Source organism: Carettochelys insculpta, chromosome 13 (genome assembly GCF_033958435.1).
Source record: "Carettochelys insculpta isolate YL-2023 chromosome 13, ASM3395843v1, whole genome shotgun sequence".
Classification (NCBI taxonomy): Eukaryota; Metazoa; Chordata; order Testudines; family Carettochelyidae; genus Carettochelys; species Carettochelys insculpta.
The window spans coordinates 4,971,563-5,093,458 of NC_134149.1; the positions used below are offsets into that span (position 1 = coordinate 4,971,563).

General features: G+C 43.8%; 3 protein-coding genes, 1 long non-coding RNA gene and 1 other non-coding gene across 10 annotated transcripts; 2 read left to right on the forward strand and 3 right to left on the reverse strand.

The window, feature by feature from the left end:
* Positions 1–23,764: 23,764 nt before the first annotated feature.
* Positions 23,765–41,208, reverse strand: LOC142020053 (PABIR family member 2-like). Its single transcript, XM_075007633.1, is given in 11 exon segments — positions 23,765–26,967; positions 29,992–30,088; positions 30,988–31,052; positions 32,465–32,553; positions 35,104–35,205; positions 35,392–35,446; positions 35,527–35,570; positions 36,881–36,937; positions 39,239–39,317; positions 40,515–40,842; positions 40,845–41,208. Coding segments are annotated over 11 exon segments (1,416 nt in total). The 5' UTR covers positions 41,194–41,208; the 3' UTR covers positions 23,765–26,816.
* Positions 27,038–27,184, reverse strand: LOC142020440 (small nucleolar RNA U109). Its single transcript, XR_012647408.1, has one exon. It is a non-coding gene; the product is annotated as a small nucleolar RNA U109 (small nucleolar RNA).
* A 3,198-nt stretch (positions 41,209–44,406) lies between the features above and the next one.
* LOC142019977 (P2R1A-PPP2R2A-interacting phosphatase regulator 1-like) lies at positions 44,407–74,991 on the forward strand. 5 transcript variants are annotated; one of them, XM_075007446.1, is made up of 10 exons: positions 44,407–44,876; positions 48,042–48,120; positions 57,782–57,838; positions 58,983–59,026; positions 59,105–59,159; positions 59,720–59,812; positions 60,469–60,557; positions 62,504–62,565; positions 68,687–68,783; positions 71,041–74,991. In XM_075007446.1, the coding sequence occupies exons 1-10, from the start codon at positions 44,422–44,424 to the stop codon at positions 71,198–71,200; spliced, it is 1,191 nt and encodes a 396-aa protein (XP_074863547.1). In that variant the 5' UTR covers positions 44,407–44,421; the 3' UTR covers positions 71,201–74,991. The 5 variants fall into 5 exon arrangements, with proteins under 5 accessions (XP_074863547.1, XP_074863543.1, XP_074863544.1 ...); XM_075007442.1 differs by lacking the exon at positions 59,720–59,812 and having other exon boundaries at positions 62,501–62,565; XM_075007443.1 differs by lacking the exon at positions 59,720–59,812.
* Positions 74,992–83,942: 8,951 nt separating this feature from the next.
* MOSPD1 (motile sperm domain containing 1) lies at positions 83,943–104,601 on the reverse strand. 2 transcript variants are annotated; one of them, XM_075007797.1, is made up of 6 exons: positions 104,433–104,601; positions 97,712–97,970; positions 97,453–97,528; positions 92,385–92,608; positions 88,520–88,681; positions 83,943–84,938 (listed from the first exon to the last, which is right to left on the reverse strand). In XM_075007797.1, exons 2-6 carry the CDS (start codon positions 97,863–97,865, stop codon positions 84,907–84,909), a joined length of 648 nt encoding a protein of 215 aa, XP_074863898.1. In that variant the 5' UTR covers positions 97,866–97,970; positions 104,433–104,601; the 3' UTR covers positions 83,943–84,906. The 2 variants fall into 2 exon arrangements, with proteins under 2 accessions (XP_074863898.1, XP_074863899.1); XM_075007798.1 differs by lacking the exon at positions 88,520–88,681 and having other exon boundaries at positions 104,433–104,599.
* On the forward strand, positions 88,692–100,917 carry LOC142020158 (uncharacterized). The gene is made up of 3 exons (XR_012647294.1): positions 88,692–90,478; positions 98,965–99,033; positions 100,891–100,917. It is a non-coding gene; the product is annotated as an uncharacterized LOC142020158 (long non-coding RNA).
* Positions 104,602–121,896: the final 17,295 nt, after the last annotated feature.

Genomic DNA, 121,896 nt, shown 5'->3' on the forward strand with positions numbered 1-121,896 from the left:
CTATAGGTTTTCTGAACCACCTGATAGAATTGCATTGTTCTTTTAAATTATATAGATTGTCCTTTCACTCCCAAAAGCAACCCACCTTTTAGAAAAGCATACATTTTATTACATTCTCTAAGAATTTTTCCTATAAAGGCTGATTCATTGACATGCCTGGTTATTCTCTTGGTATGAAGCACCATGAATCCGTTCTGTTTTCTTATGATTAAGACACAAATCACAGGAAAAAGTCACTTGCAGGACGCTGTGGGTGGTTCATGGTAAACAGGAATCCATTACAGGAGGCTTTCAGTTATTAAAAACATGCTAGTAAATGCCAGAAACCAGAAAATCTGATATACTTTCACATCTATTGTGCCATCATCACCATAAATGCTTTCTAATTAATAGCCATCTGATTTCCTTTCCTTTACTAAGCAGTAAAATAGTGACAGAGCACCAATGCAGAAGGAAAAACCAAACATGCAGATAAAGTATTAAGTATATTCAGCCCGTAGTCTTAACAGGGATTTATTGTGTGGTGATACTACAAGGTTATTTATATTAGGATACAGCTGAGGGATGAATATGAGTGAATGTTCAGCAAAGGAATCACAGCTGTTTCCTTTCTTAAACTTGCTATTTTCTAGGATTAGCATTTAGAACAATGTTGCCTGCATTAAAACACTGGCTGGTGATGTACAATTTGTTGCAGCTAGAACATGAGTGTGATGAAATGTAGTTTGTATGTGTGTATTTTTAAAGTGATGAATACAATAGATATTAGTGATTTTTCTTTGACCTGAGACTTGAATGGAAAAACATACTGTGCTTAAAGCATTAGTATTAGTGAGAAGTGAACGTATTTTATAATCTTATTAATTTATTAAGAAAAAATTGTTAATACTTTTAAAATCTTAGAAACTCTTCCTTTTTTAGAGATGGGTAGGACTTCTGTCATTTCCAAAGTAAGCAACAGTTGTGCATGGCTGAAAGTGGATTGCAGTCAGAGGTGGGAATAGTGATATAGTATTAAGTGCTCAGATTTAATGTAAATGACCATCCTTCAGTAACACCCAGTCCACTATATAAACAAATACAAAAGAAAGGACATTGAGTAGGGTCCACCATATTTAATAGTTCCATAGAAATAAATAGATATGATACCTTATGCAGTGAAAAAAATAAAAACTAGTGTTGAGCCATGGGTCAGAACAACATACCAGGACCCAAGGTTCCAATTTGCATGTCTGAAAAATCAAATAAATTTTATTTGCAAAGAGGGCTAGTGGAACAATTTGTATGGTAGGGGTCCTGACTTCCATGCATGCAAATGGAAAGATGACAGCTAGTGAAATTAACAAAAAGACATTCACTTATTGTTTCATCCCCACAGTGGGGTGGGGAATGTTGTAATAACAGACAATATTACCTTGCATTAAGGTAAAAGTATTCAATGTACAGTGGTTCCCCTTTAAAAAGCCACTGTTTAATAGTCATTATGGTTATATGGTTATAAACTCCACTGTAAAGAAACTTATTCTGGAATGAGTGGGTTTTTTTCAGTTTCTTGTATGTGTTTGCTACTTTGGAAGAGTTTTAAATTAAACCCCCAAAATGCCACTCTTATTGCAGAAGAAGAACATCCACACAGGGAGTTACAGTGGTTTAAATCTTGCAGTCCAACTGCACTGGTTTAACTGGTAATACTTCCCATGTGGACAAACCCTTGTCATCTGACATTATCCAACAATCTGTTTGCTCAGCAGAGCCCAAGCCTTCCACATCCAACTACACTAAACAATAAAATGGCTAACAACAAACTATACCAAGGAGGTAAAGACATTCTAATGGCATTGTCCTGCTTGGTTGCTTTTAAATCTCCAGCACCTCTCCCCATGGTCTTGCTCTCTGCTGCTCTGATGCTGTACACGTGATTGGTTCTCCTGTCTAGAAACTGGAAGTTTCCTCAATATTGTTCAGAGAACAAGCTAGAAATAAGAGCAGGGACCAACTTGCCAACATCGGGATTAGAAATCTGTGACCAGGTACCAGTGTAAACAACCACCTTTTTCTGATCCAAAACTGGCCACAGACCTAGTTTACTGAGATCAAAGGACTGCACACACAGTCATATTTCTGTTAATGGGCATGGGATTAATATTCTGTCCTCCAGAAGCATGGCCTTTGCCAGGAGTTAAATGTTGCAGTAGCCATGCTTTAGTGGGGCGCAGCTGTCCAGCTGCAGAAACGGTACATCCTAGCAACAGACAAAACAGTAAGTGCTGTCAACCACTACATTTTCACCTTATTCATTGAAGTGGTACTGTGCGGTACCCTGACATGAATCATCTCTGTGGCCATAATAATGCACCCAGTGTGACACATTTGTATTTAAGGTGAATAACTCTGAGGACTTTGATGGCCCAAAAATGCAGTAGAAGGGAGGCCACCAGTGGGGATCCTTTGGTGGCCACAAGTGAGTTCAGGGCTAACCAGTCTCAGAAGTTAAAGAGCAGCTTTCAATGGTACATCTGTGGGGGTTTTTTTTTTCATTTTCTTTTTTTTCCTGTTTGTTCACTTTCTGTAAGAGGAAATCTATTTAACTTGCTCACTCTAGGCATTTCCACCCATTTTCGTGTCTGTTTCCTGATTCCTGTAGAAGTTCATCTCCTTTCCTTATACAGTTCTATGCGCAAAACCAATTGTTTTTCTTTAAAAAAAATGATACATTGGATTGGAGTTGGTTTGCAACAGGAGTAATGGCACTGAAGAGAGGCTTTTCAGTTACATAATTTCACAGTTACAAAGGTATTGTCTCTGCTGTTGTCAGCTATCACTCTAAAATAAAACCAAAGGTGACAATGACATAGATTAAAATAAAAAATGCCAGCAGCAAGCTGAAATCAGGTTTCAATTTCAGAAAAGGGATTCATCTTATATTCAGTAAATATTATGATATCCTAGCCATCCACACAAAATCAATATATTTTAACATAATATTCATATTTATTTCTGTTACCATAGCACCTAGAAGTTTTAGCTGAGACCCTGGGCCTGTTATGCTAGGCACTGTAAGAGATGGTAACTGCCATAAAGAGTATGAGAGTGGATATTATTATTATCCCCATTAAATGACTGGGGAACTGAGGCACAGAGAGACTAAATGACTTGTCCATGATCACAGAGGGAGTAAGTGGCAGAGATGGAGATGAAACTCTGGTCTACTGAGTCCCAATCAGTGTTCCATGTAGGCTGAATGCTTGGGTGGCTGCCCAGGACTGATTCATGTGCTGCCCAGCTGATTTGCAGAGTGCTAACATCCGCTCACAGGTGACAGTATGTGCACCAACAATAGAAACACATCTGCATGTGCCCTTGTGCACATAACAAAATTTATTCTACCCATGGATGGAAAAATTTTACCCGTGGATGGAAAAATGTAGAGGGAACCCTGGTCCTAGTCCCAAAGACCATCCTTTCCATCTCAGACACAACTGATAAAATGTGAGTTTACAGCTCCTAGCTCAGGGGTCTGCAATCTGCAGCTCTGGGGCCGCATATGGCTCTTTAAGGCCTTCTTTGCAGCTCCTAATGCTATAATTGCAAAGGAAAATAAAAGTCCCTCCTGATTATTTTCAATAAATGGTGAACATCTAGAAGCCTAACAATGAACAACTCATATCTAAATAACAAATTATATGTGATCTCAAAATGTTGGGTAAGTCCCCCTTTAATATGTGCAGTGCATTGTGGGATATGATACTGTATCTGTGTTTTGACTGTGTTGCTAATGAAGTCTAGATTTTGAAAAAGAAAGGGAAGCTTGTGGCATTCCTACTGTGAAGGGCAACACGCATTTTAAGAAAGAAAACTGAAATTAAACTTGAAGTAAAATAAGTGTAATTAAAGTAGGTTCGGGGAGAAATTCAGGAAGATAGTGGTACAAACACACACATAAAGAGTGACGAAAGAATACGTAAAAAGTTTGTGAGCATTCTGCAGTAAACATGTACCACATTACAAAAAGTATGGTTTGACGTTATTTATTAAGGACCATCTCATATTCACATGCATTGCGGCTCTTGAATCATAGAATCATAGAACACTAGGACTGGAAGGGACCTCGAGAGGCCATCGAGTCCAGCCCCCTGCCCCAATGGCAGGACCAAGTACTATCTAAACAATCCCTGGTAGATGTCTATCTAACCTGTTCTTAAAATATCTCCAGCGATGGAGATTCCACAACCTCCCTTGGCAATTTATTCCACTGTTTGACCGCCCTGACAGTTAGGAACTTTTTCCTAATGTCCAACCTAAACCTCCCTTGCTGCAGTTTAAGCCCGTTGCCTCTTGTTCTATCCTCAGAGGCCAAGAAGAACAAGTTTTCTCCTTCCTCCTTATGACTCCCTTTTAGATACCTGAAAACTGCTATCATGTCTCCCCTCAATCTTCTCTTTTACAAACTAAACAAGCCCAATTCTTTCAACCTTTTTTCAACATTGAATTATTGAGCTTTTCACCATATTTGGAAAAAAAATGGCTTTTCTTGCTATTTTGGTTGCTGATCCCTGTTCTAGATCTACTTTTTTCAGTTAAGTCCTCTCTGTTATATGAGTGGTTCCAGGTAGGACAATGTTGTTGAGAGTTGTCTTGGCTGAGATACTGAGTCTGTTCTCTGAATGAGTGATCCTTGATTTATTTGTAGCAGGTGGAAGAGAGGTTTATGGGGGCACTCCTTTTGAAGTACTGCTGAAATTCTTGTGCTGGTTCTTTCAGGAATGGTTCCCCCACAAAAACCACAGTGTGTACAAACACATAAGCACCAGATTCACTATAGGTGCACAGATTTAGACCTGTATCGGAGAGGTAGCCGTGTTAGTCTGTATCTTTGAGAACAAGAAGTCCTGTGGCACCTTATAGACTAACAGATATTTTGGAGCATAAGCTTTTGTGGGCAAAGACCAGCTTCATCATATGCATGAGTGGAGGGGGCGGGTTCCAGAGGGGTATTTAAAGAATGGGGTACCAGTAAAAGGGAGGACCAGAGCTGACAAGGTCTAGACTACACAAGATTTAGACCTGGCCCTTTAAAATGCCTTCAGGAAGGAAGTGAAGGCTTTTTGTTTTGTTTTTGTATTTCACAGGAACTCAGGCATTAAAGAGCCATTCATGGCTGTTAACGGCTCTATAGAGTCAAGAGTACAACACAAATAGAAGTAAAATTGAAAGATTTATCGAGGGGGGGGGGCAAGTTAAAAAAAAAAAAGAAAAAGATAATGACAACAAGATATAGATAGGCAAAAGGCAATACTGACTACAGTACTAGTCACAAACAGCACATCACCAGCTGAACATTCAATCCCCAAATCCAAATGTTCTGAGGCCCTCTCCACAACTCCTCTATAAATTAAGTGCTCCTCATTTAAAGTTGGCGACACCAGATTTGTAAAAAATGATTACAGCTTTTGTAAGTGCTTGTAAGTTTCAGGAACCATTTAACCTCTCTCCTCCTACCACATTAGTGCTCCATTCCTCATCGCCCGCCCCCAGACACATCTATTTCCAAAATGGCAGGATGTACTCTTTGATTGTTATAAGAGATAACCACATTTAATTTCACTGAAGTGAAAATACAACAGACATTGTATACCACTGGTAGCAGCATGTTATGTTATAAATACCTAGTATAAGTGCTGCTTCCCAGAGGAGCCTGTTTGGTATTCATCTAAAAGTGAAGCAGAGATTCTGGCACAGGAATGGAAACCAAAGCTCCTGGGTTCTTTTTTTTCCAGCTGTGTCACAGACTTACTACACAACCTAGAACAAGTCACTTACCTTCTGTTAGAGTGGAGGCTAAAGGATTTATGTGTAAGTGTGAGAGTGTGTTAAACCCTCCCTAGAACAAGCAAATCCATTCCTCCAATTCAGGATCAATCACCTGTGGATTACCCCAGAAGGTTACTTCCCTCTGCCTCAATGCAACAATGAGGAGCCAAAACTATGATTGAAAACAGAATTAAGTTAGGGGTTAACTTACAATATTAGGAGAGGGGAAAGAGCATCAATAAACAGCAATCAATTAAATAAAACATACAACTGTGGAACCTTCCCAATAGGTGTGAAGCCCAGACCCAGCTTAGTTACCTTGGACAGCCAATGCAGTAAGTATGCCCAGCATAGAGACCTGATCTTGCAGACAGATGTGTGGCTTCCATGAGGAAGGCAGGTGCTCAGAACCTACAACCTTTGGAGTCTTCGGGGGGGGACACGGAGGAGTCCCTCATCGGTGGATCTACTGAAGGAGGACAGCTGATGATAAGAGCTTGCCAGGTATGTAGATGGTATGTGGAATGATGGACAGATGCGATGAGGATCTCCCTCTCTTTCCTTGGCAGGCAGCAGATGGACAGTGATGTACAAGCAACTTGATGCTATTGTGGTTGGATAGTGATGTACAGCCCATCTTGTGGCGTAGGTCACAGTCCTTTATACACCATTTGGTGGGAAAACTTGTACCTCATGATCCCTTGGCAAGAAAACAGTTCTGAGGTAAATGGAATGTTCGGAGGAAAAGGGCGGGAAACACCAGTCAGGTCTGGTTCCCAGCTGTCAGCAAGTAACAGTTCTGGAAGGCTGAGTTCAAAATGGAATCTTGGTCAGGTGGTACAGCTCCACGTTGAATAGAAAAGCATAGTGATTATAATTACAACCATGTTTTAAAGCAGTTTCTAACACTTCTCTCTGCCTCAGTTTCCAACCTGTGTAATAGGTGTAATAAATACCTCCTTCACAGGGGTACTGTGTTAAATTATGAGATCTTTGGATGAATCGTTCTATCAAAGAAAAAAAATATTGCTGTTGCTGTACTGTTATAATACAAAAAATGCCTGATAGATGTTAACCTTCTAGCCATAATTCTGCACAGGCTATTCAATATCATCACTAATTAGCATAGTGTTGCCTCAAAAATTATTGTAGTTCATGGTTCCTTGGTTTGATAACTATCAATGCTGTTTGCAGCCATGAAGTGGCCTGGACAAATACCTTATATTTTAACAGATTAAACCATCAGTAAATTTGTATGTGGGAAAAGACAGTTACCTGTTCTGTAATGAGTGTTCTTTGAGGTATGTTGCTCATGTCCATTCCAAGTTGGGTGAATACAAGCCAATGCCTAGGAGGTGGGGTTGGAGCCCAGGTGGCTGCCCTACAGATGTCTTGTATAGGCACCTTTGCCAAATACTCCACAGACAACGCGTGCGCTCTTGTGTAGTATGCCCTAACCAGTGTGGGAGGAACCCCCATGAGCTTGTAACACTTTGATGCACATCACTATCCAGGAGGAAATCCACTGGGAAGAGACCGGAAGGCCCTTCATTCTATCAGCAACTGCCACAAAGAGTTGCTGCGTTATTCTAAAGGGCCTAATCCTATCCATATGGAAGGCCAGCACCCTTCTAACGTCCAAGGTATGCAAACATTGCTCCCTCAGGGAGGCACAGAGCTTTGGGTAAAATACCGGTAGGGAAACGTCTTGGTTAACATGAAAGGTAGAGACCACCTTAGGTAAAAACGTGAGATGAGGTCTCAGCCTAACCTTATTCTTGTGAAACACTGTACAAGGGGTCCACTAAAAGCACCCTCAACTCAGATACCCTCCTGGCTGAAGTGATTGTCGCCAAAAACACTGTTTTGTAACTCAGAAACAGCAGGGATCAGGTAGCCAGAGGAACAAAGGGGCCCCCATACGCTTAGCTAACAACAAATTGAGATCCCACTGGGGCAGTGGTGCCCAAACCTGGGTTTGATTCTTTCTAAACCTTTCAGAAACCTTTTGACTGCAGGGTCTGAGAACGTAGAAGACGTTCCATGATGCAGGTGAAAGGCTGAGATAGCAGCTAAGTGCACTGCCAGGTGGGGGGGTGTATTGTGCGGGGATGGGACAAAGTACCGTCTCTCATTCCTACAGGCTGTAGGAAGGGCGGAAGCAGGAGTATACCAAACCGTTTTAGCCATAGTGGCAATTGTTTTGATTATGGGCAGAGCCACCCTCGTGTGGCCTGTGGAGGACAAAATGTCCATGATGGGGTCCATTTCATCCCAGACCTCCTCCACTTGCACCCCCAAGTTTTGGCCAGCTCTCCTAAGGAGCTGTTGAAATGCCCTGTCATCCTCCAATACGGGTGAGGCTGATGAACCTGCCACTGCCTCATCTGGGGAGGACGAAGATGATGGCCTTTTTGCCTCCATTTGGAGGAGAAGGGTAGTAATGACGTTCTCAGGCACTTGGCCCCCCATGGAATTTATGGGCAAATGAGGGGACACTGTAGGCAGAGCTGGCATAGGCACTGGTTGGCCAGAAAATCCTACCACAGGTGTCACAAACGGCGCCGTTACCGCTCCCTGCACTTGAGTCGGTGCTGGTGCCTGCCCCATTGGCACCGTAGGTACAGTTACGGATGGTGCTGGCACCAAAGAGGTCCGGTCCCGCTGCAATGGTGCCGACATGGACGCTGACAAGGTAGATACAAGCAGCTCCATGATGACCGCCACATCCTGTTTTTGTTCCAGTGGCGGTACACCCATCAATGCTGACGGTGCCCCTGGCACTGTTACAGGCACTCCAACTGCTTGGCCCTGCTCCTGCTCCTTGTGAAATGCCCATGGGGTCCAAAAAGGCCACTGTTGAGTCTCCTGCAAAGCCAGCAGCCAACCCGTATCGTCCGAGCGATGACTATGGTGCCTGCGAAAGCTATGGTGCAACGTTCTCAAGCTCCTGCTCCATCCAAAGCTCGAGTAGAAGGAGTCTGACTCCGACGCCAATTCAGAGGCAGATGACCATGGCGGGACCACTGGAATCAGCACTGATGTGCTCACCAAGGGCGGTGCTGGAGGATAAGGCACCTGAAACTGGCCCACAGTCTGCTGGGTCAGCACCAGAGCACTCGGAATCAGATATGGTGTCAGTGTCAGCATTGACGTGAGAGTAGAGGTTGGCACCATTGCCACATCCATGAGCCCCAATCACTCCATTTCAGTGCTACAGTGCCTGTCCTCCATAGACAGAGAAGGATCTGGCACCATCATCTGAAGGAGTCCTTGTGCCACTCGAAACGCCTTTGGTGTTGAGGGCAAGTCCAGTACCTGCAGGCTCCCACTCCACACCAGCTTCAATGTACACTTTTCCTGCCCTTGGACAGTGCGCGCCGGAGGCTTGGACTTGAAGTCAAGCTGCTTCGACTTCAGCAAGCGATGCTTCTTGTGCCTCCTCTTCTTCTTCAGCACCGGAGATTGGCTCCTCTGGCAATGGTGCATGCACCTGCTCCCAGTGCTGAGAGTCCTTAGACAGCACTGTGGTCAACAGCACTGGTGCAATTTGCACCGAGGAAGCTCCACTCTCCGCTTCTGCTGGAGACTCTTGAGGCTTAAGAGCCACCTCCATTACAAGGACTTTAAGGTGTTGGGCCCCATCTTTCAAAGTTCTGGGCTTAAAGGCCTTACAAATTGAACAGCGATCACGCAAGTGTCCTTCCCCCAAACAAATCAAACAGGCTGAATGGGGGGTCACTTTTGAGCATACATTTGCCACATTTTGAACAAGTCTTGAAGCCTGGGAAGCCAGGTATTCCCCAGCACCGAGGAGCTGAGGGGGACAGAAAGCCCTGCCTCAGCTATTAGTTCAAACACTAACTATCAACCACTAAAACTATTTACACTTATTCAAGAACTATTTACACTACAACAGGCTACTAGCTCATGATTTGAACAGAGAAAGCAAGAGCTCCAATGACTGGCAGTGCAGCGAGAAGGAACTGAGTGGGGGCGGGGGCGGGCAGTGCATACATTGGTCGCCATATCGGTGCCACTCCAGGGGGTGCTGCACCAATCCTATGGCTGCTCACTAGAGTTAAAAGCTTCCAGCAAATGGGCGTGCGCATGCCCAACTTGGAATGGACTTGAACAATCACTCGAAGAACTGTACATTTTCTAATAAATCATGGATGCCTGTCTCACCGGGCAATAATATTTCTACAACTCATTTCTTTCTCCAGTGGTATTTTACTTGCTTCAGGATTAATTATGGAGTGCCTCTTCTGCTAATCTATTATTTTCCATTTGGGTTAGTGAACAGGAGGGGTTATACATTCTTTATGAAAAATTAACTACAGACAGTGCTGTTATCCAATATGTTTATGCAACAAATGGCAGGCATTATGGAATAGGTATTTTAGCATATATGAAACCCTTATTAATTGGTTTTACACATTCATACATCTTTATTTCCATTTATGCTGACAGCATTCAATTGAGTTTTGGTTTTGGTTTTATGTCCTACATTTCATGAACCTCCTATTGAATCCAGTGGAAAAGCTTACATTAGCTTCTTTAGGCTCTGAGTGGAATCTACTGTATATCTCAAAATACCGCATACACTGGTTTATAAGCTGAATTTTTGTTGGCAGCTTGTGTGGGACCAATATGGTGGCTGTGGAGTGAGGGGACTTGTATTCATAGTTGCTGGGGCTTTAGTGAGCTTTGAACGCAGAGGATGTCATGCAGTGGTTTTCTGAGGTTGGCGGCATCACTTTTGAGATGGTGCAGGGGTATGCAAACTGGGGGGTGCACCCCCTTAGGGGAGCATGAAATTTCAAAAGGGGGCACAAACAGCTTCCTCCCATGATGGGGGACCCTCCACTGTCGCCCAGCAGACCCCATTAGTTTAGCTGCCCTGTGCAGCTCTGCCTGCCTCCACAGTCTTTGCCATCATTAGAGGACTGACAATTTCTGGTCTCCCCCCTCTACAGCCTCCCCGCAAGCTTCTCTGGGGTAGGCTGACCTGTGCTGCCAGTCCTCCTGCTGCCTCGGGGTCTGCCCTCCCCTGGGAGTGCCAGAATCATTTCTGCTGTCTCCCACATCTCCCAGCCTGAGGAGGATAAGCAGCAGGTGTGGCAGAGCCAGAGCCAGCTGAGTGGGGGTAAGAGATATGAGTTTCCACCAGAACAACCCCTTTGTTCAGTTTTTTTTAAACATGCAATTATGTTGATCTTTTGTTTTGTTCAACTTTGTGTGTGTGTGTGTGTGTGTGTGTGTGTGTGTGTGTGTGTGTGTGTGTGTGTGTGGTGGGCTCTTTAAATAGCAGGGAGCTGTCCCCCACCCGAAGCTGGAGAGTGGGTGGGATGGACTCCTGAAACAGCAAGATAAAGAGTTTTGAGATATATATAGATATATATGTATAGATATATATAAAAAGCACACTGTCTCATTAAAAATGCTGAAATAGGTTACTGTTTTTATGTATATTCACATTTATAAACTGATTTATCAAGTTTTTACGTACTTATTTTCTTATACGTGCTAAGAGGATTTTTGGTTTTTTTTTCCCCCCATGAACATAACTGAAATTTCTGTTGGTTTGGATTTTATTAGACAGGTTGGGGGCCCCTGGCTAATAGCCAGGAGAAAAAGCAGGGCCTGGCATAAAAAGTTTGTTCACCCTGGAGATGGAGCTTTTCCTTGTGCCATCATGCCAGGGAGATGGCCATTAACCCCAGATTTGGGCCTGCTGGAAACCTGCATCATGGCAGCTCTCAACCAGATGCACTGTAGGGGCGTACCAGAGTTTCCCCCACTCAAACTCAGCTCCACCTTTGGCTACCCCCAACTCATGGGAGTAGTCCTCAAGACCATGATGCATAAGCCCATACCCAGCTCTACCAATAGAAATTGCACCCAGGTGTGGCTCAGCAACAGAGGGAAGAAAAAGGTGAATCAAAGAGCGAGTGTCGGCTTATGAACGATTCAGCAAACATTGGCTCCCAGACTGTCAGGAAAAGCCACTGGTGCACCCAGACATGATGTGCACCTGGAGCGTCAGCTGGCAGGGAGCTCCTCAGCTCCCAGCGGCAGTGCTTTGCTGGTCCCAGCCAATGAGAGTGTTGGGAAGTGGTAGCCAGCACAGCTTTCCACAGCTCCCATTGGCTGGGAACAGCAAAGCACAGCCTCTAAGAGCTGAAGAGCCCTGTGCCTGCCGACGCTCCAGGCACACACAATATCTGGGTGTGCCAATGGCTTTCCCTCACAAGCTCGGAGCCAACATTTACCAGTAGTTGCTGTATTTTAAAATTTGAAGTCAAAAGAAAACCACAAAAGTTTTAGTACAATTGTCTTTTGTTTAACTGGTATTTGAGTAACCGGCACTCTCAAATAACCGGCATAACTCAGAGCTGAGTAAGCGCTGGTTAGGGGACAGGAGCAAGAGGGGGATGCAGAGAGACCATGTGCTCTCTCTGTCCCTGTCCCCCGGCGGTGGCTGCAAGATGCATTTTAGCAAGCTGGCAGCAATAAAATTTCATTGGTTTAGTTGGAAGTGACTCTCCTAAAGGGACATTTAGATGGTAACTGACAAACATCATGTCTTGGCATCCTGTTCCCTAAAGAAATTAAAAACAGACATGCTGAATATAGTCCCATTAATCATGTATCTAGCTAACAATTTAAATAGATAACAGGCACCACCTCTCTCCTCTGAGCCCAATGCCTGCCTGCTTCCAGTATGGAGCAGGGCTCCACAGCAAGCTGCCTGCTCTTAAAGGGGAAAGCTGGTTGCTGGAGGGGGCGCAATCTGGACCTGGCCACAGAGCCCCTAGCAGTGCCACCTGCCTACCTTCCTCCCATGGGTTCTGCCTTGGAGGGTTTTTCAGAGCCTTGGGGATGGGTGATGGCAGCTGCAGCCTCCTCCAGCCCAGGCCCATGTCCCACCCCATGGCCATCTTACAACGCAGCACAGAGTCAGAAAGAAAAGTACAAGGAGCTAGATGTGGGGTTTATGTAGAGAGTGCAAGCAATGCCCCGCCCCACGGGCAGGTGAGGATCCCACTCAGCACTGCCCTGCATAACTCCCTGCTGTGTATGAGTGCAGCCGGCAGGGTCCTCTGCACTCCTATCCAGAGTGAGTACTGAACTCTCTGTTATCCACAATGTTTGATTATCTGGCAATCTCCCGGGCCTGTGGATGCCAAATATCAAAGAGTTTACTGTAAATGTATTTTAATGTAATCTAAATGAAAACTCTTTTGTAATAACTGAGCAAATAGGTAGTCACATACCTTCAAAAATTACAGTTGTTTCAAAGATCCATTTTAAAGTCCCATGACATTTTAATGTGTTTCAAAAGTCTTAATACCCTTCAAAGTCTGAATCAGTCTCTAATTCACCAAACAGTTAATTAAACTTAGATTCTGTCAGAGCTGCTCCTTCATTGTCATCATACTTGGCAGCAATGTCATCTTCAGACTCATTCCTGATCATCAGCAAATATGGAGTTGTCTTCTGACTCATCAAGCACATTGCGGATGCAGCATTTCTGAAATGACTTTTCTAACATTTCCAAAGTTATGGACTCCCACGCATTCTTGACCCACTGGATAACCAGATTGATTTTGGGCTTCAGAAGATTCCCACGTTTTGTCGTTTTCGCCATGCCTGAGCACATTCAGTCAGACCACATTTTTTGTAGCCTGTCTCTAAAGAGTTTGTTCAGGCAGAAATCAAACAGCTGTAGAGTAGAACTTAAGCTCCCAGGTATTACAGCCAAAGCAGTTTTCATTTTTTTGGCCACGTGTTTTATCTCATCTGTTTTGTGTGCCCTGAACATGTCCCAAACAAGCATAGCAGGTTTCTTGAGAAGTGTTCCTGGTCTCTTATGTCATCGTTTTTCCAGCCATTCAACAGGCCCACTTTCATCCATCCATCCTTTTACATGTGCATGTACAATGACACCTGTAGGAAACTTCATGTCTTTAGGCAAGGGTTTTCTTTTCAAAATAACATGAGGGAGATTTGATCCGTTGACCAAACATGATAAAGCCACCATAAAATGGATTTTTTTCATGGTCAGTGATTTTAATTAATACTGTTTTGTCACCCATGGTAGTTACCATTCTGCTGCTGGGCAGATCAAAGCTCATTGGTGTTTCATCCATAGTCTCTATTTATGACAGGTCAAATGCACATTCTTTTCAATGTCTTGCAATAAACCTTTGAAAAAAGATTCCATTTTTTCTTCCAGACCTCTTGGCAGCTTTTGTGCTAAGACAGAGACCGTAGCAGTGCATGAAGTCAGTACACCAAACCATTTATGCAACAAACATTGATGGATTTACTGCCTTGTATTTGTTATCTTTTGACATTTGCAGAGCATGCAGATGAATTCCAGGGCTAGTGACCAGACACCCATTTTGTCGGCAACCCAATCACTAGGATCTCTCTCTAGCCCAGGAAATGATGCACATTTCATTGGACATTTTTTCTTACTTCTTGGCATGTCTCTTAGTATTGTTTTATTATTATGCCATTCTCTTACTTGCTTTTTATTAATAAAGAATTCACGAGCAGCAGCACAATTATTACTTGATTCTGTATATTCCACAACTTTATGTTTGAATGCTGCATCATAAGCAGACCGCAAGTGGAGTCAGCGGCAATAGTGCTCGGAGCTGCAAGTGGCTCCCTGAAGAGATGCACGCGGACCCAGAGCTGCACGTTGCTGACCCATCATCATCCATGCTTGGGATCAGTAGGATGTCCTTCTCACACATGCAGTGACTAGTGCTGATGACTGCTGCACTGATCATCGCCTTATTCCATCCACAATGGTGATTGGGATTGTCACCAAATGGAGAAGTCAGAGAAATCAGATCCACTGAAAGATCAATGCACAGGGCTTGAAGGATCCCATCACACAAAGTGACTTCCAGCTAGTGCCGACAGTACACCCTGAAGAGGTGGAAGAACACTGGTGTCAACTGAAAAATGCCATGACTGGAGCTTGTGGAGCAACCATTGGCTACCAGCCCAGGAAGCATCAGGACTGGGTTGATGAGAACAAATGTGGAAACTGAACTCTTGATTTAGGCAAAAAGGAAAGCCTTTAGGATCTGGCAAAGCAACATCAACTGCATGGTAAAGAGAGAAGTGCATTCCAAGGCTAAGGCAGAAATCCAATATAAAACAAGGATTCTGAACAAACAGTGGTGTACTGAAAAGGCACAAGAACTCCAGCATCTCACAGACATTAACAATACAAGAGGTTCCATCAATACCAAAGCTGTTTATGGACTGAGAAACCACGGGCTCAATCCCCTAAGATCAAATCATGGCACCCAGCTCTTGAAAGACAGTGAAGCCATCGTTTATCGCTGGAGGGAGCACGATAATGAGCTCTTTAACCATCCTTCCACTATGGTCCTAGAATCCCCCCTTGACCAAATCCCTCAGCAACAATCTAGGGATGATCTTGTAACACTTCCTATCCTGAGTGACATCCAAGCTTCACTTCATCACTTTGACTGCAACAAGGCACCTGACTAGAGAAAATCCCTGCCAAAGTCTTCAAAGAAGGTAGGCCACAGCACCACAAATAACTCCACCCCCTGATTCTCAAAATCTGGGATAGGGAGAAGATGCCATAAGATTTCAGGGACGCACTCCCATACTCTGTAAGTCATCTTTCCACTAAAATTGTCATTCATGTGGAAATACAGCATTATCTGAGTTGTGCCAGCTCTGTTTTCACACACCTGAGACAAAGGATCTTTGAGAACCAGGACAGCTATCCCAAGACAAAGGTCCTTGTATACCATGCAGCGATCATTCCAACTCTACTGTATGCATGTGAAACTCGCACAACATACAAGCATCATCTGAAGGCACCTGAACAGAATCCTAAATATCTCTTGGGAGGATAGGTACATGAACACTAGCATCCTGGAAGAGTCGAACATGACCAATATTGAAGCCATTATCATTCATCAACATCTTAGTTGAACTGATCACGTGGTTCAGATGTCTGATCAGCACCTCCCAAAACATATTGTTTTCTGAGTTGGAGGAAGGACAGAGGAGCATTGGGGGCCAGAGGAAGTGATATAAGGACATGCTGAACCCACACATGAAAATGTGCAGCATCTGTGTCAATATTTGGGAGAACCTTGCCCAAGACTGTCCCCAGTGGAGAACAATAAGCCGTAAGGTGGATATGGCAATTTGAGAGGTCCCATGGCAGTGCAGACAAGGAGAGGTGGAGGAGAAAAGAGCATCAAAAACTGCCCTGAACTCCTCCAATTGCTACCAACACCTCCCCCTCCTATGAGTGAGATCTGCAGCTCCAGAAATGAGTTGATCAGCCATCAATGGATTCACAAATAGGAGGGTGACATGAAGACATCCTATTTGTTATTGAGTGACCACCAAGGAAAAAAAGAAGATATAGGCAAAGCAGCCAACAGGAGGCTGTAAGAAAGTACAACAGTCAGCTGCTACCTCTTCATCTCACACTAACATGTTTTGGTCGGTTGCCTGTCAAGCAATCAGACCCCTTTCGCTCCCCTTGGGCATGCTATTTTAACTCACCTGCCTGTGACATACACCAGTTTTAAATGAAGGAAGATAACTAATCATGTCCCCCAAGGGTCTGTACTTGGATTGTCCTATTAAACAGATTCATAAATGATTTGGAGAAAGGGGTAAACAGTGAGGTGGCAAAATTTACAGATGACAACAAAACTCCCAAGTCTAAAGTAGATTGTGAAGAGCTTCAAAAGGCTCTTACAAAAGTAGGTGATTGAGCAACAAAATGGCAGATGAAATTCAATGTTGATAAATGCAAAGTAATGAATATGGGACAAACATAATCCCATCTATCTAAAATGATGGGGACTTTAAATTAGGTGTTACCACTCAAGAGAGTGTTATTCTGGACAGTTCTCTGAAAACATCCACTCAGTGTTCAGCGGTAGTCAAAAAAGCAAATAGAAGATTTGGAAATATTAAGAAAGGGATAGAGAAGAAGACAGAAAACTATAAATCCATGGTATGCCCACTCCTTGAATACTGCATGGTGATATAATCACCTCATCTCTTCTGAATTAAGTCTGCTTGTCTAAACCAGCTCATTGTCCAGCAGCTGGAGGATGGAGTCATTCTTGGCTCATTCCTTATGGGCTCAATTTCAATAGTTACAATGTACAGTAACCGTCAAAGGGAAAGTTCAAATGCAGAGTGGTATAGTGTTCAGAGCAATGAACTGTGTGTCAGGACAAGTGGATTCAATTTCTGTGTCTCTCCATTTATTCCTTTGTAAAAAGTATTGACTTTGTGAAGATTAATGTAAGAAAGGTGCTAGAGGAGCTGTGAGCTCTCAGAAGTAAACATTTAGCTTCATTTGACTAGTGACTTGGAAACGGGAGAGCTCGACTCAGTCACTGTTTAGTTTAGAGACCGTTTTGCATTATTTGCGAAGTTGTCAGGCGTGATTTGAATTGTGGATTAACTTTAGTGAGGCAGTTGACAGCCCACTGCAGTGTACAAAGCCTGCTGAATCTGCACTTACTTCTTCCCGTAGATGTGCAAAGGAGATGGCACCCTGTGAAAGAGCACAGAAGCCACTCCCAGCTTAAAGCTCCACTAAGGGCCAAAAGAGTTGTCCCACAAACTGGGCCACAAGTCCAAATCCCATATTTACAGTCCCCCATCAGCCTGAAAAGAAAACTTGCTTGGCATACAAAGAGTAAAAGGAAAGGGCAGCAGTTTGATGATTAATAATTAGGACTAGGAGCCTTTGCTATACAGCCCAGCCTACTGGGTTGATGTGCACATGGTGGTGATGAGGGCAGGAGGTAAGAGTTTAACTCCTTCTGCACCTAAACTTGCAACAACAAAAATCTTGGCATCGTAAACAGTAGCACTGAGTGCGTGTTCCCAACAGGAGCAGCCAGACTTAGACCTTCTGTCAGTGCAAACCTATAACTGGACACTGACCCTGTGCACCTAAACATTCCCTCTATCTTTTAGGCTGAGGCAATCTGAAATTATTTAAATGTGGTACTTTATGCATCTAGGGAAAGAACCAAGAGCAGAAGGGGTCAGAGGCTCAACGTGGGAAAACAGCAGCAGCACTCATGATCAAACCTAAACTTGTATTACCTTCCAGCCCATATCAGTTTGTATTGATACACTAATTGGCGAATTAAAACAAAAAAGCAGTCAAGTAGCACTTTAAAGACTAACAAAATAATAAAATCACTCCTGATCCACAAACCTGTTAGTCGGAATTTTAATGGAGTGGGCCATTCTGTTAATGACTTAAGACTTTGCATATTACTGAAGAATTTTCACAACACTCTTCAAAAAGCGAGGTTGCTGAACTCTCTTTTCATATTCAAATTCGACACATTAACGCATGGTTTGAACTGAGATTGGAATTTTCTGGGTCATTATAGGGGCTTGTTTATATACTTGGCTTAATCTAATTCTTGACCTCCCCCCCCACACCCCGCTTCTGCCCCTCTACTTTCTGATTTGCTCACCTTGATAATTTTTTTTCTGATTTGTCCACCTTGATTACTGTTTTTGGTTCTCTGTGCCTTAAATATTGAGTCTGTTCTGGTATGGATATGGTCTGAAGAAGTGGGTCTGTCCCACGAAAGCCCACCTAATAAATTATTGTGTTAGTCTTTAAAGTGCTACTTGACTGCTTTTTTGTTTTGATAGTATATAGACTAACATGGCTTTCTCTCTGTTACTAATTGGCGAATTGTAGAAGCATACCCGTAGGACTTCTAAAAAACTATTTACAATGCTTTAAACATATTCAAGGAAAACAAATATACAGCACATTCACAGTCATGCTCACCGTCTCAGAACAGGACCTTTTAATTGATAGTCTTCCAATTAATTCAATCACTGATTGCATTCTCAACTGGAACTAAACTGTGTTTTGTTTTGTTTTTTAAAACTACAGAGAACTTCTGCCCTTTTATTTTGGTCAGTTTTGATCCCTTCACTATACATAACTCCAGCCCTAACTACTGAAAGCAATAGCTAAAATTCAGAATAAGAGAGACTCAAAACTAGACTAAGACAATCCCATCACAATAAAATGAACAACTCTTAGCTGTACTTTTTTGGCAGTTTTTTGCTGTCCTTTTTTTTTTTTTTTTTTTTAAGAGGGGCTCCCCACCCCTCAGCCAATCTCACATCTGGGGCTGCTGCGGTGCCGGTAGTCTGTACTGGCAAGTACTGGCACTCAAAAAAAAAAAAAAAAAAGCACTGCTTTTTGGACACTGCTATGGACATTATTTTAAGATGCTATTGTGTAGTTTGGTTACTGTGATACGCCCCCCTGTGGTCACAGATGACATGATTAATTACTTGCTTCAATCAAAGGAATCAACTGTAATGAAATAAGAAAGCAGTATCTTAGTATCATATAGTGAAAATATCTAACACCTAGAGTAACTGAGGAATCCTGACGAGCAGAATCACAAACAGCAACCTCATCATACAATAACCAAGTGTAACCACCTTTCTCCTTTTCCCTAGTTACCTGTCTCTCTCCAACCCCCACTACCAGGACCACTGCCCTACTGCCTCTGAGGACAATGTGTATATTTTTGAATACCATAAAACGAGAGACCAGCAGCAGTAACACTTCAAAAGCAGCTTTTTTAAAAAATTGATTCTAGTTCCTTTTAAGCTCTTTACTTCTCCTGAACAAAGTTGTTTCTTTCTCTCTGTTTCCTCATGAAATACATGTCATGCACCACATGTAAAACATCTTTAATTCTTATTTAATTACATGTGTCCCAACTCAATAGATGATGGCAATGCAAACACTACTCTGGTGCATCTCCTAACTGAACTAGTTTTAGAGCAAATTTCCCACTTTCTCATCACTAACTGCAGAAGGGCTAGTTTGGGAGTAACATAAAGGGTAACATTCAGATATTGAAGAAAGGCCAAGTCATTGACTCCAAAGTTCATTTAAGTCTTCTTTGCTAAATACAATGCACCCTGCTTTCATATAGTATTATTCAGCCCAAGCAGTATGTCTAAATGCTTTACAGATAAACTTCTCAATGTGTAAGACAACAGAGATTTTTTTTAATCTTCTCTTAGAAAATCCTATCTTCAAAAATAATGCCAAAAAGCCTACCCCAGAAGGGATTATCAGACCCCAGGAAGTCCACTAAGGGCCTTGATATTCGTTTTATGTGGAAAGCAGGATAAAACATCCTTAAATAGATTTTATATTAAAAATAAGAAAAATACCTTTCCCCAAAATCAAAACCAAGCAGCTCTGAAGGACTAAAGTGTTAAACACCAAAAGAAAACAGATAAAACTACTTGCTTGTATTATAAGCCCAGGCATTGCATCTAAGAGAACCGCAGAAAACATAAGGAGAGGAAGTCAGACAGCTTGGCATAATTACCAGACTTATTGGATCTCAGCGAATTTCTACTTCAAAGTATTACTCCATGACCCGAGACTGGCTACATCCTCTTTTTGTTCTAAATGAAATTGTTGTGATCCTGTTGTGACTAAAAAAAGTGCTTATCTTCTAGCTTTACAATAAGAGGGATCATAATGGATGTTTTTGCCTGGGATACTAAGAAATGTGTTCAAAAAAACTACTTCCTACAACTTAGATAAGAAGAGCCTGATATCAAACAAACTAGTCTGGTTTCTAAACACAGATGTTCATCTTTTCCCTCCTTCTCTCCCTTTAAAACCGCATTTTGCAACATTATTCTAAAAAGCAACACAGTGATGAAAAACAAATGGATCCTAGATGATTAGAACCGTGGCTAACTCTTCCAATTAAATAAACTGTAGTGAGTGTGGGTCTCACTATGGGTGTGCACATACCCTTAAGACAGTGTGATTTTTCTTAAAGTACACACACACACCCCTGGCTGGTGGAGCCACTCATAAGTGTGCCTCTTTGTGAGGGCCAAGAACACAGAAGCTGCAGCCATAGCCCTCCCTCTCTTCCTTAGCAATCAGAAACCCAGCAGAACGCTGTGGTGGATATCCTGTATCAGTCTGTCAGAATGGGTCCCCCTGTTAGTGACTGGCAGGTAGCATCTCCTTAAAACATTGGGAATGAGTTTTAATTTGCAACAGTCCAAATGTAACTGCAGTAGTGCTCCCCCAAATGTAGCCTCTGGCCTTGTGACTAAGTAGCACGGACCAAGTGCTTCACCTCAGTGCAAACCTCAGATATTGAAAGAGATGGAAGAAATTGCTTGTACTGTGGTGGGGTGAGCCTTGATGTTTGGTAGGAAGGTACAAAGATGCCCTGCATGATCCATTTTGAGATTGTGTGGCAAAAGCAGGGCATTCCAAAGGCCAAACTAAAAGAAAGAAGATGGCTTTCATGCAGTAATTGCAGCCCAATGCTGCTTTCTATCACCACCTGTAATATCTCCCAGTGAGTTTGCAGCTGAAGGATTGTACTCCTCTGTCACCGGTGGACCCATGAAAATGAAGCTTGTGGAAGAGACTGCCGTTGACCTCCAAGGATTGCCACTGATAAGATAAAATGTAACTCTGGAGAAGGTAATTTCAAACGGTGTAAGGTATCTGCTTGGGGGCGAAGGGAATCAAAAACTGAACAAGCGAGCAGGGCCTTGAGTACAATCCCTTACAGCAGCATGCTGCACCAGATGCTACTTCTGAACTACACACATTAGATCAACCTCCTTTTGCTACAGGTCTGCTATACTTTTTCTGGAAGGAGAGCCCCAAAAATTCTGGAGCTTTAAAATCACGTCAAATGATATACCTGAAGTAACTCTCAGGGGGAAGAGACTCCAAGATGAAGACCTCAAAACTTCAAGCAACAGGCAGCCTATCTCTTTGAAACATTGTTGCTAAACAAGTGTGAAGGGGTGTTTCTTCCCTCCTTTCCACTACCCTAGAAGAGGTTAATCAGCCTAATTAAGCAAATAGGCCACATATGAGGGGAATTAGGTAGCATAAGTAATACTTGATTTATGATGAAGCCCAGCTGAGAAGGAACAGCTAAGATCAGAATAAAGCCATTAGCAGAAAAGGCCTGCAATGAGCACCTACAGCCAGTTTAGCTGTTAAAAAAGGGAAGGAAGGAAGTCTAGGAGAGGGCATAGGAGAATGGTCAGGGGAATGGCAGCAAGTTAAAAAAGCCCAAAAAAAACCCCAGAAAGATTAATGTAGCATTTTAAAGGCTAACAAAATAATTTATTAGGTGATGAGCTTTTGTGGGACAGACTCACTTCTTCATATCTGGAACTCTGATGAAAGTAAACTAGAGTAAGAACCTTGCTGGCACAGGGTTGTGTAGATTTTGTACACAGAGGATGGTATAGATTTTGGCTATCAATTAGAGGGGGTCCCTGAAGTGGATCCTGGAGTAGGAGATTGGGGAAGCCCCTACCAGCCACTGGGAGAGGTGGCACTGCCTGGGCAGTGAATGACACCCCTTAGTTTGCATGGAGAGACTTAAGATACCCTTGGGGGAACCACACACGTGCCATGGGAAATGGAGCAATGGAATCACAAAGGAGTACTCCAAAGCCAGAGACCGTCCACACTTTCAGAAGGGGTATTTAAATGACAGGGGTTGGAACTGGTTAATGATGCACTGATATGAATATTCAATGCCTCATTAGTATAATGGCAGCCAGTTGTGCTTTGAAAGTTTTGCTTTCAAAACACAAACTGGCTGTGTACATGCAGGCACTTCCAAATAAATCCCCGACTTCAAAATTCCCTTATTCCAAATTTGTTTTGGAAATAAGGGAATTTCAAAGTCTGGGGCTTATTTAAAAGTGCCTGCAACTACATGGCCAGTTTGCGTTTCAAAAGCAGCACTTTCGAAGCACGACTGGCAGTCATTATGCTAATGAGGTGTTGAATATTCATATCAGCACCTCATTAACCAGTTCCTGTGTGTGTCATTTAAATACCCCTTCTGAAAGGAGGGGTAATGTAGACATGGCCATAGAGAAAAAGAAGTAGTGGGCATGTGAATGAGGGACAGAAGGGGGCTTTGGTCCTGCAAAATGCTAATTGTTGGAGCAGGCACCCTAGCAGAGAGTGGGCCATTACAAGTATGCACTGGGCTGTTACAGACAGAAAAGGGCTTTTTTGGATGGTTACCTGAGATTAACAAGGCATAAAACTGGATATCCTCAATTAAAATGCCTCTCTGAAGACAGAGGTGGAATAGTTATGATTTAAGACAGATGAGGAAAAATGAAGCACTACTGCTACTTGCTGTCTAATGGGCCTGGAAACCATGAAGCATTTCTTAAAGCTAATTTGATAAGGTTATTGTAAGACCGCATTTTAGAGTTTCTACTCTAAAGGCAAAATAATCAAGGCTGCAGAAGCTTAGGTAAAGAGGAGCAGTTCAGCTGTACTGTCCACATCCAACAATAACTTTGCAAAAGAATATTTCAACTTTAATACCAAATTACTTCTTTATGAAGCTTCCGGGAAGATGGTGGATGGTATTCCTCCACGGAAAACACAATCCCACATCTTTTGCCCTAATCCTGCAGCGAGATTTGCTCAAGTGAACCCACACAGAGCCCCATAAACTTCATTAAGGCCCTAGGGGCACAAAAGTCCACTTACACAGCTCTTAATGGAGGACTGAGACTGTAGACTTCCTTGAAAATATTTAAAAGTGAAATATGTTTGTTAGTGCTCATGAATGTATTCCAGATTGGTCAGACTAACAAGTCTCCCTTCAGTGTTTCTATGCTAGTCAGTAATAGGCTTAATTTTTCTGAGGTGCAGAAAGACTAGATTTTCTAATGAAGTCCACCGTACCAAAAGATTTACATTTTCACATCCAGATTCCTACGAAACAAATACTGTCAGAATACTTGTTTAAATATACACAGAATGCCATGAGGAAAAAAAGACACAAGAACAGATTTTTGTCCATGATCCCATTTAAAATTCAGCACTAGGATGAAAAGCAGTGAGCGCATACACACAAAAGAAAAAAGGATAACAGAATATTTGTTGTTATGAGTGCAGTAGTTGACAACCACATATATGAGAATTTAATTTTATACAAAGTACACTGTAAAACTCCTTTTTATATGTTAATAAAGTTGATCCACTTCTTAGAGTGGTACCTAGTCTACTTCATAGCTCTTAGGGCAGCATCTAGTTAAGAATAACCGTAAACCAGTTTGGCCTTATGATCCTGCATACAGCTATATTCAGTTTCAGAAATATATCCAGAAGACTCCTTAATCAAAAGTATGGATGATAATACACAAGAATAAGAGTACTCTGCAAATGTAGTATGTTTTATTAGTTTTCTATACCCCAAACTGTTACACCTTTTAGCTGTCCAAATGCTGGGGCTGGGTTATCTTTCTTCTTTAACAGTATCGGAATACAAGTTATTCAAAACTGGTCCGTAGCTGGAAGTGTAGATGCTGGTTTCTCATACACAATATATTTTAAAGTGTATGTCAAAGAGACTGTCCTGTCTAGTTTAAAAAGGAAAAGGTGGTCTTATGTTTGGCTCCAAAAACAACTAGCTAATATGCCTGTCAGGATGATACGATGACGTTCATAAATCAAAAAAGTGGACAGTGCTTTAAAGTTTAAGAGAGCACCAGAAATCTCTAAAAAGGAGTGGAAAACTGCCAGACTTTTTTTCTTTCCCACCCCCCAAAGTGCTGTAACAAAATTGAATAGTTGTGCATTTGTTTTATGAAGATTACATTCTACAGAGGTCAGCCTTTTATGACTCTCCACCACTAACAAACAGAAATCTTGAACACATCACTTACACAGATTAGGCAGACAAAAATAAGCAATAGCTGTGTTCTCAGCTATAAGAAAACATGCAGAAGAGCTTTATTGTTTTGCTACCCCCGTGCAGATTTCTATATTATAGTACCAATAAAAGCATGGTATAATGAAATCGGAACAAAGATAAGTTGTACTTTCACAGACTATTGATCAAGTAGTTTGCTAAATGTAAGGACAGCCTTGCAAAATATTAACATGGATAAAAAAAATTCCTTAAGTTAAAGCAATCCAAGACAGAGCCAAAATGCAAGAAACAGCACTGTGCACGCACAGATGAAGTTAGCATTGGATACTGTAGGGCTCATTTAAAAATGGCACCACTGGACAATATTTTACAATATGCACATTTATTTGAGGCAGGAAAGCTAATGTTCCACAGGTGAAGTGATAACACAGATAAGTGCCTCTATTGGCCATTTATGGTATGTAGTACAATAAACACTTCAAAAGTAAAATGTATGACAGGTCTATTGGAAATCAAACATCTTTAGAGTGGAAAAAATACGGTGCTCCCTCCCTCTTCTTAGCCAGACAATATTGCCAGAGACTGTGCTCATCTTTAAAGCACATGCTTACTTTAAATTCAGTGCTATTTTCTTTCAGAAATCAGAAGCTGTACTTTTACCTTACAAACATTCAAAACTGGAAGCTTATGACTCTGGCAGACAATGTTGGATATTAAATAGAAACAAACCAACCAGCAATTATTACTGAACATAAAAAAACCTTATCATAAAAAAATACTATAATTCATCACCACAGACTTTTTTTACATAGTTTATAAATAATAAATAACAGTAGATTACAAATGGATTTATTTTAGCTCAGTTAGGTCATCTTAAAAAGTATTACCTCAGACTGACCAAGATACTGTATCAAGACTATTACTCAAATGTAAATCCTTAGCCAAATGGTATGCGGAGCTAGTATCCAAACCAATCTTAAAGCCTTTCCCTAAAAATCAAAGTTTGTGGCCTGCCCTCTGTAAGGCAAGCAAAAGCAAAAAGCTATACAGCAGCTTTGAGGGGACACACATACACAGCTATCTTACAGAATAATTGGTACTGTCCATAGCACCTCCCAATGGAAGAAACACTTTGAAAAAGAGCAATCACTAAGAAAAAAAAGCAGCACTGAAGACAGCATCTGGTAAGCAATCTATAAATAAAGTCCTTTGCCTGCCCACCCGTTTTACATTCTTTAACTTGTAACAATGTCCCCCAAGGCACAAATACACCTATGGCCTCAAGCCATAGGAGACATTGATGGCGTCATGCACATTCTCCTTTACACAGTAGTTTAAGTAACTAAGTTACTTGTACTGTGCATTCTAGATCAATGCAGGGATTCTTTCTCCTTGGCCAAATATCTATGAATATTTGCCACATTCCACAGAATCTGTAGGATGACAAGTGTGGGGAGAGAATTATGCACTTATGTAACCTATGTTTCACAGGTTATTTGTACTTCCATTATTGATAACTAATATGCTAATCACCCTAGAAGTGTCTGTTTTGTATTAAATGCAAACAACTTCCAGAAACATAGTGTTCAACTGCAATGAAGCAATTACCTGCAACACTAAAGACAGCCAAGCATTTCTTCCGGGGTAGAAATGGCTGTGAATAGTTCCAACTACCACATGGGAAAAATAATTTGACTTTGTGTTAGGAGAAATTAGATAATATCCCCATAACCAGATTGAAAATCTAGAGGAATCTAATTTACTACTAAAAAAAAATTCTGTCAAAGAATAATGAATATTTCCATACATCTCTGCAACCCCCATGTGTTTTTCCAGACAAAGTGACCATGATAGTAACAGTACACAGTTTTTCCTAGAAATAACAACCCTAATATTGTAAATAGATGCCTGTTCAGGAATCAAAAGGTTTTTTTCTTTAAAACAAACAAGAGTTAGTATAAACTGAACAGACAGCTTGTTTGTAAAATAATCAAAACCAGATATTAATATGATTTAACATGTCCATTAAAGAGGCTAAATTAAAAACCACTGGGAAGAGTTGTCAAGAAATGAGATTACATTAATTCTTCCATTAGTATATTTATCCTCACATTAATGATTCTCAAACATTGAGTTCTTTTCCCTGTACAAATGTACAGCAAGGAAACATCACATCCAAACACTGAGTCAGAACAGATTAAGTCACTTAGGTGAGAGATCATCCATCAAAATGAACGAAGAGCAAGAGTTTGAGCATGTTACTGGAGACTCTGTGGTAATGCTGCCTTTAGCCAGTGAATCTGAGGAAGAACCAATACTGCTGCTACTCCTATCGAGAATATCTGAAGACAGACTGGAGACAAAGGAAAATGGTTACTTACGAACACATGAACTATGAACTGACACGAAGTTAATGCATTTCAAAATGTAGGAGAGACATACTACCACTCAGCCTTTACTGCAAGACTGGCAGCCCTGAAGACTCCTTTTTTTCCTTTAGCATGTTATGGATAACATTCATGCTCCTTAAGAGAAAGAGGAGCAGAATTTTTTTTTTTTTAAACATGCAGAATAAATTGATACCTAAACTTCAAGCAGTTGTAGAATAGAAACATCAGACAACAGAAGCAGTGCCTTTAATAATGGCAAGAAAGGTAAGAAAAACCATTATGATGAAGATTACAACGATGCAGATACTTTGATGTCAACGATTATCCAGTTTGCTCTCAAATATAGCATTGTTCAAAGTAGGATCAGGCAAACAGGTTTCCCCTCCCCCTCTTAAAAATTCTCCCACACTTGGATTTTAACAGCTATCTTAATCCCAGGTTTTTATTTGCAAACGGGCACTTCCATAAGAGCCGAAGTCACCTTTTTGCTTCTACAAAAAACAGAGATATATCAAATTAAAATGTGAGTGGTACACCAACATAATCTTAACTGCAGAATACAATAATAAGAATTTGGCTTCATGTCAAATATTGGCTTGTGGCAGAGATGGGCAACCTGCAGCCCATGGGTCACATGTGACCCACTGGGGCTCTGTGTGCGGGGCACAAGACCTTTGGTTTACTGTTGTCCACATCCAGGGTTGCCAGATTCTTCTGATTTCCATCCACCTAGTGTTTTTTTTTTTTAAAACTACCAGTATTACTAAAGTGATGGGCACATAAAGTGAGGTGTTTGCAATTGCTGAGAGCTGTAAGCTCCCACTGCATTCAAAGCACTCTGATGGTTGAATTTCCAACCCTGCCAATTCTAGATACACAAGTGCAGTTTGCAGAAATACCCAATCTCAGGAGACCATGTTGGTCACAATCTTGCAGCCCACTGAGATGAAGGAGAGCCACTTACGCGGCCCACTCACTAGCCTTGGTTGTCCATCACTGACCTATGGGAATGTCTAGGAGATACGTTGTATTATAATTCTATAAATATCAGTGTGCTCACTATACCATTATAGAAAAGCAAGGCACCTAGCAGATGACACAGACAGAAAATTATGGACCTGGCATTGCTCGGCTCTTTAACCAAAGCAATTTTCTGACAATAAAGGAAAAATGCAAATGCCCTCCCCCACTCCCCCAGCGATAGTATTTTTCAAAAATGAAGAAAAAATGAAGGCTGAAGTGAGAGTTTGGGGGGTATGGGGGGGGGGTAAGGAGCAGGTGGTTTAGGGCAAGGGTTGGTGGGGGCTCAAGGCAGGTGGGAGGTGCAAAAGTTAGGGCAGAGGGTCTCATGATTTGGGGCTGAGTGGTGGGGGGTTACTGGGTCCACCTGTGGTGGTGAGGGTGATGCTCCTATGGCAGCAGCTCTTTCTGAGGGGGTGGGGCAGTGCTCCCTGGCTACCGGCTCCTCCTGAGGGGGCCTGGTCTGTACACCCCGACAGGGAGGGAACCTGGGCTGTACACTTGTTGGGTGGAGGCGGCGGCTCTGAGGGCTGGCACTGGCCTCCAGTTGTGCCCCCTGGCCTGCAACAGCTGGGGGAGACAACACTCTGGGGGCAGCCCCCAGCTCCTCCCTAGGCCTCCAAGGGCTCTTTGCTTGGGCTAGTGGCCACCCTGTCATGCAGCCTGCTGGGAATGGGGCAGCACACTGCAGGCTGACCCTGGCTTCCAGATGCTTCCCCACAGACTGCAGGCTGTCTGATGTGGGGAAAGCCAGGCTCCTAGGAGCTATTGCCTCTCCAGCTTCTCCCCCTGCAGTCAGCAGGCTGTCTCTGTAGGGCCAAGCTGCAGGCACTGCCCGTTCTCCAGCTACCCCCTCCTTCCTGTGTTCTGCTGTCTGGGGGGGCAGGATCTGGGGCAGCTGTCCCTCCTCCAGCTGCTTCCTGTAGCCTGCAGATTGTTTTTGGTGGGGAGGAATCAGAATTAAGTTGGCTGCCTCCCTCTATCTGGCCCCCCATAGTCTGCCAGCTGTCTGGGGAGGGCCAGACTCCAGGGGCTGTCCTGCCCTTCTCCAGATGTTCCCCCCACTCCCAGCTACCTCCTGCAGGCTGTCTGGGTGAGGTGAAGTTCTGGGGGCTTGCCTCAGCCTCCAACACCCCTTCCTGTGGCCTGCAGGTGTGTGTCCCCACTCCATCAGACCCCTCTATGGGCTGCAGTCTCTTCATGGGGGGGAGGCGGGGGGAAGAGAAGAAGGGCAGGCGAGCTATTTACCCTGTCTTTTTGGCAGGTAAGATGGTGGAGCCCGGCCCTGCTCACCTCTCCCTTGGTGCTTCAGCTGCCTCCAGTGGCCACTGCCAGTATCATGTCCCTCCAGTCTGTGCCCCTCCCTTTCATCTCCCTCCTCCTTTTTCATGTTCAGGGAAATCCTGGGATTTCAGGTATTTCCCACTTTCCAAGGGCAACCAAACCCTGACCTTGGTTTAAGCTAGGGTAAGAGGAAGCTGCATAACAAATTTTGTGGTCATAGCTCTTATGGTTTAGAAGGAGTTCTTGAACAAACACAGTACCAACAAGACAGACTCTAAAATACAGTTAGATAGATATTAAGGGATTTCTGCTTTGGAAAGGACACTAGAGAACAAAAATTACATTTACTATGGAACATCTGACATGAGAGCAAATGGATACCCTGCCTGTTCTGGGTATTAATAAATGTTCTTGTGAGAAATTTAGATATGACCAATAAGAGTGAACCATTTGCAGACAACTCTTCATAACAGCAAAACAGTAAGCATGAAAACTTTAATTCCAGAAAGAGCTGGGGATTATTTATTACTGCTATGATGAAATGGCAAGTATAACTTCTACAAGCCTGCAAATGCAAATTATTTAGCACAGATTAAAATGCTCCTTGAAAAACCAACAAGCCCAGGATATCTAAATGACCTCTGCATTGGCGTTTTAGTGTTTAAAAATATATCTATTTTTACCATGAACTGAGATCTGTCAGATGTGTAACATCAGGAGAAAGCATGTTGGTAGTTCCTTGGAAAAGTCTCTTTGGCTGACTTTCAGTTTCCATTTCACCTGAAAAAAGCAATTAACAGTCAAACCTGCTTTGTTCTGTGAAATATTTTCAGCAGAATAACTTCAAAATTCACTCAGATATTTTAGTGAGACTATTTTGTGTATCCTATACAGTTAGTTCTTACATGCATAAAATCAATCATGAATCAAGTCACTGCCTGGTAAGAGCCCTACCACCACTAGAAACTACAGGAAGTGAATTTGATTATTCAGTCCAGTCTTTGCGTCTGTATTGAACAAATGCTTCATCATTGTTAAAGGGACAGTATACTACTGAAAGTAGAGTAAAACAAGGGCTATGGTCACTCTCAGATCCCACAGTAGTTTTCGTAAGAGTTGGAATCTAGACCCAGTGTTTTGCCAAATTAAAACCCATTTCATTCTCCCTTTATCAACTCCTGCTGCAGTTTCATTTGCATTTTCTCTTCTTCATTCCTTGCCCTTAAGGAATGTATCACATTGCTCTATGCTATTAATAGGTGATAGGTTCCAACCCAGAAGTGAACACTTTCCATGTTTGTTGAAAGGCTTAATGCACTTTGTCCTCTTTGTAGTGTCACGTGTTCAATATCTTTAAAATGTTATCTATCATAACTCATAAGCTTAAGTTGCTGTATATTTAGAATTATGTATCTTGTATAGGCTTTAAACGTACAGTAAATGCTTTCATATCCCATATTCTATCATCTGGAACTCTGAAATAACCAGCATTTTAACCATAAGTAAATTTTAGTTACATTTTCCATAAGTACAGCATAGTGAAAGTACATCATGAAGGAGCATGTTCTATGTTTTAAGGAAAGGCTGCTTCTTAGCATTAGGACTTTAAAAGGCAGACAGTCTGTCTAGTGACAACAATTCACATAATCTTTAAAACACTTCTGATATTTTACACATACCTTTCCTTTTAATGGGACCAAGAACACTGGGCCTGATACAATTGATTGGACTCTGACTCCTCCTGCTAAAAGAAGCAATACAAGTATCAAAATCTAAAAACTGAGTTCCAACAAAATGTTTTATACACTAAACCCATATACAATCATATTTTTAACAGTGAATTCACGTTTTCAAACAATTCTGTACAGCACAAACACTTTGGCAGTTGGAAATCTGATCCTGTCACAGTCAGTGGAGAGCAACCTGGAGACCATGGGCTGCATATGGCCCATCGCAGCTCTATATGCAGCCCCTATAACCCCCTTCTGCAACTCCCCACAAACCTCTCATGCGCTGGGGAGGCCAGAACTTACCTACTCCTCCCAATCCCTCCCTCAACTTCCAGAGTGTTGTGAACCAGTTGATTTGCACCCCATCCCAGCATTTTTCCCTTCCCTCCTAGGGCTTGATACACAGCATTGAAACTGGGAGGGAGGGAGGGAGGCGAACGAGACCAGGGTGCAAATCAGTCCACTCACAGTGCTCTGAAAGTTCAGGGAGGGAAGGAGGAAGAGAGGGAGAAGGGACAATGCATGCTCAGGGGGAGGAGGCAGGTAAGAGGCCAGATGGTGGATTGAGGAAAGGTGTGGAGGGGAGGGATAAGCAGCCCCTGGCAAATTAAGAAGTGACACATTTAAAATGAGGGCAGGTGCAAAATGCATGCTGAATGCATACAACATTGTAAGAGTTTGTGAGCTCCCTCTTCTTCATGTTACTTTTGCCAGCAATTTAAGTTTGCCCCTAATAATGGATCACCCTGTGTTGAACAGGCATGATAAAAAAAAAAGGGGAGAATTAAGTGCAACGTAATAAATCTTATTCTTGGCATCGGGGTTAGTGCCTATGCCCAATTTCAACTTGCCACCCACAAAGACGAAGGAGGGCTACTCATGGTGCCCACTCGCAAGCCTTGGCTGCCTATCACTGCTGCAGGTAAACACAAAAAGTTAACTTTTGAAAGGCATTTTGTTCAATTAGAATGGGATAGCTATGACATGATCTTTGGTGGGTCACAATTTATTTTTTACTTGTGAAATGTCAGCCTCACTTTATCCATTTGTAAGTTAGACATAATATTACTTGTACATATCCAAGGGATTTAAAAACCTTGTCTGTTAAGCACTTTGAGATTCTCTGTTAACGACCTCATCTCAAATTTACAGAAACGGTGGTCTCTAATTTTAACACCAGAGCAGTTAAAAACAATGGTCTATTGACAAAATTTTGAAAGGAAACTTCAGCCATATTGAAAGGAAACTGGACAAAATTAGAAGCATCCAGAAGCCACTTTATTAACAGATTTTTATTAAGAGTACTAATGAAAATTGCTTCAAGTAAATTTCCAGGCCTGAATTTTAACTCAACTGTTTTAAACTGCCAGATTACTACTGAAACTAAGTCAGTATGCATTTGTTACTTTGAGGCAAATTGACTTACTTTGAAAATCGCCTTGTTGGACTAGGAATAGGACTTGGAGGTAATCCATTACTACTCACAAACATTTGTAAGGATGGTGAAAAACATTGCTGGGAAAAGAATAACATAGTAAAATGCCTCTGGAACTTCCTTTTAAATATTCAATGCTTTTTCCCAACCCCATGCAAAGTCTCCAATAAAGTTACCAAGGAAACCAACACATTAACCTGCTTAATCCTGAACAGAAAATTAAAAGAAAATCTAAGAGGTCTATAAAACTGAAATTTATAAAATATTCTAACACCAAAAATTAACTAGTCAAAATGCTCCCAAAATAAAATCTCTGATATCAAATTTTTAAGACAGAGAAAGAACAATGTTATCCCTATGGGTTTTGGTTCCTGTATTGCAGTTGCTTCTAAATGTATCAGTGGAGACTATATGAATCTTTAAACCACTTCTGTCCAAAAAAACAATTCATATGGTTAAACATTTTTTTCACCTATTGAAAAAACTAACATGAATTTGTCAAGGGAGTAAATCTTTGCAGCCACACTGTACTCCAGCAGATGAACTGAAGTCAGCCCCAAGGAACTAGCTGCAGTTACACTGATATGTCAAAATCTGACAAGTTTGAAACAGTTGCAATCCTCCCAGTACGAAAACATTAACATATAAACAGCCAACATTTTACCATCACACTCACCAGCGTTGCTCAGAGAAGCTTTCCCTGACAGTGATAAAAATATCATGGCTGTTTTATCCTAGCAATAGTGTGAGTGCTAGCACAAACTGTGCTTCCATGATACAGTAACTATGGAAGAATGTGATAATTTCAGTGAAGACAAGGCCAAGAAGCCTGTCTGTAAACATGGTTGCAGATATCCACCTTAGTCTCTACCTGTTTCTCACCTCAGCGTGGAGGGAGAGGGAGATGTCTTTCTACTCCACCCCTTCCCAACTTGCCATGTCTGCAATGAAGAGACCCACAAACACAGACTGAAGGGGAAGGGCCAGCCCTTTAAACTTAACATAGCCACTGATGAACTCCGAATCTTTCCTCCCAAAAAGGCATCAAAGACCCCATGCTGTCACTGCTGACACAATCACCATGTTTGCCAGCACTCAGTCTTGTACAGAGGACTCCATTATTCTTTAAACCACTTGCGTGCAGAGCCATGTGTCATTCCCAGGACTTGGGACTCCTCCCTCTCTCACGCTCCACATATGTCCAGCTTGTGTCTAAATTGTTTTTTTCTCCCCTCCACTGTATTTCTAAGATCCACCCTCTTCTTTTGTTTGGACGTCGTAAGATCTCATCCTGGCCCTCATCTTTCAGCTTGATTGCTACCACTGCCTCCTTTGCATCCCTGCTCCTCAAAGCAAACAAAATGCAGCTGCTGCTATCACTAAAACTTAGCAAAAGATCCAGAAAGTCAGCAAGTCAGATACTGCATGCTTAGGCAGTAAGTTTTAGGTACAGTAAACTCTTTCATATTCAGCATCCTACCATCTGGAACTCTCAAATAACCAGATTTTTAACCATAAGTAAATTTTAGTTACATTTTCCAGAAGTGAAAGTAAATTCAAATAAATACAGTATAAATTTCCAGTGTACAATATGACTGTTGGTGGTCAATAAAGTACTCTGCATATTTTTTGCTTGTTTCTTAATATCTAATCTTGTTTTTCTTTACTGTAAGGCATTGCTAGGTACACCTCTCTATGATCCAGAATATTGAATATCTGGCAACCTCCCGATCCTGGGGCTGCCGGATATGAAAGAGTTTACTGTACTGAGAAAAGATAAGAGTAATTAGATAAGTGGTCTCCAACATATTTATTCCTGAGATCTCTTTCTAAATTTAAGGATGACTCAAGATGTGCCCTGTCCTTCCCCAGAGCCCTGCCCTCACTCATTCCATTTCTGCTCTCTCCCTTCCTCGCTTTTACTAGGCTAGGGGTGGAGGGGGGAATACAGGGGACTGGCTGTGAGGGGGGAAATCAGGACAAAGTATGGGGCACTGTCTCTGGGAAGGATCTTGGGGCTTGGGATGCTGGAGAGGGTTTGAGGTGTAGAATCTGGGAGTCAGGGCAGGAGCTGAGGTACAGGAAGTAGTATGGTGTGCTGGCTCTAGGAAGGGACTGGGTGTTCATGTATGGCTTCCCACTGGGCAGCACTTATTGTCAGCAGCCCTTACCTGCCCTGCCCCACACTGCTCCTGGAAGGGATGAGCATGCTTTTGTGACCGTGGGGATTGCATGCAGGGGCTCCTCACGCTGCCCCTATCTGCTGGCACCATCTTCTCAGCTCCCATTGTTTGAGAACAGGGAACTGTGGCAGATGGGAGCTGCAGGGGAAGGTAACTGCATGCATGCATGCATGCACACACGCACACTGGCCGATTCTAGAAATGGGCTGGCAACATGAGGTTGGGGCAAAGCAGGGAGCCTCGCTCTACTACCAGAGATAGTGTTTGATTGGGAGACTCCCCAGGATCATGGTCAACCTTGGTGACTAATGAGTTAGATAAAACAATGGTTACAAACGTTTTTCTTTTGGAACAGTAAATTTTTTTTTGCAGAGTTTAAAAACTTCCTTTGCATGTCAGCATCATGTGAAATTTGTATTTTTCTCCCTTACTCTTCGTTTATCCTACCTTCCCTATTCCTCTGGTAGGTGAAGGTGCTGGGGAAACTGGGATGAAGTCTATTCTCTTTGGAGAGGACGATTTCTCAGACTTGTCCAAGTCATTGTCACTCTGTAAATACAAAACATCATACACATGCCAATGTATAACATTGGTTAAGAACCTAAGCCACATTTCAATGGTCAAATTAGTGGAGAAACTAGAACTTATATTTTCTAAAATTATTTCCACTTTTTCCTTAAATGCAATGGCTGTGTGTCGAAGTGAAATTAAAAAAAAAAAAATTGTAGAGATTACCAGGCTCAAGCTTTCTTCCCAGGACTGGCTTATCTGCATTGCTGTTTGAACTTCCCTAAAACACAAAAAATCCTATCAGTGGCTACAAAGATGACAAGTTTGGCTACTTTCTTATTTTGTTTCAGCCACACTAACCTTTCGTGTGCTGTTTCTCTGTTCATTAAATCCACTCCTTCCTCCTGCAGAAGACAAGTACTATAAGCTTTCATAACATTTGAGTTTTTCATGGTACTCAAAGAAGAATGACTCCTCCTAGATCAGTCTTCAGAATTTAAATGAGCAGGGGTAACGCCAGAAAGCCTGTCATGCATTCCAGTCATCACTTCACCCTGTTCATCCTAGAGCCCCACATACAGACCACAATGGGGGTTCATAAGTGCTGAAGCACTTAAGAACATAAGAATGGCCATACTGGGTCAGACCAAAGATCCATCCAGCCCAGTAGCCTGTCTGCTGACAGTGGCCAGTGCCAGGTGCCCAGGAAGGGGGTGGACCAAAGACGATGATCAAGCGATTTGTCTCCTGCCATCCATCTCCAGCCTCTGACAATCAGAGGCCAGGGACACCATTCCTACCCTTGGCTAATAGCCTTTTATGGACCTAAACTCCATGAATTTATCTAGCTCTTTCTTAAATTCTGTTATAGTCCTAGCCTTCACAGTCTCCTCTGGCAAGGAGTTCCACAGGTTAACTTTCTTTTATTAGTTTTAAACCTGCTACCTATTAATTTCATTTGGTGTCCTCTAGTTCTTGTGTTATGTGCACAAGTAAATAACTTCTCCTTATTCACCTTCTCCACACCTGTCATAATTTTATATACCTCTATCATGTCGCCCCTCAGACTCCTCTTCTCTAAACTGAAAAGTCCCAGTCTTTTTAGCCTCGCCTCATAAGGGACCTGTTCCAAGCCACTAATCATTCTAGTTGCCCTTTTCCGAATCTTTTCCAGTGCCAGGATCTCTCTCTTTTTTTTTTTTAGGTGAGGAGACCACATCTGTACACAGTATTCAAGATGTGGGCGTACCATAGATTTATATAGGGGCAGTAAGATACTCCTTGTCTTATCTTCTATCCCTTTTCTAATAATACCTAACATCCTATTTGTGTTTTTGACCGCCTCTGCATACTGTATGGATGTTTTCAAGGAACTATCCACGATAACTCCAACACCTCTTTCCTGATTAGTTATAGCTAAATTAGCCCACATCATATGGTAAGTATAGTTGGGGTTAATTTTTCTAATATGCATTACCTTACACTTATCCACATTAAATTTCATTTGCCATTCATATTCACTTCAGTATGAAGACAGTACAATCCCTGTGAGGACACCACTCCAGATGTAGTGGCCTCTCTAGCGGAGGGGAGGAAACATAGCTAACCGAGTCTAATGGAGGAGAAATGCCATCCATATCAAATACTTCACAAGAGAAGGAAAGTGGAATACGTTGATAAACTATCACGTGGGAAGCAGAGTAATGCAATTTACCCTTCTGATCTGATGAAGCCTGCTGCTAGGAATTCGAATTGGAGAGGATGACAGCAACTGAAAAAGAATAAACATCCACTACTTAATCACAAGCCATTACTCTGCACACAGCCTATTCTCAGTCACCCACTTTCTCTTCAAATTAGAGCTAAGCTAATCAGGAGTCAGTATACTGTCAACTATTATCTTACCACAATGTGGTCTGAATTCTGACTATAGTGTAGCTAGTGCTCTCTTCCCACCAAATTCATTCAGGTAATTAATAGATGGCACAGCTCTCAGCACTACACGAAGATATTGGCTACTGCCCTGAAAGGTAGTACCAATAATATAAACTGGGGTGAGGAACCTTCTTTGGGTCATGGGCCACATAAAAGCAAGAAACAAAAAACGCCAAAAACCTGAACCCCTCATCCTCACTGATAGGGTCCTTAACTGAGGCACCTCATTCCCGCTTACACTCGAGCTCCCCCTCACAATCCAGCTCCACCAGCAAGGAATGGTAAAGGGGGAAATGAGGTTCAGGGCTTCTCCCAGGCCTGAGGGACTATTCTGGGGGCCTGGAGAAGGACCAAAAATGAGTTTGGTATGTGGGACAGGGCTGCAGGGGAGTTGGTTGGGCATGTGGGGCTTGGTGGGGGAGGGTGCAGGAATGAGCTGGGGGTTCAGGTTTGGGATGGGTGGTATGGACAGACAGTAGGAGCAGGGGTCTGGGCAGGAAAGCACAAGAACAAGATGGGGATTGGGAGAGTCCAGACAGGAGAGGGGTGCGGGAGAAGGTTGGAGTCGGGAGTCTGGGCAGGGTATGTGTGCAGGAGCAGGTGGGGGGTGGCTTTTGCCTGGCACAGCTACCCAGGGACAATGGCTTGGCGCCCTCCCCACCCATTGGCCAAGATTAGCCAATGGGAGCAGTGGGGCAAAAGCCTCCAGGTAGTGCTTTCCTGTGCTGCCATTCCCCCAGTCAGTGGGAGGAGGAAGAGGAGGAATGGCAGAGCACACAGCACTTCCTCCATCACCAGGCAGAGCTTGTGAGGGAGGTTCGGGGCTCACTCACTGCAATGGGGAGCTGGCGCTAGCATTCCAGCCTCGCGGTGAGTTGGGGGCCATGGGGCTGAAGTGCCAGCCTGGGTTTCTCACTGCAAGGCAGGGCTGAGCCCCAAGTCTTGTGGTCTGGATCCAGACCCATCCAATATAAACCATTAAAACACGTGGGTTACTGTAATAAGAATGGGAGCATAAGTTAGAACATTACAGATCCTAACTTTGTATTCAAGAATAAATTGTAAAATATTATTCACATGTCTCAAATCCAATAACAATCTCTACTGAGATTTAATCAAATCACAAATATTCAAAAGTAACAGTGGAAAAAGTTCTAGGAAACATAAACATTAAAAATTGCCTTTTGCAATTTGGGGCAAAAATCTAGCTATGTCTACTTAGTACATAGATCTATTAAAGGCTTTGGGCTCTACCATAAGCATTTACTATGATAACTAACAATATCAGGCATAGGACAGACAATGAAACGATACCTGGATAACAAAAACACTTAAAACCAGAATTCTGTCACTTTTATTAGGATGAATCTAACACAGAATTTATAGATATTTATTGATTTTTAGGACCTTTTAAGTCCCATAACCTCTCTCAAGAACAAAAAAGTTTACTCTTTACTGTTTTTCAGCAAAAATCAGTTTCTTCATGTTTTTATAGGAAGTAATGCTATTTTATGATTTGTCCAAAGTTAACAACTGACTGGGAAACACTTAGGAGTGACCTACAAACATCTTGGACAAATGAAATAATTATAGGACTGTATGCTGAAAGCCCTAAAGAGCAACAAGGAGAGTAACATTCAGCATACAAATTACTTTAAAATTATCTTCTCTTAATCTGATCCTGTGATGCTTGCTGTCCACCTCTACTCTAGTCAGCCTACCAGTAAGTCAAGTGATTGGAAGGTTGTTTTTAAAACCGTTCAACGATGCAAGGTTATTTTAAAATGAGACTACAATTACCTTTTCCCCATCTCCCACATAAATTCCATGCTTTGAGCTTTGAAACCAGAACAGATGCTGGGTTCTGTTCTGTTATGACATCCCAACCACAGCAACTTTAACCACCACAAAAAAAAACAGGATATTGATCAGTAATATGCTTTGTGGGGTGTCCTGCTTATTTCTGTAAAATTACTTTATTTTACCCAGGACATTTGCAAGTAACAAAGAAATCTATTTTGAAGACAGAAGACCCCTAAGAATATTTCAGCATAGCTATAAATTAAGCTTAAGTTTTTATTTCTCTCACTCAATTATAAATTGTGGAGGTATGAACACAGTTTTTAAGATTACTTACCATACTGTGGCGGTTCATAATTGTTGTACTGTTCCTGCGAGTTCGCAACACATAAGGCTGAAAAACCTGTGAATTATCACTGAAAGAGATTACAAATGGTTATGTTAATTTAAGGCACACATCACTTATACCATCTTTTTATTATATTTTTCAATATACTGACACTTTCCCAATCCATTTGGAGTATTACTTCAAAAACTAAAGAAGGTGAGGTCATGGAAAACAGTAGAGCTTGTCATCTTTGTAAAGCTAGACTCAAGTTTCTTCATAGCTGAGTGAAATTAGTAATTGCATTCTACTTTTAAGTATCTGAAAGGCTCGTGTTTCTTGATGGCTGCTTGCAAATGGCCCCTGAGCTATCTTCAAGCACCTTCAAGTCTAAAACTTTCTTTCCCCCCTTTTAAACCACCTACATATATGATCTTTACAAAAGGGTTGGTTATATGTTTTTATTTAGTGTGGGGTATTATTCAACAGACCAGTCCCTTGGATTGAGACTAGCAAACAGATATGATACCAGGGTCCAAGCTCTTTCCTCCCACACCTATGGTTTATACCAGTTGCACAATTCTAACTTACAAAGAGCCACAAAGGCATGAAGAGGAGACATGTATCAGAACCAAAGCAACTACTGACTGTATTGAAGAACAAGTAACTTCTTTGGTTCTTCACACAAAAGCTTAGTGCACCTCACAAAGATATCATATAACAGACCCAATTCAAGGCTACCCCAACGCATTACAGATCTTGTGCATATGATGGCACAGTGCACTGCATGGCTGTTGGGAGCAGACACTGGTGGGCATCCTCCCAGCTGAAAGAGCATGCAGCAGAGCTGACTGATCTTAGACACCTAACCCCCTCACCTGATGGGAAAGCAGCCACCAAAACCTTTGGTTAGTCCGACATGTGGGGCTTGCTGAGGGGAGACTGGATGGCAAGAGGATGAAGAACCTGCATCTCAACGTGCTCAGGGATACACATCTCCTAGAGCTGGAAGGAACCCTGAGAGGTCGTCTAGTTCAGTCCCCTGCCCTCTTGACAGGGCCAAGCACCATCCCTGACATCTATTTGTCCCCATACCTAAATGACCCCAGGGACCGAGCGAACACGAGGCCGAGGTCTCTCTTCTGAGAGTAGAGACCGGAGGGGCGGGGCGCGGGGAGGCTCCGGGACGGGAAAGGGGCAGGAGAACGAGGGCAGGGGCGCCAGGCCCGCGTCTCCCCTCCGCCCGGGGACGACGGAGGGGGGCAGGGGCGCCAGGCCCGCGTCTCACCTCAGCCCGTGGATGAGGGGGGCGCTGTTCGATCTCCTCAGGCTGCCCCCGTCGCTCGGCGCCGCCGCGCTCCCCACCGGCAGCTCCAGGTCCAGCTCCATTTTCTCCTGAGCCATCGCGGCGGCTCCGGCTGCTCCTGCTCCGCCGCGAGGCCCATTCACTGGGGGCGGCCGCAGCGGCTCCTCATGCCGCCCCCTGCTCCGATCCGGCCCGGCCGCCCCTACAGGCCCCGCTGCAGGCAGAGGACGGGGGCGCTGCGAGCCCGGCGAGCGGGGCGGCACCAGCAGCGCCCCATGCTGCGGGAACGACAGGGGCGGCTTCTCTCCGCAGCCACTTCCTCGGTTCCGCCTGGTTCCCTGCGCGTGGAACCGGCCTCGCCGCCGCCTCCTCTGCGAAACAAGCCACCCGGCCTGGGGAACCACAACACACATACGCGCCTCCGTGGGAAGTACTGCGCATGCGCCACAGGCAGCCCGGCAGGAGGGAGAAGATGGTGCGTTGTAAATGCGCATGTGCGGTGTAGTCGTACTGTACCAATACGCATGCGTACAAGAGTCTCTTCGGCCCTCTTTGACTTTAAAGCGAAGCCCTGGCGCGTGAGAGGGCAAGATGAGCTGATTGGCTGAGTAGTGAGGGCGGGTATTTGAAAAGGTCCAATCGCTATTATACAGCTTGCCATTGTGGAAGGGACAGTGGCTGAACCCTAGTTTTTGAATTTTGGAGACCGGGGTTCGAGTACCTCCATTACCATTAGTGCCCTGTGGCATTTCCTGGAACCTGTCAACTTGGGGATCTGCCTTGTGCACATTTTTAGTGCATTATCCATGGTGACTGCCACAGGTCACAGCAGCTTTCCAATTCTGCTTAACTAGACTAGACCATTATACCACACTCTGGTGGAGCACCTTTGTGCATCCATTCAATATGTCAGCCATTTAACTGCTTGCCAAAGACAACAGAAGTCATCAGGGTTTTGGGGCACAATCAATACACAATTTACTGCTTATCTTCAGGAATTTTACACACAAATTTGCCACAATTTGTACAATTCCTGCAAAGATGTCTTTCCCAGTTTTAGCTGTATTTGATGGTCAATCAAATAAGATCAAACATTCAACTTGATGGCTTTTCTGTTTGTTTGCCTGTAATTTTGTAAGTGAGGAATGTCATATCCACCAGTACAGGTTACTGGCACCTTTATGAAGTTGCTGTCTTTTTCTCCAACATCTTGGTTTATACTTCTGAAAAATCTAGTTGTCATGGTTCTAAGAGGGAAATGTTGGCTGAGTATAAATTGATATGAGATATATCATTCTGAATCTGCAAGAAACCTGATAGTTCTGATAGGTATCCCAAAACATTCAGACAAAAAGGTATGGAATAAATACTTTGGGAGTTTGTACAGCAAAACATCACTGTAGTATCTGAGTATCGGAGGGGTAGCCGTGTTAGTCTGGATCTGTAACAGCAACGAAGGGTCCTGTGGCACCTTATAGACTAACAGAAAAGTTTTGAGCATGAGCTTTTGTGAGCACAGACTCACTTCATCAGATGCTGGTCTTGGAAATCTGCAGAGACAGGTATAAATAAGCCAGAGCAAGGGTGGGGATAACAAGGTTAGCTCAGTCAGCAAGGGTGAGGCTTACTACCAGCAGTTGATCTGGAGGTGAGAACACCAAGGGAGGGGAAGCTGCTTCTGTATTTAGCCAGCCATTCGCAGTCTTTGTTTAAGCCAGAGCTGACCGTGTCAAATTTGCAGATGAATTGTAGCTCAGAAATTACTCTTTGGAGTCTGGTCCTGAAATTTCTTTGCTGTAGGATAGCTACTTTTAAGTAGCAGGAAGTATTCCCCCATGGGAATAAGGGGACTTCGAAGTAGGTGGGGTCCTTTCGAAAAGGAGCCCCGTTGGGACGAGCCATGCGGCAGCGATGCGCATCAATTTCAAAGTGCCGCAGCCGCCCACATAGTAATGAAGCGCTGAATATTTATTTCAACGCTTCATTAGTAAACTTTCGAAGTTTGGGGTTAGTGTAGACACGGCCTTGGAGTGATATGATTATGGTTGAGTTTTTAAAAAAATCTTTTGTCTTCATGCTTGTAGGTAGTAGGCATCCTTCAGTCTGCACAGACTATGGATCGCGCCCTTTAAAGTTTCAATTTAAGACTTCATTTACAGCGTCTATTGTGACCATAAAGACCCACACGAGAGTGACAGTCCTTGCTGCATCTCTTGCAGATGTAGTGCTTGTAGGAAAAAGCTTGTAAAATGGCCACTAAACACTAAGAACCCAGAAACAGATTCAGAGTATTGCAGCAGATTGACGGACAGATGGATAGCAGTAACCTGGCAATGATACTTGGGGTTAACGTTTGAGTCTTACAAAAAGTGCTCTGGGAGGTTTAGTTCCCCATTGCAGCTTACATATGGCATAAAAATGATTTCCAGTATAGGTTTTGAATGTCCCACTTTTAAAGAAAATGTAAGAAAGTTCCTGAGACAGCAGCTCCCAAACTACTGAGTTCCTGCCTCTAGCCCAGGGTTCCAGACTAACAGTCTACAACAAAGTGTGCAAGAATCCATATTTCAGACATTACAGGTAGGGACCAGGAGCTCTCAGGCACTGCATAGCCTAGGTCAGAGGTGGGCAAAATCATGCCTGGGGGGGTCTCGATTTGGCTTGCCAAGCATTTCTCTCTGGCCCATGCAGCTGACTAGCAGAGCGTGCATTCTTACAGCCAGCAGCCTGTGTTTAGCTGTCCCTCCTCCCACCTTGCTGCATCTGCAGCCAAACTGGTCTGAGGATTCTCTTGCTAGCTACGCAGAGCGGAAAGGGGTTGAGGGGAAAGGATACTGCTGAGGTCAGGTTGTTCCCCTGTCCCGTACCCCATCTTTGCAGAGCAGGAATCAGAGGAAGGGAGACACACAGAAGAGCTGCTCCAGTGTGAAGCATGGATGGTAACTAACTCAGGAGTGCAGAGCAAGAGAGCAGGGAGACAACAGGGGAGAATGTCACGTAAAGAGACAGAGGGTGGCTTCTCTCAGAAACTTTCCCAGCAGCAGCCAGCACACACACTGTGTCACTGTCACCCATAACCAGTCTGTTCCACACACTGTCACTGTCACATATACACTGCAGTACACACTCACTCTGTCACAAAGTCTGTCTCTCACATACCAAGTGTTTCTTTTTCACACTCGCACCCTCTGTAAGGCTATTTCTACACTAGGCAAAGTAAGTCAACCTCAGATACACAACTGTAGCTACAGCAATTGTGTAGCTAGAATCGATCTAAGTGCACTCAGCTTACTTGGCTGTCCATACTGACCAGCTGATGAGAGCTTCACGCGTGGCCCTCCCTTACCCCACGTCCTGCGAGGAGTACAAGGGTCGACTGCAACCCCTGAAAGGTTGATTTTGCACGTCCCCACTGGATATGTGAAACGGAGCCCCAGACTGACCCAAAGTGGGTTGATCTGCTGGGCTAGTGTAGACGTAGCCTTTGTCTCTGTCTCTGTCTCTGTCTAGGTCCCAGCCCCAACCCTTTTACCCCAGGCCCCGTGACCAGCACGAGAGCTCCTGGTGTGGCCCCTCTGTGAAAATGATCGACGGCCCGGGCCTAGGCCGAGCACAAGCCAGGCAAACGGGAAGGAGCAGGAGCACACACAGCAGCAGCCCCACCATGAGAACGGACTGGGCGATGGTTGTGCCAGTCACGCTCTGTGAATCCTCTGGCCCCAGCCGCCATCAGGCCCGGGGCACCACCGCTGTCACCCACACGGGCCAGCCAGTCTCCGCGCGCCGATGAACTGCGCAGGCGCGAGGGCCGCCGTGCTGCCGTTCCACTACGCATGTCCGCAGAGCTGCTCGGCGTCGCCGCGTCCGCCAGCCAGGTTCGCTATGGCGCATGCGTACTGCTGCCCAGCAATTCTCCGGGCCCGGTCGCTTGTTTCGCAAGAGGCGGCGGCGAGGCCGCCTCCGTGCGCAGAGAGCCGGGGTGAGCCGAGGAAGCGGCGGCGGTGGCGGCGGCTGCTGCGGAGAGAAGCCGCCCCTGTCGTTCCCGCAGCATGGGGCGCTGCTGGTGCCGCCCCGCTCGCCGGGCTCGCAGCGCCCCCGTCCTCTGCCTGCAGCGGGGCCTGTAGGGGCGGCCGGGCCGGATCGGAGCAGGGGGCGGCATGAGGAGCCGCTGCGGCCGCCCCCAGTGAATGGGCCTCGCGGCGGAGCAGGAGCAGCCGGAGCCGCCGCGATGGCTCAGGAGAAAATGGAGCTGGACCTGGAGCTGCCGGTGGGGAGCGCGGCGGCGCCGAGCGACGGGGGCAGCCTGAGGAGATCGAACAGCGCCCCCCTCATCCACGGGCTGAGGTGAGACGCGGGCCTGGCGCCCCTGCCCCCCTCCGTCGTCCCCGGGCGGAGGGGAGACGCGGGGCTGCCACTCCTCGACCCACCTCATCCTGGGGCTCATCCTGTCTATCCCAGGGTGAGGTGAGGGACCCGCCTGGGCACAAGCTTATATTTAACATTCGAACACAGTTACTCAGATTAAACGCAGCGTTTTATCTTCCTGGTGAAACCTTAGAACTTTATCCCCCCGCGGGTGGGGGTTAAGACACTTCTCACTGAGGGGAGGTGTCAAGTACCTTTCCCCAAGGATCAGGCACATCCCCACTGCATCCTCCCCAGATCAGTTTTTCTGTGGGAACCAGAGATGGAAAGGACCAAATGACTGATCTAGTGTCAGGGATTTCCAGACTGGATTTAGTGTATTTTCCACCTGAGCTGATGTAGAGGGGGGAAACAGTGCTGCCCTCATGTCAAGGTATTCTCACACCACCATACTATGTTGTTCAATAAGCCAAAGCAGCAGAAATACAGCACTTTAAAGACTAACAAAATCACATATTCTCTGTCCCACAAAAGCTCATCACCAAATACATTCTTTTGTTAGTCTTTAAAGTGCTACATTTATGCAGCTTTGGTTTGTTGGAGTACAGTCTAACTCTGCTACCTCTCTGATACAATGTTGTTGCTGCTGCTGCTGAGGCAACAGCAGGTTGTGTTTCTATAAAATGTAGTGGAATACAGCCTTTCTCATATTTAAAACCAAAGCATGTATTCTATCCAGTTTCAATTAGCTAGGTAGAATTAATTAATATTTTAATAGGATATGCCAATGATACAGAAAGTGGTGTTCTAATCTCGTATATTTTTCTATATGAAACTGTAGATATACTACTGATGTCTGGTGCCTTGTTATCTATTGGGTAAGATGTAAAACTGAGACTTTGTCTGCTATCTTGGCCCTTGTGTGGTTTGGAAATATGCAGGTACCTAGCTAAAATGTACCTGACTAAATTTCTGATGAAGTTTCAATTAGACACTCTATTTTTCACTTTTTATTCTGAACTATTTTGTATTGGTGCTTAACTTCAAAGCGGCTGTTGCAATCAGTAAATGGTAGCTGGAAAAGTAATCACTGTGTGAGTTACTTGTGTTATCAGTTTAAGATTGTCAGATCTCTGAAGATCCTTTGTGATGCAAGGCACTACACAAATGTTACTTCATGTTTCTATGGACAAGAGCTTAGTCAAATTATGAAGGAATGTAGCTTACTTGGGCCCTTTTGCCTCTAAAGGTTTCACTTCTGAGTAAAAGATGAGAACAGTTGTGTGTGGTAACAGGCCTCTTAGTTTTATTTTGGACAACTGTAGCTTGTGTTGGCGAATGGAACACTATAATGAGAGATCTGGGAACTACTGTAGGCATCAGATTACTTAAAATGCAGTCTTGGTACCTGTATCTTCAGTATTTTTTTCTAAATTAATTTTGTTTTAGATTGCAAACATCAGATTTAAAAGAAACCATTAGTGGATGGCTAGTTGTGAGCCATGTAAATCTCTCTTCATTATTTTCTCCAAAACTGTGATTGCTAAATATGGGCAAATGGAGGTGGAGTATAATTTTGGTGAAAAGGGCTGCACTGAATTCCTAATGAAGAATGGAAAGTTTCTGAAACAGCTTCTGTTAGCAAGTTACTATTTTTTCCTGTTGAATGTAAAACCTTGTTTACTAGCTTTATTTTTAATTCATTTCCACTATAATATCCTTGAAAATTATTGGATAACAAATGTGTGTGTAACCTGTAATGCAGTAAAATTCTTGTTTTGTATGTTGTTTACTGCATTTGGACTAGTTATCTAACATGTAGATTATTCAATTTATCGGTGTGGTATGATCCTCATCCGAAACTTAAACTTTTAAGATTCTTTTAAAGGACAGCTGATAGTATGACTGAACAAACTAAAAATATTCTACAGTTATTTTTCGTCTAACAGATACAAGTATCATTTTGAACCATGTGAGTTTCAGATTCTCAGACTTTCTTTAGTAAGCTCAGCTTCCACTTTGGAGTATCTAGTTCAGTGGTTAGAGCACTGAACTTATAAACCCTGGCTTGTGAGCTCAATCCTTGAGGGGGGCCTTTCAAGATTCTGGGGCAGGTTAGAGGTAACAATCATTCAGGCATGGTGATATGCCCTTTTGTGAGTTTAAGGGACTGGACTCAATGATCTCTCAAGTTCCCTTCCAGTTCTAAGCAATATGTATATATCTCCATGTCTCTCCCCAGTGGCTCCAGCTGCCAGGGTAGAGCTGCTACAACTCTGTGACAATATCATCAGGGAGGGGCAGGCTATGTCTGTGCTGGAGCTGAGTGGAGGCTTCTTTCTCCCTCCCCCACACCTTTTGGCCATAACAGCTCAATGCTGGGGTCAGAGGAGCAGGCCTCTCCTCTGGCCATGGCACCCAATGCAAAGCTGCTGTTACCAGGTGACAGGTGCCCCTTCCCTGGTACCCTCCTAGCCTAGCCTGGACTTATTCTGCTGTGGGACAGGTGACCCTCTCTTGGCCCCAATCTGCTGCAGTGAGAGAGGGCTGGGAATAGTCCTCTCTCTCCTGGGCCCCCCTGCACCTTCATACCTGACCACACTCCAGCCTTCTGTCCCAATCCCAAACTCCTCCTGCATCCCAACCTCTCAGCGCCACCCCTGCCACACACACACGGTCCAAGTGTGCAGTAGTTTTTTTACATGATACATTATCTGTATATTGATGCATATAATGAAAGCCATTCCAAACATGGATGTAAAAAATTAGAAGGAACTCTGCTGACCTGTTATGTGATTTATCTTTGACACCACTGATATTGAGCCTTGTGTCAGTCCATCTGTTGATTTTTCATTCTAGTTAATGACTTGTGTTTGGTGCTAAGGACTATAAATAGCTACACTCTAGACTCACACATTTCCATAGAAAATGTTTATCCATAAAAGTTTGCATTTACTATAGCGAGGATGCAGCATGATTAATGTCATTAACTAGGGTAGCTGGAAATTATGTTGGGGAGAAAGACTTGAATTTTTGGCTGTGGGTTGAGAGGATGAAAGCACATATTTTCATAGCTTATACTGAGACTTTTTATGAGTGGTGAAGGAAATAGCTCTTGAATTTGACAAGTGTTTCTTTTCACAGTGATAATTCACAGGTGTTCCAGACCAACCTTTTGCGAACCCGCAGAAACAGTACAACAGTTATGAATCGTCATAGTTTGGTAAGAAAATGTTTAGCACAAAAACATTGCTTATTTGTTCTTTGGCCCTAAAAAGCTTTAGAGATGAACCAGGCTGTAAATTAAAAGTTATATATTTTTGCAACCTCAGTGTAATTCATTTGAAAGATCATTTGGCCTTAGAAAATACTGTTGTGTCATTCTGAAGACAACCTAGTTCGTAAATTATTTAAGCGGATGTTCTAAGAGTGGTAATTGTGAGTGTAGTAATACACCAATTTGCTTTCCAAACTGGTCTTTTTATCCAGTCAGTTATTCCTAGGTCTCAATCATCTCTGCTTTGTTTTTTATTTTAAATAAATCCACTGAATTTACATTAATATTGCATTGTAGATTATAAAGCAAATAGGAATGTTATGATAATTCAGTTGACCTCCTGTGAAACATAGACCTTTGGACTTAACTGAATTTGTTTGAGATATACAAAGTATATCTCAGAAAACCATCCAATCTTAATTAAAATTTTTCCACTGTATTAATTTTGTAAACTTAAATTACTTTGATAGCAAATGTCTGCACCAAAATTTAGTACAATACTTATTTATGAACTCAAAATGTAACTTTCTGTTTAAAAATAGTTTCTTTTAAGTAAAGCTTTCTTAGCCTGAGTTATGGTGGAAAAAGTGGTTTGGATTGATCCAGTAGTATTTGGGAGTCAGTGCAGGGATATTTAAACAGGATGTCTTGAGCATATTGAATTGATGGATCATAAATGGATTTATTTCCGGTGCGTGTGGGGAAGAAACCGTTCTAAATTTTTAAAAACAAGAGGAATTTTACCTAAATCTTAAAAATAAAATGTAAACAGATATATTTTTTCTAAAATTCACATAGGTGCAGTAGCATTCAGTTCACAATTATGTACTGGAAGGATGGAAGGATTTTAATGTCAGCTTATCTTTTTCTTACATATAGTATACAAGGGTTGTGGACATATGCTAACTAGATATTTGTTTTATTGCTATTTGGGTTACTTTAAGTGGAGACAATATTTAATTCCTGTCCCCCCTCTTCCATACAGTCTCCTTTGCCCCAGCTAAAATTCTATTTCAAAACTAAACAATACAGCTGGTTTGAAAGGGTTTGTTTTTGTACAGGTTTAACCTTTGTAGTCCGGCACAGTCTGGTTCGGCAACAGCCATGGTTTGGCACCATTTTAGTTAGCTGGATGTCTGCTTATAGGTGTGGCCAATTTTCTTATGGTCCCACAAAGTTTGTTTACAGCCACCAGTCTTCACTGTCAATGTTCTGTGCTGTTATTCAGCTGTAATTCATCCCTAAATGTCTGCTAAGAGCCCAGTATGCAGTGGAAGTGTTGGTAATACTTCTAGACAATATTGATCTCCTGTCATTTGGCAACGTTGCTAGTTTGCCATTGGTTAGTTTTCAAGGGTGCTGGGCTAGAGAAGTTCAACCTGTAGTAGTCTTGAGATCCTTTATTTAAAGGCCTCAACAAATAAGCATAATAAACATAATAAGCATAATATGTGCACATGCTGTTTAAGAAACAAAACGAGATGTATTTACCGTGTTATAGGCATTGATTTGAGGCAACATTTAGTTGGAAGCCTTTATTTTCAGGCTTCTTCCTTTTTTGTTTTTTTAAGTTACATTTTAGGCTGAAATTTCTATGCTTACTTTCAGATCAAAGATAAATTGCTTTCCTTCCCAGAAATTCACTTGGTTTCCCTTTGGTGTTGAAGAGATTCACTTAAACAGGGGTCAGCGAGAGACAACATTTAAAAGAGGGCAGTAGTCCTTTAAGCAAGAACAGTTTTGAAACACTAAGGTTCTTTTCAGTTGACCTTGATGCAAAGCCAAAGAGAAGCAGGTATGATGGTCTAACCTGAAAATTAACTGAACCAAAGATAGAATAAAATCTACAGCGTTTTAGAAAAGATGTTTTTGACCTCACAAGTGGTCCAAATCATGAAGACGAAGCAACCAATATAAATAAGGTTGGGGAACAAAGAAAGCTTAGCAATGGATTACCATCTCAACAGCAGTAGCAAGAACACTGCAGGGAATAAGGTATCTGCTTACTTAGTAAGACACAGATATATCCCAGGAAATGGAGAGATGAAAATTGAGAACTATGCAAGACACTAGAAAGAACTGCTAAAAACAAGGGAACGCAATTTTTTTTTGGTGGGTGGGGGGAGGGGATTGTGTTTTTGGGAGCAGAGTGGCCTTGCAGGGAAAGGGTAGAGTTGTACTACTTATTAAGGGCAATAGATGTACTTCATGGCCAGAGAAGTGGCCTAAAGCAGGTCATAACCTCAGAGCTGTGTCTACACGTGCACAAAAAATGAAATAAGTGCCCCTTTTTCGAAAGAGCGGGAAGAACATCCACCCACATAAACCTGTCTTTTGAAAGAAAATCGAAAGAACGGGGCACAGACTTCAAAATGCAAACCCCGATCCTGTATCAGGAAGATTGCTCCCTTTCGAAATACTAAATCGAAAGAGTATACATGTAGATGCTCCACAGTCCACTTTTTCAAAATACAGGTCCACCATGGCGCCGGTCAACTGGAGCGCAGGGCCACTTCAGTCAGCAGCAGCGGGGCTCTATGGTCCCTGCGTTCGGCTGCCTTAAAGGCACATGCATGCAGGAAACCCATGGCAGGAAGCTGAGAGCATGCTAGGAGCAGCCTCCCCATGTGCTCCAGCAGCCAGCCCCCCCGCGAGCCACACAGCCGCCCCCCCACCCCCCCAAAAGCCCCTGTAGGGCTCTAGGGGGAGGAAAAAAAAGGGGGCTCCCTCCTGGATGGAGCGGAAGCTGCGGGACCTCCTCAGCCTCTGGAAGGATGAGGAGGTCCTGCACCACATGGGGGTGAAGCGGCACAATGCCACTGCCTTCGCCTGCCTGGCACAGGGCCTCCCGACCCAGGGCCGCACAGAGTGTACCGCAGAGCAGGTATGCTCCAAGGTCAAGGAGCTGCGGCAGGGCTATGCCCAGGCCAGGGACCAGGCCAACCGCTCTGGGGCATCTCCAGAAACGTGCCCCTTTTTCCGGAAGCTCCGGGGCATCCTGGGGCCCCAGGAGAGCTCCCCACCCCTGGCATTCCTGGACACATCCAGCATGGAGCTGCAGACAGAGGAGGAAGAGGAGCAGCCCGGACCGAGCACTCAGGAGGGCGAGGGGACCACCGAGTAGTTGAGTGAGGAGGGGGACCTCACCATCGTCATCCCCTGCCGCTCCTCCAGCCGGGCAAGTGGGGGCCAGACATACCTGGACGTCACTGAGGGACCCTCCAGTACGTACAGGGAGGGGTGTACACCTGCTCCACAGGGTCGGGGTGATGCAATGGCTATTTGCCCACACACAGGACCTGTGGTCCCAGGCCACACACAAGCCACCCCCGACATGGGATGCGGCACCTCGTCATGGTGCACCATCGATGCCCAGCACCCACCCTCAGTGGACAGTGCCGCAAGCTGCACAGGGTGGCAGCCAGTCAGTGCTGGACAGCGCCTGGGCCCTGCACACTGCAGGCCAGAAAGTGCCACCTGCATGAGAGACCCTGGGACACACCCCCAGGCTGGGAGGCCCAGCCCGTGGGGGACAGGTTGGTGCCCTTTGGGGGTGGGGGGGTCAGTGTTCTTTGGGGGTCGGGCTTCGGCAGGTGGGCCACAGCCTGGTCCCCTCCGTCCGGGGCACATTACTGACATGCTCTCCTCCTCTTCACACAGCCGCACCGTCCATGGGCCGGGAGAGCCCTGTGCTATCCCTCGTCCCCGAGAGCACCCCTGCAGCCCTTGGAGGTGCCTGGACTCCACCCCAGGCAGTGCGCCGTTGGTGCTGTGGCCGGAAGGCCCTCTGCCGGGCCGAGGAGGACCCAGCCAGCCAGCACCAGGCTGAGGTGGTCAAGCAACAACTGACGTTCGCCCAGGCCGACATGGAGTGGAGGACGGCAGCCTGGGAGAGGCTGCTGACCACCCTGGCTGACATTGGCTACATCCTCCGGGACCATACAACCACAGTTGCCCGCCTCTTGCCCCCCGCCCCCCAGCAGCTCCTCCTGCTGAGCCTGCCCCCACCAGGCCCACTCGCTGGCAATATCTGCTGGTGCTATCTGCACCCTCTCCTCCCTGCCGGGGACCCTGCACCCGGGGAGGCAGGGGTTCAAGGGGCCGACAGGGCTCACAGCCCACCACCCCGCCCCAGAATGAGTGCCTCACCCCACCTCCAAGTTAGGTCCCCCCCGCTCCCTGTATATCATTAACAACGGAAATAGTATAGATAAAAAAATGTTTCTTTTATTGTTCACTACTCTGTGCTGTGCTCCTCAGGGGGATGGTGGGTGGTGGATGTGCGGGTGCAGTGCTGCTGGGGGTGGGGCTGGTGGGGATGGTGGGTGGCAGATGTGTGTGGGATGTGGATGTGAATGTGGGTCAGAGGTGGCTGTTGGCAAAGGCGTGCCTGAGGGCCTCCTGGATGCAGTGGCCATCCTGGTGGGCCTGGCAGATGGGGGCGATGCTTGGCTGCTCATAGCTGGTGCCGGCCGGGGGTGGGGGGGCACCTGCCAGGGACATAGCCGTCCCCCTTTCCCTCCATGACATTGTGGAGGATGCAACAGGTGCCCACCATCTGGGGCACGCTGAGGACCCCGACCTCCACCTGCGTGAGGAGGCACCTCCACCGCCCCTTTAGGCGCCCGAAGGCCCGCTCCACCACTTTGTGGGCATGGTTGAAGTGCTGATTGAATGCCTCCCAGGTGGGGTCGAGGTGTCCCATGTACGGCCTCATGAGTCACGGCTGCAGGGGGTATGCTGCATCTGCCACCATGCAGAGTGGCATGATGATGTCCTCTGCCACTGGGATCTCCCACTGGGGGACTAAGGTGATGGCCCTCATGCGCTGGCAGAGGCCAAAGTTCCAGAAGACCCGGGCATCGTGGGTGCAGCTGGCCCAGCCCACAGAGATGTCGGTGAACCAGCCTCTCGTGTCCACCAGGGCCTGGAGCACCACCAAATGGTAGCCCTTCCGGTTGATGTACTGGCCAGCCCTGTGTGGCGGGGTGTGGATGGGGATGTGCGTGCCATCCAAAGTGCCGATGCAGTTCGGAAAGCCCAGGTCCTGGAAGCTGGCGATGGAGTTGTCCAGCTCCCCCAGGTGAACGACCCTATGGAGCAGCATCGCATTGATGGCTCTGAGGACCTGCAGGGGGGAAGGGGGACATGTTCTCTAGTGCAGGTGTGGTGGCCATATCCCCTCCCGTCTCAGGCCCATTCTGCCCCCACCCTGTCCAGTGCCTTGCCCCCCTCCCATCCAGCCCCTGCCCTGTCCAGCCCTTTGCCCCACCCACCCATCCAGCCCATTGAAGCGGAGGGTTCCCCTTGCCCCAGCCCCACCTACCCACCCACCTGGCCCCACCTTACCTCCATAAGTACAGCCCTGACGGTGGCCTTGCCCACCCCAAACTGCTGTCCCATAGAGCGGTAGGAGTGCAGGGTGGCCAGCTTCCAGATGGCAATCGCGACCTGGTGAGGGCTGGCCGCATGCAGGTGCCCTGATGCCGGAGTGCGGGGGCGAGCCAATGGCAGATCTCGTCGAAGGTCTGCCTCGACATGCAGAAGTTCCGCAGCCACCTTTCCTCGACCCACTCCCCTAGCACCACACGCTCCCGCCAGTTGGTGCTGCTGGGGTGGGTCCAGAGGCGTCAGGGTATCCGGGGCGGGGGGTGCCCAGCGGTGCCGCGAGTGGGGAAGCCCCACGGCCCGAGGGGGACTGCCCAGCCACCCAGTATGCTCGGGCACAGCTGCAGCGATGGTGCACAGCACTGCCAGCAGGGCATCTGTGGTGAGGGTGTCCTCCTGCAGGAGCTGTTGCTGGGCCTCCATCATGGGCACGAGTGGGCTCTGGCGGGCTGGGAAAGGCTGGGCAGCACTGGGCTCGTGTGGAAGGGAGGGCAGATAGAGGGCCCCTTTAAAGGAGGCGGCTGGCTGCAGCCCCGGAAGGGCTTGTTGGCCAAGGGACCCCGTCCGCGGTGTTTCCTGCCTCCCTTCTTTCGAAAGAGGGCTTGGAGCTGTGTGGATGCTCTCTTTCGAAAGACCTCGACAGCAGTTCAGAAGAGCGGATCGAAATGCCGATCTGAAAAATAGCAGAGGGTGCGCCCTTTCGACAGCCGCTATTTCGACCGCTGAACTTCGATTTTCACCCTTTCGAAAGGGCACTCACGTGTAGACCCAGCTCAGGTGAAAAGTTCTCTTTCTACTCATGCACACCTGGTGTCGGTGGCATTCTCATGTCTCTCCTAATGTCTTCAGAGGGCCATAAACCAGGAGTATTTCATCCTCATTTATTCTGCTCTATCAGTCTGGCCATGCGTGGTAGAAATCTGGTTCAGAAATCTTGGCTGAGGTGTATGCATTGTCTGTAATACATGGTAGAGCACAGCTGAGCGTACAGTATAACATGTAGTCTTTCCAAGCCTCATTCAGACAAGCTAATTGGGACTTTTTGGTGTTACGGCAATTCACCAGCTGTCAGTAATGCGCAATTGAACTCTTCTCATCAGGAAAAAAAAGTCTATACTCCACGGTAAAGACTACACTGAGGTTTCTATTTTGGGATACCTTTGTATTCCGAAATAGAAACCCTGCAGCCAAATACTGAACTTGAAATAGCAGGGCGGTTTCAAGTGCGGTATTTCGTTCCCACTATCCCTTATTTTGAGAGGGATAATGGGAAGTTTGAAATAAGCACTTATTTCGAACTTTGGTACTGTGTAGCCAGCACTGAGTTCAAAATAATTTGCCTCAAAATAACTTAAGCAATTTGTGCAATGCAAATTGTGTATATTATTTCAAGATAGGTGGCCCTAGCCCCAGTGTTTAATTTGTTTCACAGGAGATAAATTAAGGGTAATATTAAAGATTTAAAGGTATTAGTTTAAAAGGCATCTGAACACATGCTGCTGGGTTTTGTGTGCTCTGCTAATCATTAGGGAGGCAAGTGAATCTCTCTTGTGTAGCTGTCCAAGCGCACTACTTACAGGGAACACAGGAGCTGAGAGCCGGACTTCTCAAACTCCAACAATGCCTTTCTTAGGTTAGTGCAAGCATTGCTGGTGAGGACATGTACTACCAACAGAAAGAGGGTTGTGTTGACTTCAAATACCACAGTAATTGCTACGGCGTCTTAGAAACAGCATGGCTGTAAAATTCAGCAGGCTGCTATGATATAAACTAGGCTATAATGGGATAGAGGATACCAATTTAGCTTTTTTTTTTTTTTTTCTTGTAAGTAAAATTAATGTTTTAGAGCTTCCAAGAGAAGCAATACTGCTGGGAAAGGAAGAGATGAAAGGAAGGAGTGCGGTGCAATTGTAATTTTAAACAGTATCTACCAAAGAAGCCAAGATGGCAGTAAGGGGCCAGAAATTGCTGATTTAACTTTCCTGGGAGAAAAATCAGATCACTACCTAATACTTGTTGCTGTTGAAATGTCATTGATCTCTGGCATATAAACAGGAAAATTGGACTCAACTAATCCAGAACACTTTAAAGAAAAAGAAACAAGTAATTAAGAATCATGTTCATCCTTTTACCTACCACACTTGTTATACTATTCTTAACCTTTTTCAGCAGACACTACTCTAAACCCTGAAACTTGTGTTTTTAAAAAGCTTTAAAAAAGGATTGTAACGTGAAGAAGCTATACTCTTTTAATAAATCAGCCAGGGTGTGCATTAAAGAGCTATGAATGCATTTTTCTAATGCAGAACTAGTAATGTAAAAACCTGCATCATACAGCTTACTACAGTGGTTGACTCTGTTAGGTGATGTAGGGATAACGGTTGTGTGGGTAGATGGGTTTTTAATTTAAATATACTGAACAAAATTAACTTTAATGGAAGTGTTTTAATTATTTTTAAGTGCTTATTTCTTAACGGTCATAATATTCATCTTTGGAATTCAGGAAAGTTCATCCAAGTTCTCATGCAAATTAAGTTCTAGTAATGAGGGATAAGAGGCTCTTAGAATGTGACTATTTGTTTTAATCATGTAGGCAAAGTGTATTTTATATTAACATTTTTGGCATGATCAGAAGATTTCAGTTCCTTCTGATTGAGATGCAGTCAGTAACACTGTCTAGCTTGTATTACTGTGCTGTTAAAGGAACAGTTTGGAGTATATCTAGAATTATGATCAGTGCTTCTCATGCTTTGTGCTTCCATATAAAATTCCACCCCCACTTCTTTGGGTATGGTGATTTCAAAGCTATGAGGCTATTTGCAGCACCGATGGAGAGATGACATGTCTCATTTTGGCAGAGGAAGACCACTATCTTCAAGGTGGAGTCTAATGCGTAGGAAGTGCATATAATTTGTATTATGTGATATCCTTTACTTTTTCACCTGGAAAATTCCATGTCTTTTGAAAGAATGAGAGACCCTTTAAAATGAGGCCATCGCCCCTTTTGAAAACACAGCCTCATTACAAAGCCACAACGCCAGTTGACTAGGTTGATCTTTGTTCAAGAGAAATAGGACATTAGTAAAACTGTGTGATTCATGCCTAAGGCTTTTGGTTCCTAATTATTATGAGCACCATAAGTCAGTCAAATGTGTAATGTTCAAGGAAAGGGAATACTAAATAATTGATTCAAAGTGAATTTGCTGTAATTAATTATAGTATGTAGTGGTGAATTAAGGAGCTGCAACAGGAAGATTTAATAAGGAGGACCTGTCTTGCAACTTGACAATGGTCTATATGGAAAATCATTGTAAAATTTTGTTTTCTGTGATGAATGACAGTAAGTTCTTGGCTCAATACCTAAGAGTTAAAAAATGATCATTTTTATCAAACTATCAATCATGTATAAAATAAAGAATGCAGTTAAAGGCCCAGGAGTGTGTGGCTTGTGTCTTTACCAGATTAGCTTTGTACATACTGGATCCTTCGGATTTTTCCTTGTTAAGTCATCATTTTATGGGGTTTGTTTTGATTCGTTATGTGCAGCAGCAAATGGGAATATGGTAACAGAATACTCAAAGGCACTCTTAACTCAGAGAGGCCTATTTCCTTGTCAATTTTCAACTTGACATGGCTGTTAATTGGGGGAGAGAACTTGAGATGTTTTCTCCTTCAGCTCCTTATGCTTTAATGGCTGAATCTCTCTTGCTCTATCATGTCAAATATATTCTCCTGCAGGCAGAGACCAGCCCTGGAAAATTCCCGCTGGATGAATTGTTGGCTTTAGCATTATGAACATCTTACAACGGCTTTAAGATGGATGTGCTTATGCCACCTTATCTATTGTCCTATTGCAACTATGATGGGTGGGTCAGTATTATCAGTTCATGTAAGGTGAGGCTTTTTAGTAGCCTGAAACTGAAGAGGGGTGGAATCTGGCATATAGTAATTGAGGAGTCATTTCTCAGCATAGAGCAATTTTATAATGAAATAGTGTAGTGCTTTCTTGCTTAAAAGGTTAATATACATTTATACATTTGTAGTAGTAAGCAAAATGTGTTGCATTTAACGTTATGTGCAAAGTGTGTTAAATGCTATTTTTGTGATATAGAAGTGGTTATTTGATATCTTTTTAAGAAAGAAGTAACAAAAAGGGTAGTGTCTAACCTCCCTGTTTGTGCAGTTTTTAAATTTCAGCTATATGATGCTTGTTTTGCAGTTGGTACCATCATCTCCTGTTCGTATTCCAAGCAGCCGCCTTCATCAAATCAAACAGGTGAGAGAAAAGATTCTGTTTTGAAAATAACAAGACATAGAAAGTTAGCTTTATTGACTTTACAAAAGCTGGAGTATCCTACTAATCGTTGATGACTTAACTTGGAAGCACAATAGCTGATCTATAAAGAGTCTGAGAAAAATCTGTCACTTAAAGGTGCATTTAACTGCCATGGGTTGTATCTCTCACCAGAGATACAAAAGTTTACAGAAAATAGTTTTCTTAGTACATGCTACTGAAAATAGATGCTTTTCCCATCTGTAAAAGTGGTTAACCATCAGATGTCTTTCTCACCACATAGAAAGCTGATTGCCCTTAACTCTTGCAGCCCCATTTGCAATCTAGAACTTATTTGTTGTACAAGTTCATTTTGTTAGTCTGTAAAGTGCTACAGGACTGCTTTTTTGTTTTATGAAGATACAGACGAACATGGCTACTTCTTACCTCATGGCTATCCATTAAAAATTGTTTGTGAATTACTGAAGTTTAAAGTTAAATCATGAAATGTCAAAGTTACTTTCTGTGTAAACATTTTTCATGTTTGGAGGAAATTGACAAAGGCATAAATGGGTGATAGGCTCTTAAGCTTCCATTTATACCTTTAAAAATACTTCCTCATAGTTTTCAGTTACATTAAGCCCATGCATCATTCAGTGCCTAGGATGCCAGCGTGCAATGGATGAATCGTCTGTTCAGTAATTGGATCCCTGCCATGTTTTGCTCCACAGTGTCCAATCTAGAATGAGTTTTGAGGAATAGTACATGATTGTATATTTAGAAACGGTATTGTAATTCATGAATACAGGGAGGGAATGAAGTTTATGTGCACAATTTTAAATGTGGTATTTCTGTTTCTTTTAAAAAAATGCTTTGCTATCTTAATACATTTTGAAACTCTTCTGTAGAATTGTTTTTAGTTTTTATACGAAATGGTTAAAAGTTCCATAATGTCAAACAACTTAGTAACCGTCAGTAAAATGCTTTGTTCTGTACAACCTGCACACCCATTTACAATATATGGAATGAGGTGAGACACCCATTCAAATTGTGACTCGAAGAGGAAGAGTTTTTTTATTCATTTTAGCAAAAGAAAGCTCATAAACCAACTCTTAAATGTTTGTCCATTTATATTAATATTTTTCAGGAAGAAGGAATGGATTTGATTAACAGAGAAACAGTACATGAAAGGTGAGTATTAGTGTGCTGATGAGAGTACCTAAACACTGTGTCTCTGGGGCTAATTATGATGGATTTGTTTTTTCATAGGGAAGTGCAAACAGCAATGCAGATCAGCCAATCATGGGAGGAAAGCTTGAGCCTGGTAATGTACTTATGCTTTAGATCTGAGTTTTTACCTTCATTCTTCTAACACCTTGTTTGCTGCATTTTATTGTCCATAGTACATTAAATTTCTTTTAGAGGAAAATGAAATGGATTAGTCTTGCTGTTTAACATCCTATTGTTTTGGTTTAGTAACATACTTTTTATTGCTGTCTTACAATAAGTTTTGTACTAATAAGGTACAAAATCACCAGTAGCTCAATGACAAATGGTCTGTCAGTACAGCTGTTAGGATATAGTGTTGCCTGATGCATCAAAAGGTAATCTCTATTCATAGCTATATCTTTCTGTTGAGGAGATACTTTAATATCAGCACATAATATTTAATATTATTTTCTTTCATCAAAAGTATGACATTTATCTATCTCATAGTCATAATAAGTTTCTTACATGTAATCATTTGTGAAGGTGACTTCTTCCATCATGTGGTTCCATTCCACAGCAAAGCGATCCTTTGTACACTATTTAGTGTATAGCTTGGCCCATTAAATATTGCATTAAAGCAATTGGCTGTAATTACATGATCTGTTATACTTATAGAGTGACAATGATTTTGAGAAACCATCCTCTCCCAGGCAAATAGACTTTGTCCCAGTTTCTCCAGCTCCTTCACCTACCAGAGGAATAGGGAAGGTAAGAAAAATGAAGTAGTAGAGGGCTTCCTTCAAGAGTACTGATAGTGCTAAACAAAAATCTAACTAACCTTAGCAAGGGATGAAACTTCTCATATCCCAGACTTCTCCATTGGCATTCACTGCAGAGAGAGAACTAAACTATTAAAAAGGCAAACTAATAACTGTAAAGCCTATTAATTTATCCACAGACTATCTCATAAATGTTAATACTGAGCAGGTAAAGCTAATGATAAATTGTTGGTACATTGTGATAAATACATCTTGTTCTCTTTCTTCCTTTCTTTGGGAAAAGTGGGTGTTGTGATGATCTAAATCAGTTGATTTGTTAAGATATAATGTACATATTCTGATCAATACAGTATTCCCAACTTGCATGCACTCTGTATGTACATGATATATCAGTCTAAATTTGTCCTAAAACTTTCTTCAAAACTTAACCAAAAGTGATATCTTCCCAGTCACATGGCTTAGATACTTATTTTAAGTGAATAATGAGCTGCTTGATCTAATATTGTAAAATCTTCTTTTTAAGGCCCTAGTTGTGTTCCTAAAGACTCTCTAGTTCTCGCTACGTCAGGAATTTTGATTAGTTTGTTGCAATGGGAATGAAGCGTGATGTTAATGTTTAAATATTACGATATGTTTTGTTTTCAGCAGCGTTTCTCGCCATCTTTGCAAAGTTTGGTGAGTAGCAGTGGATTACCTCCAAGCCCTAGCCCCAGTCCAACGAGACGATTCTTAAAGTACGTACAAGTCTGTAAAATTGATTCTACATAATGTTAATACAGATTGTTCATTAGAGGCATCTGAAATACCAGGACTTAACTTACATGTAGTAAATCTAAACCAGGCTTTGGTGACTAGGCCTCCAATTCACATAGGCTGTGTCTACACTACAAAAATAACTTTGGAGTAAGCAACTTAGACGCAGAGTGTCTACACACACCCTGCTTCGAAGTTAAACTTAGAAGTAGGCCACTACTCCATTCCCGGGAATGGAGTAAGGACTTTGAAGTTGGGCTCCCTACTTCGAAGTTAACTTCAAAGTAAGGTGAGTGGGGGGAAATGTGTGTGTAGATTCTCTTCTGGCTACTTAGGTGTAGTGCCTAACATTGAAGTTGTCTCTGAGTGCAGACACACACCCATAGTGAATTCATGCAACTTCAATTGTAGAGTTTATAAAGTACCAAAATGTATATTCCTGACATTAGGAAGCTGGATTACAATGCAGTCTGTATCTGATTTTTCAATAGGTTTTCTGTAGCATGTGAAATCACATACAGAGTAGACGGACCTATCAGGAGATAATAAATTAATTCTCGGGTTGTGAAATTGGGATACCATTTTATAGATTAGCAAAAAGTAGTCAGAGGAAACATTCTTTAAAATTATAATAGCATCCATAGGACCCAGTTAGTGCTCATGGCCTCATGGTGTTATGTGTTTCACAGATAAGGCTGTTCTTGCCCCCAAAAGGATACATTTTCGGTATGGCAAGGCTCATCAGGTGGATGATCAAACTTCTAGGGAGAGTGGGAGGGAAAAGAAAACAATGCAAGGAGCAAGTTGTGCCAATAGACAGAAGTTGCACAGTTTGCCACTTGTGTAGCCATCCATGCTGAGCTGTAGATATTTTACTACAGCCTTTGAGAGATATCACTGTATAAATATTGTGATGGTGAATATTTAGCTTTTTAATCCACTAACACTCAATACCGTGGCTCAAGGGAAGATGATGTGTTAGCCTCAAGTGACCCGTAAAATTTGACCTGTGAACTTGCTGAAAACATAGTCACTTTAATTCCTTTAGTTTGTAGGTGAGGCCTATTACTGTCTTTCTCCTACTTTAATGTTGGCAGAACTAGGGTAGCTTTTGTGGGTGGCCAAGGTTCTAGAAGACACTGTTAGGACTGTGCTGTAGAAGGTATGAATATGGATGCAAGTGAAAAACATACCCGTTATATCTGCTGCTGTAAGTGACCTGGCATTTCTTGGAGAAGTGACTGGTACTGCAGAGCCCTTTAAGTGTTTTTAATTTTCTTTAGTGGCTGTGGTTGCCCCTTCCTGTCCTGAAGTTCCTGGGCCATTCAAAGTCTTCACTATTCTGTGCAAGACAAAACATTTTGGGACTTAATATTTTGTCCAGCAACATAATGTAAACAGATGGCCAATCTAACTATTGCTGCTAACCTACAGACTCTCAAAGGACAGCATCTTGCTAAGTTTGTCTTTAGAGGAATGGCTTACTTTGGGTTACTCGTGGACCCACCTTCTGTAGAAGCATTCGGAAAGAATTTTATAGAACCTGGCCAGGATTCTATGCTCGTTAGTTTGAATTGGATACAAGCACTAAAGGCATGTTGTACAGGAACTTGCTTGCTTATAGTGATGACTAGATTAGGAGAAATATAGGGTATTATTTTTGAAGACTTCAACATGTGATCCAGGCTTTCTGGTGGATTATTTTATGTAAATATTTAAGGGTTACCTATGTCTTATTTCTTTTGAAGGTATTTTCTTTTTTTTATTGAGGGCTGTCCTGTTTTATTGTTTGCTGTCCTTTATGTTGGTGTTTGGCCTTAAACAGAGCAGCTAGCACTGAACATCCTTGTTCCTCACCTGTAATTGTTTTCTTTGCTGTTTATGCCAGTGATGTTGTACCAATATATCGTTTGCACTCTTTCAGCAGGAGAAGCCAGAGTCCTATCCACTGCATTCGCCCAAGTGTACTTGGGACAATGAAAAGAAAAGGTACAGCCTGTGTTTCTAATTGTTAACTTTACAGTAGTTCATACAGCTTTCTTGATGGTCTTGTTTTTGGACTGATACATGTTATTGTCAAACAGCATGATATAAAGAAGTGGCTGTAAGTTGGGGCTAATGAAGTACAATAGTTGAACAAATTATTGTATGATAAATCTATAAGTAAAATGGTCACTCAGTCCTGCTACCTACCCATCCACTGGTGCAAGATTACACATTGGTAAAAAACTAATGAAATGTCTAATATAAAGGAACTAAGGAGCTCTTGGTACACTTCAGTTTCTTTATAGAAAGGTGCCAGCTAATTAAAGTACTAATTGAAAAGATGCTGTAGGGTTACAATCACAAGTGTTGCAACACATTTCCTCAGTAAACATACAGAGATTGAACATAAGAATGGCAGTACTGGGTCAAATCAATGGTTCATATAGCCCAGCATTCTGTCTTCTGACAGTGGCCAATGCTAGGTGCTTCAAAGGGAATGACAGAGCAGAAAATCATCAAGGGTATATCTGTACTTAATGCAGAATTGACTCTGTGAAGGTTGATTTTCCAGGTTCAATTTTTTTTTTTTGCCTCTCTTTTTTTTCTCTCTTAAACCCTGTTACAGGTATATAGATCTGTACACTGTGATTCACTGGATGCGTCAAAATTCAGCATCCAGCTGCCCAGAACAATCCTGGCCCTCCAATCTTATAATTTTATTTAGAAGTTGTTTAATTGTTGGAAGTTTGCCTCAATTTGTATACCTAGCCTTGCTTCTCATAGCCTCCATTTCAACAATCATTTTATTGAATCTGTTATTAAAAAAAAAGTTCTCACTCTTTCCTTCCATAACAGTAACTTAGACTTTGTCTTGGGATAAGAGAAAAGGTCCCCTCATGGACTGATAACGGGTTAAAAGAAAGGAAACGAAGGGTAGGAATAGCTGGTCAGCTTTCAGAATGGAGAAGGATGTCCCTCATGGATTCGTAGTGGAACTAATCCATTCAACATATTCCTAAACAATCTAGAGAAAGGAGTGAAGTGTGAGGTGGCACTTTCAAAGCACATGCATCTGCCATTATGCTAATGAGGTGCTGCATATTCATGGTAGTGCCTCATTAGTATCTGCTGAAGTGCCTCATTACCATAGCCCCTCCAAAAGGAGGGGCTAGTGTGGCCACAGCCCCACTCCATGTGCAGCAGCAGTCAAAAAAGCAAGTAGAATGTTAGGAATCATTAAAAAAAGGGAGCGAGAATAAGACCGAGAACCATGTTATACCCATACCTTGAATACTATATATAGATGTGGTCGCTTCATCTCAAAAAAGATATTGTGGCCTTGGAAAAAGTTCAGAAAAGGGCAAAAAAATTAAGGGTTTGGAACACCTTCTCATATGAAGTGAAATTAAAAAGACTGGGACTTTTCAGCTTGGAAACCATGAGACATGGGGGGAGTATGAGAAAGTTCTACAAAATCATGACTGGTGTGGAGAAAGTGAATAAGGAAATGTTCTTTAATTCTTCACATAACACAAGAACCAGGGCTCACCAAGTGAACTTTGGTGAAATAAGCTTTCTCTACACTACAGCATAAGGTTGATTTTAAGGCACTTAGCTTGATTTTACAATGTTGATTTTCAGGGGTGCTAGGGTTGACTTTCTTGCTCTGTCCCTCCCAGGCAGTGTGACACCAAGGTCAAATTTAAAAGGTCAAATTAATGCTAGTGTGGATACAGTGTTATTTTAAGTTGATTTTATTGGCCTCCAGAGGTATCCCACAGCTGTCTATTCTGGCCACTTTCACCTCTGCCGCTGTCCAGGTGTGCAGGAAGTAGATAACAGGAAGCCTGGAAATGTGAACTCATTTTCTTTCTGACCAGCCTGGATAGCAAACCTCAGGAGTGCACCTCTTAGGAGCAATCGCGTAGCCATCATGAATTCTCAGGGTTTTAGTTCTGATCAGAGTTCTCAGGGTCACAAATGAGCCCCAGCATGGAGCCATCAGGAGCCATCTCTGTGGGACAGCGAATCTGTGCTGAGCAAACTACGAACCAGCAAAAGAAATGCAGACGTTTATGGGAAGATTTCCCAAGGCATGATGGAAAAAAAGTTATACCAGGGATGCTCAGCAATGCTGGGTAAAAATCAAGGTGCTCAGGCAGGTTCATCAAAAGGTGAAAGAAGCCAACAGACAATCTGGGACATCTCCCAAAACATGCAACTTTTACAAGCAGCTCAGTGAATTCTTGGGAAGGACGCAACCATGGTCACCAAGAATTGTATTGACTACTCAGGAGATCTTGTTCAGCTCTGTGGTAAGAGCTGAGAGGGTGAAGAGGAGGATGTCAGCAAGCGCCCAAGGAAGCTGATCCTACAAGCCAGGAGCTCTTCCTCACCAAGGAGCCAGTCCCCTCATTGACACCTGATACTCCAAAGTCCAGCAATGCTGGAGAGGGCTCTTCTGGTGTTTTTTTTTTTTTTTTTTTTAAATACTACAAGCAGGTTGCAGCTTTGTTGGGATATAGGTTTACTTCTGTTGAGCATGTTTTTTTTAAACTGCTAAAATTGGGTTGTGGGTTAGATGTGGTGGATCTATGCCCCTTAGAACATCTTGCTAATATTTTTGGGGGTGAAAAGCTTATCCTTTTTGTAGCTCTCCATAAAGGTCTCAGCCAGATACTCTGATACTTTTTGCACAAGGTTTTTGGTTAGGCCTGAAGTCTTCTGACTTCCACAATAGCAGACCTTGCCACACCAAGCAACCAGTAAGAAATCTGGCATCATGGCACCCTACATCATTCTGGCAAATTTTCCAGCCCGGTGCTTGTACAGTCTGAGCATATTTTCATTTTCACTTTGTTATTCTTAGGAAGCTGGGGTCTTTTTTTTGCAACCTAAAGGAAGCACAGGATGTTTCATTAAAGTTTGTCCCCTTAATATTATTGCACTGCTTGCTGACTATTTAAATTTCCCAGGACTGTCCTGCTGCACAACATGGCTGGTGGGCTCTGCATAGCTGGCGGGCCCTCTCCCTTCCAACCATGCTGCTGAAGGGCTCCCAGGTGCCCATACCCTGCCTCCCTGGAACCACATGGCTGCGAAGGATTTATGAAGAGCCACTGAGAAAGTTTTGTTCTTCGCTTTACATTTTAAAGGGCTGACGAAACATACCCACAGCCCACCATGTGGCTGACAGGCTTGACACCTTAACCTCCAGCCCCACCCCGTCACACGGCTGCCAGGCTGTGCAGATCCTGGTTCTAGACACCAGCATGTCCAGGACATGCTTTCCCTGCTTTAAATTGCTTTTTTCCCCAGCAAAGGATTTACATGGAGCCTCTGAAAGAGTTATTTTCCACTCTTTACAGGGCTTTGTTTCGAATGCACCTACCCCTCTCTTAGCCACAAGGATCTTACCATGTTCCTAATGAAATGGTCTGAAGAACTAATAGTTTCTGTTCTGCACAGGCTGATTCATTGTCATACTTAAGAAGCCAAAAGTGGCCTTGGAAAACAAAAGGTGCAGTGATTGTGAGATAGAGACCCATTCATTGTATGGGTCAGTGCATTATATCACATTTAAAAATTGTCTAAATTTGACCTTGACTGTCTTCAACAAGCAGTGTGAGTGGGAGAGGCAAGGTTGCTGTGATCTGCTGCAGGTAAAGGTCAAAACAGGACCTCATCCTGCAGCAGCTTCAGCAGGCTTCAACGAGCCCAAGCCACTGCTGACAGAAAGTGGACCAGGCAGTGGTGGTAAAGCATGCCCCACTGCAGGAGCAAGGACTTGGCAGTTTGCTCCTTGACAGCTGTCAGGAGTGCTGACATCCTGTGGTCCATGCTGGAACTGCAGAGGTACACCTGCCACAGAATTCAATATTGTACAGCCTTCTCACCCTGTTGCCCAAACGCTTCTCACATTCAATCACACCTGACACCAGGATTCCCTTTTTTTTTCCTGCGCCTTCACCCTCAACCCCCACAAATAAAAATAATGTTGTTGTGAAAACCAGTGTCATTTATTGGTTCACATGGGGTGGAGTGCAGCTGGAGGTGTTTTCACAAAGGTCAAGCACACTTCGTTGTGGGGATGGGGGTGGTGTCACTGTAGTTAAATGCAGCAGATTTATGTGGCTATCTGCTCATCCATAAAGCTCTTTTTCAAAGCCTCCCTGATTTTCAGTGCTTCTGTATGTGGATTGCTTATTGCCCTTTTGTTTGGCTGTGGAGAAACACTGCCCAGGGCATCTGCCAGCCAGGTATGAAATTTTCCCCCTTTGATTTGCGAAAGTTATGGAAAATAAAGCACGCTGAAACCATGGGGGGTGGGAAGGGTATGCTAGCTTTTCAAAGGTCTCAGTGGGTCAAAAGGCACCTGAATCTGGTATTTAAATGGCCAAAGGCACATTCCCCTGCCATTCTGCACTTGCTTAGCCTGTAGTTGAAGTGCTCCTTGCTGCAGTCCAAGGTGCTTGTGTAATGGCTTTGTGAGCCATGGGAGTAATGGGTAAGCAGGGTTGTCCAGTATCTCTGTGGGCATCTCCGCATCGCCAATCTTGATTTTCTGGTCTGGGAAGAAAGTCCTATCCTGGAGCTTTCTGTACAGACCTGAATTTCTAAAGATGCGTCTTGCACATTTCCTGACCATCCTCTGTAGATGTCAGTGAAACAAACTTTGTGATCCACCACTGCCTGCAACATCATGGAGAGAGAAGTACCCCTTGCAGTTTATGTACTCTGAGGCCAGGTGGTCTGGGGCCAGAATGGGGGTGGGCATTTCATCTGTTGCCCCACTGCAGTTAGGAAACCTCATGGCAGCTAAGCCGTAGACTGTGTCCTGCACATTTCCTAGAGTCATGGTCTTTTTCAGCAGATGCACATTGATTGTCTTGGCTACCTGGATCACTGTGGCCCCCACTACCCAAACTGAATTGACTTCCCAAACTTCTACAGAGCAATCGCCATTTGCTTGTGAACTGTCAAAGCAGGTCTCACTTTGGTATCGCAGTGCTTCAGGGCAGGGAACAGCAAATCACAAAGTTTCACAAAGGTGGCCTTGTGTGTGCGGAAGTTTTGCAGTCACTGTTGGTCGTCCCAAACGTCCAAAATGATGTGGTCCCACCACTGTGTGCTGGTTTCACATCTCCAGAACCAATACGCCACTGCATGCAATGCATCCAGTGCATCCAGCAGCTCTGCACTCCTGGTCTCCAGTCCTTTGATATCATCTGCATCTTCCTCATCCTCCCACTGGCTTTGTCTAATAAAATACTGCGTGATACTTCAGGAATTGGCCATGACACACTGTGTAATGGCTCTAAGCTGTTCAGGATCCATGCTAGCACCATGCAGGCTTTGCAAAAATGGCCCCAAAAATGGTGTGGAATTCCTGGGGCTGTTTGTTTTCCAGTGGGAGGGAAGGGGGCGATGTATTCTGGGCTGATGACATCACACACCCACAACCACTTGCAGTGTATTTTTTCCCATAACACACTGGTATAAAAACCCAGAATGCAAGAGGCACTGTGGGGATAGGTACCCACAATGCATTCCTGACACTGTTGAACCTAGCAAACGCAATGGAGACATACTTTGTTGACTGTCTGGACACTCATCTTAGACTTTATAAAATCTAGTGGTAAAAAGTTGACTTCAATAAATTCAACTTTATTTCATAAGTGTAGATGTAGTCTAAGAAGCAGGTAAATATTTTAATGTTTGTATGTATCTGTAGGAGTTACACATTCAGATTAATAGTTGGTAATCAGACTGATGGTTTTAATCTACTGGACATTTCAAATTATCATTGTCTTTGTCTCATTGCTAATGTTATGCTTTGAGGTTAGCCTTTCATTATATTTAAGTTAATATCTTTACTGTGACATAGTAAAAGATTGATATCCCTCCTATTCTTGAGGTGTATTTGGAAAATTGAAATGAATATGTATTTTACAGAAAGGAGTAAATATCTAAATGTTAAGAATGTGCATAAATGTGTCACCATCTATTATGCTCATCTGTATTATATCTAAGATAGAAGTTTATCTAAAGCAGCTATTGTAATGATTCCTCTTCTTTAACTGTTAGTGCATAATATGAATCTGATTGCATGGTTTTGTCACAGGTGAAATGGATACTGAAGATGAGCCAAAAAGATTTTTTCAAGGAACTACTAGCATGCTTTCTCCTGAAGTTTCACATCTGACAGACCTTGGTGCATGGTAAGCGTTACTGCACCTTGTAACTTTCATCAGAAACTGCTCAAATGTTTGTCTCATTTTCTAGATATCAGGCGTGGGTGGACATATAGGTTGTACCTCCCTAGTCTGTCACCCTCAGGACCTGAGTGATCCCAAATGAGGATATTTGTCAGTTAAGGGGAGGTCAGGCATCCAGGCTCATCTAGGGAGGCACTCCTCCCAGTCAACACCAGCTCCCTGCCCCCAGGCTACTTGGGAGGCTCCTTTCCAGATTGGGATCCCTGCCACCAGGTTGCCAGAAGGGTTGCCACCCTAGTCTGGCTCCACTGTGCCATGGGGCTGCTGGCAGGCATACCTGACTCCCTCCAGGCTCTTTGCCATTTGGTTGCTGGTAGGGATCCCTGCCTTGGTTCCCAGCTCCCTGTGGGACTTCCCATCCCCAACCTGTCTGCCTGCAGCCACAAGGCTGCTGCTAAGGATCCCCAGACTCAACTTTGCTCCCTGCAGTGGAGCTCTCTGACCGCAGCCTCCTCCCCCTTCGCTGCACCCCCTGGCCAGCGGGGCTCCTTGCTGTCAGCTGGAGCATTCTTCCAGCCATACTGGCTCTGGGCAGCTGGGGCTGTCTGGTCCAGCGACATCCAGGGTCCCGACATCCATGGTCATACTGGGAAGCGGGATGTTGCCGGACAAGAGTGTGCCAAATAAGAGAATTTCAACTTATAGTTGAAATTACACACTGTTGTATGTGATAAGCTTTGAATTTTTGCTGCATTTTCTAAGTAAGTATTGCAAAGAAACTCAGTACGTAGTGCTCAGTATGTCTATAATTTCAGGACTTCCCACAGCAGATAAATAACTTCTGTTCTCCAAGTGATATGCTTAGCATTTATGGGAGTTAAGTTTTTTTCAGACGAGACACCCAATGATTAGACTATTTTGCAGCAAATGGCTTCAGATCTTGAAATCATTTGCATATCAATGCACATTGTCACTTCTTTATACTCTTAGTTACATATGGTAATGCTGGTATGATCTCTCTGCATATGAGCTGTGTCTGTGCTAGGATGAAAAAATGAACTATGCAGCAAATTATACTAAATGTCTAGGTTAAAGTAAAAAGTAAAGAGCTTTGAAAATAATAGTAATAACCCAAGAGGGTTGTTATTTTGCCATGGTATCTACTTATTAGATGTTTTACAGTATATATGTTTTATTGCACTTTTTTGCCTAATACCTAAACACCTACTTGTTTTGAAGAATGATTGTCAAAAAATGGTGGTTGAGTTGCAGACAAGCCATAGAAAATTGATGAAAAATGATAATGGACATTATTATTTAAAATAATACACTCCATTATTACTTTTCCATGATTTTCTGCTGTCAGCTGTCTCAGACTAAGAGCAGGACTCCCTGTTGACTAACTGGGATTGAGATCCCACTGTCAAAGCTGCTAGACCCCCCAATGTTCCATAATCTGCAGTCTCCGCAATATTGCAATTTAAGTATGGCCTTAATAATATCACATACTTGGAGCTATAAATTGCTGTTGCCACTGAACCTGCCAACAGTTGTCTTGTCAGGACACTCCATTTGATAATTTTATAATAGAAGATGAAAATGATGATAGAGTGGCTCATTGCAAGCTTCGTCATTTCTTTGTATGTTCCACTGTCTGACCATTTGTAATCTAGAAGCAGTTCTCTGAGTCAACTGAATGAGTTAATTGACAAAATATTATGGGTTGGCTGGAGAGCAAAATTATTGTAGACTTTTTTGTATGTTGTATGAAATATAAAACTCTTTTTGAAGATAACTGATATTTACTTTTAAAATAATAGCTAATCGAAACCAGAATTTTAGCCATCTGAAATTTAGTTAGTATTAGCATATCTCATTTTGGTTAACTAAAATGCAGATGATTGCTTTGAGGAAATTAGACTGGTTTACCATAATATACCTGTTCCTATTATCTTAAAGCAAATCAATATTTCCATTATTTTCCCCTGGAACTAAATCAGTGTTATTTAAAATGTATACTCCTTCCTGGAATTCAAGCTGCAACATGACCTATGAAACCTATTTGGTGGCAAGCATGTTAAACTAAGGTCTGTGTGTTTAAAGCTATTTGTTTCGTGTGTGTGTGTGTATATATATTTGGGTTTGTGTTAAAGATGTTGAGAGAATTACAAATAAGCCTATTTAAATTAATGAATTGCCCCCAAAATGCTGCTCTTATATTTTTCCATATTTTCCTGCTATATTCCCCTTTCTTTTCCAGTCTGACTTCAGGTACTGTTGATGGCAATCGGAGCAGTGCTGGCTCTTCTTGTGATTCACCAGCTGACGGTGGCACCACCAGCGATTCTCCAGCCTCACTTTCCAACTCCAGATCTCAATTTAAACCCATCGATTTTACAGCTAAGTTACCCACAAATTGAGACTTTATTACTCCTTTGCTGGATGGTAAACAGCTAAGCTGGAGAGCAACAAGATAACTTTCTACAATGTGTGACTGAGTTTCTTATCTGATCCTGTTCCTCATAGGAACTTCCAGAAATGTCTTTATTTCTAGAAAACTTCCATAATTGTTCCCTGAGGAAATTTATAGTGATTTGTATGACATTTACTAAATACGGTTAGTGTTTAAACTCCACTGTTCTCTTTCATATGTGAATATCTGCATACATGTTATTGATTTACAACAGATCTTCTAGATTGGCATAATAAATTGCAAATATATATACAATTACAAGGGGAAACAAGGCCTTTTAAACTACATCTTTTCAGTTCCCACTAGTTTGTAATGGTGCTGACCTAGATAACACATAGCTGCCTTTATTGGATTCTGTCATTTTTTATCATGCTAACCAACTGATCAGTTTAATACTAATTTTACTCCACAAATTTTGGATATTTAATTTGCTGTTTTTAAAATATAAATGTGGGTATCAAAATATAATTGGTGCCTGAGAGTTGTAATTTGTTTGGCTCTTAGCCAATGTTAAGTTCTGACTGGATGAAAAGAGCCAGAATGGATGAATTGTCCATATGTTACATTTTATTTGTAATCATATTTGCTGGTGTGACTTAATACAGACTTAAGAAGGAGCAAATTGCCTGCCAAAATCACCAGCTTCCTTTTTTATCCTTGTGTGGCTGGATAGAATGATAGGCATTTTCCTAGCGCTCTTTTCCCACAGAATGAGCTATAATAGTGTATCAGGACAGTTAATAAAATGCTAAAATCCCCAAATTAAATGCTTCAGGTAAGAAATTTAGAGGCAATAGAGTCTAAGGTTTTGGTTTTAGTTGGAAAGGAAGCCTTGAAGAGGCACCCTGAAGAAGTCCAGACTGTAGTGATAATCTACAAACATTTAAGTCAGTGTGACCACCTCTCATGTTTTAATCTCTTCTGTATAGTAGTAGCAACACAGTAGAAGCCTCCACTTCTGCAGTATCATAGCATAAAGAAGTTTCTGATGTTATAAAGTTAAAAAATTATTGATCACAAGTGTAAAATTGATCAATTGAGAGGTGTTGGAGAATTCCTATAATGGGTTTGAAAGAAGCTAGTATATTCAGAGCACCGTGCTAGCAAACCTAGAAGACTCCCAAGAAAGAAGCAGGCGTTGCCAGCCCCTAAGAGCTTAATAATGAGGCAAAACTTTTCCTCCCCAAACAGTAAAAACTAAAGCAGAGCTAAACGTGGGCACTGAGTATAGTGAGCCTTTACTAAAACAAGATGTGATTGTTCTGTACCCTGTCATATGGCTAGTTCTGGGGCCTGGTCTACACTAGGAGATTAAGTTGAATGTAAAGGTCTAAGCTGGATTTTATAACTATGCTTGTATGCCCCAGTGCTCAACCAGGTTGATTTTAAGGGGCTTTAACGTCAACTTCAGTAATGCTGACTTCCCCCCAAATAGTTCAAGAGGTCAAATTTTCAAAGTCCAACTATACAGATGGAGATTGCAGTGTTACTTAGATCAATTTTATTAGCCTTTAAAATAACCCACACCAGCAGTGCCCCTCAAAGTGTCCTTTCCTCATTGCTCCACCCCCCACTCCACTCCACCCCCACTCCCCAGGTGTGCAGGAAGTGGAACACAGGAATCCTGGGTTTTTTAATTCATTTCTTTATGATTAGCATGGTGATTGCATCTAGCCAGGAACCATCAGGAGAGCCGGGGTCTCAGTTTGGCTGGTGGGCTAATCCCTGCCCCACCGCACCATGTGCCAGCTTGGCTGTGGTGCCAGACAGTGGCAAATGAAACAGCAGGGTGGCATACCCTGTGCAGGGTGAAGACTTCTTCACTGAACATGATATAGCAGGAGAGGCCGAGATACCTTTTTTTTCTGTGCTTCACATTTGTACATGGCAGCCTGTCTCCCCCACAGGCACCATGCAGTTGGGGGTGTAGCCCGCACCTCACCACATGGCCTGCACCCGGGCCACTACACCACGTGGTGGCTACGCTGTGGGGGTCGTGCTTGTACGAGTGGCCACAAAACGTCTTCTGTGGTTCAAATTTCTACCAGGCAGCCCCCTTCCCGCACAATCACACCCCGTGGTTACCCCACACCACACCACACGTTGGCAGTGTCATGCTTTCCAGACAGCAGCAAGTCCTGGCCTGTGCAGGGTGAAGGTCCCCATGGCAGGAAAGATTTTTGGGGGCCAGCTGGCCCCTGTAAGGCAACATGCAACAGGGGAAGGCTACCCCGGGGGGCCACATTTATATTCTGATGTTTGTACTGTGTTAACAGGGGCCTCAGATGGCCCTTGCTAGCTGAAATTCGGCAGGCCGGCCCCGGCTACATCTGTGTGGGTTGGTCAACCTGTCTCCAGAGGACAGACAGCACCATGTTAACAGGTGCCAACGGAGCTTTGGAGGGCTGGCCCCAGCTGCATCTATGTTCTGGGCTGCCCCCTCCCACTCCCTCACCCCAGGCACACAGCTACAGTACTCTTCCTTCCCAAAGTGTGTGGTTTGGGGGAGCTGCACAGTCTTCTGTTTGCTGCATTTTTTTCCAGGGAAAACCAGCTCCGTGACTTGCTGCCCAGCCCCATGAAAGGGGATATTTCAGCAGGGGAAAACTGAGGTACCTGTTAACATGGCACAGTTGGCTGAAGAGCAGACCCCATAATGTATGGGACTCACAACACTCTCAAGGGTTCAGCCTTCCTCAAGTTTATTATCTTCTACTACTTTCTGAGCTTTGCCAGTCTGTTGTGATCCAGAAAGATTGGCACATAAATAGGTAGCTCTGACTGTGGCAGTCATCAAAGTGTCCTGGTTCAGGGGCAAGCTTTGGAAAATTGGACATTTGTTTTCAGTGGTAGGGGGGAGTGAGGGCAATGCACTCTGGAATTATGATCTCCCACACCCAGAACCACTTGCAGCACATTTTTTTCCCATAACACACAGGCAAAATGCAACAGTGCTACAGGAGCTGTGGGATAGGTGCCCACAATGCACTGCTGCAACCTTCAAACTTAGACAATGTAGTGGGGCCACACTACATCAACTTGGTAAGCAGATGTGGACACTCAGCGTCAACTTTGTAAAATCTAGTGGTACAAAGTTGACTAACAAATTCAACTTTATTTCCTAGTGTAGACACACCCTCAGAGACAGAACTTTGACAGGGCAGCAGCATACAAGTTTAGGAAACAGAAGATGTGAAGATCTGGGTGGGCTGAGAACTAAGGACTCACTTCTCTTGTGTAATATGGAAATACAGGATCAATGTGGTGATCTTACTCTTAGCTCAAATACTGTGAACATGGTTTATTGTTGACTCGCCATGTTTGTCCATAAATTATTGCAACTGTCAACTGAGCTTCCTTGCTCCACAGATCACTTTTCATGAAGTTCTGAAATTCATGCTTCTCTTTACCAATGGCAGACAGACAAAAAGTGTATAACATCTGCTTGCTTGCTTTAATACAGCATGGCTTTATTTTTATAATCTCAGCCATATGCCAAAGACTTACTGTGCATTCATTCTTCTGTGGTAAGGGCAAAATTATAGGTTTTTATGTTGCTTTGTCTCATTTTTCATGAATGGACCTCAGTATTTGATTGCCAACCCTTTTAAGAGATGCATGAACAGAAAGGTAATTATAGTAGTTGTATTGTGTGTGAGTCAACGTCTCTTCTCTATTAAATATTTATGCTGGTTTTCCAAATAAGTGCCAATAAAGAGAACTGAAAAAAGAAGTAAAGTTGTTTTTTTCTGGAATGTGCACTGTGTCCAGGATTTTAACCATATATTTGTTACTTTCACCTGGGGAGCTTTGTTGGTGTTTGTTTCCTTCACTCAAAGTGCTTATTTCAGTCAGTGCTCCATGTTCTTCATCGCAAGCTGGACCTACATTGTACAACACTTCCCTAGTTTCTGCAGTCAGATTTGCCAGGTTTTGCCAGGCATGCAACAGTGCCAGACACCATTAGTGCCTGCGTCTGTACACTCCCCATTGATGATAGTTAGTTTCAGCTGCTGCATCCTGGGCTCCCACATTGTTACTGTGTAAGGTTCAGGCCTACAAGAATTCTGCTACATTAAGAATCTGTAGTAGACAAACTAGACTCCCCACTTATGGGTATCCAAGCATCTCTTGTTATTGCGACTACTCTGCAGACAGCCAGTGTCCTTCAGTACCACAGAACTTGCCACCTTCTTCTGCAGGTGCTTCTGCATTGGATGACATTGACGGGGAGTAATGAGACTTCTTGTTTGTCTCTTGATTAGGTTCAGGATTCTCCAACATATCCTTTCAGGAATGCATTCTTTGACAGTCACAGGGAAGACGACACTCATCAGCAAGGGGTGGAACCAGCTCTGCTTGCTATCCCCATTCCCATATGCCCACTTTCCAGTGTGGATAGTGGGACCTCTAGGCTGCCTGTTGGCAACATTCACCAGCCCAATGGTACCATCTTATAGGAATCCCAGCACTGAACAGTTCTATCCCCTCCAACCAGTCCACCTACTCCTTCCCCTATATGAGCAGACGTCTGAAGAACGGTAAACCACGGCATCCCTCAAACACTTTAGTCATTCTTGTTTCCAGACAACCTGAGTATGCCTCTGCCATCAACCCTGGCCTACATTTTTTACAGTTTCTCAACCTCATAAAGAGGGTAGCTGATGCTTTCCAGACTGTACTTGCAGAGGTCAATGACTCCCAGCACAGATTGTTGGATATTCTGAAATGAGTCGTACTCTCCGGACTGGCATTGCCCATTAACGAGGTGCTCCTGGACCCAGCCAATACTTTGTGCTAGGTGTTCTCAGTACAGTAAAAACCAAAAGAGATTGGAAGTCCTAATTGACAGCAACCCTACAGTTCAGGATTGCAAACTATCAAGCAGTCACAGCCAAATAGAGTATTACAAACAATATTAGATTTTTGGCTTTGATTAAACATCTACTGCAATAACAGAGAGAGCAGTTCCAGTCCACTGTCTGAGTACCAGTTACTGGCCAGAACTCTGCTCTTTGAATGTCTTTGGATGCTGTGGACACTGTTTGCGGGGCCACTTTCAATGTTGTTATGTGCAGCGTATCTAGGCTCCAACTTCTGGGATTTCTGAAAGATGGAGCACTATTGAGGCCCTCTACAGCGTTCTGTATGTCTCTTAGAAACCCTGAAAGTCAGGTGCAAGCTTTTCTCAAAGACCACAGGTGAGTCTGTGTATGTACAGAAGGACTCAGTCAGGAGTGTGAAAAACCCACATCCCTAACCAACAAACGTCATCAGAAAAAGAGCTGTTGTGGCCAGTGCTATGTTGGCAGGGGAACTTCTCCTTTCATTATGCCAACAGGAGAGTGGCTACATGGGAGATTTCACATGGTACACTTTAAGGTGTGCTGTAGATGTAGCCTGAGCCACAGTCTCAGGGCCAGTGGCTTGATTGTTCCTTAACAGCTATTCAGTGTTTACTGAGAGATTACTAACTTGAACCATTATTTTAACTTCTGTCTTGTTTTTCCAGACCAATTTTTGCTGTTGTATCAATATAGTCATACAGAAATACTCTGAGTAACCACCAGGCCAACATACAGTACTTACACATTTGCTGCAGACCAACTCCTAATCTGTCACAACTTGCCCTTATGTAGCTGATGGAGATGAAGCTGACGGATTTGTCCATAAGCTAACAGCTTCTCATTCATGTGTTCCATCTACGCTTCCTTCATTCAGATCTGGTTTTTCTTTGTGTCTTTATACACTTTGTACGTTCCTCATGTGATATAATTTTTGTTACCAAGGCTGATGGAGAGTTCTTGAAAAGCAAATCAAAACACGAGATTAAATAAGTATTGAGCAGCAATTGACATTGAGCAGCAGATGACATACGTGTGACTGTCAGACACTGGCCTGTCTCAGTTCTCGTTCTCTCTCTCTCTCTCTCTCTCTCTCTGTGTGTGTGTGTGTGTGTGTGTGTGTTTAAAAACTTTCAAAAGTAAGTGTCTTAAGAGCATACACCACCTTTGAAAATTCTACCCATGTTCATTAGGTGTGGAATTTGGATCTAGGTTCACCCAGAACTTTAGATATTCAAATCCAGGAGTTTGGTTTAGCTCATAATCACAGTTTGTTAGGGCAGTTGTACCTCCTTGGGTTATATTTCTGCTTTGTACAGGTTTCTGCTTCTTTAATGTGTATAAATGTTAACGTTATCTATTTTGCTACATACATTTTTAAAATGAGCATGATGCCAGCTGCCAAGTATGGCAAAGGACTAGTTGTACCGAGTCGAGTGAGTAGATGAAGAGTTGCTGATGCCAGGAAGAATGAAAATACAGCTGCCAAAAAGAATTCCCAAGAGTTTTTCCTCGCGTTGAATCTGCATGCCAGCTGACCTGGATTTCCAACCTGAATAAGATGGTCATATAAGGACTTGGAGGAATCAATCTGCATGAGGCTCGCTTTCAGTCGGAAAATAAGCATGGAACATAAATGATTTTGTGGTTGTGTTGACATTTTCAAAGAGAGGGTGTCAGTCTTTACTCTTTAAAGTGTTTGGAAATTTCTTGCTCATGATGCAGTACTTTGATTTGTAAGTATTTGTAGTGTTTCTGAAAAATGAATTCTGCATTTGAGTCTAAACCGGCTTCTGTGAAGTCATTTGCTGTTGACATAGAACAGGAGCTGCTCCTGTTCTCATTTGTTATAACTCAGTCATCTCTCTTCACATTCAGTAACCGTTCATGCACCATTTGGCAATGGTCACTCCTGAAAGGCACTTGTCATGTTTCTTGCTTTTGTATTGGTGGTGGAGTTGTAGTCAATGCACATTTTGTAAGTGTGCATCTGTGAGTCCATTTGTTCAAGTACTCCTCCTAAACAGCAAGAGCTAGGACCCGCAAATTTGGTATGCAACTTCCTCTTATCATAATTTAAAGCAAGGTCAGGGTTTGGCTGTGCCACAAAAATGGGAGGTGCCTGGATTAGGATTGTTTTGTATGACATGGAAAGGGGTGGGTGAGAGCAGAGACAGTTATACTCATGAGTGACCACTGGGGGGAGCAGCAAGCACCTTGGTTATCACTCACTGGTGGACAGCATGGCCCCTTGCCACTTTGGCCTCCCTGGGGAGCAGCTGCCAGCTGCCCTGAGCTGGCCATGGGAAGCAGCGGTAGCAGTCTGCATGGACTATGCCAACCCTAGGGGGTGCCAGAGGGCAGTCAGCATGGCCTGGGTTGGTCCTAAGAGAAGCCAGCAGCTGCGGAGTTCAGCTCCCCCTACCCCCAGGGAGCAGCCAGTAGGCTGTTTGCATGCTGCCCCGCCAGTGGGCTGGGCTGGCACTGAGGAACACCTGCCGGCCTACCTGCAGCGCCCCCACCCTGGCCTACACCCGCCCTAGTACCAGCGAGTGGCCTGTGTGGTTTGCGAGAGCAGTGGTGGGGGGTGGCCTGCACACCCTGGGCCCACCCTAGGAGAAGTCAGCAGCTGCAGTGCATGCCCCCTCCCTTGGGGAGAAGCTGGAAGGGAGTTTGGTGCCCTGCCCTGGATCAGCCCTGAGGAAAAGCGGGATGGTGGGCACTATGAGCCCCTCCTCGCCTGGCCGCGGACAAAGCCGGGTAAGTCTTTTAGTTACCTTAAACAGGCTATTTTTTCAGATGATCCCTTTCTGGACACCACCTAATTTCCATAATTGGTGAGCTTTTTTTTCCTATTCTAATTTTAGTAACTGGAAAAGATAATTTCATGGCTTTGGGTCTACAGTAACTAAGCTTGAAACCTAACTGATGCTCAAGAGGCAGACCTGATGGACATGAGTCATGCTGACTGGAGGTGAGAATGAGAGCTTTGCCCCACTCCAATCCTGCTTGAATTGGAGCCTGCTCTTAGAGGTGTTTGTGTGTGAACACAACTACAGGTTGAACCTCTCGAATCCTCAACTGTCTCATCCAGCAACATCTGTGATCTGGCGTGATTTTAGTTAGGCAGATGTCCACTTAGCATGGGTGTGGCCAAGTTTCTTGTGGACCCATAAAGTTTGTTTACAGCCACCAGTCCTGGCTGTCAATGTTCTGTGCTGTTATTTAGCTGTAATTTATCCCTAAATGTCTTCTAAGAGCCCAGCAAGTACTGGACGTGTTGGTAATGTGCTAGACAATATTGACCTCCCATGGTCCCACAAATTTTCTCATCTGGCACCAACCAGGTCCTGAGGCTGCCAGATTAGAGAGGTTCAACCTGTACCCTGTCAGCAAAATCATCAGTCAGACCTTGATGGACTGCTTGATGATGGTTTTTTGAGAGAGTGGCCTAGCCATCCAAACTTTCTTCTCCCAATTTGAACAATACTTCATTGTAGGTACAGACATATGATTAATTTACAGAGAAAACAAGGGTATGCAAGCTTTTCCTGATCCAAAGTATTGATCCAGATTAGGCATAAACAACTAACATGGATCTTATAGCCGTGCTGGGTATTACATGGTAACATTGATAAAGGGAGTTCATCATTTAATATATAATAGGATTTTTCATTTACAATTGAGTGTGACAGTTCTTTTCTATAGCAGTTGCTGAAAGAACAAGGTGCTTCAGTCTCTACTAACAGACGTGTAAAGCAGTTCTATCTCTCAATCCATTTCAAGGAGAGAAGGCTGTTGGGTTGGTGTCCTGAACCAGGAATGGGAGAAGGCACAACCACTTTTTTAGGGGGGGTATTACTCCCTTTCTCAGGTTTTGTTTCTGGGTGTGATGCAGTCCCTTCAAATAGATTCTGTAAATCTCCCCTCAGCTAATGCCAAATTACTTGCTAATTCCCTGCTGTCTTCTTTTCAATATTGGGAGTTACAATTATGACCTTCAGGAATCTCCCTTGAATGTAATGAAGTTGAAGGATCACTTATTTTCTGGTCTTTTTTTTTTTTTTTTAAGTCTGGGTGTGTCATCTGCATTTCATGATGGAATTGCACGTGCTCTGCATGAAACCTTGCCGTTTATTGGCATTTTAGCTGGCTCCTCCCCTTCTGACCCCTGGAAAATTAAATGCTTTCTTTATTAGTTTGGAAAGTCTGCTACTATAACTCTTAACCGCTTTGTCAATGCATCATTGCGAGTCAACCTGTTTTTGTCAAACATTTGCACCCTACCTTGATGGAGAAACCTGTACTGTCAACATTCCTTTGCGTAACCTTGGAACTGATGTTATCATGGGTGTGGGTGAAGCTGGTGCCTGGGGAGACAAGCTCCCCAGCCTTTGCCCTGTCCATACTCCAGCTTTGCTCTTCCCATGCCCTGCCCTCTCCCCGCTGCTCTATCCCTAGCCCGCTGTCTTTCTCTTCACTCTGCTTGCTCATCCTGACCAAATCCCTGAACCCAAATGCAGCAAATGACATTTGGGGGAAAAAACCACTCTTCTAAAATTCCTTTCTTAAAAAAAAAAAAAAAAGTGCATATTTTCCACTGCGTTCCAGATTGTGAAGACTGGATGTGCAGAAGGTACTTAATTAAAAGCACTTAATTTGGAAATAAAAAAATGTCAGTCACAGCTTTTTTGATATAGCCTAGTTTGTCAGAGAGATATTTGCAAAAACTTTGTAGTAAGGACAAGTCAGTTGTCCTGCTGAATACATGATGAAGCTCTTCTCTGTTTTACATTTTTTCCATCGGTATTTCTAAGCTGATTTTATATTTGAAATAGACTCTTAAGCCTCCGTAGTCATTGCAGATTACTACATATTTAACTGAAATAAAGACATTATTTTAAATTAATCAGAACTGTTTAGCATGTTCATAACAAAGTTAATTGCCTTTAGAAAAAGGGAATACTGTTTTGTGTGATTTTTCATAACAATACCTGTTTATGAAAATTCACAATGGGTGCGTCTGTCTTCACTAGCAATGAACTTCAAAGTTAACTTTGAAGTTAGGCACTACATCGATGTAGCCAGCAGAGAGTCTACACCATTTTCCCTGATTTCTAAGTTAATTTTGAACTAAGGAGCCAAACTTTGAAGTCCTTACTCCATTCCTGGAGCAGTGTCTAACTTCAAAGTAGGGTATGTGTAGTTGCTCTGCTTCGAAGTTGGACTTCGAAGTAAGCAACTTGGAAGTTATTTTTGTAGTGTAGACACAGCCTATATGTTTATGTTAAAATATATTTCTAAAGTTTTTGGGACATATCAAAGGATTTTATATCTCATAAGGTACTGATTTTGGTGACCATTTCTCTTAAAACTAGTTCATCAAATAGTCGGAAATATAAAAGGGAAACTCATCTGTCCACCTTCCTGGAGGAGAATGAATGTTGTCCCTTTAAGGGGGTGAAAGGAGAGTAGGGATAGGTAGAAAGGACAGGAAGACTTTTTGGAAGCAAGTTTTTGTATTGTAGTAACTAAAATTATGATGATGAATAGTGACAGAGATAGCCGTTAGTCTGTATTCTATCAAAACAAAAAAGCAGCCAAGTAGCACTTATTAGGTGATGAGCTTTTGTGGGACAGACCCACTTCTTCAGATCAGCTCTGGTGCTGTGAAGAAGTGGGTCTGTCCCACGAAAGCTCATCACCTAATAAATTATTTTGTTAGTCTTTAAAATGCTACTGGACTGCTTTTTTGTTTTGATAGAATAAAGACTAACTGGGCTACCTCTGTGCCTGTTACATGGGTTAATTACCGCTCACTGGCTCTTTCACAGGTTCAATGTTATGCTAATAGGTCTGGTAAACTGGAAGGCTTTTCACTTTTAAATTAACTAATCCGCTTCGGGGTTGGGGGAAGAGTGCACGCTGCAACAGAGTGCTGTGGGAGCCTTAGGAATCATCAGCATAGGGAGAGAAAGAGTGGCGAGTTTGAGCACTGAGACCCAGGGGAGCCATTGCGTCCCTTCCCTATTACTCCTACCACCAATGCCTGGTGTCCTGCATTTTCAGTTAATTCCTAAACCTGGAAATGTGAATGTGCACAACTGAGACCAGTACATAGTGCAGGGACTTGGTTTCTATGACTGTAAGCTCCTTGGGGGAGGGACAGTCTTTTTGTTCTGTTTGTTCAGCGCCTAGCACAGTGGGGCCCTTGTGGCAGGGCTGTCCCTTGGGAAATGCAACATACGCAGTTGTGTGGGGCACCAAATTGTTACAGCACTGCATGAGGAGAGGAGCCCACACCTCAGCAGCTCGGCTCTGGCTCTGCCCCTCCCTTCACAGGCTCATACCACGTGGGGCGGGGAACCCAGATGGGGACGAGGAAGACTCAGCAGCTGCCCTACTGTTTCTGGCTACCAACTACTTCAGACAGCTGGGCTCCCCTGTGGCTTCGTTCCTGTACTCTCAGGCCCCTGCCAGACCTGGGGCAGCACTGGTGGAGGGTGCTCCATGGTCAGCTCTCCCCTTCCCCAGCCCCACTACTATTCAGTTGCCGAGGCCAGGGAGCATGGAGGGATCCCGCACAAGGCAGACACTGGCCCCCTGTGGATGGACCCTGACCCACAGGTGCCCCAAACTCTAGGTAAATCTCCTCCATCTAGGCCCCATGGAGCAATCGGGGACCCGGTTCCCTCTGCTCCACTCCCTCCGTACCAGTGCCCATATTTAAAGTAGCTTGTGCCTCATTTGCATATTGCCACAAGATCTTGCTTCTGGAACAAGGGTCTTCCAGAAGGGGGATTTCCTTTGGAACAACCCTCATTTCCTTCCCAAGGAGCCCTGTCTATCTGGGAGCTTTTGCAGTTGGAAGGGGATCGTCCATAAGCAAGATCTCATGGGAATATGCAAATGAGGCACAAGATTTTCATCTGCACCTCATTTACATCTTGCACTCCCCTCATGACCATGCCCCTTCTGGAAATGGGGGCAACTGTAGACACAGCCAATGTGTTTTGTTGACAAACTTTCAACAAAAAAAACTGTAAATGCTACAAGAAGCCCTTTTGCCAACAGATTGGGTCCAAAGCTTGATCAGCTTTTATGTGGTAGGTGCAATTTGTCGACAGAAGTTTTGTTGGAACACCTCTTCCGACAGTAACCTCTGTAGACAGATGCTTCTAGTGTAGCTGCAGCCACTAAGTATTTCTTCTGTTGTACTGTTTCAGCAGAACTATGAAGTACTGTAATAAATGAAACAATGAATTCATTCTAAAGTAGCTCTTTCAGGTGATTTGGCTTCTGAACTACTGAAGTCTAACTACTACTGATCTAGATAATAGTCCTGCATCAGTGTGAATGACTGGACTAGATGACCTACCATAGTCCCTTTCCGTCCAACATTTCTGTTGTTCTAGGATGCTGCATGCCTTCAGTTTCCTTTGAAGTTAAGCTGAAGTAGTTATTGACTATTCCTGGATCCCTGAATGGATCTAAAATTTGTATCCACCAAAATGAACCACGTCAACAGATTTGTGGGGCTCTAACTATTCCTACAAGAACTCACCTATTATCTCATTATGTAAATTAATATCTAGAGCAGCTCACACCTAAGTACTTCAATTTCACCATCTTTTGTGCAAACACCTTTAAATGTCTTTTCATCTCTACATGCTGCTTTCCAGCCTCCATGCATAAACAGAGCTTATGGGAAAGATTTCATTTTCAGAATGTTCTTTTACACAGCCAAGGCATAGTATATAGGCTTTTCATAAATAAAAAAATGCAAAATTTTTGTGAAAGAACCAAGCACAGGCCTACTAGGCCCTAGATTGGGAACATTTGGCTTTTCTTTCGACGTAGACATTTATTTTTACATTGGACATCACACAAAACTTGTTTCTTTTCGAGCATGAGACAAAATAGAGTATAAGTTCTTCCAAACTATGAAAGTTAAGGCTCAATTTTTTTTAAACAAAAATTAAGTATACTTGTCTAATGTGTATGTGGAAGACCTGGGCTATGTTACTGTACATATTCAGGTCATTACAAATGGGCAGTGGTGAAGTTAATTTCTGTACCGTTTGAAGTTGAAGTCCTTGACAGGAGTTCTCTCTTGCTGCCCATTATATCTATACTTACATATCTTGCTTCAGTTGTATGTTACATGTATTTACAAAAGATTAATTAAACATGATTGACAGCTGTGATGCAAAGTACCCAACTAATTCCACAAGTAAGAGCTCTATACCCCATTACTTATTATAGATGTCAGGAATTGAGACTGAATTATTTTCCATCTAAACTTAATGTATTTATTTCATAATTTTAGTGAGGGAATTTCAAATTTCATCTTAAATGACAAGCCTTATGTAAGTGCTGATCATTCTGGTATTTATACATAAACTTATGAAGTAATATGTAGTTATAACAATGGAGTAAACAAATGAACCTTTCAGAATGAACAGTTTGCTTTTATAGTGATCAAACACTGATGTGAACATGGATTTAAAATAACAAATGTTGCTTTAATAAGTTTTGTACAGTAGATGTAGATATAAAAGTTTCTTCAAAGTAAGTTCACAGATATTAAACATTCCATAACTGTAACAGAAGCACCTACCAGTGCTTGCTGTTTGTTTATAGTTATACATAGTTAAAATATATTATACTTTTGAAAGTATTTTAAATCACTGAGTGGCTTTTCTAGCATCTTAATGTGTCACATGGGAATAAAAGGCAGTCCACATTCATGATGTGAATATATAGTAAAAGTTGGAGTTTTTTTTTTTACATCCAATTAAGTCATTACTCATGTCCTCAAGATAACCATAGTGATGAGACCTGAAAGACATTAAAGGAATAGTTTAGTTTAACTGAATAAACATTCAAAGTGGAGGCCTAACATTGCCTGTCACAGGCCAGAAAACAAGATGGGGCATAATAAAATACAGGAATAATTGTTAAATATTATTCAACAAAAATTTTGCTTAATCACAATTTTTTGTTTAAAGAGTTGGTTCTAAACAACTAATCATGCATAGATTGTTCAGCATGAACAGATCCAGAGACTTTAGGTCAGAAGCGATGCATATTCTGTGAACAATTACAATCAGATTTGTCTGGAAGTCAATCGGTTGTTAGTTAAGATTCTATGCAAGGACTGTCTTACTCTTCCTGAGTGGCCCTGCTCGCTCCTTGCCAGAGCCAAGCAGCCTTATCAGCCTCATATCCAATGAGGCCCGGATCCTGGTTGAGACATTCAGGTGCTACATGTTGTTAGCATAATCTAAACTAAGTAACAAACATTTCAATTCTGTACATTTAGGAGCACCTTTGTTTACAGGCAGTCATGCCAGGCAGCTTGACTTCCTCTCTCCTGCCATATGCCATCAATCATGCAACCTGGGAAGTTCCCTCAGACTCTTTTCCAGCACCCCCAGAGTATATAACCAGTAACTAAGCTACAGTGAAAGGGCGGCTTCTATCCACTCACAGCCAAAAGCCATCCCTCTCAGCAGGGAGCAGATTTCAGGGAAGTGTTAAGCTTTCATTTTTTAAAAAATGTTCTCTAGCACTAATCGTGCAACCCTCAGCTGCCTCTGGTTCTAGCTGTGAACTGCTGACACTACACTTAAACCTGAAGTGAACTGACCCGGGGTAGCAGATAGGGTCAAGCAAACCAAGTCAAACAAAATGAATCACCCAAGTTTCCCTTCTGTCCTAGCTTTTGAAACAGATAATATACAGAGTCCAAACTGACAAGCACAGATGTATATAATGCCGCACTGTGGTGAACCTGGTAATAGTTCAATAGTAACAGACAGATGGTGGATCCAAACACAGAGCTGCAAGGAAAGTAGGGCTCCCTGAAGCAAAAAATGCACTTCCAGTTGAATGCAGGTGGTATCCTCTGCCTCAGCACACTTCTAAAGTAGAAGTCCTTAAACAGTTAACTCAGATTACTGACTAGGTCCTAGGAAATTTGCCTGGACACTGAGTTTCATTTCATCCAGAGTTTAAAGTTAGTTAACCAATAGCTTAAAATACTTGTTTATGTGAAAGTGCCAAAGGAGGCTAATTCTTGGCACCTGCAGAGATAGCCTGAATGCAGACAGGCCACAACAGAACAGCCATGCGCAGGTGTGGGCCTGATGCTGGCATTTAGCTTCCTATGCTGGAGGATCTACTTCAAATGTCCAGCATATAGAATGCAGGGAGCAAATTTGCAGGAGTACTTTCCCTTTGATAAGCACTTCAGCCATTAATAAACATTCATCCTATGGCCTGGTCTACATTACACAATCTGATCAATATATGGCAATTCATGTAGACCTACTTAGGTTAATGTCTACACTACAGCCATGTTCCCACCAATGTAAGTGCCCCACTACACTGGCAAAAAAAACTCACTTCCACAAGAGGCACTGCATTTATGCTGATGTGGTTAGGATGATGCGGCATCTGTACAGATACTGTGTTCCTTACAGCAGCAGGAGCCATGAAATTGCTGAAGCCCAACAGGTGGAATCCAGCTACCCTCCCATGCCCCTGGAGAGCTGGCCCCCACTCCCAGCTGGAAGCCAGGGCCAGAGTCCTGGGGGGCCCTACCTTCTCCTTGCTAGAGCCAGGCAGTCTTATCAATGTCATGACTCCCAGATGAGTCCTGGGCAGCTCATCTCCTCCTCCTCCTCCTCCCTAGTATGGAATGGGAATTGGAGGGGGAACAGCCTGCTGGGAGCCCAGGAGCCTCCCAACACCACGCACACTGCCCCTCCTAAAACCGTAGAAATGCTCAAGAAGGGCAGTGTGGACATGGACCACAACAGTATTTACTGTGGATTACTGATTAATTTACATTTCTAATATAAACATATTCCATAGCAGGCACTCGCATTGGAGAGAACCTGAATTTATTATCTGAATCATTTCACACCACCAAACCCTGGGTTTATTACATAGTCACTTATTTTACATAAATACTTTACATGCTCCCCGACACATGGGCCACGATGCACTATCAACTAAAAGCAAAAGACACCTTTCCTTTTTTCACCAACCCACCTAGTTACTATAGGTATAATCCTGAGTAGAGAAGATGCACCATCCTCTCTCCATGGCAAAAGATTTATACTTTAGACAGGAAAGCAAAATGCATTCCAGACTAGGAATCTTTTCCCTCCTGGGAGAGCACCAGTCATTGGGGGTTTAAATTTTTGGATTATTAGCTCAAGCACTTTATATGATTACCTGCTCTAATGGTACAGAGGGAGGAGACGACGACCCAATACTTGTAAAAAACACCACTTTAAATTGTACCCAAATGCAAGGAAGCTAATGCAACATTTTGCAAAAGCTAGAACTTCTGAGGGGTTTTCAATGACAGAGCACATCGTAACTTCTGAATGACAGCAAAGTCAAGAATTACTGTGACAAGATGCTGATCTGAAAAACAATCACCATGGCCTAATATGCAGGTAGCTTGCCCAATGAAACCAAGTGAGTGCAAAGCACACCTGCAACGCAGACTGGAACAAAGGGTGAATAAACCACCTAAAGCAAGGGTGCAAGCTCTGCCACACAATCGACTTATTCTCCCTCATCCCATTATCACCACTTCAGTCAGATCCAGCTGAAGCTTCAAGCCATTCATCCTCATTTTAGTTCTGATCTCAGGCAGGCAACAGGAAAGCAAAGAGTGAATCCAATGCTCCTTTCCTGTAAATCAACACTGGTTGCTGATGAGCAACACAAGGTGCTCTGTCCATGAGATAAGAGTTGCCTCCACTCTCCAGACAGTCTAAGGAGCAAGTCACAGGTCTGGGAATCAGATGCAGGTATTGCAGGTGCCCCTATCCATTCACCTTTTAAGTGCAGCTCTCTTAATACTAGAAGCTAGGGTAAAAGGAGGCAGCTCTTCACACTAGGTCTCTTCTGGCTTAGTGGGGATGGAGAGAAGGAATTTCTAATGTCAATAGATACAATGACAACTATAATTTTACACAACAGAGAAGCCCTGGCAGAGACTCTGTAGGAAACAGCAATGTAATCCAGTAGCTTTCTTTGACAAACGACTATGGTCTTCAGTAACGTAACCAGTCATTAAATGAAGGTGGGGTAGACCTCTATTTGCTAGGTTCCTGTTCTGAGGGTCAAATAAGACACTTGTCCAGAACACTCATATTGCAAACAGCAAGGGCTTGCCTCAACACAAGCAAGTAGTTTTGAGACCTTCTATGTTAACTGGGGATGGAGCAGAATGAAATTAGTCTGAACCCTTGCCCTTGAGACATGAAAGTACATCAACTTATCCAGCCAGCAGTGAATTTCACAGAAGTTCCTGTTATGATCTACACCTTAACTCAGGCAGAGACTGGAAAAAATGAAACAAAGCACGGTTTAAAAATCCTTTTCAAACCACTTACCTAAAACATAAGCAGCTACTAACTTTTGATTTACACTTAAATGGAGGTAGAGAGGCACCAAAGATTCCACTTCCCCCAGTGTAGGTAGCATTAGTGCTCCAATGCATACTATTCCCAGGAAGACTGTTAGTAAACTAGGTCCCGATGAGGCAGATCTGTTTTCTAAAAAATAAAACGGAATTGCATTGCACTGAAAGTCTGCAGCACTTCAACGTACATGTTTTGCATTCTGGAAGTGTACAGTGCCTTTGTGTGAGCTGCTGCAGAACCACATGATGTTGCATTTCTCACGTCTGATTAACCACCTCATGAAAACTCAGCTCATTTCTCCAATGAGGCTTGGGTTAACATTTCAAAGCACCCATCCACCTTCAAACATCCGTTTTCTTAAAGGAAGACAATTATGAACATGTTTCCTCCTTTTCCGTACCTCCAGCTTTCTAATTACACAAGCAGGAAGTGCAGGATCTCTGATCCCAGGGCACGATTATGGTCTAATAGCCCACGAGAGTTTGGCACCTATACATTCCACTGGTGTAAGGCATTTGTTTCCAAAGCTGGTATGTTACAGTACCAACCACAATGACTTACAGAAGAGCTGTTTTGGATATTATTTTAGAAAATTATACCCTCTCCTCTTGATGCCTGTAGAGTTAGACTCATGGATATAAGGCAGCCTGGTTTACAGACTTGAAGTGAGGAGACATAGTATTTTGTTTCAATTCCCCCAAACCATTTTACAATTGTTCCTGTAAAATGTGTAGCACAAACAAAATACGTGGTGTAACAAGATTTTGTTGACATGCATTTGGTGATGACTTACATAATGTGTTCAACACTGTAACACATTTAATTGAAACATACTAATAAAGCATTTAAACAGCAGGATGCCACGTAGTTTCATTTTGGTGACTACTACTGGATTAATATTGTAAGTAAAACTGCAGTTTGATGTACCAACTTACAGACTTGAATAAAAAGGTACAATGAATTTAGTATTCTGTACCACTTGACAAATAATATCTTCCTAAAAATACTGTAAAATAACTCAATAATTGGTTTAAGACAAAGGAATAAACACTAACAGAAGCATTCCAAGTTAGCTAGGTTTTCCATAACAGCTTTCTTCCCTCAGAGGAACTGTAAATATTACGTTCTGTTATACTCCTTTTATGATACCCTTGATAGTACTTTACATTACCAATGAAAGTGATGCTTGATTATGGTAAGAACCTCAGATGTCTGCCTCACTTTAATAATTTCATACTCACAGAAGCTAAGTATCAGAAAACAAGTCAAAGGTTGTCAATTATTGCTTGAGCAATCAATTATTATACAGATTCTAAGCTAACAAAATACATCTACAGATATGGCTTACAACCATGATCTCCCCTCATTTAAAAAAGATTATTTCAGTGTAATTGTTCATTACATATTTTTAAATGCTTTATATTCAATGACAATTTCTGCATCCCTTTAAATGGAAAAGTATAAATAAATAACTGGGATCTAAATATAGAGGCCTGGCCAGACACCCACCTCCAAGTAAGAGTTTGTCTTGACTAGGATAAAAGTGGCTTGCCTCACCTAAAACTAGAAGGCAGCAAACTGTAGTTGGCATCTACTAGTTGATTAATTGAATCTGCCTAAATTAGCTTCCCCTTAGTTTCAACACATGCTAGCTAACACATTCTTGGAAAAACCACCACCATGCATGCTCACCTAGATCTACCAGAGGAGACAAGGAAGTAGAAATGGCCTCTTTTTAAAAAAAAAAAAAAAAAAAAAAAATTCACACACAGTCAGGTGGTTGTGACTATTTCTTTTCAGGTAAGGACTTGCTACTATAATCCATGCCTTTGTCGCTTTAGGATTTGATGACTGCAATATGCACTACATGGAGCTACACTTTAAAGCCAATCACAAATTGAAGCTCGCACAGAATGCAACACAGAATTGGTAAGTAAAGTATCTTAACTCAAACATATTAAACCAGCACCCTGTGATCTGTACTAGCTGCCTATTGGTTTTGGGATGAAGTTTAAGGTGCACTGATATCAGTGTTTCCAACCTGGGTTCTACAAGAGTATTGCAAGGGGTCCAGGAAAAATAAACAAACAAAATAATAGAAAATAAGTTTTAAATAAACTGCAAAGTTACAATCTACTATTTTAAAATTAAATCTCTTCCAATAATGTTAGTTATTGCTGTCCAAAAAATGTATCTTGTGGTTTCCTTTTTCATTTAATGAAGTGTACATAGCAACTAGTAATGGCTTTGATGGGGGTCTACAAAAGGTTTGGGAGGTTGATTAGTGGGCCACACTACTGAAAATGTTGAGAACCACTGCCCTAGATGTTTTAGTTGCTGAGAGAATGCCTTTCTTTGTGGGCTGCTACAGCTGAGACAAGCAGAAGACCTTGAACTGGAACTATTCTGGTCTAAACAAGAGGCTAAACAGTCAACCCATCTTTTCCCCAGGCATTTATGAGTTAAGAAAACGCTGAAAAGAGTCAGGAGGGCGGGGAGGGGGAGGACTGGAGCATAACTTGCTGCTGGATTGTACTGAATTTTACTGCTGCACTCCTAACCTATTCTGTGTGACTGGTTGTTCAGTTGTGCTGAGAGTTCCTAAGGTGTGTGGCTAGTTGTTCTGTTGAGGAATTGTACACATCTTGACAAACAAACAAACAAACAAACAAAACAAGGCTCCATCCATGCTTCACATGCTTTTGGAGGGTGTGCGCAGCTCCTCCACCAAGAACATCCCCTGTTCTGCATCTGTGGAGGCTGCTCCCTGTTCTGAGGCAGACACTTGGAATTTGGCTTCACAGCCCAAGCCCATCACTTCTCAGCAGTGGAGTCCAAGTGCCAGGTTCATTGCTAGAGCCCAGGCAATGGGATGTTTCAGCAATGCTTTGGGGATGGGCCAAGCACATAGACTCCAATCCAAGGATTATTAGGAGACAGACTCTTCCATGGCTGACAGTTTGCAAAGGAAGAATAAACAGGTTGCAGATCCTTGAAGAAGTCTCCCTTTATTTACATCTGAAGAACAGAGCTCACCCAAGGATAGCAACAGGCTCCCCCCATAGGCCAAAAAATGCCCCCTGCCTCCTCAACTGTGATCCAAAGAAAAGAGTAAATTGGTACATCCACATCCTCCCACTCTGAAAAGAGTCACAGCTTAAAGGAAGCTAATGCATCCTCCCGCAATGCTAAATGGGTAGGAACCCTGACAACTGTCCACTTTCAATGCTCAGGGTAGAAGAAGCACCTCCTTTGCATAAGAGGTTTGGATTTTAAACTATAATCCCAGCACTGTATTCACCCCTGTGATGCTGCTGCAATATGGCTGTATTATACCACTAACCCAGTTTGGGCCAGTGATTTGGCCAATAGAGACCATCTTCTAATAACACACAAGGTCCAAAGGAAGGCTAGAACCCCGTTATTAGCACACCTTGCTGGTTGTAGTACAGTATGTAACTGTTCAAAGGCTCTAGAAATACCTTGCATTATCCCCCACCACCCTTTTTGAAGAGTTGCTGGTATGTTGAATTTTGAAAGATCTTCTTATGGTCATCTTTAGATTTATTAGCAAAGTTTTATACCAAATTTTTAAAGCAGGGATTGACAACGATGAAGAGTGAATGGGTCGCATGAGTGGCCGATACCCCAGTGGGCCACAGCAGAGCACGGGCTCCAAAGCATCATAACCACGCTTAACAATAACCAGTGTGCTCTTACAAGAAAGCCTACATTAACTCCATTCACTACCTTTCTTATAGTGTAACCTCTTTTCAGTCATTTCAGCGTTACCAAACTCTTTGATCCAGAAGAGGGTTGTGTAAGACTTAACTACCTGGTTGACACAAACTCTGCTCAAAAAAGACACTTTCAGCCAGGTGTTCTTTTATTCTTTTTTCCTCTTCTTCTTTTTGCTGCTGTTCTTTTGCAGATGGAAGTAGGGTAGCAATGACCTCCTTTCGCCCCAATGCTTTCCTCTGGCTTTGCTCAGACACTTGCAGCCGAAATTTGTCTATCACGCCATAGTGACAAGCCCGAACATCTCTGTGACGGATTACACTGCAGATTAAAAAAAAATTATCAAAACTTTTATGCATATTCTTTTAGAAACTAAAATAATTGTATTCACAGTCACACAAGCTCTAATAGTAGGGGCATCTTCAAAAGCAAAAATCCTACCACACCAAGAGTTTCACCTAGATATGTAATTAAGTTCTTGCAGCTCTTTTCACCGCTCTGTGCATCTCCATTACATTCTGGTAAGAAACTTGCAACTGACTTGTATGGGCAATTCCCTATATCTGTGTGGAGCTCCTTTCAAGAAACTCATCTGCATGATTTCAACAGCAGGTCTGGGGTCAGGATACTTATGTCCACAGCTGCTATCTGAGCACCCAAAATGATGCAGTTCGATAGTCCTTCATGTCAAGTTTCATACAGGACTCATGAATAACAAAATTAAATTTAATTAAATCTCTTCCATACCTATCTTCTATGAAGAGTAGTCTGTTCATTTGGGTCTTCTCTTTAGTAAAATCATTATGAAAATGCCCAAGTACCTAGTTTTAAAATCCCACAATATTTAGCCACCATAATAGGTACTGAAACTTTTACAAAAAGATTTCCTTGAATGACCATAAAAACCTTTTGGGAGATATTACGAGAAAATCCATTATTTAAACCACTCTGCTTCAGAAGTGTGCAGTCTGACAGGTTTCAGCCCATCACAAGCTGCTAATTCCTCAGAATAAAGGTTTCTAGCCATATTGGCATTGGGTAGTACCATTTTAACACTATTCCAGGAAACTGATCATTTCAGCATATTACTATTGACAAAAAAAATTCATGATTTCACATTCTGAATTTAAAAAAACTGGATTTTGTAGTTACATTAAGATACCCACAAAAGAGATGTTACTAAAGTACTGGGTATGCCTCAAATTAACATGTAATTTAAGTAGGACTTTCAAAAGGGAACAGTAAATGGACAAGAGCTTTGAGATACATCAATCAGTCTGTAAACAATATGTTTATTGAACACAGGAATGTCTTCGTAACCTCAGAAGCAAATGAGCTTAGCCATGATGCATTTCCTCAAGTAAATTTATTACACTTGTAGCTAGGCAGCTGCCATTTGGTGAAGAGTGGGTTCTGTCTTGAGTAGATCATTGAGCAATAAAGCTTTGATCCTGTAGTCCTTACTGATACATTCAGTTGTGCTTATATCAGAGATGCAGTCTCAAGCCTTTGATTTTATTTTAAGGCTTCTTTGTGCTGCTTTAAATTCTTTTCTCTTGTTAGTACCATCTTCTACGCATCAGCGTAAGTGCAGCATTATGTAAAGATTCTATCTGAGCATACACAGTTACTGTCAAGCAAACAGATGTTCCCTACAGACCCATATAAACAGATACATACTTCTGTTTCTTACTGGACAGCACTGTGTAATTAGAAGCACTGTAGACTATTGGCTCATCTGACAAAGGGCCATACATATACAGCACAGATCATATCCTAACCTCACAGCAATTGACACAGTCCCAAGAACATTACCCCTACTGAGACTACCTCCCCCAAAATGGGATCATGTGTTTCCTGCTGAAAAAAATATTCTTGGGGGACCAAACTAAGGAAGCTAAACTTTTCTGAGATGGATCCAAAGATAATCAAAATTCAGTAAATATCTGCTACAGACCAGAATGACTAACTGAATTACAAGAATATAAACACTCCATGCAATGGTATGTGCTGATCATTTTTGTGCCCTTAACAAGGTTGCTGTCCCTATCCACTAATGCTTTTAACAGTAAATGCTATTTGGTTATTTCCCTGAAATTCCCAATCACCCCGATGAGCCCAGTGTCACAGTACCAGGTTGGCTCCTCATATCAGAGCAGTGTCATTCGCTTTGCAGGGAACCAGGCATAGGTGCAGACTTTCTCTCTAGCCCTTTTGGGGGGCGGAGGAAGAGGTGTGCTGAATCCCCTCCTCTGCTCCCATTCCACACCTCTCCCTGAGTTCTTACTGCTGCCCCACCTCTTCCTAAATGAGCCCTGTCCCCATTCCTCTTCCTCCTGGAGCTTCCTGAACATCAATCAGCCGTTTGCAGACAGAGGCAACCTATGGAGGCACATGGGGGGGAAAGGGGTGTCACATGCATCATCCCCAGTGTCTCTCCCTCCCACCCCCACACTCACAATCGGGGCCAAGTGGCTTCCAGTGAGCGTGGGAGTGAGCTCCCTCTCCCCTGCAGTGGGACTTCCCAACACTCAGTGGAAGCAGTGCAGTGCACTGTTGCAGGAAGAGGCAGGTGCGGCAGTGGTGGGAGGGGATGGCATCTGTGCAGAGGCATGGGACTGGTTCCCCCGGCCACTTCCTGGAACTTCTGCACCAGCTGCAACTGTTCAGAGCACTCTGAAAGCGCTGGGAGGTCAAGGAAGGAGTTGGAAAGTGGGGCCACAAGTTGGTGAGAGGCATGATGGGGGAGCAGTGTGGCTACTGGTGGGCACTCAGTACTCACTCATTTTTCAGTGGGAACCAAGAGTTCATTACTAGTAGATCTTTATTTAATAGCATTTACTGGCCAGAAAATACAAAGAATGCTTTTTGGAGTAAATCAATGTTTGATCAGAAAACCAATTTCTTTCTTTATTTTGGATGCTTCACAAGAACGTAAGACCAGCCATACTGGGTCAGACCAAAAGTCCATTCAGCCCAGCAGCCAGTCTGCCGACAATGGCCAGTGCCAGGTGCCCCAGAGGGGGTGGACCGAAAACAGTCATTTGTCTCCTGCCATCCATCTCCAGCCTCTGACAATCAAAGGCCAAGGACACCATTCCTACCGTTGGCTAATAGCCGGTTATGGACCTAACCTCCATGAATTTATCTAGCTCTTTCTTAAATTCTGTTATAGTCCTAGCCTTCACAGTCCCGTCTGGCAAAGAGTTCCACAGGTTAACTATGCACTGAGTGAAGAAGAAATTTCTTTTATTAGTTTTAAACCTACTATCCATTAATTTCATTTGGTGTCCTCTAGTTCTTGTATTATGGGCACAAATAAATAACTTCTCCTTATTCACCCTCTCCATACCTGTCATAATTTTATATACCTCTATCACGTCCTCAGTCTTCTCTTTTCTAAACTGAAAAGTCCCAATCTTCTAAGCCTCTCCTCATACGAGACCTGTTCAAAGCCCCTAATTGTTTACTTGACCTTTTCTGAACCTTTTCCAGTGCCAGGATCTCTTTTTTTTAGGTGAGGAGACCACATCTGTACATAGTATTCAAGATGTGGGCGCACCATAGATTTATATAGGGGCAGTAAGATACTCCTTGTTTTATTTACTATCCCTCTTTCACTAATACCTATTTGCCTTTTTGACTTCATACTCATGAGGCACACACTGCAGCGTTCAAGTCACACTGATCAGCATGAACTAACATACAGAAGCTGACACATGTCAAGCTATTTTGGCAAAACAAAATGGCAGAAATATAGCACTTCAAAGATTATCAAAAGCTCATCACTGAATAAATTATTTTGTTAGTCTGTGTGCCAATAAAACAGAACAGCAGAAATGTAGCAAGACTAACAAAATAAGACTAACACTGCTCTATTCAAGCTGTTTTGGATTAAAGAAAGATTTACCAATTTGTTCAGCCCTGAATTACAGCAGTTAAACCAAAAAACTAAAAAACTAGAAGACTTATGTAACGTGGTGATTTCAAAGGTAATGCTTAAAAGGCCATCAACGCTATTCTGTGAGTGAGTTGGGGTCTAGGCAAGAGAAGAGAGATTTTTTTTTAAAAAACCATAGCAAAAGTATCTTGACTTAACAGGGCAGCAGAAGTATACTCACTATGTTACATGATCCATGGAAATCATGCCTAGAAGAATTTCAGATTCTCACTTTGCCAATATGCACATAATTCTTGCCAAAAATAAATCAATCAAGAATGTGATCTCGCTCATCTGTGCAATTACCTTAATCATAGCAAAGTATTCTAGTGTGGCTCATGTTAATAAAATACTTTTACAAACTATACTATAGCATCTAGCTTAACTGCCATAATTACGAAGAGAGAGGAAAAAAGACCCAGCAGAACCCTGTATTTTTTAAAAAGTTACAATCTACATTTTGGCTGTGGCCACACTTGGCCAAAACTTCGAAATGGCCATTTCAAAGATTACTAGTGAGGCGCTGAACTGAATATTCAGCACCTCATTAGCATCAGGATGTTTCCGGCCACGGTGCTTCGAAAGCACCGCTTTCAAACCCTCATGGCTTGGCGTGGCTACACGGGGGTCCTTTTCGAAAGGACCCCGCACATTTTGAAATCCCCTTATTCCCCTCAACTGAGAGGAATAAGGGGATTTTGAAATATGCAGGGTCCTTTCAAAAAGGAACCCTGTGTAGCCGTGCCGAGCCACGAGGGTTCGAAAGCAGTGCCTTCGAAGCGCCGTGGCCGGAAGCGTCCTAAATGCTAATGAGGCGCTGAATATTCCAAGTGTGGCCACAGCCTTTGTGATTAAGTGTCCTTGATTCAGTGTTTGTTTACTTTTCTTGCTAATTCATAATATTGAGGAACATATGTGTTTCTGCTCATTAATATAACTTTGAGGGTCTATTAGCTTGAGGCAGAATCTGATATTCACTTTATATATTCAAGGATTTAATTTTATCTGTTAATTTGGAATTACCAGCAACTTGCATAAACACTAAAGTATTCTAATGTGCAAATGATGTTGCAAAAGTTTCATAAGAGGGACAAGAGTTTAATGTTTTCTGTACTGCAGTTTAAAACGCGCCTTTTAAATACTATCTGAGGTTTAGACATACAATTAACTAACTTAATTATTCAAGTCTTCTACAGTTAGAGAGAACTGAGCTTTTTTTACTTACATATCAACACAACACTGAGGCTTCACTGCACCTGCAGCATCGACAACAACATATTTATTTGGAGTTGTACAAAGAACTGAAATAAAAAGGATATTGGTGGTTATATGGTATAAACCAGAAGCAGCACAAATTATAACAAAGAGATTGTGGTTCCGAATTTTTATATAACCCTATAATTTTCATAACTTATGCTTGTTACTTAAAGTATAGGTAAACTGAGAAAGAAAACCTTAAATGAAACTGAAGCTAGGAAACCCACCTTTGAATTTTAAGGCAAACTCATATGGGTTATACAGAGTCAACACCTGTTTGTATGTTGACTGGTCATCTGCATAAAATATAAGCTCCGTAGGAAACACAAACACAGGAAGATTTCCTTCCACTAACTCTGGCTGTCTTTTTTGTTGCTGCATTGGCACTGAATCCTTCCTGCTGCTTCTTCTGCTCTTATGATTTGTGAATCCCAAACAGACTTTTGGTTTTGAGTCATTTAAGAATTCCAACACATTTTGGCAATTCTGTAGAGAAAGGAAATGGAATGATGATTGTTTTTTGTTTTCACAAATCTACAGACCATAATCAGAAGGCAAATGATACACAGATACAATATGACACTTGGCTATTTGGTTGTTTTATAATTATTAAGTGCCTTCAGATATGTTTAAGCTAACATAACTCTACTCATCTTTGACTTTGTTTATATCCATTTTTAAAACTGCAATAAAAGTGATTATGCCCCCCTTTCATTATTATTATCATCTGTATTGCTCAAATGCCTCCTCCTTTTGTCATGGATCAAGATCCCACTGCGTGAAGAGCTCTACAAATACAGAACACGATACGCTCTTTGCAACAGGAACAATAACTGAGTAGAGGACAAGCGACAAGAGGTGGATGAAGACAGACAGAAGAGCATAAGGGAACAATGAGACAACACTGGTCAACATGAAAGCACATTGTGGCTTAACTGAAACATCCCAAGATAAAACACAACACATTATGTGTCAGTGCACGTTTGCATATGAGTCAGGTCACAGAGCAAAGATTCAGAACAAAAGAACCAGGAAGAGCTTCATTCTTTGGCTAACTGCATCTCTGACATCCGCTCCTAATAGGATTTCAGTGTAAGGGCAATGAATTAAAAAATAAGTAGCATGTATAAGATACGTTATTATTCCATTGTACAGGGTAGGTTTTGGATCCTATCACCTTTACCAAAGATAAATTTGTAATTAAGCTGATTAAAACAGACGGTTTTCCCCTGTGTTTAACCAAAATGTGTCCCCACCCCTGGTTTTTCAGGTTCATTTCTGGAATCTCAATCCACATTCCCAAATGTATTTTATAAAATAAGACCCCAACCCTGGAAATTTTAATACAGATGCATGTCTGTATCTGCAAAGAAATCCCACTGAAATTAACAGGACTATTCAGAGTGCATGAAGTTAAGTGAGTGTTTTAAGTCTTTGCACAATTATGATCTAAAATAGTTTTTCCACTATGTTTCTACAGGCTAATTGTCTCAGGAGGATACCTGGAGTCTGACTGGAGAGTCATAGACGGGATATACATTAGGACATGGTAATTTAAAAGAAAAATCCCACTTGTGTTGTCACTCATGGAAAACAGACTTCTAGCAGATTCCAGCATTTTACAACATCATCTAAACTTGTTGCTCATACGGTAAATTAGATCGATGGTTGCACCACTGTAATTCTGTTTATAGAATTCCCTAATGCAGACACAGCCCTAAAACTAAATGCCTAAATAAATGCTTAATTTTCTGTTTTAAATCATGAAGTTGCACTTCAAAGTGCCAGTATTTTGTATCTATTTCTCAAAACTGATACCTAAAAAATCCAAAAGGGACTAAAACAGCTAGTGCATACTCTACCAGATGTGCAGAATTTAGTTCCGATTCAAGATGTGATTTTATATATATAATAAGTTTTCAATTTGTTCTCAAAATTCTCCAAGAGTAGGTTCCTAGGAGGGACAACATGCAACAACAGTTCTTATTCCAGTATCTTTTTTCCTTAAAATCCAATCTCCCTTTAGAACCCAGGATTTCTTTCCAATAGAGTACAATGTTAATTACATTCTTTTTTAAAACAAATCCCTGATGATACTCCTGACTGATGTTCTATTTCTTTTTCAAAAAACACTTTTTAACTGGGCTACATATCAATAAGTGGCAATTTAGATTCTGTGCTCTTCTCAGAATATTGGTAAATACCTTTTGTTCCAGAAGAGATGTATAAGCTCTGCAATTACTTTGCACAGCAAGTCTAATTAGTAGGACTTCAGCATTGTAATGTCCCATTGCTAAATAATATTCACTGTTTCATTCAAACATACAAGCACTGTACCAGGGCCTGTCTTGAAAGAATGCCATCTCACAGGAATACAAAACTGTTTTTAAATAAGCTATTTGTAACAGGCAATCGAAGAAGAACTCTAGGAGATGCTAATTACAGTGCAATATATAATAAGCAGTTCAAGAATGCAATAAATAAAATACTAAAAACGGTCAACAATAAAATCTACACACATGCACCTGGCTAAACTGCATAAAAGATTATCTAATTATTGTTTTAAATATATTTACTACACTGCTGAATAACAGAAAACATTTTGGGACATTTTAAAATATTTTATTAGATCACAAAAGTTCCAATAAATATGATTCTTTATTCTCTGACATTACATTTTATTGTTTCTTTTTATTTTAACACACGCATTGCATTCACTAGCGATTGTCTAATGCTACCTCAACTCCAAAAGTCACCTCTTGGAAATAAAAAAAAAAAAAACAAAAAAAACACACCAGGTTGATGCTTCCAATTTCCATGTACTGATTGCTTAAAACTTTATTCAAATTGGCATCATTGGAAAGTAGCAAGCTTTCACCAATATGAAGGACAAAGGCCAGCATACACTATAGTCTTTTATACCACAACATCATCTGCTAGGAACATGACTTTTTTTGTCACAATGGTTTGCTGCCAGAGGCCATTATGACAACAGCATAAAAGTTCTTTTGCCAATATAGCTTATTACGCCTTGCTGAATCAGTATAAATTGTACTAGCAAAAGTATTTTTATTAGCTACATCTATACTAAAAGGATTTGCTGGTGTAACTATAATACTACCTAGGTCTTATAAAGCATTTTCCATAGTAGATTTCAAAGTACTTTATTAAAGAGGTCTAAAACCACAAAACTCTTTGGCAGACAAAGGTACTATTAGAAACATACAAAGCTAAGCATGAGCATAAATATTTGCAGCATCAGGCCTCTCAAGCCTGCAAACTAATCCACACAGGCAGACTCCTGCACCCTATGGAGCCTCAGTCTCATCAGTGAGACTGTGGATGTATTGATCTACTTGACCCATGGCTCACATAATTTTAGCAGTTTTATCTGTTTTGCCAACAGACTATGTATACAATGTGACATCTATGCTACGCTGATGACATCCCTCATCAATATAAAGGAATCTTCACGGAGTACTAAAAAGTACACTGCTTCTATCATGACTGTACTGGTTCCCAGCAGTTCCTTTCCTACAAAAGGATATACCTTGGCAGAGAAAAAGAACTAAAACATAACTTATTTCTCCATTTCTTATGGTTTTAGGCTATTTATTAGTTTAATAAAAAAGTTAAAATAAAATCAGAAAGCTTTCAAATTTAAGATTCTGTTCTCTTCATGTTATTATAACCAGCTCATCACCATGATTCCGAACATATCCTATACTTATTTTTTGTATTCAGGATTACAACAGGCTTCTTTTGAAGGGGACAACTGAGTAAGCAATATATTCAGAACAGTAAGCTCACTCTTTATTAAGGGACCTAATGTATACCTTACTTTTCTGAGATATTTCTCTGCACATCTCTGATTTAATATATATTGTTACAATGTTCTCTGGAGCTACCATTTACTAGCTCCATGATTTTCAACATGTGCTTTTCAGACCCCCTGGAGGATCTAAGATTTTCATTACATTGCCATTCAAGATTTTGAAGAGTTCACAAAAGAGAAAAGGTTGGAAATCACTGTACTAGCTCAGGGGTCGGCAACCAAAATAGCAAGAAGAGACTTTTTTTCTCAAATTCAGTAAAAAACTCAATAATTCAAGAGCCACAATGTGTGTGAATCCAGGACAGTCCTTCATAAATAACATCAAATCATACTTTTTGTAACCCCTATTTTAAGAACAAAACACACACAATGATTTGTAATGCAATACATGTTTACTGAAGGGTACTCACAAACGTTTTACATATTCTATTTCCTCATACTTTACAAGTGTGTGTTTGTATTCCTATCTTCCTGACTGTCACTCCCAAACCTACTTTAATTATGCCAATTTTACTTCACGTTTAATTTCAGTTTTCATCTTAAAATGTGCGTTGCCTTTCACAGCAGGAATGCCACAAGCTTCCTTTTCCTTTTCAAAATCAAGACTTTATTAGCAACACAGGTATAATATCATATCTCACAAAACACTGCGTATATTAAAGGGGGAGTTATCCAATGTTTCGAGATCACATATTGTTTGCTATTTAAATCTGAGTTGTTCATTGTTGGGCTTTTAGATGTTCAACATTTATTGAAAATAATCAGGAGGGGTTCCCCTGCCCAAGCTTTGCAATTATAAGGTTGGGAGCTCTGGAACCACAGGTTGCAGACCGCTGTACTAGCTAAATAATGCATACTATAGAAGTTTTTCCCCTTGATATACTCCAACTGTGTCAAGTTCCAAAATATGATCATGATATTAACATATTTTCATTTTGTATATGCACAGTAAGACAATTCCCTTCAGAATGATTACAGACTAAATACCAGTAAGAATTTTTTGTCTTTGTCAAAATATCAAGAAAGCCAATACAGTCTGAGGTTACAGTTAAGTATCAGAATGAGATTCCAACAAGTCAACAAATGTTATTTGGATCAGAGTAAACGTATATGTCCAGGTCTGCTGACGGAAGGTGCAGCGTAGGGGCAAGCAGGGCAAGGTGCAGTTGCACCAGGGCCTGGAGGGTCAAAGGGGCCTGGATCTCCTGGCTGCCAAAGCAGCAGCAGTGGCCAGAGCCCTGGGCACCTTTGAATTGTCACCAAGAACACTGCTCCATCTTTGAGTGTTGGGGGAAAGGGGGCAGCGTACTGAAGTCTGGTCAGTTCTAAGGGCTGACTGCATGAGGCTCTGTGCCTTCTGGGGCTCAGAGTCCCTCTGGTCTTCGCCTTCCACCAAGGCCCCAGTGGTTGTCGGCCCCGCTACAGATGGCCTCAGTATATACCTACAAAAGTTCACCTGTTCAACTACCTGCAATCAATTTGGTTATCGAGTGACAGAGAGATAGCCATGTTAGTCTGTATTCTATCAAAACAAAAAAGCAGTCAAGTAGCACTTTAAAGACTAACAAAATAATTTAAATAATTATTATTTTGTTAGTCTTTAAAGTGCTACTTGGCTGCTTTTTTGTTTTGGGTTATCTAGTGATTAGAGCAAAAAAAGTGAGAAATCTAGAGAATTTCTGAACTGGGCTAGCTGAAAAAAAAATTGTTTCCCCTAAATGCCCATAATGTGACAGACAGAATCCATTTTGGGCAACACTTTGTATACCACTTTCTTTAATACTGTTTCTTGACAAAGAGTTGGTCTTATAGTGCCTTAACTGTCGCAGGAGACAGGTAAGTATTGGTACACCCTAACTCTTCCAAACTATTTTCCAGCAGGGAGCAGTAATGGCACAATCAGCTGTAGGCCCTAGATGCTCCCCTCCCCAGTTCAAGCAGTGTCCTACTTTATTTTGGGAGACTTCACAGCTTCTGGCTAGGTCTACACTGTCTGAAGAAGATGAAAAGCTTAGGTTTGATCTTCCGGGCCAACATTTCGCGCATGCGCTAAATGGCATGTTCCAGGATCAACATTGACCCGGGAGCTCCCCGCGAGCCACAAGGATTAAGGAATGTCAGTGGTAGGAATGCTCCTGTTGACATTTTGCAGTGAGGACAGGGACCAATGTTGACAGCTGCAAAATTGATTTTAGGTATGCAATTCACATACCTAAAATTCCACAGCAGCTGTTGACGTTCCTGGTAAGTGTAGAAGCAGCCTTTGATTGTTCAGATGCGGCTAACACAAAGTGAAATACCCTACCAGTGAAGGGCAAGTTAAGGATGAGGGTTTCCAAGCTCCTCTCTCCGGCATGATAAAGGGGCAAGCTGCTGTGACCGCCTAAGATCCTCAGGCTGGAAGAGAGACCTCAGTAGGGCATCAAGCCCAGCCCCTTGCTCAAAGCAGGGCCAATCCCAACTAAATCATCCCAGCCAGGGCTTTGTCAGGCAGGGACTTAAAAACCTCTAGGGATGGAGATTCCAGCACCTCTCCAGGTAACACATTCCAGTGCTTCACCTCCCTCCTGGTGACATAGGATCTCCTGGCCGACCAACTGGCACCTGACAGCAGGGCCACTGGCGCGGGTTTCGTGGCCGGCCGAGAGGCTGCGACCCCTTGTCCTAGATCGGGGGCGGCCTGGCTCCCGCGCGCCCCCACGCGGCGCAGCTCCCGTGAGCGTGTTTACAACGACCGGCCAAGGCTGATGCCGGGACAGAGCGGGCGGGGGAAGCGCCCTGCAGACAGAGCCCACCCGGCGATGCACACCCGCCCGCCACGCCCGAGCGGGCGCTGCCCAGCCGCACGCCGGGAGCCCGGCTCCGCAGCTTGGACTCGAGCCGGGCTGTTTACCCCCCACCATGCGGGGCCGGCCTGCGGAGCCGGGGCCTCCGCCCTGACAGGCCCGCATCCCAGCTGACTGGGGAGGGAGCCGCCGCCCTGCCCCACGCACGGGTGCCGAGAGCCAGGGGTCGCGTCCCCACACAGTGCCCGGCCCGTCGGGGTCCCTCAGCGCCGCCTCGTGGGCTGGCACTGCGGCGGAGCGCCAGGCGCTGCCGGCTGCCGCACTCACCCCTCGGGGCCCGCCGGGTCTCGGCTCGCCGGCTGGCTGTGTAGAGCCCCTTTGTCAGTGCCCCCCACCCGGCACTGCAGGAAGCGTCGTCGCTATGGCTGCCGGGATAGTGGCTGACTCGCCCCCTCCTCTCCCAGTGACGTCATGGCCCGCCCGCCGCGCGGGCTGCGGTCTCCGAGCGTCAGTCTCGCGCGCGGAGGGGGCAGCGCCTCTTAGGGCCAAGCGCCACGCCCCCTACCGGGCGCCGTGGGGGCCTCTGGGCCGGCTCATCCTGCCCGGGCTGACACCCTTTCCCCTCCCCCAGCTAATTGGGGCCGGTCACGTGCTCCGCCAGCAGTAGGGGTAGCGTCAGGGTCTGTCATCCCCACCGGTGTCAACCGGGCCGCAGCCCTCAGCGGGGCTCCCCCGGTGCCGGGCCCACCTCAGCGACAGAGGCCAGTCCCGCGCCCTCCCGCAGCTGTGCGCCTGCCGCCCCCGCTCCGTGACATGCAGCTGTGTTTGACAGAGCCGCCTCCTCCTGGAGGTGCCGTGCCTGGCCCCGCCCGCCGGCCAGTCCCGTTGGGAACCGAAAGCGCGGCGGCCTGGCGGCCTAGCCTGCTGGAGCCTTCTGAGCCCCCGACCTTCCACTGCGGAGCTGGCCCATAGTAACGCATGCGGAGAGGCTTTATGTCTTCTGCACCTTTACCCCGACTCGTGTAACTGCGCGGAAGGGAAGACGGAAGAGCTAATGTCGGCGGTCATTTGGCTGGGTGGCAGGAGAGGGCTGCCTGCTCTGTTCACTCCCTCGGGGGCACCTGGCATTGGCCACTGTTGGAAGACAGGATACATGAGACTAGCCGGACCTTTGGTCTGACCCAGTGTGGCCGTTTTTTATGTTCCTAATTTATTGCCCAAGCATGGTAGCGCCTAAAGACCACAGATTCATCATGTCACAACAGAGAGGTACTATCTACTACCCGCAAAGAGCCTACAGCCTAATTTAAGTTAGGGGGGAGCGATAGCTCAGTGTTCTGAGCATTGGCTAACTCAGCCCGGGGTTGTGAGCCCAATTCTTGAGGGGGCCATTTAAGGATCTGGGGCAAATAGATAGAAAGAAAGAAAGAAAGAAGAGGGATGGTGCTTGGGCCTGCCAAGAGGCCAGGGTACTGGACTTTTGGTGACTTCCCACGTTCCCTCCCAGCTTTACGAGATGTGTATGTCCATAAGGAAAGAGAATAGCTGGTTACTCTCTGATTTTATAATTCAATTGTAAGCTCCTCAAAATAGAGATGGTGTTACTCAGAGTACATAAGCAGCAGCCTAACCTGCCTAATTATGATTGAATATTTTGTGGGCTTCATCATCTAGGGAAGTTTTAAGAAGGGATTTGAAGGAGGACTACAATGTGGTGGCTTTGTTTATTTTTATCTGGAGCTCCTCACATGGATAAGTGATGGCACTGGAGAAAGCATAAAGAGGCTTGCTGGAAAAAAATGATAAATAGACCATCAAGACAGATTAATGTTATGTGCAGACAGGTGAAGTTTGATGTCTTGATAGAGTATAAGAGAAAACAAGTAGGATGGAGATAGGCTTTGAAGGGCGTTAAAAGTGCAGATAAGAAAATGATCTTTATAGTAACATTTTGAATGGATATAAGAGTGACAAGGCAGGATTGTCAAGGGTAGAAAGGAATAGTTATGATGAGGGTCTAGCAAAGAGTTTAGCTATGGGGTTGGAGAATAAAGGCCAGATGTTAGAGATGTTAGGGACGAACAGCAAAGTACAACGTGGATATGTGGTTCCGAAGAGGCGACTTACTCAAAGTGTTTGTCTACTTGGGTTTTTTACTTTATATTGATTGCCAATTAATTGAGGTAATGTACACCCTTATAAAGGCTAATTTGGACTTTCTCACAATGTTTGTTCAAGATAACAAATGTTTGTAGTGTACCATAAAGGTAAGAGATGTGTGTTTGATGAAGACTACATCAACTACTGACCATTTGGGTGAATAGAGGAGTTAATTCCAGATTACAAGGCAAATGAGGAGGTGGAGCAAAGACATATTGCAGTGCACTCTCCTAAAATCACTGTACACTTTGTCCATTGGGAGCACAAATTAAAGATAAGACATCCAGTTCACTGCGTCATGCAGTATGCTTAGTAAATCTATGTCAGGACTGTGCCAGTAGGGACGACTGTGGCATTAGGGGAGCCCAGGCCTAGGAGTGTCTAGTGACTGGAACCGTGCAGTGCACCACCATGTCTGGTCCTATTTGCAATGGCTGCTGAGGGAGTCGGCAAAGGTGCTTTGGAAATGTAGGTATATAAGGCTCCTGGATCTAATAAAAGTGTGGGCCAAAAGGGGGAGTGGAAAAATTAGGAGCAGGTCTAAGAAAACTTGAACAAAAAATCAGTTAGTTGGATGAGGATCACTATTGGGGGTGAAAAAAGTGTGGTGAGGGAGCAGAGACAAGGGACCTTCTGTGGGAGTGTGGGTCGGTGTTCATGACGATGTAAGGGTTGAAACTATTTCTGTATCTGAATTCTAGATCTTATGAATCTTTGCACATCCCATATCTTGGAGATCTTTCTGGGTTTGCCATTTTTTTTCTTTTGCCATGTGAGTTGTTATAGCCTGGTTAGATTAGGAAAAGTAAGAAATGTGAACATGGAGACAGACAACACAGAAGGCCCCAGAGTGATCCCACTATGCATGTTTTTTCATTGCTGTTGGGATTACCTACTCCTTTGTTTAGATAGTCTAAAATTATGAAGATTCATTACTTATCTGGTGAAATATTCTGTTACATGGTCAGAAACATTCTGTTGTGCTCAGTTCTTTTACCACCTCTCACACTTGTATAAAAAGGCCCTTATTCCAGTCTTTGTCAGTCGTGGCAAAAAGACTTATTGTGTATAATAGAATATCGAATCCCTCAGCATCTAGATATAGAGGAAATGGCACTACACATTAACAGATAGGATCCACCCAAGCCCATAGGAAGGGTCTCTCTTGAATGGATCAGTATGCTAAGCTACTTCTACACGGGAACGCTACATCGAAATAGCTTATTTATTTATTTATTTATTTGTGTAGCGATATTTATTTATTTATGTAGTGACATCGAAATAAGCTATTTCGATGAATAGCGTCTACACGTCCTCCAGGGCTGGTGCCATTGATGTTCAGTGTCGACGTTGGGCAGCACTACGTTGAAGTAGGCACTGCAGGGGAGCGTCTACACGCCAAAGCGGCCCACATCGAAATAAGGGTGCCAGGAACAGCTGCAGACAGGGTCACAGAGCGGACTAGCACTTCCGGGGCAACAGCTAGCCGCTCCCTTAAAGGGCCCCTTCCAAACACACTCAGCCTGCACAGCACGTGGCCTGCAGAGCCACAGGCACGCACACCCGTCGAAGCAGTATGGACCCCCAGCAGCAGCAGCAGCAGCAGCAGCAGCAGCAGCCAGAGGTCCACACACCCGCCCCTGCAGGAGCAGTGCTTGCCCTGCTCAATGCTATGCAGGAGGCAGCTCACCACCTTTTATTCGTGGAAGAGGAGCTGCCCCCAGGGGAGGAGGAAGCAGCCCCAGACCTTGCTGCCATCCGACCCTGCCCCCCCCGCCGCACACGCTGCCTGCTGTGGAGCTTACCCCACAAGCACCGACTGGTGGGAGCGGCTGGTGCTTGGCGAGTGGGATAATGACCGTTGGCTCCAGAATTTCCGTATGAGCTGGCAGACGTTCCTGGAGCTCTGCCAGTGGCTCACCCCTGCCTTACGGCACCAGGACACCTCAATGCGACATGCCCTCACGGTCGAGAAATGGGTCGGCATCGCTGTCTGGAAGCTGGCCACTCCAGACAGCTACCGATCCGTGGGGCAGCAGTTTGGCGTGGGCAAGGCCACCGTCGGGGCTGTCCTCATGGAGGTAAGAGGACCCAGGGAGGCGGGGGGAGCCCTGGGGTGGAGGGCCAGACACACCCTGCACACCCCTCACTGGTGCTCTCTCATGTCCTTCCCCTGCAGGTCGTCTGCGCAATCAATGCCCTGCTCCTCCACAGACTCGTGCGGCTTGGGGACCCGGGTGCTGCCATCACGGGGTTTGCCAGCCTGGGCTTCCCAGATTGCTTTGGGGCTCTGGATGGGACCCATATCCCCATCCGTGCCCCGGAGCACAGCGGAGGATGCTTCCTCAACAGGAAGGGCTACCATTCGGTGGTCCTCCAGGCCTTGGTTGACAGCTGGGGCCGCTTCCTGGACATTTATGTTGGCTGGCCTGGCAGCACTCACGATGCCCGGGTATTCAGAAATTTGGGCCTCTGCTGCCGGCTGGAAGCGGGGACCTACATCCCCCAGTGGGAGATCCCTGTGGGGGACACCACCATGCCCCTCTGCGTCGTCACAGACACGGTGTACCCCCTCCAGCCCTGGCTCATGCACCCTTACACGGGCCATCTCACAGCCAGCCAGGAGCGGTTCAACACGTGGTTGAACCATGTGCACCAGGCGGTCGAGCGCACTTTTGGCCTCCTCAAAGGGCGCTGGAGGTGTCTCCTCACCTGCCTGGATGCAGGCCCCATCAACATCCCCCAGGTTGTGGGCGCATGCAGCACACTCCACAACCTGGTCGAGAGCAAGGGGGAGGCATTCTTCCAGGGCTGGGCTGTGGAGGCTGGCAGGGCCGATGTGCAGCCACCTGCTGCCCCCAGTCGCCAGGTGGACCCCGAGGGGATCTGGGTCTGGGAGGCCCTGCGGGCCCATTTCGACCAGGCCGCGGGGTGAACACTGGCAGGCCACCCACTGCACCTCCCCATCCTCCACAACACTCCTTGCCCCCACGCCCACACCACAGAGCACCCAAGAGCACCCCCCACACTTTTCTTGCAAATAAATGGACCTGTTTTTTGAAACGAAAACAGTGAAATGTCTTAGTATTAATACAATATATATATAATAGAACAAAAGGGGGGAACTATTTACATGGGGGGGCAGGTACCATAACACAACAGGGGTCCAACACAAACTATATACAAATATCATGGGGGATATGTACAAAAGTGGGGGGCATGTCTTCGGCCCCGCACCCCTCTACTGTCTGGCGCCCGGGGTTGGAGGGCACGACCCTCGCCTCGGCCGGAGCCCTGGCCAAGGCTGGGTGGGGGCCGGGCGAACCGGCAGGTACAGCCGGCGGGTGTCTGCAGGCCCCAGGTCCCCCTCAGCAGCAGGCCCCAGGGTAGCGGGCGGTGGGCAGAGCGGCAGGCGGCACGGCATGGGGGGCCAGGTATTCCGCTATGTGCTCGAATGTGTGCATGAAGGCCCCCCACGCCTCCTGGCGCCAGGCCAGCGCTCACTCCTGGAGCTCCAGCTGCCGCTCCTCCACCTGCAGGCGCTGCTCTGACACCTCCAGCTCATGCCGGAGGGTCGTGAGCAGCAGGGGGTCCGTGGCCGTCCTTTGGTGGTGGCTCCGCCGTTGGCCCCGTCCTGGGGCTGGTTGGTGCTCTGCCGAGGGGCTGGCCTGCTGGGATGGCCCCGGTGGGCTCTCCAGGACCACGGACACCTGGCTGGTGCTCTCCGGGCCCTCCGATGGTGCAGCTGCGGAACACGGGGGAAGAAGAGTGGAGACAGCTGTTAGTGTGGGCCCCGACCTGTGGCCCTTGTCCCCCCACCCCTCTGCTGCTGGTTCCCCATCCCCGACCCCAGGAGATGCTGATGATAATGATGGGTGTCCCACCCCCCCCAGGGGACCCTAGGTTCAGCGCCCCCCATCCCCAGGGATGGGGCATGGCGCTGTCCTGCTGGGGGGCTGGGGCTGATGTACTCTTCTGAGGGCCATGCTACTGCTGTCCTTGGGGCCATGGTCATCTGGGCATGTGGAGAGCCCTGGTCATGTCTGTTGCCCCCGCCCCTCAACCCCAGGGGTGTGCACCGGGGGGCGTACATACCCGATGGTCCATTCCCATGGTCGGGGGACACCCTCTGGGCAGACGCCCTGCTGGAGCTCCGAGACGGGATAGCGATCTGCAGCCCCCCGTCACTGGAGGAGGATTCCCCCTCCTCCTCCTCCGGCATCCCAGGGGTGGGCTCCTGGGGGGGCGCCTGGGGTGCAGGGCTTGCCTCTGGGGCAGACTCCATCTCCGGGGCCTGCTGGGGCTCGTCGGCAGAGGTGTCAAGAGTGGCCGGGGGGGAAGAGGTGTACCAGGGGCCCAGGATGGACCTGAGCTCCCTGTAAAAGGGGCAAGTAGTGGGGGCGGCCCCAGATCGGCTGGCTGCATCCCAGGCCTGGGCGTAACCCTGCCACAGCTCCTGAACCTTACTCCTGACGTGGTCAGGAGTGCGGGCAGGGTGACTCCGGGCAGCCAGGCCCTCGGCCAGCCGAGCGAACGCATCCGCGTTCTGCCTCTTGCTCCCCATTACCTGGAACACTTCCTCCTCGCCCCAGAGCCCCAGCAAGTTCCGGATCTCAGCCTCCGTCCAGGAGGGGCCCCGCTGCCTCTTCCCAGGTGGGCTGGCTGGCTGGGAGCCCTGGCTCCCCTTGGGGGGTGTGCCCTGGGGGCGCTTGAGGGGCCGGCGAGCGGCCATCTCTGCGGGGGTGGTGGGTTGGGGCTGCAGAGGCGTGTGCAGGCTGGCCGTGTGGCAGTGCTGCCGCCTGCATGCGCTCTCAGCTTCCTGCACAGGAGCGCAGGGGGCGGGGAGCTTTAAAGGGTTGCTGCACGCGGCGACCATAGAGCTCGGGTTGGAGAGAGCGTCTCTCAACCCCTCAGCTGATGGCTGCCATGGCGGACCCCGCTCTTTCGATGTTGCGGGATGCGGATCGGCTACATGTGTCCTACTTCGACGTTCAACGTTGAAGTAGGGCGCTATTCCCATCTCCTGGTGGGGATAGCGACTTCGACGTCTCGCCGCCTTACGTCAATTTCAACTTCGAAATAGCGCTCGCCACATGTAGACGTGGCGGGCGCTATTTCGAAGTTGGCGCGGCAACTTCGAAGTAGCTGGCATGTGTAGATGCGGCTCTAGACACCTATGGTATAGGTGAAACTCATTGTGGCAAAAGAGCTGGAATTCTTAAAGGTGAAATATCTTACAGGTTATGAGAGGGGTTTTCTTCTCTTTAAAGTATGCTTTGAGTTTGGGGAAACTGTTCTGCAAGAGATGGAACACAAACATCTGGGGCTGTTACATGAGAATCATGGCAAGAATTAAAGAGCTGTCTGCAGTGGGGGAGATTTAAATATTACTGTATTTCTCTAAGAAGAGTTTTATATGCAATTTTTTATAATATATTTAGTTCTTAATGGCTGTGCAAGCCATAAATGCTAGTACTTCCTCCCTTCAAATCATAAAAGGCCCTGTGTTTGGAATATTGCCATCAATCTTTGGAGTTTACATTTTCTTAGCAGTCCTCTGATTTCTATTCTGCAGCACAAGATGCCAGATGCACTCTTCCCTGCAAATAGCTGTCATAGAGAGAGAAGAAAGAGCATCCGTATCTTTCTGGTTCTGTTTGGGGGAAGCAGAGAAGGAATGGTTTGTTATTCTCTTTTATTTTGGGTGTCTGCAGAAAATGATCTGAGCTGTTCCAGTATATTCTATGTGCGAATGTGGGTAGTATTCATCAGAAGGGATTCTTTCACTTTAGAGAATCATTAAGAACCCCAACACATTAAATTAAGATTGTAACATTAAAATTGTGTTCACGCTCTAACTCAAAGAAAAGTAAAAATCTTCTGAAATGAAGCTGTTCTTATGTTGTTAATTCACTCATTTACATATATTTACTTGTATGTGTTGCAGCTTCTGAACTTTCCAACCACCAGTGATGACCTCCTGCAACCCAGGTCTCTGCTGCTTGTGAGTTATACATTAATTTTGGGGGTTTTCTGTGCACTATGTATATTTGTATTTTTTCTGTGGGTTATAATGTGGGTTCAGAGAGCCAGGCACCTGAACACAGTGGAAGGAAGCTGTCTGTTCGGGGCATAATAACTCTTGGAAGTAGAGGCAAGGGAACAGTATAATGGGCATTAGTAGCTGTTGCAATATGCAAAAAACCATTAAGGGGAATACAGCCTGGAGCAGGGGTGAGCAAAGTGGGGGGCAGAACCCCTGAGGGAGGCATGAAATTTCCCAAGAGGTGCGCATCACAGCCAGCTGCTGGGTCTCAGGCTTATCCATCTCATTAAAAATGTTGAAATATATTACTTTTTATGTATAGGTATTCACATTTATATGCCAATTAATAAAAATTTTTACATTCTACATGCTCGTTTTCTTATACTTGCTGAAATTTTTTTTCATATGAACTCAGCCAAAATTTCCATCGGTTTGGATTACATTAGACAGATTGGGAGGCCTTGCTAATTGCAGGGACGAAAAGTGGGGCTCAACATAAAACATTTGTTCACCCCTGGCCTAGAGCATTGCCTTCTCTAGATTACTGCATGAAAGACAATGCAAGTCAACCTCTTCTCTTGGTCACAAGGCCAGCTTGTGGACTAGGTGCTACTTAAACCTCTAATTAGCCTTTGTATAGGCCTTCTACAATGGCATCAATGTTGAACCCAGAATATAAAAGTATTATTACAGTGGTATGGAGCTTCCCTTCATTGTGCTTCCATGTCTGGTATGGCTACCTCATGTGCAGAAAGGCTTGGGGGAAGGGGTGATCAGGCATACCTATACAAAGGCAGCCCTACTCTAATTGGTGCTTTGATACCATGGTGACAGACATCTTTTAGAAACTTGAGATAGGCAGAGGTTATTTAGCATTATGTAGGCAGCCCTCATCTCTGAGACATGTTGAGTCCATTTCTGCAGAGTCTGTAGGATCCTGCTGAGAATCTCCATTGTCTTGCTCATGGAGAAGCTGCAGACTCAGCAAGGACTTTGCACCTCCCAGGAATGTGCACACACATCTTTCGTAAATAAGCAGTTATGGTTGTTTCATTAAACCCCTAATCAAAGCTTTATTTCATTTTCCTTCCAAACATGTTTACTTCAGCTGCACCTTAATATTTATTGTGTTGTCCTGAATGCAAGAGGCTATTCTGTCAGATTTATGAGTATTATAAAATATGATTCTATCTGCATACAAATGGATGCTAGGAACCTTACAGAAATTTCCCCTATCATTACTGAATAAAGCAAGCAATAAAGATTCTAATATTTACTATTTGGAAACACCTGCAGAGCTTAAATTAAAACCAGATTATGTATGGATCGGTTAGATGTTATAAAGCAAACTCTTCACAGAATCACATAGTATAAATTGTTATCAAAATCTTATTAAAAAGTGACTGAATAAAAGATTTCACTTAGTATAATTCACCTTGCACCTTACTTCTTCAAATTATCTATGTGTAGAGCTCCTTTGGGCCATTCAAGATCAGGGCCACTATCTGGAGAGGCAAATGAAGCAGGATTAGTGTCTTTCTGCTGCCCATTTTACAGCTCAGAATTTTGAGGGGATTGGAGACACCATGTTTTTCCTCAGAGGTTTTCAGGTGATGCCCTCAGCCCCATCATGTGAGGTCAGAAATGAATCTGTCTTCAGGATGTAATGCAGCTTGCACAGTTTCCAGTGCACTTTCTTCTTCCCACAGGTCTTTTTTCAAATGAGGGAACAATTTGAACATAAAAATGGGTATGCTGTGTTAGACCAAAGGTCTGTCAAGCCCAGTATCCTGTCTTTCAGCAGTGGCCAATGCTAGGTACCCAGAGGGAATGAACAGAACAGATAATCATCAAGTGATTCGTCCCCTCTTGCCCATTCCCATCCGTGACAAAATATAGGCTAGAAACACTATCCCTACCCAACCTGGCAAATAGCCATTGATGGACCTATCCTGCATGAATTTAGCTCTTTTCTGAACCCCATTAAAGTCTTGGCCTTGATAACATCCTCTGGCAGGGAGTTCCACCAGTTGACTATGGATGATGTGAAGAAATGCTTTGTTTGTTTTAAACCTGCTGCCTATTAATTTAATTTGGTGACTTCTAGTTTTATGGGAAGGAGTAAGTAGTTTTTCCTTATTTATAAAATTCACACCAGTCATGATTTTATAGACCTCTACCATATCTCCACTTAGTCCTTTCTTTTCCAAGCTGAAAAGTCCCAGTTTTATTAATCTCTGCTCCTATGGCAACCATCTCATACCCCATCATTTCTGTTTCCTGTTCCTTAATCTTTTCCAATTCCAGTATATTTGACTCCAGGAAAGCAAAATGATGGCCAAATCTCAGTCACATGAGGAAAGACCCATTCCACGAAGCTTTCTGCACATGGAACTCCCACTGGCTTTGCTGAGTGATGAGAATGTGACAGTGGTTTTTAAGGAAGTAATTATAGAATAAATCAAGTGATGTCAATCACATTGTGCCAAATTCGGAGGTGATGTATAGTGTTGCATGTTGGTAAGAGAGTAATGAAGGCTAACTGGCTGCACACCGACTAGAAACCATAGTATTGCTGTCTGCCTTCCCCAAGGTTCATTCTGACAAGTTGTCCTATGTCTAGTGGCAGTGCTAGAGGCAATAACTTCTGCATCACAATGACACACAATTTGCCTGTTCCTCATAATCATGGACTTGAATTTTTATAATTGTGACATAGCAACTATGCACTGAGCCACCAGAGGCAGCAAATCATTGTGGGTCCAGGAGGCCATGCCCCCTGATTCATGCTGCACTGAGGGCAGGGGATGAGGTGGAGGTGGAAGATAAGACGTTACCAACTCCTCTAGAGATAGCTGTGCTATCCCAGGTGGCAGAGTCCAAGGTCTGGATTGCTCACTCCATGGTCTGTTGGCTGTAGAGATGGCTGTGGGAACCGAGTCACCACCTGCTTAGGAGGCTGCCTGAACAGTGTCCCCACTGTGAGAGAAGTGAGGCCTGTAGACTTGCTGTTTGCTCACGTTGTGCACCCAGGGACTACAGACTCTTTGCTGTGAGCAGGGGTCTAACACCCTAGACTGCTAGATTGTTTCTCTGTCCCCCTCAGGAGGCTGTAGGGCTGTAGACTACTTGCTTACTTTCCCCTGCCCTGGGGCTATAGATTGGTTGCAGTTTCGCCCTGGCCAAGGAGCCAATTCTTCTGAGCATTTGACTGTTTTGTTGCCCCAGCCTGGAGGCTCATGGGCTATAATCTAATTGCTTACCTGACCTTACCTTGTGTCTTTTATTATATAATCGTAGACTGTTAGAACTGGAAGGGACCTCAAGAGGCCATATCTTGCTCACCCCGACTTAAAGCAAGGGCATGTGAACTGAGATGTGTGCTGATTTCACACAACATTGTGAGCACTATGTGCTCTCTCTCTGCATCCAAAGCGGTGCTACAGTTCAGTCATCGCACCTCGCAAATTCTAGTTACTCAAGCACATTTAGCAAAACTATCCTATCCCAGGACACTGCCTTGGTTATGACAGTCTTGCTGCCCACTGAGACAAAGGAGGGATGCTCAGGTGGCCCACTCACTAGCCTAGGTTGCCCTTCACCTATCTAGACCACCCCGACTGATGCCTGTCTATCCTGATCTTAAAAATCTCCAATTATAGTGATTCCACATCCTCCCTAGGCAATTTATTACAGTGCTTAACCACGCTGATAGAAAGTTTTTCCTAATGTCCAACCTAAACCTCACTTGTTGCAATTTAATCCCATTGCTTCTTGTCCTATCAGCAGAAGTTATGTAGAATAATTTTACTCCCTCCTCCTTGGAACAGCCTTTTAGATACTTGAAAGCTGTTTTTATGTCCCCTCTTAGTCTTCTCTTTGCCAGACTAAACAAACCTAATCCTTTCAATCTTCTCTCATAGGTCATGTTTTCCACACCTTTAATATTTTTTGTTGTTCTTCTCTGGACCTTCTTCAATTTGTCCACACGGTTCCCGTAATGTGGTGCCCAGAACTGGACACAATACTTAAGCTGGGGCCTAATCAACGCAGAGGACAGAGGAGGAATTACTTCTTGTGTCTTGCTTGCAACACCCCCGTTAATACATCCCAGAATGACACTTGGTTTGTTTGTTTTTTTTGCAACAGTCTAGCACTGTTAACACACATTTAGCTTGTGGTCTACTCTGACCCCTAGATTCCCTTCTGTCGTACTCCTAGCTAAATAGCAATTTCCCGTTTTGTTTATGTGAAACTGATTGTTCCTTTCTTGGCGGAGTACTTTGCATTTGTCCTTTCTGAATTTCATCCTTTCTACCTCAGACATTTTCTCCAGTTTGTCCAGATCATTTTGAGTTCTGACCCTATCCTCCAAAGCACTTGAAACCCCTCCCAGCTTTGTATCATCTGCAAACTTTATAAGCATGCTCTCTAGGCTTTTAGCTAAGTCACTGGTGAAGATATTGAACAGAACCAGTCCTGGGACTGCTCCCTGCTCCCTGCTCCCCACTTGTTATGCCTTTCCAGCATGGCTGTGAACAATTGATAACTAGTCTCTGGGAATAGTTATCCAACCAGTTATGCAACCACATTATAATAGCCCCATCCGGGTTGCATTTCCCTATTTTATTTATAAGAAGGTCATGCAAGGCTGTATCAAATGCTTTACTAAAGTGCAGGAACACCACGTCTGCCACTTCCCCCTTATCCACAAGACTTGTTATCCTATCAGAGAAAGTTGTCAGGTTGGTGTGACGTGATTTGTTCCTGAGTGTTATTTATCCCCTTATTATGTTCCAGATATTTGCAAATGGGTTCCTTATTGCTTCGTTATCTTTCCTGGTACAGAAGTTAAGCTGACTGTTATGTTGTTTGCTCGGTTGTCATTATGTCTCTTTTCGTAGATTGGCAGTATATTTGCCCTTTTCCAGTCTTCTTTAATCTCCCCTGTCTTCCATGACTTTTCAAAGTTTGTGCGACTTTGAATGTGGATACTTTTTTATCCCAAAACAAGGGAGTCCACATACCCGCACTCATTAGTTATTTTGATGCATGTTTGTGTGCAGACCAGCCCTTATTCATGCTCCGTCGTAGCCCCCTTTGAAGGCAGTGAGAGTTTACCCAGTCAGGAATACAGAGTAAGGTCCAGTGTGGTACGTAAGACTCTCTGCGTATTGGGATTTATAACTGCTTGAAACAGTTTTCAAACTTGACAGCTGTTGTGCCTAAGGTGTAACACAGTTGCTTAATTGTGTTGCGTCTTCATTAGCCATGCGATAGACCAGTATAAAGACAGTTTCTGGAGCGTAGTCTGGAACGTGGTTTTTGGTTAGCACGTTTGCTTTTAAACAAAAATACTCACGAGAGTCGTACTATCTGTGACCATGTTGGAAAATATTTCACAGGAGGGCCCTTGAGGTTTTAGCTGTAGTAACCACCTTTCAGCTTCCTAGCCTGCCTGTTAACACAGCACACAAAAATACTGTCCTCTGTGCGCTAGCATTGAAAGTGCTGTTCGTTGCTGTGGGGAAGCTGACTAACTTGCTGCAATACCAGTTCAGTCAGCAGTTGGAGTTTTGCAGCCTCAGCAGCACGTATATACCTCCCAGTGCTTTCACATAATGTTTTAACAATCCTTTAGTGATAGATTTGACCACTGAGAGTGTTGGTTCTGTAATCTATAAAGAGGGCTGACAAGGTGGTATTTAACAGGTCTCAGCTTTGCATGGCTCCCTATCTAAGGCAGGCCCAAGAGCTGTGTTCTATTTTCTCTACTTCCAGGGCTGCCTGCCATTCAGTGCCCAAAACTGCAAGAAAACCCCACCAAAACAGATACAGAAATACAGTAGAAAATGGCAATTCATTAAATCCCCTTGAGGCTAGAGCTGTTCAGGGAACAGAAATCCCATTTTGTGGAGAATTCTGAGATTTTGAAACTTGGACTGAAACCCACCAATTGAAAACTTTGCTCCAAAAGACAATAGTGAACAGATTTCACATAGGAATGATTGAGACTCTTCAGCACAATTGACTCATGGTTTCAATTTCAACATTTTAAGTGATACAATACAAAATTCAAAATGAGCATCCGTTTTGACAGGAAAACAGAAATATTTCACTGGGATGTGTTGACTTTACAAAATGCTTTTAATTTTGATGGAACTGTGTTTTTCGATAGGAACTGTTTTCTCTGTTTTTTTTTTCTGACCAAATGTATTTGAGGCACTGTGCCTTTTAGGGCATCTCTCCACCACAGATGATGTGCCTAGTCTGGGGGTTATGTCTGCTTAACTGCAGTATTCAAGAACTAGGTTCCCTCTTATCCAGATGGCTCCCAGACTCAGGGCTTCTGCTGGCAGGAGAGGTGTGCTTCCCTGGCCTCAGCCAGGAGCAGCTGTGGTTGGGAGAGAGGTGCACTCCCAGGGCCACGGGCTGCAGAGCGTAAAGCCCCTGTGTTCTGGGTCAGCCTTTCCTGAGCAGGGGGGAGGGTGGCTTCGCTCAGTGGCATTCCTTCCCCAGGCTGGACCTGTGTCACTGCAAGCACTGGGAAGCTGTGTCCCTGCCGCTCTCATTGGCTGGGAATCATGGGGAAGCAAAGCCTGCAAGTGAGCTCAAGGCAGCATGAACCCCCTATTCCCTATCTCCACCAAATGGGATCTGCCCCAAGTATGCACTGCACACCCTAATCCTCTGCCCCAGCCATGAGCCCTCTCCACCATCCTAGTTCCCTTTAGACCTCATATCCCAACCCTGAACCCCCTCCTGCACCCTAACTTCTGCCCAGACCCTGCACCCCCATCCCAGCTTCCTGCTCTGAGCTCACTTCCATACTCCAAATCCACTGGCCCCAGTCTGGAGCCCCTCCTGCATCTCAGACAACTCAAATCCCACACCCCAAACCAGAGCCCCTACTCTCTCTCACATCCCAAATTCCTCATCCCCGTCCCAACCTCATACCCTTAGCCAGAGCCCTCCCATGCCCTGAATACCTCATCCACTCCACCACCCCACCCCAGATCCTACGCCCCAAGCCACAGCCCTCATCCCCACAACCCTGAGCCCCCTCCCACATGCCAAACCCCTTGATCCTACTCCTGCCACAGATTGTCCAGGGGCAGAATGAATTTTGTTATGTACACCAATGTGGAGATGGTGTGTCACACGTCACTTACATATTGGTGCACATAACAAAATTCGTTCTGCACATGGACATAATTTAGAGGGAACATTGCCACGCTCCTAAGCAACATATGTAGATGGATCTCAATTTTAAGTTTAGACTAAGGCTAAGAAAGCAGTGCTTTCAAATCATGCGTGGCTGCCATTATGCTAATGAGGCACTGCATATTCATGGCATCACCTCATTAGCATCTTCCCAACTCGCTCATTACCATGCCCCTTCTGAAAGGAAGGGCTAGTGTAGACATAGGCTTTCAGTGAGGTTTACTTTACTTATTTTGAAATAAGCCAGCTGCTATTTCAAAATTATTTCAAAGTAACAGTTGAGTTGTGTAGATGCTCACAAAATTATTTCAAAACAATGGCTGTTATTTTGAAATATCTTTGCTGTGTAGACATACCCTAAGAAACAGAAGGGAACTGAGATACAGCTTGATGTGTGGAAGTATTTGTGGTTGCCCCTTTCTGAGCTGAGCAGTTACCTGACGTGTGGATTCCTGAAGATGTTCTATCTGGAAGCAGAATCTGAGTGACAGGCATTTTTTTGAGGCAGTTTTGCTTTTTTAAGAAGAAAGGACAAAGTTCTGCATTGTAAACACAGAACAAATCAGATAGCAGAAAACAGCCTCTCTTGCTGTTTTCAGACTTCACCCCTACCCCAAAACTACTTCTCAGTTTTTTTCACACTTTTAGCTGCTTGTTCAGGCTGCCTTTCTCACTGTCCTTGTCTGACCTCGCTTTCTTTGAGATCTCTCTAGCGGAATGGGTTCACATGCACCTTTAGTCTATGCAGAGCTTATACTACAGTTATGTTAACTGAAGTGTGAGTTTACATTTAGTAATCTCAATGGGGTTTTAACCCATAACAAAGGTTTGCCCAATGAGCTCATAATATTATATAACTATGAAATACTGCATATTTGGTTTTGTAATTAAAAATTATTAGGATTATGTTCAGAGCCTGTGAATATTGTTGAAAATCTAATGGAAATAAACAGTAGTTTTAGCTGGTTAGTTTGGTGGTGTATGCACTGTTGAGTTTTGTCTCCTAAAGAACCACTCCAATTGGGTAAAGAAACCCAAAGTGTGGAGGCTACAATTCAGGGAGTTTTATCATCCCATTTTAAAAAAAAGTTCTAATTGAAGATTTGGGTTTTCTTATTACTCTTCAGAAATCTTTCATTTTATCATAGACACCCAAACTTTGCCAGTGGAGGGTTGTGCTTGTGGTACAACTCTCTGAGAATCAAACTGAAGATGTGTCAGGTCAGATACCTAAAAACTGAGGTATCCAAAATTAGAGCCCACTTGTGAAGATATTGACCTATGCAGTGCACTCTTTCGCGTGGTCGTGACTCCATGGGTGGCCGGTATCTTAGGCAGGAGAAGGTAGTGCTTTCCCAAACTGCCTCACCTGGCTGTGCATACTCCACCAGAGTCCCACAACCTGCTGTTCTGATACAGAGGATGAGGTGGACAGGCTGTGGGGGGTGCACCATGCTGCCAGTTCTCCTGGGGCTGTGACCACTCTGGCCATCCAGTGCTAGGGTGGTCAGCTTGCCTGCAGGGCTTGCTGGTCAGAGGTGCAGGAAGCATGGCCCCAGCTTTCCCATGCCATGCCTGATGTCCAGCTCTCCAAAGCTTCAGGGCTGGGGCAGGCTGCTGCCATGTCATACATCAGCTGTCTGTAGCTCTAGGATTTGGGGGGCTTAGTGGTGCTACCCTAAGGCAGGGGCTAGTGACCATATGGTGGGGGAGCTAGGCAGGGGCCAGCAGTGGCTACAGTTGGGGGCAGAGGTCTGGGCTCTGGTGGATGTGGAAGGGAAGGGCTGTGGGGCTTTCCTCCCTAAGTCATAGGGTCACCCATTACTGATGCTTGAATCTTTGCTGTTTCTTGCTTTGTTCTAGAAAGTAACTCAGACTGATTGTATTGGTGTGTGCTATGATATTATGCACCATTGTGAAATATTTTAAAAGAGTATCAGAGGGGTAGCTGTGTTAGTCTGGATCTGTATTTTAAAAGAATATGCACAATTCAGCTCCTCCCTGATGAGCCACAGGAGACTTGTTAAAACAGAGCTGCTCTCCACTCTGCTGGGCTTACTTCATCTCAGTCCTACCCTACAAAACTGCTCCTTTCCTATTTTGTCTCCTCCACACCCCCATTCTCATGTGTATTCTCACTTTTCTGTATGTCATCGATGTCCTGTGTGCTGGGTGACCGCAGCTAGGTAGGTAGAGACTCTGGAATCCATGATATAGGAGAGCTGCCCAAACATCTGAGCTGAAGGGCCTGTTCCAGAACCCTTGCCTCTGTTCCCCTGTACACGATGCTGGTAGCCAGAATGAGGAGCTCTTGAAGCACTGGTCCTTAATGCAGAGACAATCTGTTCTCCTGCCACTGTT

What these genes read in the sequence shown, in the direction of transcription:
- MOSPD1 (XM_075007797.1), bottom strand. Translation starts at nt 97,865, where the DNA reads ATGCAGCAACAAAAAAGACAGCCAGAGTTAGTGGAAGGAAATCTTCCT. An exon ending in CCTCAGTGTTGTGTTGATAT is followed by an intron (nt 92,609 to 97,452) that starts GTAAGTAAAAAA and finishes TTTAATCTGCAG; the next exon opens with TGTAATCCGTCACAGAGATG. An exon ending in AGTAGCTGCTTATGTTTTAG is followed by an intron (nt 84,939 to 88,519) that starts GTAAGTGGTTTG and finishes AATGTCTTTCAG; the next exon opens with GTCTCATCACTATGGTTATC.
- LOC142019977 (XM_075007446.1), top strand. Translation starts at nt 44,422, where the DNA reads ATGCGTACTGCTGCCCAGCAATTCTCCGGGCCCGGTCGCTTGTTTCGC. An exon ending in TTATGAATCGTCATAGTTTG is followed by an intron (nt 48,121 to 57,781) that starts GTAAGAAAATGT and finishes CTTGTTTTGCAG; the next exon opens with TTGGTACCATCATCTCCTGT. An exon ending in GGGAGGAAAGCTTGAGCCTG is followed by an intron (nt 59,160 to 59,719) that starts GTAATGTACTTA and finishes TTATACTTATAG; the next exon opens with AGTGACAATGATTTTGAGAA.